We start from the raw sequence: 139,203 nt of genomic DNA on the forward strand, positions 1-139,203 counted from the left end.
CCTCCCTGGATTTGGAGGCAGGGGTTTGTCTCATTAGTTCAATGTTAACACTTTAACTGACACAATCTCAGTGCAACATTATTGAGCCATAGCCAGAATCCATTTCACCAGACCCAGGAGGACCCCTACAACTGCAGAATAACCAGGGCTGCCTGGAGCATGACCTAGCCTTGGACCCAGCGATCCACTTAAGAAGTTGCTATGGAAGTCAAGGAAGGATCCTTCAGGTGGCCCGACTGTCTGCAGCCAGTGGGCCTGCTCCTAAATTTCTTCTGCTTGTGTGGGTCTGCTCGTAAATTTCTTCTACTTATGTTTCTTTTCTTTTCTTTTCTTTTCTTTTTTTTTTTTTTGAGATGGAGTTTCGCTCTTGTTGCCCAGGCTGGAGTGCAATGGCACGATCTTGGCTCACTACAACCTCCACTGCCCGTGGTTCAAGCAATTCTCCTGCCTCAGCCTCCTGAGTAGCTGGGATTACAGGCACCTACCACTATGCCTGGCTAATTTTTGTATTTTTAGTAGAGATGGGGTTTCACCATGTTGGCCACGTTGGTCTCAAACTCCTGACTTAAGGTGATCCACCCGCCTCAGCCTCCCAAAGTGCTAGGATTACAGGTGTGAGCCACCACGCCCAGCCTACTTGTGTTTCTATGAAATCTGATGTGCTTATCCAGTTACAGCAGGAGGTGTTAACAATTGCACACACTCCTCCCACTTGGGCTAAAAGAAAGTCTAGAGCAACATTGGTATGTAAAACAATCTTCCCAAGAGAAATGAGGGATGTCTGCAGGGCTGCCAAGACAGTGACAGTGAAGGAGGCAGCATCTGCCATGGTCAGGGACAGATTTCTTATCATTCTTTTATGAGCACTGACTCCTAGGTAGGTACCAAAGAGCTCGTAAAGAACATAAACCCAGAGTCAGTTACACCTCCTGGCAGGCTCCCTAGTCAGCCTGGTGTACAGCTTTAGGCTGCTGGCCCAATGATGCATCTCATTTCCAGGGGTGATATCCAATGGCACCCCCGGCCCATCTAATGTGCAGAATTTCACCGTCCACTAGCATTCTACTCTCTGCTTTTATGTTTTTTTTTTTTTTTTTTTTTTTTTTGAGATGGATCCTCACTCTGTCGCCCAGGCTGGAGTGCAATGGTGCAGTCTTAGCTCACAGCAACTTCCACCTCCCAGGTTCAAGCAATTCTCCCACCTCAGCCTCCCAAGGAGCTGGGATTACAGGTGCCTGCCACCAAGCCTGGCTAATTTTTCTATTTTTAGTACAAAAATACAAAAGAGATGGGGTTTCACCATGTTGGCCAGACTGGTCTCGAACTCCTGACCTCAGGTGATCCACCCGCCTCAGCCTCCCAAAGTGCTGGGATTACAGGCGTGGGCCACCGTGCCTGGCCTATGGGTTCAATTTTCGAAAAAAAAAAAAAAAAAAAAAATCCACAAATAAGTGAAGCCAGGCACAGAAAGACAGATACTGCATGATCTCACTTAACATATGGCCTCCAGGTTCACCCATGTTGTCACAAATGACAGAATTTATTTTATTATTTTTTAAAGATGGGGTGTGGCTATGTTGCCCAAGCTGGTCTCAAACTCTTGGGCTCCAGCAATCCTCCCATCTCAGCCTCCTGGGTAGCTGGAACTACATGTGCACTAACACACCCAGTGTTAGATTTCCTTCTTTTTAAAAGCTGAAAAGTACTCCATTGTGTACATATACCACATTTTTTTTTATCCATTCATCCACTGATGTATACTTATCTTGATTCCGTATCTTGGCTATTGTGAATAATGTGCTGCAAAGAACGTGAGCATGCGGGTATCTCTTCAACATACTGGTTTCATTTCCTTTGGGTAAATACCCAGTAGTGGGATTGCTGGATCATATAAGAACTCTATATTAAGGAACTCTATACTGTTTTCCATAATGGCTGTACTAATTTACATTCCTGCCAACAGTGTGTAAAGGTTCCCTTTTCTCCACATCCTTTCCAACATTTGTTTCTTTTGTGTGTTTGTTTTTGTTTTGAGACAGAGTCTCACTCTGTTGGCCAGGCTGGAGTGCAGTGGCACCATCTCGGCTCACTGCAACCTCCACCTCCTGGATTCAAGCGATTCTCCTACCTCAGCCTCCTGAGTAGCTGGGGCTACAGGTACGCACCACCACGCCCGGCTAATTTTTGTATTTTTATTAGAGACAAGGTTTCATCATGTTGGCCAGACTGGTCTCAGAGTCTTGGCCTCAAGTGATCCACCTGCCTTGGCCTCCCAAAGTGATGGGATTACAGGCATGAGCCACCGTGCCCGGCCCTAAGATCAAGATTTTTGACTGACTCAGACTGTGCTGGAAGAGCATTTAGTGAAGCAAGTGGGACCAGCACATCTTGTTGGATGAAGAGTGCAATTAGAGGCATCTTCTGCTGCAACAAAGCTCTGCAAGGAGCTGCCCCGTGGACAGACTGAGAGAGGCATTTTCGGGCACTCAGGTGTCTCCCATTGGCCACCCCTTGGCAACTCTCACTCTAATTATGTCTGGACCTGGGCCTTAATGAGTGCTTCTGCAATGAGAAACTTCTATCATCAACTCTTCGGTAACTTTCAAGTAACAAAGGCAGGATAAATGCTTGTCTTTCTTTACCAGGTTTCAAATGAGTTGCTTTCTTAGTATCATCCAGAGATTTTCTTTTTTTAAAGGATCATTATGAACTCATTGATTTAAACATCTGATGTGTTTTAATTCATTGCCATTATTCTTATTGATGCTCAAAGAGTCCCATCTTTGTTGAGAGTTGTCTCCTGAGTCTGTCCTTTATACAAGCCCTTAGTGGTGATTGAGAGCTTGCTTGGTATCTGGTACAACAAGATGTTACAGGCTCATCTTGTACATTTTCTGCCCTAACCCTGCAATCAGCCATTTCCCCAAGGAGTTCCCTTTAGCAGAAACTGATATTGAAAGACCATGTTCTGGGCTCAGCTGTCTCTTGAGAGACTTGATTCATGTTTCCTGGCTGAACACCATGGAAATTAGGGCATGGGTGTCTCTTAACTAACTTCAGAACAGACATGGACCAAGACTTGGCATGAAAGGGGAAAATTCCTCTGCTTCTTAAAGATTTCACAATTGTTTGTCAATGTAAGGCAGTGGTCTTCCACCTTGCCTACATACTAGAATCCCCTAGGGAGCTCTAAAAAATACTGATGCCTGGATCCATCCCCAGAGATTCTGGTTTAACTGGACTAGGATCTGGACTGAGCAATGGCATGTTTTTTGTTTTGTTTTGTTTAGTGTGAGGCTCACAGACGGGGCTCAACCCTGACTGTAATTATTCTGTATTTGTCTTTACGCTTTTACCATTTATACATGGAGCTTACACAATACTGTTTGCAAGCCTTACACATTTATGTAAATTGTATCCTATTGAATGTACATTCTGAAGCTTTTTTCCTTAGCATTGTTTCAGTGCATCCAAGTTGACACTTATACCTCTAATTCATTCATTGTTAACTGTTATAGCACAGTAAAACCTTCTACTACCCCATCATTTTCTGCTGTAAAATGATCAAAAATTCATGAGCAGTTAGTTGTCCAGGAGAAAAATCATGAAGGTAACCCTGACTCCTTTTTTTCTTACATCCTATATCCAAATAGTTCAAGAATCCTCTTAGCTCCTCTGTCACATCCTACATCCAAAAAGAATCCTCTTAGCTCTGCCTTCAAATATATCCATCATGACACATCTCACTGTCTTCTGTGCTTCCACCTGGTTGCCACCACCATTCTCTCTTGCCTGGATCATTGTACCAGCCTCCCAAATGGGCTCCCTGCTGCCACCTTTGATCCTCTAAAATCTATTCTCTCAAAGCTGCCAGAATAATAGAAATCAGATCATGTCACTCTTCTAAAAACCCTCTAAACGAATTCCCATCGCTCCCAGTAAAATTTAGAATTGTCTCCTATTCCCTACCGCAGTAACTAGTGTGTGGGTTGACCTTGACCATCATTACATAATACAGAAAGATGACCAGGTACAGCTGGAAGAAGCATGTCCTTGAAAGGACCTCCCCACACTTCCCTAATCCAGGGATCTAACCCACTATCATCCTCAATTGTAACTGTCTTCAAAACAAAATGACAAATAAATCCTCCTTTAAATGTAGAAAGGATTTGAAGGGTTAAATGAGAACAAGTCAACTTTCTTTCCCTTCCCCTCCCCAACATAAACTGACAAATACACACCTTCTTGCTTGCCCCATGGGGCACTGGCAACCCAGAATGGAGGGAGGGTTCAACCTAGCCAGCGCTGGGGAGAAACTTCAGTCTGCCCTGACTGCATCCACCCTCTATCCTCACAACCCCTACAGCCTCTTCCCCACAGCTCACCTTCCCTACCCTCCACTCCCCTACGCTGCAATGGTATGCTTTGCTCTGGGAAAGAAAGTAGACACAGGCATTGCTTTTGAGAAATCTGCATATTGGGAGAGAGGACATATAATCAGGTAAACAAAACAGACTAGACTCCTCCCTGTTTTCCCCTAGTCATGCTTCGCTATCCAAATCCCTGCCTTGAAAGTTCCTCCAGCTGGGGGTTCCCCATGCACCCATGTCCACACCGTCTGTGACCCTTGCCACTGCCAGGGCCAAGGAATGGCTGAAAAAATCACCGACAAGAAGCAAATTAATAGGAGAAAAAGCAAACAAATTTATTTGATCATAATTGTATGTGAGCCTTCAGAATGAAGACCCCAAGATACAGGGGAATTGTCCATTTTTATGTTTAGGTTCAACAGATTACGGACTGTGTAGAAATATGATTGGACAAGAAGGGTATGATCTAATAGTAATAGACTGAGAGGGGAAACCCAGCAAGGCCTGTCTAGATTCTTCTTGGCCTCTCTGCGCAGCATTCCTTCCTTCTGGGCATGGGGTGGGACTGGGACCCTCTCTGGAATGGGTATCTCATGACAGTCAAACACGGTAGGTCAGATCATTTCTTTCCGATCAGTTTTTACAGAAAAGGGGAGTGGGGAGTGAGAGGACTATTTTTAGGTTTTATGGCTGGCTTTGGGTAAAACTGGTTCTGGTTCCTGATGACCTGCCTTGGGGAAGAGGGATTCTAGTTTCTATGGGTAGCCTTGGGGGAGAATGAGAAGCCAGAAACAAGAGGGCAGGAGAAGGTCAGACAGAAACTTTTGCTTCTGAGGCTGCTTCAGAGGCCTTCCTTTTAAAGTTATCAGAGATGATCGGGGCAGCCTGGCTCTGGGTAAGGTCTCCCGACGTGTGAGTGCTGGTCTTCCATACTGGATGCCGAGCCTTTTAAAGGGTAATTTTCAACCTTGGCTGCATATTGGAATCACCCCAGGAGCTTTAAGAACTGTTGTTGGCCTGGCGCTGTGGCTCATGTCTGTAATCCCTGAGCTTTGGAAGGCTGAGACAGGATGACTGCTTGAGCCCAGGAGTTCGAGACTAGCCTGTGCAAGATAGTATAAGAGCCTGCCTCTACAAAAATTTTAAAAATTAGTTGGGTGTGGTAGTCCATGCCTGTAGTCCCAGCTACTAGGGAGGCTGAGGTGGGAGGATATCACTTGAGCCCAGAAGTTAAAGCGGCAGTAAGCCATGATTGCATTACTGCACTCTAGCCTAGTTGACAAGCAAGATTCTATCTGAAGAAAAAAAAAAAAAACAAAAAACTTGCTTGGGGCCTACCCCAGAGATTCTGATTTAATAATTTTTATACTGCACCCCGCCCCCAACCCCCGCACCAGGTGATTCTGTGTATCCGAGATTGAGAACCACCAGCTTTACAGCAAGGACATTTTCTTACATTCTTTGAATTTTTTTGCATTTCTTTGAATATGGATTCTCAGTTTATCAAATAAATAAAAACCTGCAAATGCTTGTCAAAGGCTGCTAAAGCTTCAAGTCCAAAGCCTACAGAGATTAATGACTAATCTGTACAGTCCTTTAGAACCATGCTTCTCCAAGTGTGACCCATGGACCAGCAGAACATCAAGATCACCTGGAACCTGTTAGAAATGCAGAGGCTGGCCACGTGCGGTGGCTTACACCTGTAATCTGAACACTTTGGGAGGCCAGGAGTTTGAGATCAGCCTGGGCAACACAGGGAGACCCCCCCCATCCCTACAAAAATAAAATCTGTTGGGTATGGTGGCATCCACCTGTAAGCACAGTAACTTGGGAGGCTGAGCCAGAACAGCTTGTACCCAGGAGTTTGCAGCTGCAGTCAGCCATGATTGGGCCACTAATTACACTCTAGCCTAGGTGACAGAGCAAGATCCTGTACCTAAAGAAAAAAAAAAAGCAGAAACTCAGGCCCACCCTGACTGCCTACTGGAATCTTGAGAGCTGCAAATCATTGATTTTCAGCACAAACGATTTTGCCCACCCCAGACACGGAGAGACTTGAACAAACACTAGCATAGTTTCTAGCAGCTCGAGGCCGTGTCTCAGGGATAACCCAGGCCCCTTTGGGTCCCTGCCTGGGGAAGCTCAAGGCTGCCAAAAGAATTTACCATTTGTTTCAGCCAATGCCTGATCATAGATTTCTAGTCTCCCTCTTGTTTTTTTTGAGATGGAGTCACGCTCTGTCTCCCAGGCTGAAGTGCAGTGGCGTGATCTCGGCTCACTGCACCCTCCGCCTCCCAGGTTCAAGCGATTCTCCTGCCTCAGCCACCTGAGTAGCTGGGATTACAGGTGTGCACCACCACACCAGGCTAACTTTTGTATTTTTAGTAGAGATGGGGTTTCACCATGTTGGCCAGGCTGCTCTTGAACTCCTGACCTCAGGTGATCCACCCACCTTGGCCACCCAAAGTGCTGGGATTATAGGCATGAGCCAAGGCACCCAGCCCCTCCCTCTTCTTAGAGGACATACTTTATAAAATTTACAATTGTAAATCCTTTCTGTCCCTTTGAGGGATATATGTATCTTCTGCTGCACAGGAATGTGTTTCTCACTTTTTCTGGGAGCCATCCCTTTGTCATATAATTATCAGGAATGATAAGGCCAACTCCTGGTCTCTGTGGGAGGCTAGGATCCTAACTTTGATAGATAAACTTGAGAGTTAGTAGACACAGATAGCCGAATCACATTGACCAGTCTCCTTACCAGCTTTTTGTAATTTTGCATTTCCCTAGTTCTATTTGAACCTCCTCCTTCCCCTCTTTAAAATTCCGTCACCTCTGCAGATTGGAGCTAAGCTCAGTTCTATACTGAGGACTCTCCTTCTGCAGTAGTTATTGAGTAAAATCTGTCATTATTGCCTTTAGTGTCCAGCTTTTTAAGTCTCCATTTTAACAAGGTCCTTATATGATGTGCATGTACATTATAGTCTGAGAAGCAGTGTCATAATATTTATCATTCCCTCAGTGACTTATCATAAACAGCCCTGAATGGGAAGGAATTATGCCCATTTTGCCAATGAGTTAGATCTTTGCTTAAGATCACACTGGTAAACTAGAAATTGAATATGCCTCATGACTCAATCCAGTGCTCTTTCCAAAATGACATGCTAATCAGAAAGACCACACTGCACGTGAGTACCCAGGGGAAAAAAGTTGGTGAGAGCTCACAAAAAACCAAAAATGTTTCCCTTGATGCATCTCCATTGGTGCAATGTCCTCTCAGGTTTTTTTTTGATACGGAGTTTTGCTCTTGTTGCCCAAGCTGGAGTGCAGTGGCACGATCTCGGCTCACTGCAACCTCTGCCTCCTGGGTTCAAGTGATTCTCCTGCCTCAGCCTCCCGAGTAGCTGGGATTACAGGCATGTACCACCCCGTCCATCTAATATTTTGTATTTTTAGTAGAGATGGGGTTTCACCATGCTGGCCAGGCTGGTCTTGAACTCCTGACCTCAAGTGATCCTTCTACCTTGACCTCCCAAAGTACTAGGATTACAGGCATGAGCCACCACACCTGACCTCAGGTTCTTCTTTAGTTGCAAGAGAACTGTTTCACCATCAAGTGTCTTAGGTATTCAAGTTCTAAGTTTAGGTACTGAGTTATCCTGTCAGTAGCTGGAGTCCCAAGGATGACAGGTACCAACCCCGTGCAAGTACCAAAGGCTGTGGCCTCAAATGCTGCAGAAGCCCAGCCCTTTATGGGCCCATGCATACCCCGTGCAGCCACTGCTACATGAAGTCAGATGCAAGCATGGTCTTAGTGGGTCTTAGTCCTGAACCACTCACCCCTAACTCACTCTGCATACTCAATCCGGATGCTCTCCTACTTTCCCAGCTTTACCTCCAACGTCAGTATCCATTCTTGCTTTCCTGGGTAAACACTGATTCCCTTCTCCTCCTGGCTGGGCCAGTCCCCTGGGTAAACACTATTTCCTATTTCCACCACCACCTTTTTACTCCTGGGCCAGTTTGATGCCTTGAGTAGACTCCCTGCGGCCGAGCTCCCTGGTAGGTCTTGATGATGTCACTCAAACTTACATGACAAAATTCAAACAAAAAAGATAAAGTTATATTTCATCATCTCTATGTCCTTTGTTCTGATTTGCCAAATTAGGCTAAAAGACCAATAGAAAAACAGCTACCAATTTTAAACACCAAAGTCATTCCTCTAGGAAAGACAGCAAAATTACTAACATGAATGATGGGATGAATTTTTCCTGGTCATTTTCAAACCACTTAGATAGCTAGAACCAGAGGAATCCCCCCAGGCACTTTACCCCTCAGCCATGGAGAATGCTGACTTTTTTTACTTTCAGCCAATGATATGGTAAATATAATTATTAGTTTTATCAGAAAATCTTATACATACAGGTGATTTCTGATGCATAATTTTATTAAAACCAGAAACGGTCATTTTTTCTAGAGAAACAGATCTCTGAGGTTAGAATGGAAGATAATGAAACGAGAGATTTCACTTTATAATTTACCTTTGTCAAACTATCCCAGAGCATGTCAATTCTATTATGAAAGTATTACTTTGACATCATATAATCAATTATTAATAGAAAACACACATGCCAAAAAACCTTAAATTCTGTAATCTTCAAGTCAATCATCAACTTTTCTTGGATTTTTGAAGACCCAAAAAGAAAAATAATTTCAAACAACAGCACTCAAACACCATATGCATTTGTAATGAGGCACAGCAATCAATTTTTTTTTTTTTTTTTTTTTTTTTTTTTAAGATGGAGTCTCAGTCACCCAGGCTGGAATACAGTGGCATGATCTCGGCTCACTGCAACCTCCACCTCCCATTCAAGTGATTCTCCTGCCTCAGCCTCCCAGGTAGCTGGGACTACAGGTGCATGCCACCACACCCGGCTGATTTTTGTATTTTTAGTAGAGAAGTGTTTTGCCATGTTGCTCAGGATGGTCTCGAACTCCTGACCTCAAGTGACTTGCTCACCTCGGCTTCCCAAAGTGCTGGGATTACAGGTGTGAGCCGCCGCACCCAGCCTGGCAGTCAATTTTAAGCCTCCTGTTTCCCAGGTTTTAGCTTAATAATCTTCATTAGTTTTTCATATTTTTGTCAGTCTTGTTTTGGGGCTATTTTGCCTTACTGGGCCTAAACAGAATATTAAAATACATTAATAATCCATACTGAGAGTAGAGTATAAATGGATTTCTCACTCCTTAGGGACACAAGTGGAAACAACACATCCCATGAACACAGGTGAATGCCCCTGGTTATCCCTGAGCTGGGCAGTTTCACACAATCATTTTTTCTCTGAGGCCAAAGTCTGTGGTTTGATCATCTTAGCAGCTTCCAGAACAGAAAGTAGGTTTACTTTGTCTCCAAATTCTTTTTCTCGGTGCTCGAGAAGAATGCCCTAAAAGGAAACAAGAGATAATGTCAGTCCTCATCCTAAATCGTTCGTTCATGAGACAGGCATCGAGGACCAGCTGTCTGTCAAGCCTTTTGCTTGAACAGCAAAGGACACAGATCCAAATACGGCCTGGCTCCTGCCCTCAAGGAGTTCAGTCTTTGAGGGAAGACAGACTGGGGAAGGCCACATCCATCTGGCCTGTACCAGCAGCTCTCTAGAAGCAGGAAGTCAGAAGCGATAAAGCATGACAAGGGCAATCACGGAAGGCCTCATAGATGATAAAGCATGGAGGGTAACCAGGATGTCTACAAGTAGAGATGCAGGTAAAAGAACATACCAGGTAAAGAGAAAAAAGTGAAGCTAACACAGAAAGGCCCAAAGGTGTGGAAGTGGAGCTCAGAGGTCAGACTTTGAAAGTCCCAGAATGACCATCTAAAAGAGAGACCCTCTTTTTTCTTTAGTCTCCTAAGAAACTGGAGACCACTTTCTTCTCATACGGTGAAGAAAAATGCACTAAGACACAGGATACCCCAAAGTTATCTAAAGTCTAAAAAAAGACAAAATAATATGTTTGAGATCAGCATCAAGGAATCCTTGTGAGAGTTCTTTGATTCATTATATCTGGAAACTCATCTTAAAAAGAAATTCTGTAAATACACTGTGTCATTATTTATAAAGACTTAAAAAAAAAAAAAAAGGCCCACCACACTGTGGTGATTATGGGCAAGCAGGTCAGAAAATTATATTTACTTGCTCAGTAAACCGTAATACAGACATTAAAAATACTAACAGGCTGGGTGCTGTGGCTCACACCTGTAATCCCAGCACTTTAGGAGGCTGAGGTGGGCGGATCACTTGAGGTCAGGAGTTCAAGACCAGCCTGGCCAACATGGTGAAACTTGGTCTCTACTAAAAATACAAAAACTAGCCAGGTATGGTAGCTCAAGCCTTTAGTCCCAGCTATTCAGGAGGCTGAGACAGGATAATCCCTTGAACCTGGGAGGCTGGGAGGCAGAGGCTGCAGTGAGCCGAGATCGCACCACTGCACTCCAGCTTGGGCGACAGAGCGAGACTCCATCTAAACAAACAAACAAAAACACGAACAAAAAACTAAGAATATATAGTGACATAGGAAAATGTTCACAATATACTGTTAAATGAAAAAAGAACATCTAGTTTAGTAAGGTACAATTTTCTAAAGCAAAGCAAAACAAAAGGAAAGGCCACTCAGCTTTGTTCCAATGGATTTTCCATGGTGGTTGAGCTCATAGGATGGTTTTCCCCACCTTCTAATGTTCTGCTGTTTTTAAATTTTCTGTAGTGCAAACACACTTTTTATTTATTTACAGACAGGGTCTTGCTCTGTTTCCCAGGCTGTAGTTCAGTGGTGCGATCATAGCTTACTGCAGCCTTGAACTCCTGTGCTCAAGAAATCCTCCTACTTCAGCCTCCCAAGTAGCCAGGACTACAGGTGCATGTCACCACGCCGGCTAAACTTTTTTATTCTTTATAGAGATGGGGTTTTGCTATGTTGCCTAGCTGCTTCTTCTTTAAGAATGCTTTCAAGATTGTTATTAAAAAGAAAATTCAGGCCGGGTGCGGCGGCTCACGCCTGTAATTCCAGCACTTTGGGAGACTAATGTGGGTAGATCACTTGAGGTCAGGAGTTTGAGACCAGTCTGGCCAACATGGTGACACCCTGTCTCTACTAAAAATACAAAAATTAGCTGGGCATGGTGGCGGGTACCTGTAATCCCAGCTACTCAGGAGGCTGAGGCAGGAGAATCGCTTGAACCTGGTGGGGGTGGAGGTTGCAGTGAGCTGAGATCGTGCCATTGCACTCCAGCCTGGGCAACAAGAGTGAAACTCTGTCTCCAAAAAAAAAAAAAAAAAAAAAGGAAATCCCCACCACCCCAATTTTAGACTACAAAAACTCTACACCCAATAAGAACTGAAATAAGTCCTGAAGTTCAGCTAGCCAGTTAACCTTCCGCCTAGGAGAATAAAGGCCAGGGGCTCCAGGGAATACCAACAAAAGTCAAACACACCTAGCAACATCAGAAACGTGCCAGCAGGGCCCATGAGCACTAGATGAGTCATCGCCAGGCAAGAAAAGGCTGGCAGGCATGCCAAGCCCTGCCCTAGAGGCCATGAGAAGGCAGAGGCGAGTAGGGGAAGGAACCCCACAGTGTCAGAGTGGGAAGAGGATGGGCAATCCACTGGGGAAGTGGCCTGCCCAAGCATAAGGACATCAGGAAGTGGTCACTGGGAAACACCTCCAAGGAGAGGCTAGGGGCTGGGCAGGGCAGGGGAGGCTAGGGGCAGGGCAGGGCAGGAGAGGCTAGGTGCGGGGCAGGGCAGGGTAGGGCCTGGCAGGGTCTCCGGAGTTTGAACAGATTTGAGTTCCTAAGTTTCATTTCCATTGTACCACTTAGCTGTGTCTTTGGCTGAATTATTTTAAATCTCTAGGCCGACTGCTGTATATGTGGATGGGAATAAAAATGCCTAACATCCTAGATTGGTTGTGAGGAAGACATGAGACCATGTACTTGGGCACGTAGAACAAGACAGGCACTCATTGGAAACCATTATTACTAAGACACTTTGACAGATTTACCAGAAAATTAGCAAATAGGTTTATGTTAAATCAGACACCATTTTATGCTAAATTCTAATATAGTCAAGCGAATCAGTTACCAAGCTGTAAAAGGAAGACATAAGAAATAAAGCTCAGGCTGGGCGTGGTAGCTCACGCCTGTAATCCCAGCACTTTGGGAGGCCTAGGCGGGCAGATCACGAGTAGAAACCCTGTCTCTACTGAAAATACAAAAAAATTAGCCGGCTGTGGTGGTGGGTGCCTGTAGTCTCAGCTACTTGGGAGGCTGAGGCAGGAGAATGGCCTGAATCCAGGAGATGGAGCTTGCGGTGAGCCGAGATCGCACCATTGCACTCCAGCCTGGGCGACACAGTGAGATTCCATCTCAAAAAAAAAAAAAAAAAAAAAAAAAAAAAAAAAAAAAAGAAATACAGCTTAAACTTGAAGGATTTCTATTCCCTTTTATTCCTCCCAAATTGGGAAGAGTATGTAATTATCAACATTAATAGTGAGATCCAACAATGCAGATAAACCCCATCTTTCTACAGAAAGAAAACACTTTCTACACGTTAATGTCATGTCCAAAATTGACAGAGACAGGCCTAGAAGTCAGGCCACCAGTTTCCACGTCCTTCTCCCATACCCTTCCCTCATCCACTTGCTTTTTTGAGACAGAGTCTTGCTCTGTCGCCTAGGCTGGAGTTCAGTGGCACAATCTAGGCTCACTGCAGCCTCTGCCTCCTGGGTTCAAGCAAATCCCCTGCCTCAGCCTCCCAAGTAGCTGGGACTATGGGCACGCACCACTACGCCCGGCTAATTTTTTAAGCTTTTCTTTAGTAGAGATGGGATTTTGCCATGTTGGCCAGTCTGGACTGGTCTGGAACTCCTGGCCTCAAGTGATCCGCCGACCTTGGCCTCCCAAAGTGCTGGCGTTACAGGTGTGAGCCACCGCACCCAGCCCCCTCATCCACTTTGCTCCATCCCTGCTACACATCCTCCTGGCCTCTGCTGACACTGCCCTCCAGGGCAGGGGAGCCACCATGGCTCAAGGCTGCCTAGACTCCGACACAAACAACTCTTGGGCCTACAGAAACCCCATTGCTCCTTTCCACACCTTCCTCTAGGGCTCCATGCTGCTTGTGGAGCCTCACAGCCAGGACCTATAATAATAGCCTGTTTGCAGAGGAGTCAGACCCCTTTCCTAGGCCAGCCCTGACACTAAGATCCCCACAGAAAAAAGCATCGTCTCCCCGCCACCTCCTTGCCACTTCCCCTAATTAGGCCTGGTTCTATTCCTTATTTTCTCCTCTTATTTTTTTTTTCTATCATCCATCCATGGTGGCCTGGAACACTGCAAGAGAGTAAATTCAAAAACAGAATAAAACTATGCTTTTGTTCAAGCACAGAAAACAAAACTTAAAGTCAGCAAACCTGGATTCAGGCCCCAGCAGTGCCACCCATGAGCTGTGCTCCTTGAACTTAAAGTCAGCAAACCTGAGTTCAGGCCTAGCAGAGCCACCCATGAGCTGTGCTCCTTGTACAGCTGCTCATCCCTTTTCAGTTCTAAGTTCCTCGTCTGCAAAATGATCAGACTGTCTCATGGTGTCACTGTGATGAGTGAGTAGATGCAAGTATGAGGTACAAGCAGAGAAAGATGTGTGATAAACAACAACTGCCTTCCCTTCCCTTCTTCACGTTCCCTGGCTTGCTAGAAGGAAGGCTAGGAGACCCAAAACAGGGAAAGTCAACCCCCACTCCAGCTTCTGGTTGGAGTCTCACACTCACAGATACAGACCCCTACAGACCACAAGTAAACACCAAGAACTCACCTGCTTTCCTGATCCCACCACGAAAACTCCCCCAAGGATGAAGCCTTCTCCTTCCAGGTTTCCAGAGAAGCCTCCATTCCAGGCTCGGAAGAAGTTGTACCACACTCCCAGACGGATAAATCCCATAAACATCATCTTCCGCCTATGTGGACCATAGAACTTTTTCTATGGAGTGAGAAAGACAGATCCCATATGAGTACTCTATATGCCTGCCTTCCTCAAGGAGGAAAGGCTCCTGACGGGGCATTGGTTCTCACGCAAAGACTCAAAAGGCTGCTGGTTCCAGTATTCTCTCCCACCCAACACACACACACTGCCCACATTCAGGTCCACTTTTTTTTTTTGAGATGGAGTCTTGCTCTGTCACTCAGGCTAGAGTACAATGGCGCAATCTCAGCTGACTGCAATCTCCACCTCCTAGGTTCAAGCGATTCTCTTGCCTCAGCCTCCCAAGTAGCTAGGATTACAAGTGCCTGCCACCACGCCCGGCTAATTTTTGAATTTTTAGTAGAGACAGGGTTTCACCCTGTTGGCCAAGCTGGTCTTGAACTCCTGACCACAAATGATTTGCCCACCTTGGCCTCCCAAAGTGCTGAGATTACAGGCATGAGCCACCATGCCCAGCCAATCCAGGTCCATTCTCAACTGCCAAGGAAACAGAACCCTGCTGGGTCCAGTTTCGGACCTCAAGGTAGGCCTGACCTAGGGTGACACCCGTAGATTTCAATTCTGACTCTACCTTCTCACTAGTCTTCCACCTGACAGGATGGTAACAGCGCTACCTTCTGCAGAGGTGGGGGCAGAAGAGAAAGAAATAAATGAATTAAGGGACAGGGTGTGGGGCTTTGTGCTAGGCCCCCAACAGTGGAGGAACCTGTTGGAGTTTCAGCTATTCCCTACTCTCACCGTTCACGTGGCAGGAAAGGCTTCAGTAATACAGATGCTCCTCAATTTACAATGGGATTATGTCCCTGTAAACCCATCATACGTTGAAATATCTTATATTGAAATGCATTTAATACACCTAACCTCATAGCTTAGCCCACACTACCTTAAACATGCTCAGAACACTCTCATTAACCTACAGTTGAATAAAATCATGTAACACAAGCCTATTTTAAAATAAAGTGTTGAATAACTTATGTAGTTTATTGAATATTAAACAGAATGGCTGTATGGGTTCTTGAAGAAATGTAGAAACTAAATGCTTATCACTTCTGCACCATCACAAAGCTGAAAGATCGTAAGTCAAACCATCGGATGGTCAGGGACTGTCTGTAACTGAGAGGACAGCTTTAAAATGTCTGATCATGCTCTGCTCGGGGGGCTGAAAAAGGCGTTGCAAGTTCAGGACAGCTGAAGGGAAGGCCAGCCTCCAGCTCCAGGCCAGACATACCTGGGCTACCCGACTATCACACAGGTGAGCACAATCCCCAGCAGTCTATGTCTAAAAGCCTCCCAGCACACACACCTTTTCATCCAGGAAGATTTCTCCTTTGAAATAAGGCTGGAAATCCTTCACTTCGGTCCTGATGTCCTCCTTTACCACTGCATAGAGGGGGACGCCCAGCTGGTCCAACATGCTTTTCAGGGAGGACAGATCTGCAGCTTCCTGTAGAAGACACAAGAGTTCAGGGACATCTGTCCCAGCTGGCTGTGGGCCTCCACATAGGGTGTCAGGTTTCCTCTGCAGCCCAGGCTCCTTGTCTTCTCCAGTGGAAAGCAGAGGCAAGGCTCCTGTTATGGCTGTCCTAACCACAGCCTGGGAGCAGCCATACCCAAACACATCCTCTCCTCCTGCCCACAATGCTTCTCTCCTACATCATCTCCCAGCCCCTTCTCTGCACTAGACCAAACTAACACAAGGGCCCAGCAGACACACACTCCTCTAGCCATAACCTTCCTTCTCTCTTCAGCTCAACCCTACCCTCTGGAAAGGTATCCCTGTTCTAAAAAGATCTCCCTGGCTAGTCCACCCTGAAGTAAAGCCCTGCTTCTCTGTGCATATCCTATCTTCCCTGTTTGGTGACATTTTCTGTACTGAGTCTGCATGTTACCACTAAGTTGAGTGTTGTCTCTTACATTCCCAAATGTTTCTAATAGTTAGAAACTATGTCTTCCATTTCTTGGAACCCACAGTGCCTAGAACATGGCTGGGTATAAAACAGGTGCTAAATACCAGGTGGAAAGATTTGAAGGGGGACAATGGGGAGAATGCAGCTGAGCTGAGATGCAGATGCCCTTGACTCTCAGGAACTGTGTGCTAGATGAATGAGGGAAACTGCATGAGTCATGGTAAAGCTTCAACATTAAGAACTCAATCCTTTTTTCACATTTGGTGTCAGAATTAAAGAATGAGCAGTCTACTCATCTCCAATAAAAATACGCTGTTGTATGGTTGCAGGTACATTTAATTTTTCATTTATTTTCTAGAGTAAGAAAAAAGACAACTAATGAAGCAGAATTGATTACAATACATTTATCAAGAGTTTTAGTGACTGGCAAATTTTGCCCTAGAGCAGAGGACTACAGTGTTTGATATAATCAAAAACCACCTTTTTGTAATATGAAAGGTCTTTTACTTTTGAGATGGAGTATTGCTCTGTCACCCATACTACTCGCCCATGCTGGAGTGCAGTGGCACAATCTCAGCTCAATGCAACCTCCACCTCCTGGGTTCAAGTGATTCTCACGCCTCAGCCTCCTAATTAACTGCAATTACAGGGGCGCACCACCACACCTGGCTAATTTTTTGTATTTTTAGCAGAGATGGGGTTTCGCCACGTTGGCCAAGCTAATGTTGAACTCCTGACCTCAAGTGATCCACCTGCCTCGGCCTCCCAAAGTGCTGGGAGTACAGGCGTGAGCCACTGCGCCTGGCCTTTTTTTTTTTTTTTTTTTTTGAGTCTTGCCCTGTTGCCCAGCTGCAGTGGCACGATCATAGCTCATTGTAGCCTGAACTCCTGGGCTCAAGCAATCTTCCTCCCTCGGCCTCCTGAAAAGCTGGGACTACAAGTGCACACCACCATGCCGGGCTAATTTTTTTTTTTTTGTAGAGACAGGGTTTCGCTATGTTGCCTAGGGTGGTCTCAAATTCCTGGGCTCAAGTGATCTTCCCACCTCAGCCTCCCAAAGTGCTGGGATTATAGATGTTAGCCACTGCACCTGGCTGAGATGAAAGGTCTTACTCACTTTTCCTGGCTGTTTACTCCTGGTGTGGCACTATACAAAGCCACGATGTGGAAACTGAGTCACATACCTGCTAGTTGGACCACTCAAAATAACTCAGATTGCCATCCACCCATCTTTTTGGAAACGTAAGTTTCCACTAAATGTTCTATGTGGGCACAGACGAGTATAGAGGGAAACAGGTTATAATTAGGGAGAGCTGTTACTCTTGGAACCTTCTGGATTTTAATGGCCCTGAGAAATCAAGTCAAAACAGGCTTCCATGCTGTTGCTGACTTGCCAGCCATTGCTGACCTAAAAACAGAGGAAGGGGCCATAAGCCAATATACATAGGTGGCCTCTAGCAGCTGGAAAAGGCAAAAGAAATGGATTCTCCCCTATAAGTCTTCAGAAGGAATGCAACTAGATTCCGCTTTGGAATTCTGACCTCTAGAACTACAAGATAAATCTGTGCTGGTTAAAGCCATTGAGTTTGAGGTAATTTGTTACAGCAATAGAAAATTAATGCATCTCCCTGATCAGGGTGGCTTTGTTACAACCTCTGTAACTGTTTCCTCCTCTGTAATGAGAATAATAAAATGAGAGTAAAACAACAAGCTGTATTTCCAAGGGCTATGGTGAGGACCCACTGAGATAGCAGGCACACAATGCCCTGGAAGTAGGGTACTGCAGGCATCACATGCATCCAGCAGTGCAAGTGGATTCTTTACCAGCCCAATCACACAAGCATGGAGAGATCAGCAAGGCTGAAAGGTGGTGCCTCAGGGTCAGGGAGGGGAACCAGGAGAATGAGGATGACAATTTGGACAGTGCCACAGCCACTGCTTGAGATGCAAAGTTGTCTCAAGAGCAGGAATGCTGCCATTCCCAGTTTTCTCCCAGGCAGGGCAGTAATTTCAGAATCTGGGTCTTCTGCCACTGACTGGCTGTGTGACCACAAACAGGCCACTAACCACTCTGGTCCTCAGTTTGCCCACCTATAAAGGGATAAGGCTAGATCCAAGTATTTGCAATGTTCCTTCTCACACTAGCATTTTGTGTTTCAACAATCACCGTTCCTTCCTTCCACTGATAAGCTCCATCACATACAAATAGATGATGTCTTCCCTTCGAGGGGCCAACCTGGAGACTACCCAGTCAGTGAGCTCCAACTTTCAACAAACTCTCATGCCAAATGCACTACTGCCATGACTGAAATCCTACCGAGCTACAGATTCAATGCTGAGAGCACACAGCAAGGAGGCAGAGCTAACACGTGAGAATGTGGCTCTCAGTTGTCCACGATGGACTCTAGGAGTTCCCCAAGGAGAGAGAGAGGCAGGTCTGCTCTAATAGGTAACCCTGAAGTGTTTCCTCCGACACTGCAGCTTCATCACAGGGAGGGATTGACCACACCCGAATCAGAAGCAATCCAGGCACATCATATGTCTGTGCTGAGCATCAGAAGCACGGAATTGGACCTGGTCGCTGCCCCTGATTAAATTGGAATATGGTCCAGGACTCAGAAGGTACAGCACAGGGTGAAAGACCTGGGAGTACTAAGGGAAACTGAGATGCGTTGCTAATCCCAGTAGGAGAGGGTGAGTTGTTAAAAAAAAAAAAAAAAACAAAACACAAAAAAAAACCAGAAATAGAGCACAAATCAAAAGAAACACCTAGAGCAAATAACAACAGACCATGTGGGTAAAAGGCTAAAGCTGGCTTATGGGCCCTTGGTTCTGGCCGGAAAACAATGGCCCCTACTTGCCAGGATCCTTTTCTCTGAATAGATCCTCATCTGCACTCACCTCTCGACAGAGGAAACAGCCTGGCCTCCGCACGGCCATAATCACAGCTCCATTTTTTTCCCATAGCTCCTTTGCTTTCAAAGTCCTTGGTTCTAAGAGAGAAAAAAAGGAAATTCGATATCTCCTCCCAGCCTAGCCCCGATCACTAAGCAGCTCATGAACCACACTAAGTCCAGCCGAGGTCAGGGACCTGGCCTAGCAGAGGACCTGGACAGGCATTTCACACGTGGGAAAAGACACACAGGAAACACAGACAAACAGAATACTCACCTTCCTGAGGAAAGTTAGCCAAGCTTAAGAATCCTAATTTATACCCAGTAGGTCCCTCCCACCATGAAAATCTTTTTTCCAACCTGAACATTCAGAAGTGGGACATTTCTGGAAAAATGGCCATTTTGTCTATTGCTGATGTCATCAGATATTGTATAATAATCCTTTAGAACAGAAACATGGCCCAAACTGAAAAAGTCTCAAATTTTTAACCTAAATATGTTAACTGCAATATTATTAACAAAGGAGGATAGAAGATGCCTAGGAATAAAATGCTTTGGGGTAGTACAGTACTGTAGTTCAAGCCCAGCTCTAAGGTCCAACTAAGTCTGAATCTAGCTGTGTAACTCTGGGCAAGTTATTTTTGCTCTTTGAACCTCAGCTTCCTCATTTGTAAAATGCAAATATCTAGTAGCTCCACTTTGGGCCACAGGGCATATTGAAAGATGAATATAAAAGTGCTCACCACAATGTCTGGTAATATAGAGTTGGTGAGGGCTCAATAAATATGAGTCCTTAATTATTTTAGTATTTCCCAGAGGGATCCATGTTCCCATAGATGTTATGTGGAAAAAAAAAAGTGGGGTCAGGTGGGTGAGAGGGTGGGGAGAAGAGTCTGTAATCAAAGATTGGGAAACCCTGGGTCGAACAAAGCTTAACAGGTCTCTCTTAGTATCTTACTAAGGTGACCTAGTATAAACCTGCACAATCTCCTGCCTGCCTTTGGCAAGCTTCCTTACTTACTAAACAGATGACCATGACTTCCACCTGGGGGGCTAACATGGTGACCACACCATCAATGAGACCTTCACCACTCCAACTCTCTTGCCACACCACTGGCATGACTGAAATCCCACCAAGCTACAGCTCTAACACTGAGAGCACACAGCAAGGAGGCAGAGCTAACACATTTGAGTGTGTGGCTCTAAGCTGTCCACAATGGACTCTAGCAGTCCCCCAGAAGAGGGAGATAGGCAGGTCTACTCTAATGGGCGACCCTGAAGTGATTCCTCAAGACACCACAGCTTCTTCACAAGGAGGGGCTGGCCATGCCTGAATCAGCAGCAATCCAGACACCTCATTCTAATAAGCACATGTCTGTGCTGAGCATCAGGAGCATGGAATTGGATAAAAGGTGTCTCCCATACTTGTTCACTCAGGAACTCCTTTTAGTTTGACAATCCCACAAGCCTGGAATTCCTCAGAATACACTCTGGAAGCACTGGTTTAGTAAAAGATTGTAATTATTACTAAATATTACGGAACAATTTATCATTATAGTTACAGAGACAACAACAGAGAATGAAAAATGCTTTTGATAAGAAAAGCTAAAATATAAAACAGCACCTAAGCCAAGCACAACTATGTAATATGTACACATGGAAAGGAATATGCCAAAGTAAAAATTACTGTGTTAGGGTAATAGAATTATTGCTAGTTTAAAAATTGTTATTAAATTTTTCCTAATGTTGTTATATTATCTTTCCAATTAAAAAAAGGAGAGAGTTTAGAAAGAAAACAGTAAGTAAGCCTGTATCCCAGCTCCTTGGAAAAGTACTGAGACCTGAAGGGTCGCCACTTACCCTTCTCCAGTGTTTTCAGTTCTATATCCTCCAGGTACTCCAGGGCCGCTTTCTGGGGCTTGGACAGAAACACGTCTGTGTTGGCAAGCAGCAATGCCAAGGCAGCAGCCCCCAGGGCTCCTGCACCAATGGACCACATCCCCATGGTGAAGAAACTTGGGTCCTGGAGGAAAGACATTTCTGGAGATTGAGAAGAAGGAAGAAGGCGTTACTGCTCCCACAGGGTAGCTGGAATTTCATCTTCCAGGCAAGGCTATGGCAGGACAGCCAACCAGGAGGTCAGGACAGGGGAGGGGAGCAGCAGCGTCAGAGGCGAGACTGGACAAGGGCTGCTAAGCACCCTGCTGCCACCAGAACTTGGGGATGCAGCACACACATGGAGGTTCCTGCACCGTGGAGCTCACCAGGGTGTCAGGAGTGATGACAGAGAAACGACAGCCTTCTCAAATGCTTCTCTTGCTGCTCTCTCTTCTCATGCCCCAAGTTGCAGCCCCTAGCTCTGTGGAGCTGTGCCAAGCTATGTCCCCTGTAGGCAGACTACTTCCTCATTCCCCTCCTCATCAATGCCTGGTTCTCCCTCACAATCCAGGTGGCTCAGGATCACGTCCCTGGGTAGGGGCAGCTTTCTCTTCTGTGATCAGAGGATACTTAGAACACCAACCACACTGTTTTGTTCCCCTATCTTCTTTCCTCTTTAGTTTGAGGACCCTCCAGAAACAGGGACCATATCCCACTCATCAAGCCCCCAGCCAGTGCCCAGCAGGGCCTCATTCACTATAGGCAGGCAGTAATTTCTCCCAATTGAGAAAAGCTTTATTTCTCCCTCATTATAAAAACAAAATACGCTTATAGTAAAAAACAAAACAAAGAGAATACATGAAACCATAGTCAATAAGAAAGCAAATACTCTCTGAAGCTACCACCTACTGATGGCCACTGTTAAACACTGGTGTTTAGTCATCTGACATTTTTCTCCTGTGAACAGAACTACACAGATGTCTGCCAAACAAATGCAGGTGTTATATCAGAAAGAGGAGGTCCTGGCAGGGCGTGGTGGCTCATGCCTGTAATCCCAGCACTTTGGGAGGCCGAGGTGGGCGGATCACCTGAGGTCGGGAGTTCGAGACCAGCCTAACATGGAGAAATCTCATCTCTACTAAAAATAGAAAATTAGCCGGGCGTGGTGATGCTTGCCTGTAATCCCAGCTTCTCAGGGGGCTGAGGCAGGAGAATCGCTTGAACCTGGGAGGCGGAGGTTGTGGTGAGCCGAGATCGTGCCATTGCACTCCAGCCTGGGCAACAAGAGCGAAACTCCGTCTCAAAAAAAAAAAAAAAAAAGAAAGAGGGTCCTGGCAGGGCGCCGTGGGTCACGCCTGTAATCCCAGCACTTTGGGAGGCCGAGGCGGGTGAATCACGAGGTCAAGAGATCAAGACCATCCTGGCCAACATAGTGAAACCGTCTCTACTAAAAATACAAAAATTAGCTGGGCATGGTGGCGTACGCCTGTAATCCCGGCTATTCGGGAGGCTGAGGGAGGAGAATCGCCTGAACCCAGGAGGAGGTTGCAGTGAGCTGAGATTGTGCCACTGCATTCCAGTCTGGTCATAGAGCAAGACTCAGTCTCAAAAAAAAAAAAAAAAAAAAAAAAAAGAAAAGAAAAGAAAGAGGAGGTCCTATGGCATCTGCAGAGGAGGCTGGGCAAAAGATAGCTGCGTAAGATAAGGGTCTCTGCAACTGAAATGGAGCTCCAGGTGGGTTCTGTCAGAATTCAGCCTTGTTCCTGGCTTCTGCCTGGGTGCCTCACTGAGGCCCCTCTCCAGCTAGGAAGACTTGTGCCTGTGGGCGGGAGCTCCTGGAAGCAGCCCACAAGGTACCCCCACCTCCAGCCTTCCTTCTCCCAACAACCACTGACAATATCTATCTTTCCATTTGGTCCTCACGCCATCCTAAGCTCTGGCATACCCTGGTGCCTTCCTCCCTAAGTACCAGCCTGCTTCTGTGTGCTTAGATCACTGGGGATAGGCCTGGGAGTGGGTGTGGTAATTGTGTGGCCCACCTCACCCCAGCCCATCGAACCTCTGACTCAAGTCTCCCTTGCAGGACTTGGCCGGGAGAGGATGTCTCTAAAGGATCAGGAAAGGCCTTGGAAATCCGAATGTCACTGCCAAGGGTGGGGGCTGTGAGGGGTGCACTGCATGGGGTGGGGGTGGGAGTGAGTCGGTGGTGACTTTGGGAAGGAAAGGGTAGGCCAGACTAGCATTGAAGCCACCTGGAAATTCAGATTTAAGAAATAAAAGAGGCAGCCATAAAAAAGAATGAAATCATGTCCTTTGCAGCAACACGGAGCTGGAGACCATCATCCTAAGTGAACTAACCCAGAAACAGAAAATCAAATACCACATGTTCTCATTTGCAAGTGGGAGCTAATCAATAGTATACGTGGACATAAAGACAGAAATAACAGACACTGGGGACAGCTGAAGAGGGGAGGGTGGGGGGGGGGCAGGGTGAAATTTTACCTATCAGGTATAAGGGTCACTATTGGATAACGGGTACACTAAAAGCCCAGTCTCCATCACTACACAATATACCCATGTAACAAATATGCATATGCACCCCATGAATCTAAAACAATTTTTTTTTTTTTTTAAAAAGTAATAGGCCGGGCGCGATGGCTCATGCCTGTAATCCCAGCACTTTGGGAGGCCGAGGTGGGCGGATCACAAGGTCAGGAGATCGAGACCATCCTGGCTAACACGGTGAAACCCCGTCCGTCTCTACTAAAAAATACAAAAAATTAGCCGGGCGAGGTGGCGGGCGCCTGTAGTCCCAGCTACTCGGGAGGCTGAGGCAGGAGAACGGCGTGAACCCTGGGGGGGCGGAGCCTGCAGTGAGCCGAGATGGCACCACTGCACTCCAGCCTGGGCGACAGCAAGACTCTGTCTCAAAAAAAAAAAATAAATAAATAAATAAATAAAAAAAAGGAATAAGAGAGAACCTTGGTTGAGTGCGGTGGCTCATGCCTGTAATCCCAGAATTTTGGGAGGCTGAGGCAAGAGGGTTGCTTGAGCCCAGGAGTTTGAAACAAGCTTGGACAACATGGGAGGATCCTGTCTATAAAAAATTAGCCAGGCATGGTGGCACACGCCTGTGGTCTCAGCTACTTGGGAGGCTGAGGTGGGAGGATCACTATAGCCCAGAACTCCAGCCTAGGTGACAGAACGAGACCTCGTCTTTAAAAAAAAAAAAAAAAAAGAGGCCGGGCGCGGTGGCTCACACTTGTAATCCCAGCACTTTGGGAGGCCGAGGCGGGCGGATCACGAGGTCAGGAGATCGAGACCACGGTGAAACCCCGTCTCTACTAAAAATACAAAAAATTAGCCGGGCGTGGTGGCGGGCGCCTGTAGTCCCAGCTACTCGGAGAGGCTGAGGCAGGAGAATGGCGTGAACCCGAGAGGCGGAGCTTGCAGTGAGCCGAGATTGCGCCACTGCACTCCAGCCTGGGCGACAGAGCGAGACTCCGTCTCAAAAAAAAAAAAAAAAAAAAAAAAAAGATGAAGAAGAAGAAAAGAAGTTCCAGGTAATGGGGGTAACCAAACAAAAAACAACATCTAAGAAAGAGGAATTTGGCATCTATATACTTGGGAAGAGGAAAAAGAAGGGGAAAATCAGTGTGTGTGTGTGTGTGTGTGTGTGTGTTGGGGAAGGGGGTGTTGCTATGGTTGTCTTGAAATGGGTAACCTTGTTTTTACTCTAACTCGCTACTTTGAATTTTATCCTGCTTGTCTCTTTAATCACCTAGCCTTGCTTCTCATGTAAATAAGACTCTCTCTAGCTGGGAAAGCAGGACAAACTCCAATTGACCCCTTAATTTACAAGACACTAAGGGCTCCTTACCCAACCCCCCTCCACAAGGAGTTGACCTGTGTAAGCAGATCCTCAGCGTTTCAAAGGAGCCCAATTAACTGATAAGGTACTAGCACCAACAATGTATGAAGTTCCCAGGATTTTTCTTAAAAAGATAACAACATAAAGCCTTGAGTTCGTGTCTGGCCTACTCCCTATATCTAATTATGATGAAAGATTTAGAGCCTTGCACCTGGTTTGCTCTTTTTGTAACTATTTGTCTTTTAAATTGTTTATCTCTCTGTAACCATTTTGCTTCTTTTGATTCTTGCATGTTTTTACTTCTGTAGAATTATTGCATTTGAGTCCCCCTCCCCTTCCTAAACCTAGGTATAAAAGTTAATCAGGCCCTTCCTCGGGGCCGAGAGAATTTTGAGCGTTAGCCATCTCTTTGGCCGCCGGCTTAATAAAGGACTCTTAATTCGTCTCAAAGTGTGGCGTTCTCACTAACTTGCTTGGGTACAACAGTATGACATGAGGGACCTGTGCTGAGAAAGGAGAGTTTCTTACTACCCACTATTCAAAATGTAACCCATAAATGGCACCATCTAGAAACGCAGAATCTCAACCCACACCTCAGAACTAAGGAATCTTATACTGCCTTTTAGTCAGACTGGCAGGCAATTCATAAGCACATTAAAGTTTGAGAAGCATTGTGTTAGAGCAAAGAATTCAGGACTTCGTGCTTGGTTGGCCATCAGCCGCCAGAATAAAGTCAAGTCACGAGGGCGGTCTGGCCTTGGAGAGCTAGGCCCCCCGCCAAGACCCTGAGAACAGAACATTACAGACATGCACACATCTCTAACCCTCTACCTGGAATATCCTATTTCATTTTGCGCTTCACAACTCAGAGGCCTCTTTAAGAAAGCTTCCCTGATGTTCTGCCGGCCCCCTACTTCCAGCCTCCCACTTCTACCCCCAAGAGGTGTTGATTCACCCCCTTCTCAGTTCTGTGCCCAAACATCACCCACATTTCTTCTGATGTGCTTGACACACTGGTTTGGACCTGTCAGATTTCTCTCCTTTGGCGACATTCTGCAGTTTATCTCTGAATCTCTCATGCCTAGCACAGCGCACATTTGGTACAAAGCAGGCTCACCACAAGTGCATGCTGAAATGAATTCAACAGAATTGAATTACAGAGACAATGGCTTATGGACAACCAAAGTTCTTGGGACAAACAGGAAAGAACCTGCCACAGGCCTGCTTCCAATTCTTTAATTTGACAAAGTTACACATTACTGGATGATAGTTCACAGAACAATTAGGAGGAAAACCACAGCTCTTATCTACTTGCTGTAAACAAGAGATTTCCCAGAGCCTGGAACAACTTCTGTACCTTTATGCACTTCCAAAATGTTCCTGGATTTCTGACTTGTATTATGACTCAGGAGCACATAGAATGGTCTCTGATCACAGATTTGATGGGCATTTCTGCGTCAGTATACAAACACCAGCTTACATCTATCCCACAAATGGACTCTGACTCCTAGGACACATCAGTGCATTCACAAAGTCCAGGGCCCCTCACAGTCAGCTCCACATTCTTCCAACACATCCCTGCCACACTCAAACAGCCTCCACCTTCCCACTGTCCAGTTATGGGCGTTTGGCATGTTTGCTCCTAGGCACAAGAGAATTCAACTCAACTAGACTCAACATTTATTTCCAAACATTTATTCAGTACTGACCTGTTCAATAAATGGTGATTTGGGAGGACATAAAATGATACACAATCCTCAAGAAAATATGGACCTGGTACACAAATAACAAAAAAAATCAAGTGGGAAGGTTAGGCAGCTTTGGCAATGTATGGGCATGAGGCTATGGTGGTGCAGGAATAATAGCCAGTCTGGGTAGCCACAGAAGCACCCTGAAGGAAGTGGCTTTGGAGCCGGTGTAGGACACAGGAGGCTAGGCTGGGATGGGGCCAGCTAAGCTGGGAGACAGCGGGCTGACTGGGGCAGGTGTCAGTGCTGAAGGAGCCCTGAGAACTCAAATTTCTAAGTTCCAAAGACCCCCATCTCCATACCTCAAGTTCAAGGGCTGGGTACAAGATCCAGACCTCAAAACCCCCAGAAGTGCTGTCTTCCAACCTCCCACTGTGATCCTGAAAGTGTGAGCAGAGAATCAGCCCTCTGGGGCGGTGGACCCCATCCTCAGGCACTACAGCACCACGGTGAGAGTGTTATCGGGACCAGTGGTGAGCATCAGGCCTCTCCATGGACAGACCGCACCCAGTGGGCCTCTAGCAGCCCACTCTTGTGCCAGAGAGAAGCACAGAAAATTTACTTTCAGGAATACCTGGAGAGCACACAGGCCTAGCCTCTTATCCAAGTCCCCTGGGCTACAAAGCAACTCCCATCCCGGCATGTCTTGAAGCATGTACTTCTGTGACCTGCTGCACAGTGAGCAGACCCTGAATTCTGAAATCACAATTTTTCCTACACACAAAAAAGGACAATCAAAGGAACTTTAATTTCTAAACAGAAACGATGCATTTTCACATGGGCCTCTAAGATTGCAGAGGTATGGAGGCCAGCAATCCTTCGTACCTCTGCAGCCAGTGGTCTTAGAAGCCTGTCAGTAATGGCCTAATTTCATTCACTCAACAGTCTTGTGATGCAAAGATTATCCTGTTTAGCAGCTAACGCTGAGGTTCAGAGTTCAGTAACTCCTCCTGTGTCACAGAGCCAGCAGGCAGCAGTACTATAACCTGGACCCGAGTCAACAGGAATAGGACCCCAAAGCTTGAAAGACTACCTTTCCTCGCCACACATTCAGAAGTAGGTTTACATCTGCTGTAATTGTTGATTAACAAAGAAAAGAAGTAAGAAATCGGTCCTGGAGATCCAGGAGTATGATTCCCTTTGTCTTAAAGAGAATGTTTTTTTAATCACCTTATTTTTTCAGTCATCATGTACAGTCAAACCATGTTTAAAGGAATTTTACCATACACCAGATGTTCCTTCTCTTTCCTCCCCCTTTCTATCCCCCTTCCATTAAGGAAAGGGTCAGTTTCTCTGAAACAGAATAGTAGGGTTGTTTACAGAAGAGCCAGCCCCCACCTGACACAGCTATAGCATTCAGTTCCCCACTGCTGGGCTTATCTGATCCACCCTCTCCCACAGAAGGTGAAGTAGGATAAAGCCACAAACAAACAACAGCTGTGGCAGCTCAGAGTGGCAGCTCTGGTCTGAACATGGGGGCAAGAGGACGAGACCCAGTTGGGCTCCCTAGGCTAAGCTGAGTCAATTCCTCCCCAGGCCCCATTTTTCTCGACTCCATGAGGAAGTTCCTAATGATCCCCAGTGACATCCTATGAGTCTAATAAAAACAGGTCACTTTGGAGTCAGAACATTCTAGGTTCCTCAACACTGCCCACCACCCCCCCCGCCCCAAATTCAGTTTCCAGCTTTGAGACCCTGTCTCTTTCCTGTACAAGGCAGCTCCCTTCCTCAAATGGTCTCTTACCCCCAACCTCGGACACTTCAAACTTGGGAACAAGGCACTCACCATACACAGCGTCCACACCTCTGCTTCTCCTGACAAAGAAGTATACCCAGGGGTGAGCAGGCGGGCCTGGGCAGGAGGCACGGGGAGGGCTGGAGGCGGGACTAGGTCCCTAGGCTCAGTCACTCCATAGGCAGGACCAGGCCACCCAGAAACCCTGCGGCTCCTTCAGCTGCCAACAGTCAGTCTCCAGAAAACATCTAAATGGAAAGCTGCCAAGGCCCCCTAGCCCTTCAAAAAGTTGAGCAAAGCTTTGAGTCATTTGCAATCATGCAGATTATAACATTTCCCAAGTGCCACCAGACTCCTCTGCTATCCGGCGCAGACTAAAGAAGCAAAGCCCGTAACACAGCCCACATGTCACACTAGCGCAAATAAAAGATGTCCTTTTCTCTGTGGCTCCTCATGCAGCCTGCTCCCTTGCCCCATTCCTCACCCCAGGCCTGGAAAGTCAGCTGGCACCTCTGAGGCCCCTCACCTGCTGTCTATTCTTTACCTCCCTTTGCTTTTCCTTCCTTTTCTGCCACATCAGTGGCTTCCCTCAACCCACACTCCCTTCCTGGGTGACTTCCAGCACTTCTCTCACCACTTTGTTATTGACTTCCAAGTTCCTATTGCTGTTCTGACCCAAAGTTTCCACTTGGGGGTTTTGTAGGTATCTCTGTTGTACCACATCCAAAACTAGTCGATTTCTCTGCTGGAGTTCCATGGTCAGTAGATGGGGGGGCGGGGAGCGGGGGGCGGTGGGGGACAGGGGTTCACATTTTACTGTTCATTTGCCTTCACTGCCTACATCGACTCAGGAAGTTCTGTCCATCTTCTAAAATGTATCTGCTACCCATCCTCTTCTCGACCTCACTGCTGCTGTCCAAACCCAGGATCCTATAACTCTGTCCCTAGCCTATTTCAAGAACCACAGAACTGAATCTGGCTTGGTTCTAGTCTGGTCCTCTACAGTTTATTTTCCATGCCGTAGTCACAGCGATCCCAGCACACCCCAACCTGATTACACCTTTCCCTTGTGTTCAGACTCTCACTAACAATAAACTCCTCAGCATGCCAGCCGAGGGGGCCCTCCACAGCTTGGCTTCAGCAAGTGTTGCTCATGTTGTTTCCTTTGCCCGGGATGCCCCCGCCCCCGACCCCCACTCCCGGACCCAGGCCAACCACGTAAATGCCTACTTATTCATAAGGCCCAACACACATAACACTTTCTCTCCAAAGCCTTTCCTGAAAGCCCTGACAACTGACTGCTCACTGACCTCTTCTATAGCATGCATGTGTGTGCGCACACACCCCTAACCCTGCACAATGCACAAATGAATTTTGTAAATTTTAGTTATTTACATGTCTGTCTCCACAATATGTTGGCACAATGTGTTGTCGTCTTCATTCCTGCATCCCCAGCACTCAACACAGATCCTGGTAATTACCAGGCATTAAATGTTAATGAAATGATCTGAATTTTACTCTTAGAATTCCACAGTGAGGCAGACTTGGAACTTATAGCTACTCAATTCCAATTTCAGTTCAGTATGAAAGGTAATTTTGGACAGGCCTGGCTTGACATTAAAGAAAACACTCTAGCTTGGGACTTAGGTAACCTTAGGCTGGGTCCTCACTCTACTGCTCACTAGCAGGGCAATCCGACTTAAGGTATGAAGACACTTGGGGCCTGGATCTCATCATCTGTATAGACAGAGGAAGGAACTCAAAATTCTCTGAGGTTGTCTTTGCTCTGACATCCAAAGACTCTAAAGTACCATGTGACTGCAACTACAGGGATCTGATGTCTAGAAAGCCATGGGAACCCCTGCCACCACTGTTTTTCTGCTGGGTGTGTACATTCACCCTTCCTCCTTTGCTGGGCCTAACTCCTGACTGTTCCAGGAGCTGCCTCTGGGCAGGAACTGATAAAGTCTTAATGAAACAAAGTATCAGCACTGGGTGAGTTAAATCATGTCTGAAACAAGTAGAGACAGCATCATATTCTAAACATCAAGGGTACACCTGCCCAGCCCAGCCCCACCCAGGGAATCCTCCCTCTTCAGAATGAGCTGGCCTGAGGCAGAGACAGGGGAGAAGCAAGAAAGGGTGCTGAGGGAGACAAAAAACTAAGAGTGCACGTGGGCCTCCTTGCTTCAGGCCCTCAGTGAACAAGGCTTGAAAGGATGCTTCATCTTCCTTCTCTGGTCTCCTCTGGTCTCCTCTTTCCCTCAAAGCTCTCGTTCAGCTCATTTTACTGAGCAAATGAAGAAAGTAAAGCTCAGAGGAGCTGGCTAGTCCAAGGTCACATGGGCAGGATAGGTTGTCAGTGGCTGCGCTGGGACTCAGGTTTGGGTCTCCCAATTTCCAGTCCATGACTGTTTATCCTGCATCAGACACACTGGGTCCTGGGTAGCCAGCCACGGGCCAGTGGCCTCTAAGGCTGGAATAGCATGGGAGTCTGGGCTCAGGAAGTGGGGCCCTGCAGGTCTTGAAGCCTGTTCACTGGCCTCAGGCAAGCTAAGAGCAAGACTGCCCCTAAACAGGGCCTGGGAAATCTGCTGCCTGGAGAGAACATCAGCCTCTCCCAAGCCCAGTCCTTGGTAAGCAGCTTATAATCTGAATCCAAATGTCTTAAGGGTCTCATTGCCTAGTCTCCACTGAGAAGCCATTCTGCACCTCTCCTCCCCACAGTAACAAGACTGTCCATCCTTGTCTAGCAGACTGATGCAGGCACACAGAGCCTTATGAGCAATAGATGCCCTTCCACCCACCTTTGTCTTCAAATACCACAAAACTAGTCACTTGCAATGAGCTCTCACCTACCTGCCTCAGTCTCCAACTCTCAGCCCTGCTCCTTGGGGTGTGTATCTGCCTGTTTCTGGCCCAGCCCTACTCTCAAATGCCAGATTCAGAAACCTCTGAATAGATGCTGAAAGCAGCACCAGCCCCCACATTCCTCACTCTTGGGCATATCTCAGGGTTTCCCAGTAGCTGATTATGTCCTCTTGTTTCCTCAAGCTGTAGGGGCCCCCCCAAAGAGCAAGCCATTCTAATCTCACTTGCACAGCCTCCTGTCTGGGCTCAGAACTCCAGCTCCATCAAGTTATATGGGTGTGGACAGGAAAGCAAGGCAATACCACAGAAGACACTGGACTAAAAGCCAATAATCCTGGGTTTTCTCTCTTTGAGAGTTATTTTATCCTTCTGAACCTCAGTGTCTTCTTAAAAACAAGGGCACTTTAAAGAGTTGTCATAAAGATTATATAAGAAGAGCAATTTGCAATGCGGTAACGCATTAGAAAACGGCAAAGCAATGCATTATCTTTCTCTCTTTTGCAGGGCTCAGATTCACTCATGCCCCTATAAAGACAGGATATCTGAAGCAAGACAGGCACAAAATAGTGAACTTCTGCAGCTGTGTCACTGCAGGCCTGCTTTCTGGTGAACGTTCCAGGTCTGGTGGGAACACTGGCTTTTCTCAGCCCCTCTGGCCTGCAGGCCCGCTCTGTGCAATTCCTGTAGCAGCTAACACTGCCTCCTGCACTAGCAGCGCCAGAGAAGGCAAAGGACACTGCCCAGCTGTAATTTCCCTGTGCCAGAGGCCACTGAGCTCAAAGGTGAGGCTGGCTCCCTGCACAGCACCTCAGGATGGTTCTTGCCACACAAGCCACAGCAGAAAGAGACTTGAAGCTTCTGCTCAACATTTCACAGAGAGGCAAGAACCCAACTGGCAGGACAGCTGCCTTATTTCTTAGGGACAGAGCCTGGGGCTTGAGCCCTAGAGTTCCAGTCCTATCCAAACTTTCTGAGCACCATTTAAATGACACGAGATGAGACAATCATCAGAAATGTCTTTTGTACCCCTTCAGAAGTAATGCAGAAGGTCTCAACTAAATGACATGCTCTTATAAAAGAGGGGGATATAGGAAAGGCCCACACCAAGAATAATATCTAACTTTAATTCTTGCAAGCTGTATAAACCTGGACAAGGAACTGTTTTGCATCAGCAAAATGGGAATGCTTCCTTAATTACCTTCTACAGAGTTGCAAGAATTAAAGGATTAAATGTATAGGAGGTGCCTTGTGAAGTACCTTACAAAAAGTACAATAAATATGATGTATAATTCTTCATTTCTAGAGCAATGATTACCCTCAAAACGTTATTTGTACACAAAATGAAGAGTTTCCTGATGAATGAGTATGGTAACGAGTCGGGGTCTGCAGCCGAAATCCCAATCCTCATTCTCCGAAGCTGGGCCCAAGCAGGAGCATTCAAGACTATTCAAGCTAACTCTTTCACAATGCTTTTCAAAACAAATCCTGATTATTTTCTTTTTAAAAAATCACCTGCCAGGTTCAAAGGAAAACACATTAAAATAAAACAAACAAAAAAGCTGAGTTCTGGGTTGCTGGGCTGTGGAGACAGCATGATGTGGCAAGGAAAAGAGGCGCAGGAGCAGCTGTGAACCCCGGTCCGGCAGTGGACTCCCGGGTGTGCCTCCTTCCCACAGCCCTGGACCGGCTGGGCCTTAACTTCCCTTCCTTTGCCTGTAACCATCTCCACCTGCGCCTTCACCTCCCGCCCCAGCAACAACCCTGGAGGCAGATTGTTCATCTTTTCATTCCTAGACCTCAGCAGGTCTGTTAGGTTTACAACTGGGCTCTACCCAATTTAAAGTCAGGCGTTTGTGACTCTTGGCAAAGAGGGGGAACAGGTGCCTCCGAAACGCTGAACAACGCTAGAAACCGTGCCCTCTTAAAAGAGACGACCCTAAGCGGGCACAGAGACGAGGACGAGGACTGCCAGGTCCGCACCTGGGGCTGGTCCAGCCGGGCCGCCCCCGGGCCCATGCTCCAAGGCAGAGCCCTCTCCTCTGTTCCTCGTCCCAACAATTCGCGAAGGTGGGCGCCACCGGCGTCACTCAAGGCTTGGGGGCGGGGACAGAGGGGACCCTAGCCCGCCGCAGCAGCGCCGGGTCCCCGTCTCCCGTCTCCGACGCCCGGGCGCAGGGTTTTTCCACCGGACACCGCGCAGGGTGGCGGAGGGGACGTCGTCCTCGGAGGGAGCGCCAGCGCTGAGGATGCTCCTAGGAAAGTTGGCGCGGGCCCGAGGGGCGCGCCTCACCAGCCCAGCACCCACCCTACTGCGCGCCGCTGGCCCTGCCCTGCCTCAGTTTCCCCACCTGCGCCGCGGCAGGCCCCGCCAACGGAAATCACGTGCCTCGCGGAGACCCGCGCGCAGCACCTACCTCAACTGCCTCCCTTCTGCCGGCCTTCTCCCGCCCCGACGCCCGGGCGCTGGGGGGCCAAACCGCCCGGCCCGGAGGGTCCCAGGGGCGGGACCAGCGCCTGCGCAGGCTCGAGCCTGCGCTGCCTCGCGCGCCGCCGCGCCACCGCCATGTGACCTGCCCCGCCCCCCGTGGGAGGAGCTCCGGGCCTGTCCCCGACTAGCCGACCTCGGGGCCTCCTGTGGCGCTCGGGCCCCACCGGTCCTTTCACGCACAGCGCTCGGTCGGTCCACTCCTCCAGTCCGCGAACCGAGGCCCCGACGCGTTCTTCAGGGCGCTGCCTAGGGCAAAAGAAGGCGCTGGACACCCCTAATGGAGTCTGGAAGCACCTGTCCTGCAGCCGAGGCCGGCCAACTTCCTTCCAATCATCAACCTGGTTTTGAATAGCTCTTTTGATAGTTTTTTTTTTTTTTTTTTTTAACCTCCATGGGCAGGGGGAATCTTAAGGACCGACACATTCGATGACCCCCTTCAAGCTGTATGTACAGATTCAGAATTGCCAACCTCAATCTTCCACCCACGTTCCCTTTCACTCCACAATGCTGGCTATGGGGCAGAGAACCGTGAGCCGCAGCCTGCGAACTCTGAGCGACGCTGAGGCGGGTTTGTCACACACCGCCCATCCACTTACTCCTCGTGTTGGAAGTGCCCACACTTTAATGAAAGTAGGAGGTTGTGTCCGGCGCGCTGGCTCACGCCTGTAATCTCAGGGCTTTGGGAGGATCGCTTGAGCCCAGGAGTTCAAGACCAGCCTGGGCACCATAATAAGACTCAATCTCTACGTAAAAAACAAAAACTAGTCAGGCATAGTGGCGCGTGCCTGTATTTCCAGCTACTCCGGAGCTGAGGTGGGAGGATCACTTGAACCCGGGAGGCGGAGATTGCAGTGAGCCCAGATCGCGCCACTGCACTCCAGCCTGTCTTTAAAAAAAAAAAAAACAAAAAAAAAACCCTGTCTTAAAAACAAAAAACAAAAAGTAGGAGGTTGGACTTTCAGAGACAGCAGAGCTGACTCACAAGAAATATCAGTGGCTGGCCGGGCTGGGTGGCTCATGCCTGTAATCCCAACACTTTGGGAAGCCAAGGCGGGCAGATCACTTGAGGGCAGGAGTTCGAGACCAGCCTGAGCAACATGGCAAAACCTCGTCTCTACTAAAAATACAAAAATTAGCCGGGTGTGGTGGCGCGCACCTGTAGTCTCAACTACTCAAGAGGCTGAGGCAGGAGAATCGCTTGAACCCCGGAGGTGGAGGTTGCAGTGAGCCGAGATGGTGCCACTACACTCCAGCCTGGGTGACAGAGTGAGATTCCGTATAAAAAAAAAAAAAAAAGACATATCGGTGACGCAGTGCAAAGACCAGTCACAGGGCAGCATATGGTGAAGTGGCAAAGCAGGCCGATGCCCGCCAGTCAAAGGTGGCCATTTGCCTGCAACTTCCCCCCTTCATCTGGGAGCTGCCCACAGGTGTACAAAGTCCAAAGGCTTCCGTGATTCACCTCCCTGACTTCCCAGTCAGACTCCATGTTCCATGTAAACGTACAGCAACACTTGGGGAGCTTGATCTATTCAAGGGGGTCTCTCCTCAACCAGACTGTGAGTTCCTCCACTTCACCTCTGGGACCCTAGAGCCTGGCTCAAGGACAGCGCGGAAATGTACTTAGAAAACGTGAGAGGTGGATCTAAGTTGTGGGGTAAGGGAGATCAGCTTGACTGCCCATGCAGTTTTCCTGCAGGAGTTAGGCATATGATTTGAAGGCCAGAAAATATTTCGTATACTTTGGTGCAATGTGGGTGTAGTTAAGATATATATCATATATATATCATATATTTATATATAAATATACTATATGTATGATATATAGTATATCTCTCTCTCTCTCTCTCTCTCTCTCTCTCTCCAGAGGACCTTTCTTTCTCCTCCGTTATTTCTCCTTACCTTGTGCAGAGGAGCAGGAGAAGGGTCACTCTTTCCATCCCAAAATAGGAAGTTCAAAGGTGAGGAGGGTTTGCAGGGAAGGCCACTTAGAACAAAACAGGAAGTCATTTCCTTGGGAAATGAGTTCTCGGAGACTGACCATTAATGACAGAGCCATTCAGGGGTTGGGGATAGCAGAATTCTGGGGTGGAAGTTCCCCTGAGGCTTTAACTGTGATGTAATTACTAATCACATGCAAAAGTCATGATTATATTTACACTTCGGTAACATCCTGAAGCTCTGGACTTCAAAAACCAGGCTACATCTGATAGCTAATTAATATGCTCCTCACTTGCCCTCGTTTCTTTTTGTACAAGAAAGCACAGGCTGAACTCATTAAAAAACAGTCATTAGACCAGAAAATAAGTTACAGGCAAGCAGGCACAGGAAAACTTATTTACAAAGCTCAACGACTAAAACCAAAAACCAAAACAAGGCCGGGCTCGGTGGCTCACGCCTGTAATTCCAGCACTTTGGGAGGCCGAGGAGGGCGGATCACGAGGTCAGGAGATCGAGGCCTTCCTGGCTAACGCGGTGAAACCCCGTCTCTACTAAAAATACAAAAAATTAGCCGGGCCTGGTGGCGGGCACCTGTGGTCCCAGCTACTCCGGGGGCTGAGGCAGGAGAATGGCGTGAACCCGGGAGGTGGAGCTTGCAGTGAGCCGAGATCGCACCACTGCACTCCAGCCTGGGCAACAGAGCAAGACTCCGCCTCAAAAAAAAAAAAACCAAACCAAAACAAAAAACCTGAAGAATAAACCAAGAAAACCCACCAACCTGCCCAGCTTTTAAGAGAAGAATAATTTAAATGTTGTAAAGGTTGTAAAATAGCCTTAGGTTCTGGATTTCAGGTGGTAGAAATTAAGGTTGACTAGAAGCGTTGTGATAACTTCAGATAATGTTACCATCTTGACAGGGGCTGGGAAACTTTTCTTTTTTTTTTTTTTTTATTAATTTTTTTTGTATAAAAAAACAATAAACATTTTCTAAAAATACATACAAACAAAGAGATGCGTATCAAACATATTAGGAAGGTTGCACATGGGAAGTCGGGGAATAGAAATGGGGGTGGGAGTTAAAATAAATGAGAGAGGGACTTTATATGGATCAGTGATAATAACTCAATCCTCTATTTGACAAAGAAGAGGGAGAAGGAAGAGGAAGAAAAAGAAAGTGGGATAAAGGATCAGAAAGGGAGGAAAATAGAAAAAATTAGAGTATGACTCCAGGGTAGACCTGTTTTGTTGTCATTGAGTTGGTTGGTTGGTTTGTCTGTTGTATTCTTCATGTTTCGCCAAGTTGGCCAGACTGGTCTCGAACTCCTAGCCTGAAGTGATCAACCCGCCTCGCCCCCCAGAGTGCCGGAACCACAGGCGTGAGCCACCACGTCCAGCCCCACATTGCTTCTGGCCTCCGTGGTAGACCTCCCAGACGGAGCGGCCAGGCAGAGGAGCTCCTCACTTCTACCCAGACACGGGGCGGCCGGGCAGAGGGGCTCCTCACTTCCCAGACGGGGCGGCCAGGCAGAGACGCTCCTCACTTCTTCCCAGACGATAGGTGGCCGGGCAGAGGCGCTCCTCACTTCCCAGACAATGGGTGGTCGGGCAGAGGCGCTCCTCACTTCCCAGACGATAGGTGGCCGGGTAGAGGCGCTCCTCACTTCCCAGACGATGGGCGGCCGGGCAGAGGCGCTCCTCACTTCCCAGACGATGGGCGGCCGGGCAGAGGCGCTCCTCACCTCCCAGACGATGGGCGGCCGGGCAGAGGCACTCCTCACTTCCCAGATGGGGCAGCCGGGCAGAGGCGCTCCTCACTTTCCAGACGATGGGTGGCCGGGCAGAGGCGCTCCTCACCTCCCAGACGATGGGTGGCCGGGCAGAGGCGCTCCTCACCTCCCAGACGATGGGTGGCCGGGCAGAGGCGCTCCTCACCTCCCAGACGGGGCGGCCGGGCAGAGGCGCTCCTCACTTCTTCCCGACGGGGCGGCCGGGCAGAGGCGCTCCTCACTTCTTCCCGGACGGGGCGGCCGGGCAGAGGCGCTCCTCACTTCTTCCCGGACGGGGCGGCCGGGCAGAGGCGCTCCTCACTTCTTCCCGGACGGGGCGGCCGGGCAGAGGCGCTCCTCACTTCCCAGATGGGGCGGCCGGGCAGAGGCGCTCCTCACTTCCCAGACGGTGGGTGGCCGGGCAGAGGCGCTCCTCACTTCCCCGACGATGGGTGGCCGGGCAGAGGTGCTCCTCACTTCTTCCCGGATGGGGCGGCCGGGCAGAGGCACTCCTCACTTCTTCCCGGATGGGGCGTCCGGGCAGAGGTGCTCCTCATTTCTTCCCGGACGGGGCGGCCGGGCAGAGGTGCTCCTCACTTCCTCCCGGACGGGGCGGCCGGGCAGAGGCGCTCCTCACCTCCCAGACGATGGGAGGCCGGGCAGAGGCGCTCCTCACTTCCCAGACGATGGGTGGCCGGGCAGAGGCGCTCCTCACTTCCCAGACGGGGCGGCCGGGCAGAGGAGCTCCTCACTTCCCAGACAGGGTGGCCGGGCAGAGGCGCTCCTCACTTCCCAGACGATGGGTGGCCGGGCGGAGGCGCTCCTCACTTCCCAGACGATGGGTGGCCGGGCAGAGGCACTCCTCACTTCCCAGACGGGGCGGCCGGGCAGAGGCGCTCCTCACTTCCCAGACGGTGGGTGGCCGGGCAGAGGCGCTCCTCACTTCCCAGACGGTGGGTGGCCGGGCAGAGGCGCTCCTCACTTCCCAGACGGTGGGTGGCCGGGCAGAGGCGCTCCTCACTTCCCAGACGGTGGGTGGCCGGGCAGAGGCGCTCCTCACTTCCCAGACGGTGGGTGGCCGGGCAGAGGCGCTCCTCACTTCCCAGACGGTGGGTGGCCGGGCAGAGGCGCTCCTCACTTCCCAGACGGTGGGTGGCCGGGCAGAGGCGCTCCTCACTTCCCAGACGGTGGGTGGCCGGGCAGAGGCGCTCCCCACCTTCCAGATGGGGCGGCGGCCGGGCAGGGGCTGCAATCCCAGCACCCTGGCAGGCCAAGGCAGGCGGCCGGGGGGTAGAGGCTGCCGCGAGGCCAGACCGCGCCACCGCATTCCAGCCCGGGCAACACCGAGCACTGGGTGAGCGAGACTCCGTCTGTAGTCCCAGTACCTCCAAAACTTTTCTGTCCCTCACAAGTCCCATAGGGCAGGCAGAAAACACTGCTTGCAGGGGGCAGATCTGGGTAAAGACTTCTGACTCTTTCAGCATCATAGCACTTCTAGATTCAGCTGGCTTCAGCTTCATCTGCTACTCAGCAGTGACTGAAGAGTCAGCAGCATAACATGATTTTTTAAGCTTATGGCCCTGTGGTGTGCTCGCTGGGAACAGTTCAGGAAGCAGCTAGCATCAAGATGAAAATAGAGCAAAAATTGGTGCTTGACTTCAATATGTCAGGCCCAGGTTACCATTCTGTGGATGTGTAAAAGCAAAATCAAGAACAAGACTTGTATGTGAATCTCAAAAATAGATGTGCATAGATCAGCTTCAAATATTTTCTCTATATGCCAATATCCCTGAATTCAGCTCTTTCTTATTTTTTTTAAGCATAAAAAATCCTATACTTCCACAGTGTGTCTCAAAGCAAAGCAAAGTCAGTAGGGACCTCTTTCTAAAACCTTCCATAGATGTGGCCAATGGTTTACCAGGTGAACCAATGGCTGGCTGAGGGCTAGATGGTGGTATTATTCTGTTCCCAGGTTGAGAAAGCAGGATTGTCTCAAGTGTCCTCAACCATCACTGCAGGCACTACCAACTAACATTAACTGAGTGTTTATTCAGTTAGGAAGATTTGATTTGCAAGTTAACAGAAAACCCAATTCAAATTGCCTGAGGTGATCCTGTGGTTTCATGATGTCATCAACAGTTGAGATTCACTTGCTTCTCTGCTGTTATCCGTGTGTTGGCTTCATGTTAAGGATGGTTCTCCCTATGGTCATAGGATGATTCCTAGGATCCAACATGGGGAGGGGGCAGTTAGACTAAGGAGTGAACAAAACCCAGAGCCTCATACTGATTGGCCAGTCATTGTGGCCAGGGTACTACTGCACTCTGTTATAAGTCTGGGTTCATTCCCATCTCATCTATCACTGTGTGCACACTTAAAAAGAAAAATATAAGTGAAATGAACAGGATAAGGCATTCCTTAGATATCTTCACATCCAAAGCCCAACTCTTTTTTTTTGTTTGTTTGTTGTTTTTTTTTTTTTTACTATTTTTAGACTTAGAGTTGCTGATTTCTGGATTTGTCACACAATATTATCCTTTGACCATTAGAAACATTGGTGACACAACATTTCTTAAAGGGTGCTCCATATAGTCTTCTGCTCAACATCAGCAGAAGTTTTTGACAAAAAGATGTTTGACATCTTAATGATAGTCCTTCAAAACAAATGAATTGATGACACCAACCTTTCATTGCTTTGGAATTCCTTTTACCCATTTCAAGAGATTTGGCAACTCTTTCCAGTGCCTTGCAATTCTTTTGTGTGTTTCTCAATAGCAAAATATAATAGACCTCATTTGTACGTGTATGTATAGCTTTCTTAGGTTCCGTAAGTGTCGCAGTTGTTGCTTTGCAAGAATATAGGAAAATGAAGTAATTCCTCTGATAACAAAAGTTGCTTTACTAATATCAAATTTATGTTCCACTGCTCTGATTTTATGAATTTCTGCATTTGCAACAGCTTTTTCATTTCAGTGTCAAATCATGGAGTAATATTTTAGAAGATTTTACTTTTTAAAAAAATGGAGGCTGAGCGTGGTGGCTCACGCCTGTAATCCCAGCACTTTGGGAGGTCAAAGGGGTCAGATCACGAGGTCAGGAGATCGAGACCATCCTGGCTAACACGGTGAAACCCCATCTCTACTGAAAATACAAAAAAATTAGCCAGGCGTGGTGGCCGGCGCCTGTAGTCCCAGCTATTCAGGAGGCTGAGGCGGGAGAATGGCGTGAACCCAAGAGGTGGAGCTTGCAGTGAACCAAGATCGCACCACTGCACTCCCGCCAAGGCGACAGAGCAAGACTCTGTCTCAAAAATATATATATAATAATAATAAATAAATAAATAGAGATGGAGTCTCACCATGTTGCCCAGGCTGGTCTCAAACTTCTGGACTCAGGCGATCCTCCACTCTTAGCCTCCCAATGTGTCACGATTACAGGCATCAGCCACTGCACCTGGCCCTAGAAGATTTTATAGAGCATTTAAAGTCAACTCATGGAGTACAAGCAACATCCATAACTCAATTGAAGGGTCAACAATCTAAGCAGCTGTGACTACACTGACGTGTGCAGGCAATGACAACTGTCATATCTGTTACTACAATAGCAGTCATAGGACACCACTAAGTGTAATGCATGACCCAATTTCAGACATGTTAAAATGTGAAAAAAATGTGCAACTTAGAAATTACAAGCTTTGCTATTCTATAATCAAGTAGAGTTTAGTCCAGGAATGTAAGTGGGTGTCAACATTAGTAGATCTATTAGTCCATATGAACAGAAAACAGGAACAAAACTGCTTATCATATTAATAGATGCTGAAAAGAAATCCAGTAAAAATTGTAGACTTTCCTAGTCATAGCCCTAGGTCAAATAGGAATAAAAGCAAATCACTTAAATATAATAAAAATTCTTTATCGAACACTGAAAGCAAATTTCTTACCTGGAAAAATGTTGATTTCAATTAAAAGGAACTAGCCCTTTATCTCCATAGTATTGGAGTATTAAAAATGCAATAAAAATGAAATAATGTAAACATTGGTAAAGAAGACTATCACTTTTTGCTAATCATATGATTTATCTTTATTTTTATTTTTTGAGGCAGGGTCTTGCTCTGTCGCCCAGGCTGGAGTGCAGTGGCACAATCATAGCTCATAGCTTACTTCAGCCTTGAACTCCTGGGCTCAAGCAATCCTCCACCTCATCCTCCTGAGTAGTTGGAACTGTAGGGATACGCTGCTATGCCCCGCTAATTTTTATTTTATTATCTTATAGAAACAGGGTCTCACTATGTTGCTCAGGCTGGTCTCAAACTCCTGGGCTCAAACCATCTTCCTGCCTCAGCCTGCCAAAGTGTTGACATTACAGGCATGAGCCACTGAACCTGGCTTTATTTTTTTTTGCAGAGACCGGGTCTTGCTATGTTGACCAGGCTGTTCTTGAACTACTGTGCTCAAGCGATCCTCCCACCTTAGCCTCCCAAAATGTTGGGGATTACAGGTATAAGCCACCTTCTGGCTAACTAACCTCAGATATTCTATTAAAAGTGACTGTAATTAATAAAATATTATTTTCTAATAATAGAAAATTATAATATATAATGTATTATATGCCAGGGACTGTTCTAAACCTTCATATATGTTTATTTAATCCTTGTAACAACCTTTACAAGGGTTATTATTACCCATTTTATGGATGAGAAAACTGAGCACAGAGAGTAACTTGCACAGGTCACACAGCTAGAACATAGTGGAGATGGGATTAAGTCTCTTGCAGTTTGGCTCCACAACATTAAATACCATGCTGTATTGTCTCTCATAAGATAATTTAGAAAGATGGCAGGATGCAAGGGATACATGCAAATACCAATAAGCACCTATAAATGGACAGTGGAAAAATGTTCAATTCACAATTGTGACAAATACTCTAAAATACTTGGGCCTTTGGTGAACCAGAATTGCAGGACTTACATGAAGGAAACTAGAAATGTTATTAAAGTTCTTAAAATAAGATGAAAACAAATTTTTAAAAAATCCCATGTTCTTGATTAAAAAACCTTGATTATCATAAATATATCAGGTATCTAAATTTTTATATATATATATATATTTTTTTTTTTTTTTGAGACGGATTCTCATTGTGTTGCCTAGGCTGGAGTGCAGTGGTGCTATCTCAGCTCACTGCAGCCTCCGCCTCCTGGGTTCAAGTGATTCTTATGCCTCGGCTTCCTGAATAGCTGGGATTACAGGTAATACATAAATTTAATTACACTCAAACTAGAACCCTCAAAGTATTCATTCTGAAAAAAAAAAAAACCCTGGTGCAGTATTTTTAATGTTAAGGTGTGGCAGACTCAATTGCCTGCCCAACAGTTATTCCCTACTTATTTCTTTCAAACAGACCTGCCACTGGGTTTAGGTACGGGATCAACTTTTCTGAGAATAGGCCTTAGTTGGTCCTTACCTCAGGCTAATGTGCCGAGACCAGCTCGGTCGGGGAGACCCTAACCCAGCGGCGCTAGAGGAATTAAAGACACACACACAGAAATATAGAAGTGTGAAGTGGGAAATCAGGGGTCTCACAGCCTTAAGAGCTGAGAACCTCGAACAGAGATTTACCCACATATTTATTAACAGCAAACCAGTCATTAGCATTGTTTCTACAGATATTAAATTAACTAAAAGTATCCCTTATGGGAAACAAAGGGATGGGCTGAATTAAAGGAATAGGTTGGGCTAGTTAACTGCAGCAGGAACATGTCCTTAAGGCATAAATGGCTCATGCTATTGTTTGTGGCTTAAGAATGCCTTTAAGCGGTTTTCCTCCCTGGGCAGGCCAGTTGTTCCTTGCCCTCATTCCCATAAACCCACAACCTTCCAGCTTGGGCGTTAGGGCCATTATGAACTTGTCACAGTGCTGCAGAGATTTTGTTTATGGCCAGTTTTGGGGTCAGTTTATGGCCAGATTTTGGGGGGCTTTCTCCCAACACTAACGAATTGTTCTCAACCAGTAACTGTAATTAATTTCTATCTTCTTTTGCCAGTGATTGGTCCAAGGATGAGCATATGACCCAGTTCTGGCCAATGAGATACAAGTAATCTATTGACGCTTTTTTATTCTTTTTTATTCTCAGGAAAAAACAGAGTCTCATAAGCATAGAGTTCTTGCTTCCTGCCTTTGGATCTGGTTGCTGTGCTCAGTTCTGTGCAGTCGTGTCATGACCATGAGGCACAAAGCAGAACATAATATCAACGAGCTGAGGTTGGTGAAGCAGATGGAGGCAGAGTCAGTTTTATGGCTGACACTGTTGCAGGATTGGTCTGATGCCATCCAGTCTCCCTCTAAGCATCTTGTTAGGTGAATAGTAAAAGTTTGTATTGCTTAAATCAGTGTTAGTCAGTTTTCCTTATCACATCTCAAAATACCATAAAGTCATTGCAATTCAAATCACTATGGTATTGATATAGTCAGATAGTAACCATGTGATTTTGGGTGGAGACCAAACAGTATTAACTTGACCCCTAGAGAGGCCAGAGACTGAGGTGGGCCACATGGCAGCCAACCAGGGTTACGTGACTGAGCCTCAGTAAAGCTGGGGTGAGCTTCTCTGGGTGCCAGTGCTGTGTGTATTGCCACACACTGATGCCAGGAAAGCAGCACTGTCCAGGACTCTCCAGAGAGAACACTGGAAGTTCCAGGTTTGGAACTTTGCTAGAATCTGCCCTATGTGTCTCTTCCCTTGGATGATTTCACTCTGTATCCTTTTCCTGTAATAAACTATAACCGTGAACATAACAGCTGTCAGTGAGTTCTGAGTTCCTCTGGTGCATTATCAAACCCACGGATCTTAAGGACCCCCAAACTCACATTTGGTGTCAGAAGTGAGGGTAGGATAGACTGTGCTGCTTCTACCTCATTGATGTCTTTGATCAGTTTGGGCGCTTCTGGGTTATGCCAGCATAGTAAAACTAGTTAATAACTTTTCTATAGATTCAGTTTATTAGATTGTATTTTTCTGAAACATGGTCCATTTCCATTAAGTTTAAAATGTACTTCTGATTTTCTAAAAACTACTTCCCCTGCCATTTGCCACAATACATGTTGACCTGGAGGACATTATGTTAAGTGATGTAAACCAGACTCAGGAAAATATTGCATTATCTCCCTTTCATGTGGAATCTAAGAAAAAAGATGCCAAATATACAGAGTTAGAGAATAAAACAGCAAACACCAGGGGTGGTGGGGGGAACCAGGAGAGGAAATGGGGAGATGTAGGTCAGAGGATACGAAGTAGTGGATATGTGGGATGAGCAAGGCTCCAGGTCTAATGCACAGCATGAGGATTATAGGAAATAAAATTGTACTATATTTGGGATTCCTGATAAATGAGTGAATTTTAGCTATTCTTTTTTTTTTTTTTTGAGACGGAGTCTCGCTCTGTCGCCCCAGGCTGGAGTGCAGTGGTGCAGTCTCGGCTCACTGCAAGCTCCGCCTCCCGGGTTCACGCCATTCTCCTGCCTCAGCCTCCCAAGTAGCTGGGACTACAGGTGCACGCCACTATGCCTGGTTAATTTTTTTTTTTTTTTTTGAGACAAAGTCTTGCTCAGTCACCCAGGCTGGAGTGCAGTGGCTCGATCTCCGCTCACTGCAAGCTCCACCTCCTGGGTTCACGCCATTCTCCTGCCTCAGCCCCTCGAGTAGCTGGGACTACAGGCGCCCGCCACCACGCCCAGCTAATTTTTTGGTATTTTTTTAGTAGAGACTGGGTTTCACTGTGTTAGCCAGGATGGTCTCGATCTCCTGACCTCGTGACCCGCCCACCTTGGCCTCCCAAAGTGCTGGGATTACAGGCGTGAGCCACCGCACCCGGTCAAAAATAGCTACAATATTAATAAATAAAAGTTCTCATAGCCTACATCTTGTGTGCCCCTGCTCTGTATAGTGCTACCTAGATGGGCCTATCTCTCATTTAATTATTAATTACTATTAAAAACCATCTACACTTTCAATAAGGCTGGAAAGACACTCAGAGCTCCCAGACAAGCAGAAGCCTGTCTGGTGAGACAGGCTGCTCCATTCACTAGAGGGTCTCCCAAGAGACTCTCAGTTTCAGTCTAAAAATGTTTAGAGGAAAATAGCATTGTAGAGAGAGTCTAGGTTTGTCTAACACAGTTCAAATTTTTGTCTCTTTTCCTGGTGTCTCATTCAGGATAGCATGTGTCCCAGATAGAAGAGTTGGTTAGGACAGTAAAAAGCATTGTTTCCCAAACCATCAATAACTTGGTTTGGATAACACCCTGCTTCCACCAGCCAGTTCTTCTGAGAGAAGACAAAAGGCTCTGACCTGCCTCCAGGCACCTTACCTGCTATTCTCTTGCTGATGTCATAAATGATCAACAGCATCCCCTCATAGGCACATTGTCAGGACACCTAGAGAGCTGTGTGGAGCCAGAAGATACTGTTTCTGCATCCCAGGCATGTTGGTGAGCCTCAGGTGGCTGAAGTGGCCAGGGCTCCTGTAGGAAGGAGCTGAGAAGTGGACATTCTCCACACTCACCTCAGCCTCAGCAGAGAGGACATCAACTCCAAGCTTTTGCCTGGCAGGGTCTCCTCTTTTGTGATTTAGAGTCCCCATCCCCCTGATAGTTGCCATGAAAGTGGCTCTGGTGTAGCCTGCAAAGCAACGCCTATTCTCTGCCCTTGGATCTGTGGCTTCTCTCTGATCAGACACTGTGCGTACTCAGGGTGGCTGGCAATGGGGATGGATCCACCCAGGGCTCCTAGTGGGGATTCTTGGGGGGGTACTGTGGCCCTTTTCTAGAGCACTCACATTTCATTAAGAGGACTTCACAAGTCTCAATCTCACATACCCTCTGCTATTCAGCCACATTGCCCTTCTTACATGTTTCCAAACACCTGGATGCCTTTGCACACATGCTATTCCTTCAGCCTAGACTGCCCTTATTTGTGCTTTTGAGCGGTGGCTCATGCCTGTAATCCCTGCACTTTGGGAGGCCGAGGCCGGCAGATCGCCTGAGGTCAGGAGATCAAGACAAGCCTGAACAACATGGTGAAACTCTGTCTCTACTAAAAATACAAAAATTAGCCGGGCATGGTGGCGGGCGCCTGTAGTCCCAGCTACTCGGGAGGCTGAGGCAGGAGAATCACTTGAACCCTGGAGGCGGAAGTTGCAGTGAGCCAAGATGGCGCCACTGCACTCCAGCCTGGGGAACCGAGCGAGACTCGTCTCAAAAACAAAACAAAACAAACAAAACAAAACAAAACAAAACAAAAAAACTCCTCCTCATCCGTCAGTGCCATGTCAAATATTATCTTTGTAAAGCCTTTCTTCACTTTCTGCCTGAGTTAGTTCACTTCTGGTCTCCCATAGTTTGGTCCTATGTCTATTAGCACACTCCCTACCTCTCTCTGTCTCCTCCCTGCACAAGGATCTCAAGGGTAGAGACTGTGCCCTTCATATCCACACTCTCAGGCAAAGGTTTGGTGACTGGTATTGAGAAGAATGGTTTGGCTGTCCTTATACTGCCCTGGGATGGACATTCAGATTGTGGAAATAAACCCAGAGAGGAAAGTTTTGATGAATCAGCCCAAGTTTTCACTACATTTTTCTTTAAAAAGGATTCTGTGATTAACTGCACCCCAATTAGCAGGCACTCCTAAAATATTAATCATTTAACTATCACCCACGGCCCACTGAGTCACTATGCTGGGAGGGGCAGGAGGCAATGATTCCAAACATGTCTGCAAGTCTGATCCTCAGCCAGACCTTTCAACTATGCTACTCAGGAGAGAAAACCAAACTTTTCTTTCAAAGGAGAATGTATGGATTTCCCCCAGGGGGACAGCACACAGGACTGAGTTTGAAGGATGTTTTCTGCACACCTAGCATGTAATCTCTGATATTTTCCAACAAGTCAATGCATGGCTTATCCAGCAAATTACTTACATTAATAGACACCCATTATCTCTACTGAAAAGATTTCCTAGATAATGCTGTGACCGAAGTTTATAATTATACTGCAGAATGCCAGACCTCTCTGTGCAGGGCCCAAGTTTACCACTGTTCTAGCTCCTTCTGGTGGTACAGCTTTAGGACTTTATTGAGTGCCAAAAATCTTAGCTTTGAGTGTCTGAACTTCCTAAAATGAATGTCTCCTTGCAGCATCTGAAGTGTTAATTTTAATTTGTTCATTCTTCAAGAAGATTGGTGATGTTGCTTTTATTTTTTTATTATTTTTTATTATTTTTATTTTTTGAGACAGAGTCTCGTTCTGTCCCAGGCTGGAGTGCAATGGCATGATCTCAGCTCACTGCAACCTCTGCCTCCTGGGTTCAAGCTATTCTCCTGCCTCAGCTTCCTGAGTAGCTGGGATTTCAGGCACCCACCACCACGCCAGCTAATTTTTGTATTTTTAGTAGAGACGAGGTTTCACCATGTTGGTCAGGCTGATCTCGAACTCCTGACCTCATGATCCACCCACCTCGGCCTCCCAAAGTGCTAGGATTACAGGCATGAGCCACTGTGCCCAGCCATTGTTTTTATTTTTTATTTTAATTTTTAAAATTTTTATCATTTTTTTTTTTTTTTGAGACACAATCTCACTCTGTCACCCAGGCTGGGGTGCAGTGGTGCCATCTCAGCTCACTGCAACCTCCGCCTCCCAGGTTCAAGTGATTCTCCTGGCTCAGCCTCCCCAGTAGCTGGGACTACAGACACTTGCTACCACAGCCAGCCAGTTTTTGTATTTTTAGTAGAGACGGGGTTTTGTCATCTTGGCCAGGCTAATCTCAAATTCCTGACCTCAGGTGATCCACCCGCCTCGGCCTCCAAAAATGCCGGGATTACAGACGTGAGCCACCGCGCCCGTCCCTGTTGTTTTTAATAAGTAGTAATAAAAGGCCCAGCACGGTGGCTCACACCTGTAATCCCAGCACTGTGGGAGGCTGAGGCAGGCGGATCACGAGGTCAGGAGACTGAGACCATCCTGGTTAACACAGTGAAACCCCGTCTCTAGTAAAAATACAAAAAAAAAAAAAATTAGCCGGCCGTGGTGGCGGGCGCCTGTAGTTCCAGCTACTTGGGAGGCTGAGCCAGGAGAATGGCGTGAACCCGGGAGGTGGAGCTTGCAGTGAGCAGAGATCATGCCACTGCACTCCAGCCTGGGCGACAGAGCGAGACTCCATCTCAAAAAAAAAAAAAAATAAAAATAAAAATAAGTAGTAGTAAAATATGCAACCAAATTCATTACATTTTAAACCTGAAAGACCAAGTCATATCTCGAAGAGATATTTGCATACGCATGTTCATAGCAGCATTATTCACAGTAGCCAAGAGGTGGAAGCAACTCAAGTGTCTATCAACAGATGAATGGATAAACAAAATGTTACACATACACACATACACACACACACAAAATGGAACATTATTCAGCCTTAAAAAGGAAGGAAATTCTGACACATACTACAACATAGATGAATCATAAGAACATTATGCTAAATGAAATAAGCCCATCACAGAAAGGCAAATATTGTATGATTCCACCTAGAGTGGAATCTTATGAGGCACCTAGAGTAGTCAAAATCAGGCCAGGTATTGGTGGCTCACACTTGTAATCCCAGTCCTTTGGGAGGCCAAGGCAGGAGAATTGCTAGAGGCCAGGAAGTTGAGACCAGCCTGGGCAATATAGTGAGACCCCATCTCTACAGATTTTTTTTTTTTTTAATTAGCTGGGTGTTGTGGTGCATGCCTGTAGTCCTAACTACTCAGAAGGCTGAGGTGGGAGGATGGCTTGAGCCCAGGAGTTTGAGGCTGCAGTGAACCATGATTGCGCCACTGCACTCTAGCCTGAGCAACACAGTGAGACCCTGTCTCAAAAAAAGAAAAGAATCATAGAGACAGAAAATAGATGGTAGTTGCCAGGGCTGGGAGGAGGGGATAAATGGGGAATTGTTTAATGAGTACAAAGTTTCGGTTTTGCGACAGGGAAAAACTTGGAGATGTGTTGCACAACAATGAGAACATATTTAACATTACAGAACTGTAACCATTTAGATATGATTAGGAACAATTTTATGTGTTTTTGTTTGTTTTTTTGAGACAGGGTCTCACTCTGTTGCCCAGGCTGAATGAAGGGCAGTGACATGATCATAGCTGACTGCCACCTCGACCTCCCAGGCTCAAGCTATCCTCTCACCTCTGTCTCTCTGACTAGCTGGGACTTCAGGCATGTGCCACCACACCCAGCTACTTTTTAAATTTTTTGCAGAGACAGGGTCTTACTATGTTGCTCGGGCTGGTCTCAAACTTCTGGGCTCAAGCAATCCTTCTGCCTTGGCCTCCCAAAATGTGGGGATTACAGGCATGAGCCACTGTGCCCAGCCATCATGTGTTTTTTTATCCACAATAAAAAATTTAAACAAACAAACAAAATGCTGAGGGGTCTTCAGGATCACCTGGTCCATCCTTTTATAGACAGCACAAAGACTTGTCCAAGGTCATCATTCATTTCCTCAAGATGACCTGATTCACAGCCAGATGCTCATCATGCTCCAGTAGCTGTGGTGAGCTCCCTCTCCTCTTCTTTTTTTTTTTTTTTTTTGAGACGGAGTCTCGCTCTGTCACCCAGGCTGGAGTGCAGTGGCGCAATCTCGGCTCACCGCAACCTCCGCCTCCCGGGTTCACGCCATTCTCCTGCCTCAGCCTCCCGAGTAGCTGGGACTACAGGCGCCCGCCTCTGCGCCCGGCTAATTTTTTGTATTTTTAGTAGAAACGGGGTTTCACCATGTTAGCCAAGATGGTCTCGATCTCCTGATCTCGTGATCCGCCCTCCTCGGCCTCCCAAAGTGCTGGGATTACAGGCGTGAGCCACCGCGCCCGGCCTGAGCTCCCTCTCCTCTTCTGCGGGGGAAAGGAGGTACCCAAGGCCCTATGGTGCTCCCAAACAAAGCCAGGTCAGTGGGGAGAGGCTCTGCAAGGCTCTAGATTCTCATCATTCTCTCTGTCTTCTTTTCCATACCCTCATCTGCCTGCTGGGTTGCCGATTTTTACTGGACACAGATTTTTAAATTTTATTTTATTTTGAGACAGCGTCTCGCTTTGCTGCGCAGACTAGACTGCAGTGATGTGATCTGGGATCACTGCAACCTCCACCTCCCAGGCTCAAGCGATTCTCTTGCTTCAGTCTCTGGAGTAGGTGGGGCTACAGACGTGCACCACCGCAGCTAATTTTTTTTGTATTTTTGATAGAGATGGGGTTTCACCATGTTGGCTAGGCTGGTCTCAAACTCCTGGGCTCAAGTGATCCACCTGCCTCAGCCTCCCAAAGTGTTGGGATTACAGGCGCGAGCCACCGTGCTCAGCCTGGACACAAATATATATATCCATGAGAACAAGTCAAGTGCCATCTTGGGTCTTTTTTTGAACTTTTCTCCTGGATCAGAGACAGGCACCTTGGGTCTTGAAGATGACAGAAGCCCAAAGTGTTGACAAAGAATGGTAAAATGAGCACACCTAGCACCTGGGAAGACCTTTCTAAGCCCGGGGTTTGCAGTCGCATTCCCAGTAGACACTACCTTATCTCAGATTAGAATTTTTCTGGCCTCCGGGTTGGGTTGTTTGTTGGCCTGGGTCTACGTGCAACTTTCTGCTCAGGCTTAAGGAAACTCTACTACAAGCTTGGAGGCCTCCAAAACACTCTCGATGCAGAGCTTTAGTGTCACTGAATGCAAAGCTCTTTGCTAGTTATTCAAGGTGACCTGCCCTGACCCTAATCTCCTTTTCCTATCGTTTCTCATTGGAAACTAACATTGCCTAGTGGTTAAAGCTTGGATTTCGGTCAGGGTTGAATTCTGCTTTAGGCTTTATCTCTGTAACCTTAGGTAATCATTGATCTCACTGAGCCTCAGCTTTCTTTTAAGAAAAACGGGGAGATGGCGGGGCGCAGTGGCTCACACCTGTAATCCCAGCACTTTGGGAGGCCGAGGTGGGAGGATCACGAGGTCAGGAGATCGAGGCCATCCTGGCTAACACGGTGAAACCCTGCCTTTACTAAAAATACGAAAAAAAAAAAAAAAAATTAGCCGGGTATGGTGGCGGGCGCCTGTAGTCCCAGCTAGTCGGGAGGCTGAGCCAGGAGAATGGCGTGAACCCGGGAGGCAGAGCTTGCAGTGAGCTGAGATTGCACCACTGCACTCCAGCCTGGGTGACAGAGCGAGACTCTGTCTAAAAAAAAAAAAAAAAAAAAAAAAAAGCAGAAAAAGAAAAACGGGAAGATAACAGTATCCAGTGTGTGAGGGTTTGATGAGTTAATGCCTTCCAGATCTTAGTCTAGAACCTGATACACTGTCTTTTAAAGCACTTGGAAACTTGAGCCATTGTCATTGGCAGAGATGCCCTCTGCTCCAGCAGAATAGCTTCACTTATCAGATCTAGAGGTGGTCTGTTGTTCCAGCCTCCGTCTCTGCCTTGCTTTGCTCTTCCCCTTTCCTGGAGAATCTTCCCCAAATCCTACTGAGACCCAGCTCAATGCCAACCTCTTTTTAAAGGCTTCACTGACCTTCTCTGCTAGCAAGTATCTGTGGTGGAGATTGATTTGTACATGTCTGGGTAATAATGTAATTGTGAGGAAACTGCTAAGGATGGGTTTGTTGAACGTGCCCTCGTGGGTGGTCATGGAATGCAGGAGGCCACAGGACCTGACATAGGTGCCCTGGCTTCCTCTGGGCATCCTGGAAAGTTCTCTGAGAAGATTCCACAGATTCTGTCTTCACAGGAAGTCTGAGACCTCAGGGAGATACCTTCGTGACCCATTATTGGCCACTGCAAGTCTTGAAGACAGACATACCCTTACGAAAGGCATAAGGATATTGCATGGGTCTTCCTACTGGGCTGTAGGCTGTGCTCCAATTTACTAGTAAATGGAACTCTGGGTAGTAGGGTCCTTTTCTCTTTGCACCATCCTGAGTCCATGGGCTTGACCTCTACCCCTCCATCTCCTGCCTGTGTAAGATCCAAAAGTCCAGCCTAATTCTCCTTTCCTACATCCACAGCAAGTGCTCCTGCCTTGGATTATTTTAGGACTGCGGTTCCTCTCCTGGAACATGATGCCAATCAGCCTTGTGTAATTATTTAGTATATGATTTGCTCTTTTATTGGATTAGAGGCTTCTTTAGTGCGGGGATTATATTGGACTAATTTCTCTTTCATGTGAAGAACCAAGCATAGGACCTAGCTCATGTTTAGTACTCAGTGGCTAGGTACTAAATGGTTATAACTATTAACTTAATTGTTGTAATAGTTAAGACTGTAACTACCAATGACCACATGCTCATGATCTGCCTTGTACCATGCTAAGTGCTTTACATACATTATCTGCCAGCCTTACATCAGTTCTGTAAGGAAAGCATTACTATCCTCTTAAAGAGGAGGACTGGAGGCTTAAAGAGATTAAGTGACTTGGTCAAGGTCGTAGAGCAAGGAAAAGGTAGATTTGGAGTTTTAATTCAGTCTCCATCTGAATGGAGAGATGTGCGGGTGGCCATGTGAAACACATACGGAGCATCACTGCATTTGCACAATTTCCACCTCAAATCTGAACCTGGGCATGCAAGCCTGAAGACAGCTGGCTTCCCCCAGACAGCCTAGCCCAGCATCATAATGTGGGCTGCTGTCAGTTAGACCCAGCCTGGGGCTGCCAAATTAATGAGCCCCTAGACTATCCAAGATGATCTGCACAGTGGCTTCTGTTCTTTCCCTGGCTTCATCTTTATAGCTGTCCTCAGTGAGATAAGCACTGAAGAAGAATTAAATAAGGCCATGAGCACATCAACAATGAGAATGGTCAGTATCACCTATGCTGAGGTTTTGCCTGGGGCCAGAGGCCAGGCTTTGTCCAGAAAATTGGTACCTTTAGGGTGCCAGCAGGGTGGAGAACTTGTCCTTGTCTGCACCCTATTTCATCCTGACTTGCTCTAAACCCTTCATCAGAACCTGAACCAGAGCTGAGGTTCACATGGATAATCTCTCCCTTGAGGCAGGGTTAACTCTCTTTGGCCTGCAGACAGCTAAGGAGAATGACATTCAATGGAAAAATTCAATGTTTTCAGGCTACTCAAAATTTCCTGTTAAAAAAGAAAAAACTATGCAAAAAAAAAACTTCCTGTCATTTGTCTATGATTTCTCATTTTAAGGATGAAAAAAATAAGACCCAGGGAGAGTAAGTGACTTCCCCAAAGTCACCAGCAATCTCCTGCTAGAGCCAGGCTACTGCTGAGGTCTCCTGGCTCCCTGCCCAGAGCTCTAGCCACCATAACACAGTTGCTTAGCTTTAAACTCAATTTGCTTATTTGAGGCAAAGCTAAAAGAAGACACAATTTCTTTTTGTTGTTGTTGTTTTTGAGACACAGTCTTGCCCTGTTGCCCAGGCTGGAGTGCAGTGGCACGATCTTGGCTCCCTGCATCCTCTGTCTCCTGGGTTCAAGCAATTCTCCTGTCTCAGCCCCTTGAGTAACTGGAGTTACAGGCATGAGCCACCACACCCAGCTAATTTTTGTATTTTTTTTTTTTAGTAGAGATGAGGTTTCGCCATGTTGGTCAGACTGGTCTTGAGCTCCTGACCTCAGGTGATCTGCCCACCTTGGCCTCCCAAAGTGTTGGGATTACAGGCATGAGCCACCGCGCCCAGCCAGAAGGCACAATTTCAAAGTCTCTGAATATATATTTGAGCATTTCCATAGACAGATGGCTCCTCCAGCCTCTCCCTTTGCATTATGAGTTTGAGGCTGCTTGGTGGAATGAAGAAAGGATTGACTTTGAAGCCAGCTGGGCCCTTTCAAAGCCTTGGGCTTTGACTCTTGTCAAAATCACTTTCTCTCTCTAGCCCTAGGACTGTTGTCTATAAAATGGGACCATTACCTGCCTGGCAGAGCTGTTGTGTTCCTGCTTATTTTTGGAGCTCAATTCTAACGTCACTTTCAGTGTTCCCTGACCTTCTATCTAAAGTGGTCTCTCTAGAGGACTTCTGATTTTAATTCTGATATATAAAGAGGTTAGAAGCACTCTCATCTTTACAAAAAAAATAAGGGAAACTGGAAAATCAATGACTTTTTCTGGATCTATCAGCAAACTGAGTTTGGAGGCCGAATCTCTATCTTGGTTCTGGAGAGAAAGGCTCTTCCAAGAAGTCCAGCTGAGATCTCCTTACTTGGAGCAGAAGCCAGCTCAGTGACGCCTCAGAACGGATGGTCCCAACTTACAATGGTTCCACTTACAATTTTTTTATTTTATAATGGTGTGAAAATGACACACATTCAGTAGAAACCACACTTTGAATTTTGATCTTTTCTAGGGCTAGTGATATGTGGCACAATGCTCTCTTGCAGTGCTGGGCTAATGTAAATGTTCTGAACATACTTAAAGTAGTAGGCTAAGTTGTCATGTTTGGTAGATTAGGTGTGTAAAATACATCTTCAACTTATGATATTTTCAACTGATGATGGGTTTATTGGGACATAACGGCATCATGAGTCCAGGAGCATCTGTAGTAATTCTGATGAATTACTGCAGGTAGTGTGTGGATTAGTGTGAGAAGGACAAACATCTATAGCTGCAGTCTTAGTGGTGGCCCCCACACTTTTTTTTTTCCTCTGAGACGGAGTCTTGCTCTGTCACCCAGGCTGGAGTGCAGCGGCGCAATCACTGCTCACTGCAAGCTCCGCCTCCCGGGTTCACGCCATTCTCCTGCCTCAGCCTCCCAAGTAGCTGTGACTACAGGCGCCCGCCACCACGCCCAGCTAATTTTTTGTGTTTTTAGTAGAGATGGGGTTTCACCGTGTTAGCCAGGATGGTCTCAATCTCCTGACCTCGTGATCCTCCTGCCTCGGCCTCCCAAAGTGCTGGGATTACAGGCATGAGCCACTGCGCCCGGCTGGCCCCCACACTTTCATGGACTTTATTTTCAAGAAACAAACAAGGAACCCCTGGTGAAGACTTGAGGAAGTTCCCCTTATGATTTAGTGGTTCTGGAAGTGGAGGAGAAGAGTAATCCCTGTGAAATATGCCTGGAATATTTTACATAACAGAGATCTAATCTTCAGAGGAAAAGACTCTGGCAGAAGCTGATCTCAGTTGGGAAAAGAACATTCATTCCACTCAGTTGGAAAAATAACATTCTAACATTCCATAATGTTAGAAGAAACATTAGTTTCCTCTAACCTTTCTGTCTCACTTAAGGGGGAAAAACACAGTCAACAGGAATCAAGACTTCAGGAAAATAAGCTAGAAGTGTTGCAGCCAGGGAAGGGAGTATGGAGAAACACTTGAGAAAGTCATGCCAGCATTATCTTACTACCCAAACTAAATAAAGACTAAATAAAGACTTTACAAGAAAGGAAAACTATAGCCAATATAGCCAACTATAGCCCAATATCTTTTATGAACATAGACACAAAAATGATCAACAAAAAAGTAGCAAACAGAAGGAATGCTTTCTCTCTAGTATCTGGATTAAGGCAAGGATATCCTTCTCATCACTCCTATTCGACATTATACTGAAAGTCCTAGCTACTGCAATAAGAAAATAAAATGAATACATATTTAAATTGGGAGACAAACTGTCTTTATTTGCAGATGACATGATTGTCTATGAAAAAAATCTCGAAGAACCTACCAAAAACAAAAACAAAAAAACTCTTGGAACTAATAAGTGAGTACAGCAAGGTGAATATACAAAAGATTGCTTTTATATATGCCAGCCATGTACAAATGGAATTTGAAATAAAAAATTCCATTTATAATGGCACCAAAAATACTTAAGTATAAAAATCTAACAAAATATATATAGGATCTACATGTGGAAAAGTACAAAATACTGATGAACTAAGTCAAAGATGGTTTAAATAAATGGAGACCTATTTCCGTCTCATGGATTAAAACAGTAACAAGCTAGGCACTGTGGCTTATGCCTGTAATCCCAGCTACTCAGGAGTCTGAAGTGGGAAGATTACTTGAGGCCAGGAGTTCGAGACCAGCCTGGGTAACATAGTGAGACCCCGTATCTAAGAAATTGAAAAATTAGCTGGGTGTGGTGGCTCATGCCTGGAGTCCCAACTACTCGGGAGGCTGAGGCAGGAGAATCTGTTGAGCCCAGGAGTTTGAGGCTGCAGTGAGCTATGATCATACCGCTGCACTCCAGCTAGGGCAACAGAACAAGACCCTGTCTCTGAAAAAAGAAAGAAAGCCTGGTGCAATGGTTCATGCCTGTAATCCCAACCCTTTGGGAGGCCAAAGTGGGAGGATTGCTTGAAGCCAGGAATTGGAGACCAGGCTGTGAAACAATGTGAGACTCCATCTCTGAAAAATTGAAAAATTAGCCAGTCACAGTTCCAACTACTCAGGAGGCTGAGGTGGGAGGATCACTTGAAGCCGAGAATTTGAGGCTTCAGTAAACTATGATCATACTACTGCACTCCAGCCTGGGCCTTGTATCAAAAAAAAAAAAAAAGGAACAAAGAAATACTCAATATTCTTAAAATATTAATTATTCCCAACTTGCACTATAGATTCAATGCAATCCTGATCAGAATCCCAGAAAGCTATTTTGTAGATATCAACAAATAGATTCTAAAGTTTATATGAAAGGAAAAGACTTCAAATAACCAACACAACACTGAAGAAGAAAAAAGCTGAAGTAGTAATACCACCAATTTCTTTTTTTTCTTTTTTCTTTTTTCTTTTTTTTTTTGAGACAGAGTCTTGCTCTGTAGCCCAGGCTGGAGTGCAGTGGTATGATCTCGGCTCATTGCAAGCTCCGCCTCCCAGGTTCACGCCATTCTCCTGCCTCAGCCTCCCATAATACCACCAATTTCAAGGATTACATGAAGCTATAGTAATCAAGACAGTGTGATATTGGTTAAATAGATATATAGGTCACAAAAATATGGTCAACTGATCTTTGACAAATGCACAAAGGCCATTCACTGGAGAAAGGATGATCTTTTCAACAAATAGTGGTAAGCAATTGGATGCACAGATGTAAAAAATGAACCTAAATACACACTTTGCACCTTTCACAGAAATTAACTCAAAATGAATATAGACCTAAACGTGAAACAATGTGGCTTCTCCCTGTGGCCTTTTATTTTCTTCATAGTACTTACCACACTCTGGACTTATTTTCATACAGTACTTCAAATTTATTTGTTCTATTGCTTATTATCTCTCTTTCCAGCTACTCTGAAGCTCCAGAGGGATGGCTGTGTCTGGTAAGTGCTCAATAAATAACCATTATTATTTTCAAGTTGCCCCTTGGTTTACTTAGACTATCTTAGCATAATTATTGAGAAATATGGAGGCCAAAGCAGGGGTGGTTTACACAAGATTAAGTACTAAGTAAACCCCCATAAAAAGAAACACAAAAAGGAAACATTTCTGCAGGTTATGGAAGATCTGATTGTCTAGGCTGACTCTTTGTATAAGCAGAAACATGGACCTGACCTCAGGATCCCTGCTGAAAGTCCTGCTGCAATTAATAACCATCCATTTCAAATGGTAGTTACCAGGGGCTGGGATGGGAGTGGAGGTTGGGAAGATGTTGGTCAATGGATATAAAATTTCAGTTAGATTGGAGGAATAAATTCAGAGATTTGTTGTACAACATGGTGACTAAAGTTAAAAACAATGTATTGTACACTTGAAAATGGTTAACATTTTTAGTGTGCGTGCCACAAAAAATGATAAGTATGTTAGGTAATGCACATGTTAAACATGTTGTACTATATATATAATATATATAGTTTTTATTTGTCAATTTAAAAAACAAGCAAAAGGCCAGTTGCGGTGGCTCACACCTGTAATCCCAGCACTTTGGGAGGCCGAGGTGGGTGGATCACCTGAGGTCAGGAGTTCGAGACCAGCCTGACTAACAAGGTGAAACCCCTTCTCTACTAAAAATATAAAAATTTGCTGGGCGTGGTGGCGGGTGCCTGTAATGTCAGCTACTTGGGAGGCTGAGGCAAGAGAATCACTTGAATCCAGGAGGCGGAGGTTCCAGTGAGCCGAGATCACACTATTGCACTCCAGCCTGGGCAACAGAGTGAGAATCTGCCTCAAAACAAAAAAATAAAAACAAACAAAAAAACAAAAAAAAAACCCCTACCTAGTTCAGATGAACATTTGTGAAGTGCTGGTGCCCCCACATGGCTGTGGGAGGAAAACCAGCTGGGGTTTTTGTTAATGTAGAGAAAAAAAACAGTAGGGTGGCAGGAAATTGTCCCTTAGCAGCGACAACTACAACTTTAAAATTACACAGGTCTAGCACAGCAACAACAATCATGACAGCAGCAGCAGCCAATGCTGATGCCATCGGGAGTCCCTGTGGTCCAGGCATGCTAATTCTATGTGCTCTATGTGAATTATCTCATTTAAGTGTCACAGGGAGTAGTGGAAGTTGGGGATGGATGTTCATGGGTGGGATAACCAGAGACTGACTTCTTGAGTTTGAGATGCGTGAAGGTCTATGCCTAGAAGGAAAGTCAGAAGCATTTAGCTAATGACTGTTGTATTAGTGATCACAATATAGCCATGAGCAATGGTAATGGAAATTACAGTAATGAACCCGAGGGCAATTTTACAACAAGAGAACAGTTTCAGTGGGTTCTCCTCCCTGCATTTGAGTAGAGTAATAGTTTATTTAGAATTATATTCAGATAGATAATCAGATAAACTGAAGAATGTGGTAGTGTCTCTCATTTCCCTCCAGGAGACTGACTTTCCCACCAAATTGTAGATAGAGAAGCTGCAAATGTGAGCCTCACAAAAACCAGCAGGTTTAAGAGACCAAGGAGAGAAAAGAAAAACCCAAAAGTGTTATATTTAATACATTTACCCTGCCCAGCATATGAATGCAACCCCAAGACTAGCAGTCACCTAACAATCTCAACAACCAGAGAGGTCAATTTTCCTCCTAGAGTGAGGACAGGTAGAGAAAATAACCAGAGAGTTCCCTCCTTTACTCTTCCATCCTGGAGGCTGGCGAGGAAGAATCCTGTTGAAACACAAAAACTATTAGATGGGGACTCTAGCACGCCATGTTAACAGTCACGATGAAAGCCAGAGTGACAAATGTACATTTCCTACTTTTGAAAATGAAGAAGTTGAGCTGCCCAGATTCATATTGGTAAGTTTTGCTTAAAAAAATTAATTTTTCCCAAATGAAAAAACATCTTTATTTTATATGGGATTCATGATCTTTATAAAAAGCTTTATGATACAGAAAAGCATGACAAAATACAAATTCAATAGTAATCCTATCACTCCAATGACCATCTTTCCAGATAGTTCTCTGTGGATAGACACACCAGTACACAAAAACACATACTTACCCTGATATTATAAATTTGTATCTTTCTACATTATTGCTTTTAATGGCTACACAATGGCCATAGTGGAACATTTCCATGATGAATCCCAGTAATGTCTTTTGTTCTATCTACCTACCTATCTGATTTATATAAGAAATTAAGCGCAGACATACCTCATTGTATTGTGTTTTGCTTTGTTCTGTTTTTCAGATATTGCATTTTGTTTAAATATTACAGGTCTGGCTGGGCACAGTGGCTCACGCCCATAATCCTAGCAATTTGGGAGGTCGAAGCGGGTGGATTGCCTGAGCTCAGGAGTTCGAGACCAGCCTGGCCAACATAGTGAAACCCAGTCTCTACTAAAAATACAAAAAATTAGCCAGGCGTGGTGGTGCACGCCTGTAATCCCAGCTACTCAGGAGGCTGAGGCACGAGAATTGCTTGAACCTGGAGGTGGAGGTTGCAGTGAGCCGAGATCGTGCCACTGTACTCCAGCCTGGACGACACAGCAAGACTCTGTCTCAAAAAAAAAAAAAATTAGCAGGGTACGGTAGCGCATGCCTGTAATCCCAGCTACTAGGGAGGCTGAGGCAACAGAATCGCTTGAACTTGGGAGGCAGAGGTTGCAGTGAGCTGAGATCGCACCACTGCATTCCAGCCTGGGCGACAGAGTGAGGCTCCACCTCAATAAAATAAATAAATAAATAAATAAATAAATAAATAAATAAATATTAAGGTCTGTGGCAATCCTGTGTCATGCAAACCTATCGGTGCCATTTTTTCCAACAGCATGTGCCCACTTTGTGTCTCTGTGTCATATTTTGGTAATTTCCACAATATTTCAAACTCATTCATTATTATTATATGTGTTACAGGGATCTACAATCAGTGATCTCTGATGTTACTTTGTAATTATCTACAATTACACCCACATAAGATGGTGAACTCAACCAATAAATACTGTGTGTGTGACGGTGAACTCAATCAACAAATACTGTGTGTGTTCTGACTGCTCCACAAACACACCATTCCTTCATCTCTCTCCCTCTCCTCATGCCTTCCTATTCCCCAAGACACAACAATATTGAAATTAGGCCAATTAATAACTGTACAACGGCCTCTAAATGTTCAAGTGAAAAGAAGAGTCACATGTCTCTCATTTTAAGTCCAGAGCTAGTTATGGGCTGGGCCTGGTGGCTCACGCTTGTAATCCCAGCACTTTGGGAGGCCAAGGCGGGCAGATCACCTGAGGCCAGGTGTTTGAGACTAGCCTGACCAACATGGTGAAACCCTGTAGCTACTACACATATAAAAATTAGCTGGACGTGGGAGGTTGCCTGTAGTCTCAGCTACTCAGGAGGCTGAGGCACAAGAATTGCTTGCTTGAACCTGGGAGGTGGAGGTTGCAGTGAGCTGAGATCGCCCCACTGCACTCTAGCCTGGGCCACAGAGCGAGACCCTGTCTCAAAAAAAAAAAAAAAAGTAGTAATGGTTAGGCTTAGTGAGGAAGGCATGTCAAAAGCCAAGACAGGCTGAAAGCTAAGCCTCTTGTGCCAAACAGCCAAGTTGTGAATGCAAAGGAAAGGTTATTGAAGGAAAGTAAAAGTGCTGCTCCAGTAAACACACAAATGATAAGAAAGCGAATATGGAGAAAGCTTTAGTGGTCTGGATGGAAGATCAAACCAACCACAATATTCCCTTAAGCCAAAGCCTAGTCCAGAGCAAGGCTCTACCTCTCTTCAATTCTGTAAAGGCTGAGAGAGATGAAAAAGCTGCAGAAGAAAAGTTTGAAGCTAGCAGAGGCTGGTTTATGGAAAGAGGCCATCTCCATAACATAAAAGTGCAGGGTGAAGCAGCAAGTGCTGATGTAGAAGCTGCAGCAAGCTATCCAGAAAATAATTGAAAATAATTATCCTGGGATAATTGATGATGGTGGCTACACTAAACAACAGATTTTCAATGTAGATGAAATAGCCTTCTATAAGAAGAAGATGCCATCCAAGACTTTCATGGCTACAGAGGAGAAGTCAATGCCTGGCTTCAAAGCTTCAAAGGACAGGCTGACTCTCTTGTTAGGGTCTAATGCATCTGGTGACATTAAGTTGAAGCCAACACTCATTTATCATTCTGAAAATCCTAGGGGCCTTAAGAATGATGCTAGATCTACTCTGCCTGTGTGCTATCAATGGAACAACAAAGCCTGGATGATAGCACATCCGTTTATAGCATGGTTTGCTGAACGTTTTAAGCCCACTCTTGAGATATACTGCTCAGATGAAAAGATTTCTTTCTTTTTTTTGTTTTTTTTGAGATCGAGTTTCACTCTTGTTGCCCAGGCTGGAGTGCAATGGCACCGTCTTGGCTCACTACAACCTCCGCCTCCCGGGTTCAAATGATTCTCCTGCCTCAGTCTCCTGAGTAGCTGAGATTGTAGGCATGTGCCACCATGCCCAGCTAATATTTTTGTATTTTTACTGGAGACAGGGTTTCACCATGGTCTCAAACTCCTGGTCAGGCTGGTCTCGAACTCCTGACCTCAGGTGATCCACCCACTTCAGCATCTCAAAGTGCTGGTATTACAGGCATGAGCCACTGTGCCTGGCCAAAAAGATTTCTTTCAAAATATTACTGCTCACTGACAATGCGTTTTGTCACCTGAGAGCGCTGGTGAAAATGTATAAGGAGGTAAATGTTGTTTTTATGCCTGCTAACACAACATCCGTTCTGTAGCCCATGGATCAAGGAGTAATTTTGACTTTCAAGTCTTATTATTTAAGAAATACATTTTGTAAGGCTATAGGTTCCACGGATGGTGATTCCTCTTATAGATCCAAGCAAAGTAAATTAAAAACATTTGGAAAGTCTTTGCCATTCTACATGCCATCCAGAACACTTAACGATTCATGAACATTGTGAGCACTGTTGAAATGACAACAAAGATTTACACTATTCCACAAACTTAGTTGATAAAGCAGTGGCAGTGTTTGAAAGGATTGACTCCAATTTTGAAAGAAGTTCTACTGTGGATGAAATGTGGCAAACTTCACTGTTGTCTTATTTTAAGAAATTGCCACAACCACCCCAGTCTTCAGCAACTACCACCCCGATCAGTCAGCAACCATCAACGTTAAGGCAAGACCCACCACCAGCAAAAAGATTACAATTCAGAGAAGGTTCACATGATTGTTAGCATTTTTTAGCAAAAAAAGTATTTTAAAATTACATATGCATTTTTTTAAAAGACATAATGCTATTGCACACTTAATAGACTACAATATAGTATAAACATAATTTTTACACGTGCTGGGAAACCAAAAACTGTGCGTGACTGGCTTTATTGCCATATTCGCTTCATTGCAGTGAACTTGCAGTATCTCTGAGGCATGACTGTACCAAATCAAAGTACTCTTTTTGTAATCAGCCCTCAAAATTGTCAGTCCATGTTTGTGTGTTTTTGCTTTTGTTCTGGGAGGTTGTTTTAGGAAATGTTCAGATCTTTGTTTTAAGAAAAGGTCAGATGCTAAGCAGATTGGAAGCTGGGGTAGAAAACCACAAGATTCTGAAGTTCATTCTGCCAGTAATATAAAAGGAAACCCTTAGAGGCAATGTCAGCAGGCAGACCTTAGTAAAGTTCACCAAACTTGGAGCTCCTCCCCTGCATATCTGTCCCTCATCTCTCTCATACTGCTCCCTGGCGGTGAGCGCGGATGGTCGAGGTTGGTCCCAGCAACTTTCTGGTATGTCAATGTTTTCCTTCTCCCTTAGGTACTTAAAGGACACTAGGCAGGAGAAAAAGATACCTTTAAAAAGAGAAGCTTGCTTTCTAGTCATGTAGATGCTGAGTCTAATAAAAGTTTCGATTTTTTACTATTTATTTATTTATTTATTTATTTTTGAGACGGAGTCTTGCTCTGTCACCTAGGCTGCAGTGCAGTGGCATGATCTTGGCTCACTGCAACCCCCACCTCCGGGATTCAAGGAATTCTCCTGCTTCAGCCTCCCGAGTAGCTGGGACTACAGGCGTGCGCCACCATGCCCAGCTAATTTTTGTATTTTTTTGTAGAGATGGGGCTTCACCATGTTGGCCAGGCTGGTTTCAAACTCCTGCCTTGGCCTCCCAAAGTGCTGTGATTACAGGTGTGAGCCACTGCACCCGGCCCATCAGTTTTTTATTTTTGTTTTGTCTCCATTCTTCATTGAGCAAAGGGGCTACACCCTCTCGTTTATCCTTTAGATAGCTTTGTTGCCATCTGCTTTTTTGTCTGGAGTTTCTAAAGTTTGATGCATATTTAGACCTGATATTTTGTTATAGTTTTGAATGACAATATGTTGAAAAGTAGCTCCTTAGTTTTGCCATCATTCTTCATGTCTAAAGAATATTATTAGTTGGATGAGGTGGTGTGCACCTGCAGTCCTCAGCTACTTGGAGGGTCTGAGGTGGGAAGATCACTTGAGCCCAGGAGGTTGAGGCTGCAGTAAGCCTCGATTACCTACTGCACTCCAGCCTGTCTCTAAAAAAATTAAGAATATCACTTCCCTATAGTGGAAAAATTATAGTTAAATATAGAATAACCACTTTCAGGAAGGAATTTGGTTTAAATTCCAGGCAGAGCAACTCAATTTTTGCTAAGAGCCTCTAGGGAACTTGTCTCTTGTGATGAAACTTGTGAAGCGTGGCTAGATAATTTTATTTCTTCTCCGTGGTACCTGTTCACTCACTGGCTTCAACTCCAGAGAGGTCATTTCTGCCAGAGAGAAAACACAGCACACTTCTTCCTGATGGGCTGCAGGCATATGGCTTTATGAACTCAGTGTCCACTCAGCCTTACTCCAAACTGCTCCTGATTCCAAAGACATTTTGTCTTGGCTGTCTTTCTCTAAAGATTTTCTTCCTTTGGATAGCATCTGCCAGGGAACTTCACTGAGTTGCATCCTCTCCATAGATTTTCTGACAGCATTTGCTGGGGAGAATTGCCCCGGCTCAAAGTATTCATTACTTATTCCTCTCCTAAATAATTGCTTGGAAGATTTTTATCCTGATGAATCTTATACTTGAAACTTTTAATCTCTAGATGGCATTATTTGACTAGATATACATACTATTATTTTTGGTGACATATGCTGGGGATTTTGTTCTTTATTTAGGAGCTTTACTTGTGGCAATGAGGATTCTTTTGACATTTTATTTTTAAGGGATCTGGCAATGGATACAACATGACTGAAGACATGTTCTTCGGAATATTATCCTATGGAATCACTCTGGTAAGCTTGGCTGTTCCCAAAGAGTAATCCTAAGAAACTGCACCCTGGGGCTTGCCCTTATACATTGGTTTAATTCCCCCTGATTTCAAGATTTGCTTAGTTTTATCGTTTCTCATTGAGTCAACATCCCTCAGAATTCGCTTCATTTGAGGTTTTGTTCTGAACATCTTGATCTATGGGTATTATTTTTCTGTATAAACATCTGCTCTGGCCAATCCATTTGGTGAAAGTTTCTCTTTCTAAGGCCATTTTCTCAGTAATTACGTTCTAAATGTGGTACTGGACATATCTCTTCCAGACCAGAGTTTTTGCGAATTTTCTCTCTGGATTTCTCTGTGAATTTGACTCAAATGCTCCTGAAGAGCCTAGTAGGGAACCATGTTTTGTTCAACCCCTCCTTTCTTCAAGTAACCCCCTGAAAGGGCTGCTTGGGAAACTGGGTCCCAGTCACATTTGTCTATTGATAGAAAATGCATTGATTTCACCTAGGGAAATGTGCCCCAATCTTTTTTTTTTTTTCTGAGACAGTCTCACTCTGTTGCCCAGGCTGGAGTGCAGTGGCACAATCTCGGCTCACTGCAAGCTCTGCCTCCTGGGTTCACACCATTCTCCTGCCTCAGCCTCCTGAGTAGCTGGGACTATAGGCACCCGCCCCCACGTCCGGCTATTTTTTTGTATTTTTAGTAGAGACAGGGTTTCACGTGTTAACCAGGATGGTCTCGATCTCCTGACCTCGTGATCTGCTTGCCTTGGCCTCCCAAAGTGCTGGGATTACAGGTGTGAGCCACCGCGCCTGGCCACCCAATCATCTTTTCAAAAATGAGCTTTAAGTCCTGGCGCGGGGACTCACGCCTGTAATCCCAACACTTTAAGAGGCCTAGGTGGGCAGATCATTTGAGGTCAGGAGTTCGAGACCAGACTGACTAATATGGTGAAACCCTGTCTCTACTAAAAATACAAAAAAATTAGCTGGGCATGGTGGTGGATGCCTGTAGTCCAAGCTACTCAGGAGGCTGAGGCAGGAGAATCACTTGAACCCAGGAGGTGGAGGTTGCAGTGAGCTGAGATCACGCCACAGCACTCCAGCCTGGGTGACAGAGCGCGACTCCATCTCAAAATAAATAAATAAATAAAATAACATAAAAATGAGCTATATTTTAAAAAGCATTTCTTTTTGAAGAGCCTTGTCTTCAATACCTTTATCCAAGGATCTCAGACTTCCAAGAGACCCTCCTGGGCTAATTATTTTGTGGCCAATTTTATTCATGAAATCTCTTTCTTTAGCAATTTCTTTATTTATATTTGGAGACAGAGTCTGGCTCTGTTGGGTGTGATCTTGGCTCACTGCAACCTCCACCTCCTGTGTTCAAGCCATTCTTGTGCCTCAGCCTCCTGAGTAGCTGGGATTACAAGGGTGCGCTACCATGCCCAGCTAATTTTTTGTATTTTAGTAGAGACGGGGTTTCACCTTGTTGCCCAGGCTGGTCTCCTGAGCTCAGGCAATTTGCCCAACTTGGCTTCCCAAAGTGCCAGGATTACAGGCATGAGCCACCCACCACACCCAGCCAGCAATTTATTTTTGAGGGAATTTTATAAACACTGATTTTATTCACTGATGATGACACTTACGAACATAGAGGAATTTTTCCCTAGCTAACATTTCTTATGAAATTGATTTCTATTCTCTAGTAAGAAGTAACTTGGCAAATTAAAAAGAAGCAAACAAAAAAACCCTTAATTTCTTTTTCTTTTTTTTGAGACAGGGTCTTGCTCTGTCACCCAGGCTGGAGTGCAGTGGTGCAATATCAGTTCACTGCAACCTCCACCTCACGGGTTCAAGAGATTCTCTGCCTCAGCCTCCCAAGTAGCTGGAACTACAGGGGCATGCTATCACGCCCAGCTAATTTTTGCATTTTTTTGTAGAGACAGGGTTTCACCATGTTGGCCACACTGGTCTCTTGACCTCAAGTGATCCACCCGCCTCAGCCTCCCAAAGTGCTGGATTACAGGTGTGAGCCACCATGACCGGCCAAAGAACTTAATTTCTATTGGCCATTGCTATGGTCCCCTAAAAATTCATATGTTGAAACTAAATCCCCAATGCAATAGTATTAAAAAGGTGGGGTCTTTCGGAGGGGATTAGGTTAGGAGGCCTCTGCCCTCATGAATGGGATTAGTGCCCCTATTAAAGAGGTTTGAGGGAGCCTGTTTGCCCCTTTCGCCATGTGAGAACACACTGAAGGCACCATCTGTGAGGAAGGCCCTCATCAGACACTGAATTTGCTAGCAGCTTGATCTTAGACCTCTCAGTCTCCAGAACTGTGAGAAATAAATTTCTGTTTAAAGATTACCCAGTCTAAGGTATTCTGTTATAGTGCTCTGATTGGACTAAGATAGCACTCATTTTGAGGTTTTTATCTTGGCCAGGCTCACCTATGGAATTTATGTCTCCTGGAGATAACTTTTGCAAAGTCTCTCTTCAGCTAGTTGCATCCATGTAGTTAGTTTCTTCAGACATATGATCTGAAAGTGTTTCATCCTGGCCCATTGAGGCCTTGGAATATGTCCCTAATGGTGACTTGTTGTTGTTGATTGCAGTCTGGCTGATAATAGCCATGGGTTGCATCACTGGTGGCAATGACTCCTCATGAATTTATCCCTTCCTGGCAGTATAGGTGAACTCTTTCTTTTCTGGTGCCTCTTGTGGAACAATTTTTTTTTTTTTCTCAACAATCTTTGCCTGTGAACTATATTTCTGCTGATATTTTTGATTGTTTCATTTCACTTTGGATAAACTTATCTACAAGTCAGCCCTTTTCAGACAATGCTACCTCTGCATCCTGTCATTTTATTCCTGGAGATTCTTTTTTGACAGTGGTAACTGAGAAATTTTTTCCTTTCTAATGATACTTTGGAATCAGTATCTTTTTACCATGAGTCTGGAGGAGAGCAGACCCAAGAAATCTATGCAGTGCCAGCCCAACTTCTGACCACGGCTCCCAAAGTTCTGCTTTCTGGGAACCTTACTGGAACTCTCTTCCCTCTGTGACCTTTGGACTTGCCTTTTGTTGAAAGACATTGAGTTAGTTTCTTCTTGACAAACGGAACTCAAACATGAAAGCAGAAAGACCCAGAGAGCCTTCCCTTTGCCAATGTGACATGCAGTATGCCTCAGCAGTAAGCCACCCTTGAAAAACTGTCAGCTGAGCACACAGCTGTCTTCATACAAATCACAAATTTTAATCCTTCCAGGAAAATTCATCATCAGTTTTTCTTTGCTGACAAGCATCTTCTTATAGACACATTTTTAGTTGATTTAAGCTATTTCATTCTTTCTTATATTCCGAAAATATGTTTGTAATATCACAGCTTTTGTATTTGTTCCCCTAAAGTTGTTCTTTTTAATTCCTTTACTAAAGGTAGAAAGGGGTATTTATTTTTCCCATAGGATATTATTCCAACATTTGAAAATAGATTTGTAATCTGCACAAAAATATAAGAATGATATCACTCAGTACTAATTGGTCAAAAGGATGTTTTCACTGGGCGATAGTATTCTGTCACTGGGAAGAACTTTATAAATTTTATCACTTATATTGTTATAACAATGTGCCTAAAGTATCTAATACGAATTTTTGAAATATCTTGTTTGGGGCCATAAATGCTTAGAGAATTGTTAATTCTGGCTGGTAATCAAGACAAATAAAATATGCATGAGTAAGCTTAAATGCTTCTGGATAACAATGGTTATTTGAAAGCTCTGTGAATATTTCATATCATCTAAGAGGCAAGAAAAAGACTGTAATCAACTTGCAGCAAAATGTCCCTGAACAGGGAAAAAAGACTTTCTTTGTTAGATTGTATTAATCAAGACAGCCCAGCAGCCAAGCGTGTGGGCCCCTAACAGGCAGACGTCAGTGCCACCTCCTGGTGTCTGCCCTTGGCCCAGCCATTAATTTCTCTGAACCTTAAGTGTTTTCTCATCCATAACATGGGGATTATGAAAGTGTCCAACTCATGGGGTGCTGTGAGAATTAAATGAGATAATGCAATTAAGCACTTAGCACAGTGCTTGGTACACGTTAAACAGCCAAATACGTCAGTTACCTTTATTGAAAACTAACATAAACTTTTCCTTTTTTTATTTTGAGAGACAGGGTCTTCCTCTGCTGCCCAGACTGGAGCAGTGGTGCAATCATGGCTCACTGCAGCCTCTACCTCCTGGGCTCAAGCCATCATCCCACTTCAGCCTCCTAAGTAGCTGGGACCACAGGTGCTTGTCACCATGCCCAGCTAATTTTTAAATTTTTTATAGAGACAGAGTTTCGCTGTGTTGCCAAGGCTGGTCTTGAACTCCTGGCCTCAAGTGATGCTCTCGCCTTGGCCTCTTAAAGTGTTGGGATTATAGGCGTGAGCCACCTCCTGGCTTAAAATAATCCTTTTTAATAATGTATTTCTTTCTTTTTTCTCTTTTTTTTCGTTTTCTTTTTTTTTTTGAGACAGAGTCTTACTCTGTTGCCCCGTCTGGAGTACAGTGGCTGATCTCAGCCCACTGCAACCTCCACCTCCCGGGTTCAAGCGATTATTCTGCCTCAGCCTCCTGAGTAGCTGGGACTACAGGTGTGCGCCATCACGCCCAGCTAATTTTTGTATTTTTGGTAGAGACAGGGTTTCACCATGTTGGCCAGGCTGGTCTTGAACTCTTGACCTTAGGTGATCCGCCCACCTTGGCCTCCCAAAGTGCTGGGATTACAGGGATGAGCCACCATGCCTGGCTAATGTCTGTCTCTTTTCTAAAGCATTTGTAGAGGAATCAACTTGAGTGGTAAGAAGGATAATTTTCATAATCCCTTTAGAAAAGTGTGGAACATCTGACGAACATGTACCCTTTGCGGGAAGATGCATTCCAACCAAGACCCTAGCCCTTTGAGAATGGCCTTGATGTTAAACTCACTTCAAAAGCAACCGTAACTTGGGGGCTAAATTTACTTGGTTCTTCAATTTGCCCCTAAACAAGTGAAAGCTGGGAGCCATTCTAGACTTCTCCCTCCCCTCACTGTGGATTCTGTGTCTCTAGCACCTCTCAGATCCAGCCCTCCCCCTGCACGCAGCGCCTCCAGGGCAGTTTCCTCACACACATCCTGCTTACCCTGCAGTGGGACTCGCTCCCGCCTCTGTGCCTCTGCACATGCCCTCCTCCCCCTCTGAAACGTTTTCTGTGGTGTGTCACCTGCCTTCTTTTAGGTCATCATCTCTCCCTGCACAGGGCTCGTGTGTGGCCACTGAGCATCTCCCACACACTCAGCATTGGGTCTCTTACTTCTCCTGCCCATCACAGCTGCCCTGAAAGGTAGACAGGATTGGTGAAGAGAGTTGCCAACCACAGGAATTAGGAAGTGAGGAAAATAAGACAGTGTCTCTTCAGTTTACCTGGGAAAGCAGGGTAAGCTTGGCCAGAGCTAAGACTCATAAAGGCACCTTACCAAGAGACGGGAGAAAGGCTATACCCTGAGTGAAGGCACTCATCTCCCTTTAGAAAGAATGTGTCCTTCAGAAAGGGGCAGCACAAGCATTGCCAGTGACCTCTAAGCAGTTCCCTGAGGGGATAGGGGAACTGGGCCATTTTTCTTTACAATTTTCAGTCCCCTGGGAACACTGTCCCTCAGTAGAGCTCTGTTGTTACCATCTTGAAATTCTTTATAGGTTCTGTATTGTCATACTGTATTGGGCCCTACAAATTATGCAGCTGTCCTTCTCAGGACATGCAAATGCTTAAAAAATGGTTGCTAACAAAAATGATAGCATACGTCCAATAGAACTAAAAGAAGGGCTGGGCGCAGTGGCTCACGCCTGTAATCTCAGCACTTTGGGAGGCTGAGTCAGGTGGATTACCTGAGGTCAGGAGTTCAAGACCAGCTTGGCCAACATGGTGAAGCCCTGTCTCTATTAAAAATACAAAAATTAGCCGGGCGTGGTGGTGTACACCTGTAATCCCAGCTACTCAGAAGGCTGAGACAGGAGAATCGCTTGAACCCAGGAGGTGGAGGTTGCAGTGAGCCAAGATTGTGCCACGGCACTCCAGCCTGGGTGACAGAGTGAGACTCCATCTCAAAAAAAAAGAACTGAAGGAGGTACTAACTAAGAAACTAAGGAATATAAATACTTGGCCTCTGGCCTTTAGTTGAAAGACATTGAGGCAGCCACAAGACTCAACCTTTTGATGTCTCTAAGTGGAAACATTCTAAAATCCAGTCTTTACTGAAGGCATGTCTTCCTTTTTTCTTACAGAAGTAATTCATACTCATTGGAAAGATTGAATTATCAGAAAAATATATAACTGAAAGTCATTGTCTCCCATAATTCCTGCTACTGAGACATCACTACTTTTTTTTTTTTTAACTTTTAAGCTCAGGGACACACGTGCAGGATGTGCAGGTTTGTTACATAGGTAAACATGTGTCATGGGATTTACCATATGGATTATTTCATCACTCATGTATTAAGCCTATTATCCATTAATTATTTTTCCTGATCCTCTCCCTCCTCCCCCGCTCCACTCTCCAAAAGGCTCCTGTGTGTGTTGTTCCCCACCATGTGTCCACGTGTTCTCATTATTTGGCTCTCACTTATAAGTAAGAACATGTGGTATTTGGTTTTCTGTTCCTGCGTTAGTCTGCTAAGGATAATGGCCTCTAGTTCCATCCATGTCCCTGTAAAGGACATGATCTCATTATTTTTTATGGCTGCATAGTATTCCATGGTGTATATGTACCACATTTTCTTTATCCAGTCTATCATTGATGGGTATTTAGGTTGATTCCATGACCTTGCTATTGTGAATAGCGCTGCATTGAACATATGCATGCATGTGTCTTTATGGTAGAAAAATTTATATTCCTTTTGATATATACCCAGTAATGGGATTGCTGGGTCAAATAGTTTAATATTTCTGTCTTTAGGTCTCTGAGGAATCACCATACTGCCTTCCACAATGGTTGAACTAATTTACACTCCCATTAACAGTGGATAAGTGTTCCTTTTTCTCCATAACCTCACCAGCATCTGTTATTTTTTGACTTTTTAATAATAGCCATTTGACTCGTGTGAGATTGTATCTCACTGTGGTTTATATTTGCATTTCTCTAATGGTCAGTGACAAGCTTTTTTCATGAGGTTGTTGGCTGCATGTATGTCTTCTTTTGAGAAATGTCTGTTAACGTCCTTTGTCCACTTTTTAATGGGGTTGTTTGAGTTTTTTCTTGTAAATTTGTTTAAGTTCCTTATAGATACTGGAGATTAGACCTTTGTCAGATGCATAGTTTGCAAAAATTTTCTCCCATTCTGTAGGTTGTCCACTTACTCTGTTGATAGTTACTTTTGTTGGAGACAACACTACTAACAGTCTGGTGTTTATTCTCCCAGGTACTTTTCATAGCTTATACTAATACATTATAAATAGTATTTAGTATTAATATTTCTATTATTTTAGAAAATTGACTACTGCTATGTGTGTTCTGTAACCAGTATTGAGGACAGACTACAGAAGGTCAAGGATGGGTCTAGTTAACAGGCTACTGTGATCACCTAGAGAAAGATGAGTGTGGTTTGGGCATTCAAGTTGTTGAATTCTGACTTTATTTAAGTGGAAAGCCAACAAACCAGATGTAGGGTGACAAAAAAAGTGGAGTCAAAGGGGACACCAAGAGTTTTGTCCTGAGCAAGTGGAAGGATGGAGAGAAACTGCTTCAGAGAAACTATCAGGGAAAGTCCACTGAGACGAGTTAAGTTTGAGGTGTCCATTGGTCATCCAAGTAGAGACGTCAAGCAGTCAAGTTCAGGGAATTTTGATCAAAGATATAAATCTAAAGTCCTTAGCATATAGATGATATTTGAATGAATGTAGCTAGAAAGTAATTAAAAACATTTTTTTCAAACTTTTAAGGTTTACTGCCATTTAAGTTGTTTCAAAATACTTGTCATCATTATCAACACAGTGAAAAGGCAACAGCTCATTTGTTTACAGCATGGGAGAAAATATTTGCAAATCATATATTTGATAAGGGATTAACATCTAGAATATATGTAGAACTCCTAAAACTCAACAGCAAAAAAAAAAAAAAAAATGCAATTAAAAAATGGGCAAAGGACTTGAATAGGCATTTTTCAAAAAAAGATATACAAATGGCCAATAAGTACAGACTTAACATCACTCATTATAAGGGAAATGCAAATCAAAACTACAATGAGATACCACCTCATATCCATTAGGATGGTTACTATCAAAACAACAACAACAACAACAACAACAACAAAATAACAAGTGTTGGCGAGGATGTGGAGAAATTGGAACCCTGTGCACTGTTGGTGGGAATGTAAAATGGTACAGCTGCTGTGGAAAACAGAATGGCGGCTTCCCAAAAAATTAAAAACAGAATTACCATACGATCCAGCAATTCTACTTCTGGGCATATACTCAAAAGACCTGAAGGCAGGGTCTTGAAGAGATATTTGTAGAGTCATGTTCACAGCAGCATTATTCACAATTGCTAAAATGTGAACATATCCTGATGGATGAATGCCCACTGATGGACAATGAAATAAATGGATATGTAAAACGTGGTATAAACATACAACAGAATATTATTCCACCTTAAAAAGGAAGGAAATTCTGATACATGCTACAGCATGAATGAACCTGGAGGACATTATGCTAAATGAAATAAGCCAGTCACAAAAAAGACAAATATTGTATGAGTCCATTTATACAACATACTTACAGAGTAATCTAAATCACAGAGACAGAAAGAATGGTGGTTGCTAGGGGCTGGGGAGAGGGAGAAATGGCGAGTTATTGTTTAATGGGTGTAGAGTTTCAGTTTTGCAAGATGAAAGAGTTTTGCAGCTGGATGGTGGTGATGGTTGCACAAGAATATGAATCTACATAATACAACTGATCTGTACATTTAAAAATGGTTAAGATGGTACGTCTTACATGTATTTTACCATAATTACAAAAATTGAAAAAAAGTATTAAAAAATTGGTAATATATGTTGAAGAAAAATATCTGCTATCAGTGACATAGGTAGACTCCAGGATATGTGTAAAAAATACTCTGAAAGGCCTGACTGTGAAGTGAAGCAAAAGTTAAGACATGAATACATGAGATGGATGTGTGTTGGGAGGAAAGCTTAGTGTTAGGAGAAAAGCTGAGGCAGGGCTTGGAACATGTCCAGGGTCCAGGATAAAATCCCTCATGGCCTTTGTAATGTGTCCAGACTTGCTGACTCCTTGCTTCTAGCACTCCCGTTATCTCCAGTAGCCATGTTTCAAAGAACATGCTAAACCATCACAGCTGTAGTTCATTCGCTTGATACACTACTTCCTTTCAACCCCCACATCCTCACCACCGGTTTCTTTGTTTGATCACCAATAAATAGCGTGGGCTTCCAGAGCTCAGGGCCTTCACAGCCTCCATACTAGTGTCGGCCCCCTGGTCCCACTTTCTCTCTTAACTTGTCTTTTCTCATTCCATTGACTCTGCCAGACTCTGTAGCTCCCACGGCCTGGTGTTGGGTCTGATCACCCCAACAGATGTGTTTTCACTGTGTAGTCTCCAGAACAATGATAAAACAAGAGGAAAAAGTCACAGCCATTTGGTTACTTGTTTTAAATCCTTATTCTGAGTTTATTTTATCCTATAACTAGTTCAAATATCCACATGATTAAGGGTTTTTCAGAACAGGAGTAGGCTGGAGAGTCCCTGAACTCTCCTTTTACAGCCCCTTAAATCTTGGTTCTAGCTGGCCATTTTCTTGGCTTTCAGCTTTGAGAGAAGTAAATCAGAAGCATCTACCTTCTGGTAACCTAAGAAGGAGATTTGGAGCCAGGAGGCATTTCATGAGCAACTTCATGCTGAAAAGCCTCCTTGTAATTTATTTCTTGTGGCATTTTGAAGTTCCAGTCAATCTGGTCAGCAGACTCTGAAGGAGGAACCTGTTGAGGCATTCCTGGAATCAGACTGGAAGTACCTGGCAGGAATTCCTGCTTCAAGGCCTCCTTCTCAAGGGGGTTTGTGTCCTCCTGCCTGAATATGGTCTTTGTGGAAACAGTTTCAGAAGTCAGTTCCTAAATAGAAAACAAAAAAGCTGAAAAGTTATTATTAGAGACTAAAGCATACAAGATGTATGGCAAAAACACAATGCTGCTATTTTCATGCCAGAGACTAAGAACCAAACTGAAATAGCCCTGCTTTAACAAAGCATAAAACCAAACCTATAGGATCAAGTTGATTCACCAATAATTTAACTGCCTGCCAGAACAAAACCCAACATCTTTTAATGGAAAACAACACAATCTAGACTCCCTATAAAATGTCCTCTACAATGTCCAGAACACAAGGAATAATTACCAGAAGTAAAAAAGTAGGAAAATGTGAACCATAATCTAGAGGAAAAGTATTCAGTAGAAAAAGGCCCCAGAATGGGCTGGGAGCAGTGGCTTATGCCTGTAATCCCAGCACTTTGGGAGGCTGAGGTGGGCGGATCATGAGGTCAGGAGTTTGAGACCAGCCTGGCCAACATGGTGAAACCCTGTCTCTACTAAAAATAAAAAAAATAGCTGGGTGTGGTGGTGGGTGCCTGTAATCCCAGCTACTTGGGAGGCTGAGGCAGGAGAATCACTTGAACCCGGGAGGCGGAGGTTGCAGTGAGCCAAGATCTCGCCACTGCACTCCAGCTTGGGCGACAAAGGGAGACTCTGTCTCAAAAAAAAAAAAAAAAAAAGAAAGAAAAAGGTCCCAAAATGACACAGATGATGGAATTAACAGACAAGGACAGCTATTATAAATATTTTCAAAAATCCAGGGTAGAAAATGGACATAATGTGAAAGTTAAGATGTATCAGCAGAGAAAATGGAAATTATATTTAAAAAACTAAATAGAAATTCTAGAACTGAAAAGTACAATATCTGAAGTGAAAAAATTCACAGAATCCCCAGATAGGATGTAGGGTATTGCAGAAGAAATGGTCAGTAAACATGAAGGTAGATGAGTAGAAATTATCCAAACTGAACCACACAAGAAAAAAACAAACAGAGCTTCAGTGCCCTATGAGACAATATTGAGCAGTCTAACATCCATGTCCCTGGCTGAGGTAGGAGTCCTTGGATCTTAGGCTCTACTGACCCCCTCCACTCCAGTCTTTGCCTGGAAGTCGTACAGGGCTATTCTACAATGAGCCCTATGGGGCTCATCCTTGTCCACGTGGTCTCTGAGACCCTTCTAAACTTCAAACTATTGAGTCTATACAGTAAATATCTATTGATTCCATAAACATGTATTTCTAAAACATTTGTATAGTTTAGATCTTTATAAACAATAGGAGTTATCTTCTGATTCAGAAACAAAATTATGGTTTACTTAAAGCTGCATCTGCTTAATGAAGAGATATCAATACCAAGGATAACCTCTGCCTGACTCAAATTCTACCTCCTCTATGGATACTTTTTGATTCGGATAATTGGGTATGAGCCCTACCATACATAGTATTCTGTTTCTATTCCTCTTTTGATACATCCACTAGATAAGCAGTATTCAATCTGGGGTACTCAAAGACTCGCTAACCTGTATCTGCTAACCTGTATCCAAGTCACGATGTTTTTTTGTTTTTTTGTTTTTAAAGAGATTAAGGAAAAAACTGTAAAGCTTTGGGTATATGCATATCAGTTCATCAGGTAAACTTAGCAGCCCTGCCGAAATTTTATGCAACCCATCCTGGGCCAGTTTGAAATTGGTTTTCCCAGCACTAGTCACACAAAATGTGAAGGTGACCAATAGCAAGGAACAGTTTGTAATCCAACTTGAATCAATCAGAAACCAGAACTTGGAATCTTGTCGTTTTGATACACCTCTGCCTCTTTGTCCTTTATTTAGCCTTGTCAAAGTTTGCTTGGACAGTAACTCACATCTTAATGTGTGGCTCTCTCTTGCCAGGTAAACTATAAATTTGCTTCATTTTAGATCACTCTTGGGTTCTCTTTATTTCCTTTTAACATAGGGAATCAATTTCCATAATCACAACCTACACATGAACTCTTTCCTAAAACTGAGAACTTGCACATAGTCTAGACATTGTGCTTGTTATCATTTCCCATCTTCCCTTACAACTGCCTACATCACACACTTGGCAAAAGAATGACATACCATTTACTTATCTAAATCTTGTTAAAGAATATTGCTGCAGGATGCAAAACCTCAGTGAAACACAAAAAGACAATTCAAAATATTGCTGTGAGCCAAGAAATTTTCCTTAATAAAGCTACCATAAAACTAGGGTGGAGTTTTGGAGTCTTCTTTATATAATTTTTATTGCCTTATATATTTCTATTTCTATTAACAGTAAAGCATGGTGTCAGACATGGATTAGAGATGGGTAGCAAGGTGATGACAAATTTTGCTGAATGATCCTCACCTCTCCTATCTCCAAACAATTGCTTAAAGAAGGAATTCTTCCTGAGGGAGAGTTCCTTTAGACTATTGTCAAACAATAGAATGAATTATCTTTTGATTTAATTTATTTACAAGACATCCAGGCTTAAAAAGCAAATATATTCTTTACGAGGATGTTGAGTATATTAGTGTAAATGTAAATAAGCTTAATATTTTCATGTCTTCAAATTGGCTTGGAAGCTAGCAAATGCTGGTGAATTGTAATGGACTGCATTAAAGACTTTAATGCACAGAGTATAGTGATAGTTAAAAAGATGTCAGATATCAAACCCAACATTGCAATTGAGATGACTCTCTATCCAGGTATCTACTACTTTGTAGAAAGCATAGAATGGCATAAGGTGTTTTTCAGGAGATTGTGAAAAAAACTGTGGGAGGTAAAAGATAGGCTTGTCAGACTGATGAATGCCGAGTTGTCTTCAGCTATTCCAGTTTAATAACTTACATCTAATATTATAGCATCACAGAGGAGGCATCTGAAGTTTCACAAAAAAGTAAACAGAACATAATAAACCAAATACTAAATACTAAGTTAAATATCTGAAGTATGCACGGATAACAACCATATTTGGTTTCTGAAAAATATTGAATACTACTTGAAAAGGGCTCAAAGGATCTTATATGAAAAAATATTTGTTCCAAGTGAATAGATTTTTTAAAAATCAGATTTTTTGGCCAGGCATGGTGGCTCAGGCCTGTATTCCCAGCACTTTGGGAGGCCAAGGTGGGCAGATCACGAGGTCAGGAGATCGAGACCATCCTGGTTAACATGGTAAAACCCTGTCTCTACTTAAAAAAAAAAAAAAAAAAAAAAAAGAAATTAGCCAGGTGTGGTGGCATGTGCCTGTAGTCCCAGATACTCGGGAGGCTGAGGCAGGAGAATCACTTAAACCTGGGAAGCAGAGGCTGTAGTGAGCCGAGATCGCGCCACTGCGCTCCAGCCTGGGCAACAGAGTGAGACTCCATCTCAAAAAAAAAAAAAAAATCAGATTTTTTAAAAATCAGTAACACCAGAGTATTTCCCAAAATCTAAGACAAATTTGTCTTTTAACATCTCCTTTTTTCATTAACAAAGATTGTCAATAACATTGGTTTATACGCAAATATGTGAATTCTTGCATATATATTGAAAATCAAGCTAAAGGGACCCTTAATGTGCCTTGGATTGGGACTGGGCTGACTTGTGGCTTTCCTGGAGTCCATCGTTGGGATGTGTGTGGCAACCCAAAGCTGAGTCCTTCTCCCTACCTTGTGACACTTTTCATAGTTCTGTTGAATCTGATTCTTTTCCTGTTTCAGCATTTCTGTCATTTCCATTTCCTTGAGGCTACTGTCATATTCCTCCCACAGCTGGATCTTCTTTTCCCTATTCTGGGGTGAGGTGACAGAGTCGAATCAGGTCAGCACCCAGGGAAGCCTTATAAATGGGGCCCCCTCACTGGGGACTGATTTGGGCTGTGGGCTCTTTGGGCCTGTTGAGTTTCCTCTTGTAACTAGCTTTAGCCTGCTAGTAGTTACAAACCCTTCATCTCCACAGCTCCTCTGAGTTGAAGCCCCACTCCTCTGAGTGAGCCCCCAGGATCCCCATGCTTCAGGGGTATCTGGCTCTAAGAGCAAGTCAAATAAACCAAAAAATTCCCCAGGCCAGCTCCAGAATCCTGCCTTGTGTCTTGGCTTTCAAATTACTCTGGGAAAGCTGGGCCCTCCCTAAATCCCAGTGCACATACACACCTCTTCTTTTGCTTTCGCTGTTTTCCCATAATGATAAAGCCAGTGAGCCAGGTATTCTATTGGGTCACTGGGCCGAACCTTCGCCACCTCTGCCAGTGCCTGGGCCAGGCAATTTCCAAAGCACCTCTTCAGGTAGTTAGTTTCCATCTTGGCAGCCTGGAAAACATCAAAACAAAGTCACACTATTTTACAAACTTAATCTGATATTAAAAATAGACACATTCTAACCAATTCAGATTTATTTCAGGATAAATATGAGATGCTTCTGGATCACACCCTTCCCAAAAGAACCAACAAACACTTACATGCTCTTATATTCAAATGGACTTTTTTCTAAAGCTCTCCAGCCGCACTAGGTCAGACAGTGTAGGTCCTAGGGTTTATCAGGCTTGGGAGGAGGTTGGTACCTTGGTGATAAGAGTGGCTAAGGCCTCCCCTTACCCACACATTTCTGCCCTTGAGTAGAGAGAAAATAAAGGAGCAGGCAGGAGGTCCTGGGGAGGGGCTCTGAGCACCCAGCAGGCTGTGCTATTGTGAGGTTGGAGGCTACAGTCATCTATGACACAGGTAAGATAGGCTCATTTATTTCACAAGGGACCACGGAAATGCACTGGGAAGAAGAGAGAGGGAAAATGTTGGTGCTGCAGCTATTGCTTGTCAGGAGCTCTGCTAGCACCTGATATAATATTCCATTCTCTATTACTTAAGGATTTGCTAGTCATCATATTTCAAGAGCTGGAGGCAATGTAGCCCAAATTAGGAGTGCAGGGAATTGTGGCAGTAGGAATGCACATTCTGGAATAAGACAGACCAAGTTCCAGTCCTGATTCTGCCACCTATTAGCTGTGTGATCTTCAGCAAGTGACTCAGTCTCTCTCAGCCTCAGTTTTCTCATCTGTAAAATAAAAGTAACAAAAGTATGTAGCTCGTAATAATTAGATTAGAGGAGATAATAAACACACACCAGGCACTTAGCCAGGCACAGAGTAAGTGCTTATTACACTATTCAGTGGAGGATTGTGCCATGAAATGACCTAGGACCTGGCCTCCTCCTGACAGATTCCATATTCCTGAAGTTGACACATTTTAATTCCAAAAGAGCCAGCAAATAATAAAAGCTCAGATCTAGCCTTAACATTTTCTGGAGGCATTTTTCAATTTGCCCCCCTATTCCCCATATTTTAGCTTAAGGAAGGAAAAACAAGTAGACAGATATGCATATCTATTTTATACATATCTATCTTATGGATATAGAAAAAAATATTTCCTAGCTCTCTCCACTGCAAGGCCTTGAAACCAAAACACTTCAGTAGCAATGAGCACACTGAGCATATAAACCTTGCTTGTAAATAGCCTTCGTCACTTAAGAGGAATCAGGGCTCCTTGGAGAAATGGCTGATTCCAAGGCTGGCGCAGGACAAGTCTAATGAGCCTGGAACATTTTGTTCTGCCAGAAAGTAAGAAAATTCTAAAAAATACAATGGTTGGGGACAGAGAAGCCAGCTTGAAGGGGCTCCTACTAGTCAAATCTGGGGCAGTTTGACCATTAAAATAGTGACTGTAATGGATTATAACTTATAGAATAAAATATGAATCCATGAGTCCATATGAGAATATATAAGTAGATTAAGAAGGGAGACAGCAAAGTTCTTTGTTAAACTAGAATGCCAACTAATAAATGTGGAGAGAATAATGGAGTTTTAAAAAACTGCCATTTCCTCATCACCATAGTATAGCTGAATCAAAGCAGGATCATCAATGAGTCAGTGAGTGCTAAACCTGGGTGAATATTTGACAAGGAATAAGATATATGCATAGTCTCAAAGTTTCTTCTCACAAATTAAGTATTAATTCCAAAGGAAATACAGAAATTTTACAGTGGCAAAACCTGGCCAACAAAACCTTAACCAAGTAATCAAAGTAAACGTCACCAATAAAGGAACAAAGTGACATCAAGTGCCTCCTGATGTGATGCACTTCTTATGGTACATAAAACATTTCCGTGGATTCCTGCCTAAAATGCAATATTTGAATGTAATTGAAGAAACATCAAATAAATCCAAAGCAACTACCTTGTACTCTTAAAAATGTTGAGGTTATGAAAAAAAAGAGAGTAACTGTTATAGATCAAAGGAGATTGAACAGCTATAATAACTACATGTAACACATGATCCTAGATTGGGCCTGGGCAAGAAAAAATAATTCAGCTGGGCATGGTGGTGCACGCCTATAAACCCAGCACTTTGGGAGGCTGAGGCAGGAGGATCACTTGAGCTCAGGGGTTTGAGACCAGCCTGGGCAACAAGGCAAAACTCTGTCTCCACAAAAAATACAAAAATTAGCCAGGTGTGATGGCGCACACCTGTAGTCCCAGCTACTTGGAGGGGTTGGGGGCGGGGCTGAGGTGGAAGGATCACTTGAGCCCAGGAGCTTGTGGCTGCAATGCGTTGAGATCTCACCACTGCACTCCAACCTGGGTGACAGAGTGAGACCCTGTCTAAAAAAAAAAGAAAGAAAAGAAGAAGAAATAATTCTATGAAGGGCATTGTTGGGAAAATTGGTTGAACTGAATGTGAAATGTAGATTATGTGATGTAATTTATCTAAGTTAAATTTCTTAATTTTGAATAATGGAAATATGAGTAAGAGAATGTCCTTGTTCTAGGGCTGAATAATGACTCCCAAATGTGTCTATGTCTGAATACCTGGAACCTACGAATATGTCACCTTAAATGGCAAAAGAGACTTTGTAACTGTGATTAAATTAAGGTTCTTGAGATGGGGGATTATCCTGGATTATCTGAGTAGGAACAATGTAATCACAGGTGTCACTATTAAGTGTGACACAGTACGGTCAGACAGGGAAGGTGATGACAGAGCCAAAGGAGAAAAAGGGATGTGATTCAGGGCCTTGAGCCAAGGGTATCCTCTAGAAGCTGGAAAAGAAAAGAAAATGGATTCTCCCCAGAGCCTCCTGAGGAACCTGCCCTGCTGACACTTTGGTTTTAGCTCTATAAGATTCATTTTGGACTTCTGACCCCAAGACCTGTAAGGGAATTAAAAAAAAATTGAGTGGGGTAGTGATGGAGGGTGGGGACAGAGGTGGGTGGTGTCTCCTGCCAATCTGTGTGGCCCACTTGAACCAATGCATTTGGATAAACAAACTTCTACACCCCTCTTACTCAAAGCTGGTCTGATGACAGATGACCAGCAGCATTCCATCACCTGGGTGAGAGGTGACAGTGTGCTGGCAGCCCTCTCAGCCCTTGCTTGTTCTTGGCACCTCCTCGGACTTGGCGCCCACTCTGGCCACGCTTGAGGAGCCCTTCAGCCCACCGCTGCACTGTGGGAGCCCCTCTCTGGGCTGGCCAAGGCCGGAGCCGGCTCCCTCTGCTTGCAGGGAGGTGTGGAGGGAGAGGCGCGGACAGGAACCGGGGCCGCATGCGGCGCTCGCAGACCAGCACAAGTTACGGGTGGGCGTGGGCTCGGTGGGCCCCGCACTCAGATCAGCCGGCCAGCACCGCAGGCCCCAGGCAGTGAGGAGCTTAGCACCCGGGCCAGCAGCTGCGGAGGGTGCGCTGGGTCCCCCAGCAGTGCCAGCCTGCCAGCACTTTGCTCGAATTCTTGCCAGGCCTCAACTGCCTCCCCACGGGGCAGGGCTCAGGACCTGCAGCCCACTATGCCCGAGCCTCCCCCACACCGTGGGCTCCTGTGCTGCCCAAGCCTCCCTGATGAGCGCCACCCACTGCTCTGCGGTGCCTGGTCCCATCGACCGCCCAAGGGCCAAGGAGTGCCGGCGCACTATGTGGGACTGGCAGGCAGCTCCACCTGCAGCCCCAGTGCGGGATCCACTAGGTGAAGCCAGCTGGGCTCCTGAGTCTAGTGGGGACTTGGAGAACCTTTATGTCTAGCTAAGGGATTGTAAATACACCAATCAGCACTCTATGTCTACCTCAAGGTTTGTAAATGCACCAATCAGCACCCTGTGTCTAGCTCAAGGTTTGTAAATGCACCAATCAGTGCGCTGTGTCTAGCTAATCTAGTGGGGACTTGGAGAACTTTTGTGTCTAGCTCAAGGATTGTAAACACACCAATCAGCACCCTGTCAAAATGGACCAATCAGCTCTCTGTAAAACAGACCAATCAGCTCTCTGCAAAATGAACCAATCAGCACGACGTGGGTAGGGCCAGATAAGGGAATAAAAGCAGGCTGCCTGAACCAGTAGTGGCAACCCGCACAGGGTCCCCATCCACACCGTGGAAGCTTTGTTATTTCACTCTTTGCAATAAATCTTGCTGCTGCTTACTCTTTGGGTCTGTACCACCTTTATGAGCTGTAACACTCACCGCAAAGGTCTGCAGTTTCACTTTTGAGGTTAGCGAGACCACGAACCCACCAGAAGGAAGAAACTCCGAACACATCTGAACATCAGAAGGAACACTCCAGACACGCCGCCTTTAAGAACTGTAACACTCACCGCGAGGGTCCGCGGCTTCATTCTTGTGAGACCAAGAACCCACCAATTCCGGACACATTGGGACTTGTTGAGATGCAGAATCTCAAGTCCCACCCCACCCCACAGATTCAGAACTTGCATGTTAACAAAATCTCCAAGCAATCTGTAGTTACCAATCTACTTTGCCTGGATCACTGTAGAACTGTCCTTCCCAGAAGGCAGAATCACCAACTCTGCATTCCCTGGTCATTGGGTGGCTGCCACACTGGTTACATGTGGCAAGCCGTATTGGCATATCTCCACGTACTCTAAATTGCCCATTTTCAACAATGATCTGAATGAAATGTGTTTGCCCAACAGTCACTAAGATATGGTACAAAGACAGTAGAGCCATCATAGAGCCACAATGTGAGGGCTGGAGGGGAAGGAGTCAAGGGGGATGCCTTTTATTTTGTGTTTTTAAGAGAGAGCCTCACTCTGTCACCCAGGCTGGAGTGCAGGGGCACAATCTCGTCTCACTGCAATCTCTGCCTCCTTGGTTCAAGCAATTCCGCTGTCTCAGCCTCCCGAGGAGCTGGGATTACAGGTGTGCGCCACCACGCCCAGCTAATTTTCGTATTTTTAGTAGAGATGGGGTTTCTCCACGTTGGCCAGGCTGGTCTCGAATTCCTCACCTCAGGTGATCCGCCCACCTCCGCCTCCCAAAGTGCTAGGATTACAGGCGTGAGCCACTGAGCCTGGCCAAGGGAATGCCTTTTAAAGCCCACTCAGACCAACTTAGGGTACACTCACCAATGGGGGGAGAGGCTATTTTTCAGTGTTTCCCAGAGCTCCCCGAGGGTCTGCTTACACGGTTCCTGGCCTTGCACTCAGTAGGCAAGGTAATAAGAATAGGGGTTGTCTTTGTTTACTGTATACTGCCCATGCTTGGCACACTGGGAGCTCAGTAAATATTTCTTGACTTATTCATTGAGAGAGCTCTGACACCTGCGCTCATGCTTCCCTTTGATTTTTCCGCGCCCACTCTGGCATTTACTATCTCAACTAACATCTACTAAGGCCTCTCTTGCCTGGCACTGCCCTACCCATAAGCTGAAGAGAGCACGCGAAAGGCTAGTACATGCACAGACGACTAGGCCAGGGAAGACTGCAAGGGTTTGGGCCTGATGGAGACTGGACGGCTTCCCGGTGGTGGGGCACCCGAATTGGTTCTGAAAGGAACCAAGCAGAGGTCACCAGCAAGAGCAAAGGTGCAGAGTTGTGAAACTGCCAAGCTATTAGCAGCTTGCAGTGAAGGTCTTCCAGGAACTCTGGAAGGTCTTCCGCCCTTTTCCGATTGGCTGCCCTTCCTGGTTCCTCCTCAAAGCCCCACCTCTTCATCTCTCCGAGAGCATGCCGGCCTGCCAGTCAGGGTCCCTTGCTCTTTTGTGTGCCCCCACTCCTCCAGGTTTCTGTGTAGCAAGTCTCCTCGGCTCACCCACCCCGCGCGCCTCCACATACGCCTTTCCTCGACTCCTCGCGCGCACAACCCCCTCCCGCGTGCCCGCTCCTCTCTGCCTGGCGTCCCGCTCCTACGCGCCCCCTCCTCCCTGGACCCCGCCCCCTGGAGCGCGCCCGCTACACTCTGCCGCGCTCCCCTTCTTGTATTCCCTCTCGTCTCTGCCCGCTTCCCCCTCGTGCGCGCTCTCCCCTGCACACCGCCTCCTCTCTGCCGCACGCCCGCCTCCTGAACGCCCCCCTCCTCTCCGACCCCCTCCCCTCGCGCGCGCCCCCTTGTGCAAGACCCCTTCTCTCTGCCGGGCGCCCCGCTCCTGCACGCCCCCTCCTGTCTGCCGCGCCCCCTCTACTCTGCCGCGGGCTCCTACTCCTGCACTCCCCCTCCACTCTGCCGCGCCCCCTCTACTCTGCCGCCTGCTCCTACTCCTGCACGCCCTCTCCTCTCTGCAGCACGACCCCCCACGCCCCCTCCTTTCTGCTGCGCGTTCCCCCTCCGCCGCCCACCGCGTGCCCTCTGCTCACCTATCCGCGCGCCCCTCCCGCTTTGCGGCGCCTACACGGGCTCCTGAGGCGCGCGCTCTCGTTGCCTGGCAACGGGACGCAGCTCCTGGGTGGCGAGCAGGCGCGTGTGTAGGGGTGAGCGCACCGGAAAGGCCCGAACTGTTTTTGAGATTTGTTCTCTTAGCTTCGCTGGGTCCGGCGGGCAGAGGCCATTCTGACTGTTGGGCCTTGGGCGTCGAGCAGGACTCACCTGAGGCGGAGAGAGGCCGCTTCGCGCCTGGGGCTCCCGAAAGCGGCCGGCTGTCCTCCTCTTGCTCCCCCCGAGCGGGGAGCGCTGTGTCTCCTGCGGGCTGCGGGAGACCCTTCCAGACTCCCGGGTGGGAAAACCACACTGAGCGCCCCGGGAGGTTGCCAGATACAATACGGTACTGCATGCTGAGGTAACTGAATTTCAGATAAACGAGTTACTTTCGGTACAAATATAGTATCATGCAAAGTTATTCGTTGTTTATCTGAAATTCAGAGTCACCTGGGCGAGCTGGGTTTTTAGTTGAGAAGTCTGGCACCCCTGCCTGGGTGCCCCCGCCCAATCGGCTGGCTGGCTAGCTGTCTCCCAGGTGTGGGTAAGGAATCTCCTTCCATCTCTGTGGCACCTTCTGCAGGCTGGAGGCAGCTGTTTCTGTGGGAAAGGGCTTTCTTATGTTGAGCCAAGATGCCTATTGGTGTATGTGAAAAATAACATTGCTTACCACAGGAGAGATGGGTATTTTCCTCGTTTCACAGACAGGAACATGCTAAGGGAGTTGGCAAGCCTTGCCTGGGTCCCACTGATATGCCCAGAAATCCGAGACAGAGCCTCCCCTGACTTGGCCCCACTGGTAGGCCAGAAGTTTTCTCTTTAGGGATAACGGCCCCCTTCCTACCTTCCCACATTTTACCTTTCTGGAGCAGCAACAGGAGTCTGTTCACTTTTTTTTTTTTTTTCTTCACTTCAAATGACTTTGAGATGTCTATGTAGCGTTTTGGTCTTTCAGGTATATCCTACTGAAGAAATACAGTGAAGATACTGTGTTCCAAAGTCAGTTGTAATAATTCTTTTCTCTGTGTGGTTAAGACACCAATATCAACCTGATTTGGAATTAGGTTCATTTGTGCCAGTTTGTTTTCCGTTTTTAGAGTTTTTATGACTATGTTTATATATACACACATACACATTCCTTTCCCCACTGCTGTTGCTAATACAAAAGATGACAGACCATATACAATTTCAGCACCTCGTTTTCTTTATTCTGTGCCTTAGAGATCACTCTCTAGTTTCTTCATTCTCTTGTACATCTGCATAATAATCCATTGTGTTGCTCTTATTAATCCCCAATTTGGCGAACATTTAGATGGTGCTTCAGTGTGACTATTGTAAATAATGCTGCAAATAACTGTGTGCATATGCCATTTCATATTTTTGCAACTATATCTTTGAGATAGGATCCAAGAAGCAAGATTGATGAGTCAAAGGGTGAATGCATATGTGATTTTCTAGATGTTGTCAAATTCTCCTCCATAGGAGTCATACCATTTTGCCCTCCCACCACTGTCATATTGCATATGCACATGGTTATGGCATAAAATTTCAGAGACACTGATATCCTGGGGTTCATCCATAGAATAAAAATTGGGGATTATGGATGGACCCCAGGATGTCACTGTGTCTGAAATTTTATGCAAAATGCTAGATGCATTTGTCCAGGGACAAGTTTAGACACAATGGCATTCTATCCCCTGTAATTGCCATGCTCATTCCTATATCAGGGCCTTTCCTCATACCTAGAAGACTCTTCCTTCTCTGTCATGTTAATTTTACTGTTTTTTTTTTTTAAGTAAATGTAAGCTTAGCTCAAATGTCCCCAGAGAAGCTTTTTTTTTACTTTCCTGACTTGATCAGCTACTCCTCTTGTCTGGTCTCATAGTACTTATTTTAACTGCAATTTCATATTTATTGATTTAAATATTTCCCTTCTCATCTATAAGCTCCATGAAGGCAGAGACTGTTTTTGTTTTAGTTTGGGCTGCTGTAGCAAATTACCAACCCTGGGTGGCTTAAAAACAATACACATTTATTTCTCACCATTCTGGAGGCTGGAAAGTCCAAATTCAAGGCATTGGCATTTCTGGTGTCTGGTGAGGACCCTCTGCCTGGTGTGCAGGTGGCTGCCTTCTAGTTTTATTCTCAGATGGCAGAGAGTGAGAGCAAGCTCTCCCATCTCTTTTTATAAGGGCATTAATCCCATGCGTGAGGGCTCCACACTAATGATCTAATCACTTCCCAAAGGCTCCTAATACCATCACATTGGGAGTTAGGATTTCAACATATGGATTTTTTAGGGACACAGACATTCAATTCACGATAGTTTTGTATTCCCAGTACCTATCATGGTGCCTGACCTATAATAGGTATTCTTTTTTTTTTTTTTAGACGAAGTTTCGCTCTTGTTGCCTAGGCTGGAGTGCAATGGCACAATCTCAGCTCACTGCAACCGCTGCCTCCTGGGTTCAAGTGATTCTCCTGCCTCAGCCTTCCAAGTAGCTGGGTTTACAGGTATGTGCCACCACGCTGGGCTAATTTTGTATTTTTAGTAGAGACAGCATTTCACCATTATGGCCAGGCTGGTCTCGAACTCCTGACCTCAGGTGATCCACCCACCTCAGCCTCCCAAAGTGCTAGGATTACAGGTGTGAGCCACCGTGCCTGGCAAATATTCATTATACATTTGTTTAACAATTGATTACATTTCATCAGATTCTCAGAAGAGTCTGGATTTCTTAAAAAAAAAAATATATATATATATATATATTTTTTTTTTTTTTTTTTTTTTTGAGACGGAGTCTCACTCTGTCACCCAGGCTGGAGTGCAGTGGTGCGATCTCGGCTCACTGCAAGCTCCGCCTCCCAGGTTCACACCATTCTCCTGCCTCAGCCTCCCAAGTAGCTGGGACTACAGGCACCCGCCACCACGCCCAGATAATTTGTTTGTATTTTTAGTAGAGATGGGGTTTCACTGCGTTAGCCAGGATGGTCTCGGTCTCCCAACCTTGTGATCCACCCGCCTTGGCCTCCCAAAGTGCTGGGATTACAGGCTGAGCCACCGTGCCCAGGTGATTTCTTAAAATATTAAGGGTAATCTGAGGGTGATCAATTTTTCCAAAGCACCTGAAAGAGACTGATTGCTGCATTTCTCCTTTTCTGTTTTAAAAACAATCTGGTCGGCCAGGCGCGGTGGCTCACGCTTGTAATCCTAGCACTTTGGGAGGCCGAGGCGGGCGGATCACGAGGTCAGGAGATCAAGACCATGCTGGCTAACACAGTGAAACCCCGTCTCTACTAAAAATACAAAAAAAATTAGCCAGGCTGTCCATGGAGTTAGAGCCCAGGGTGTGCTGGGGCCAGGAGAGATGATGTCTGGAGGTGAACTTGAAAAGAAAATTGGGGCCAGATTGTGAGGAGCTTCATACGTTATTATTTGGAGGCTGAGTTTTTATTCTTTGGCCTTGGAAATTTATGGATTTTTTTTTTCAAAAGGTGGACTATTGTGATGCTTTGTAAAAATGGCTTTCATGGCTTAGGAGGAACATTTTAGTGTAGTCTTTAGGGTGAGGGTTTTGGAATCAAGAGGTGGGTACAAACCCTGTCTCCTTCATCTGCCAGCTGTGTGATCCTGAACTGTGCACTTATGCTCTCTGTGCCTGGGCTTGCTCATCGTCCCACTGGGATGATGATACCCATTTTTCAGGTATGTTGTGAGGATTAAATGAGACCCACATTACTTGGCATCAAGTAAACTTGAAATCAATGATAATATCTTTTTCTGACTCTTGGACTTGAGAGTCCTTCAGGATTTTGAAACCATGTTAGTTGTAGTGACTTCCATGGAGCCCTTTTGAAAACTATTAGAAGTTTCCTGGGGCCAGCTTGCTTGTGACACCCCCAACGGGAGGTGTCCATGACTGAGGGCAGGGTGTATGTAAGGCTTTGTTCACCTCACTGGACTTTAGTTTTATAGTGACTTTATTGAAAATATCCTGCAGTAATGCAAAAACACTTACTTTTTAGGAGTTTTTATTTAGGAGTTAGAAATGGAGTCAATATATCTTCAAAAGCACCTCGGGGCATGTTTAACTCAAGGTCTTGCAGAAGTGGCAAGAGTTCGCCCAGTGGATCCAATAGAATATTTAGCATTGTGGATTTACAAGTATAAGGAAAATGTGACCATGGAACAACTGGTAAGTAGGAATCTCCTTCTAGGAAATTAGAAAAAAAAATTGGTCCAACTTGTCTGCTTTTAAAAAAGTTTAACATTATTATTTTTCTGTTATAAAATAATGTTTATTATACAAAAACTTGAACAACATGAAAAGCAGGAAGGAGAAAACATTACCCAAAGAAGACTTCTATTTAGATTTTTAGGTAATTCCTTTCATGGGAAGTCTTTTTTCTATAGATTTATAGATTTATGTTTATGTACTTGTGATCATATACAATGTATAACTTTAATATTGTGCTCATTATTCAGATAAAATATCTTCCCAAATTATTATATCGTTTCCAAAGGGATAGGCTATAATTTGCTTAACACTTTCCCTAATTGTCCCTATTAAGTGCTTTCAAGATTGCTTTTACAAATTGCTTTCTCACTAAGAAGTCGTGTGCTGTTGTTTTTAAACAATGCTAGAGACAAAAGGAAATGGCCGAGCTGGAGCGTGAAAGAGAATTAGCTCTGATGGAGCAGGAAATGATGGAGAGGCTCAAAGCAGAGGAGCTCTTACTTCAGCAGGTGAGGCAAGTAGAAGAGTTCAGAGGGGACTGGAATTAACGATGCCAACCTCAGCATGGCACAGCACAAATGTTGATAAACTTCCCAGCTCCAGTTATTTAGATATGGCTTCCTAATATCTTCATCTTTATGGAAGTGTGTGTCTTCTTTGCTGGAGAAGCAGCAGCCATGAGTTTTCCTGAGTGCCTTCTTGTATACACACATACACATTCCTTTCCACACTGTTGTTGCTGATACAAAAGATGCCATACCTCCAGGTAAGAGGAAAATACAGAGTGTGCTGTCACAGAAGGCAAAGGGAAAGAGTGTTTTGGTGAGATCTGAGTGGTCAACCATATCTATTGCTGAATGGAAAAGTGTTCATCAGAGGCCACGGTAATTTGGCGGGAACAGTGTGGATGGAGTGGTGGGGGTGGGTGGACTTAGGCAGGGGAGATGGAAAATGTAGGCAATGCTTTCAAGGAGATTTTGAGAGCAAGGAGAAACGTTTTTGTGTTTGTTTTGATTTAAGAGCACAGTAGTGGAGGAGTGAGCGGGTGATGTTAGGAAATAGAGTAGATGATTCGTAGGGTCAGCTCACCGTGGAGATGAGAGGAAATGGGCCTGGATCATAGGTTAGGCAGGGAGAAGGCACTTCTTTGATTATAATCAAGGGAAAGAGGAGAGAATGGTGTTGGTGGAAGCACCTTCTGTGTACAACTGTTTCTGTCTTTTTAATGAAGTAGGCACCATGTTCACCTGCTAAGAACAAGGTTGTAAGGTAGGAGGTGTGGGCAGAGTGGTGAAGTTAGAAATGGCAGCTTTGGAGAATGGAAGAGAGAGTTGAGGGATATAATTTAGCATTACTTGGTAACAGTTGAAGATCAAGCACTGATAATCGTGCCATTTGGTTTGGTTATGTGATGATGTGATTCTCTTCACTTGGGCCCAGATGTCTGAGTGAAGAAGTGGAGCAGGCAGACCTTTTAATTGAAGCAGGATTGGGGTAGCATGATTAGGGAGCTGAACATATTGGTAAGGGAATTGTTGAAGGGATGGGTCATGGAGTACAACCTGGAGAGAGGAAAGTTCCAGAGTGGCTTCTGGACTGATTTAATTTATAGAGAGCTTCTAAGCTAAATTTAAGCCACTTCTATAGTTCTACCAGATAATACTTAACCCCAGAGTCTTGACTCAAATTTACGTATTTAAAAAGGGGAAAGAAGCCTATTATTTGAGTATGGATAGAAAGAAAAACATAGGCCTGGCAAATAGCTTCTCTGACTAACCTCCTATCCCCGATATTGAGGTAGAAAACTGCAGGCCCCTTAGAAGGATAGGGCTGTTGAAAACTCTACTGCTTCTGAGTCTTCATTTTCAGTCATTGGCTTATTCTTGAGAGGAGGTTAAAAAAGTGTTGAGTTGGGTGTCAAACTGTCATCCAAACAGGCCAGGTGCTTCCTGCAGCAGCCACAACTGTGGATGAGGAGCCATCCTTCCTCTTACAGCTCCTATAGCTGGTATATGTCCCTGTCTATCAAAATTAACAGAATTCCCAGCGGTTCTCCTTCCCCTAGGCAATTACATCGTAAGTGGGAGATACTTAACTCTCTTTGGCTCGCCTACTTTATCCTACTTATGCATAATTTGGCAATACTATCAATAACAAGTTTCTCTAGCCATATTATGTTGACTGGTATGAACTAATCCACTGTGCATTGAATCCTATGTATTGTAGTAGGGTGGAAGAAAAAATAATACTATACAGGAGATGTTATGGCCAGTTAATGGAGTGGATTGGTATGCAGAAATAGGAGAGATTGATCAACAGAGAAAGGCTTGAGAGAGTGTGGCTGAGATGAAGAAAAACAGAGAGGCCTCTGGGTGCCTTCTGAGTCATGTGAGCTGGAGGTTGGGAACTCTGGTTATTTCCTTGCTGGTTGCAAAAGCAGTTGTCCTCATAGTCAGTACCGCTGACTTGAAATTCCTTGACATTTTAGGCACTCTCCACAAGCCTAGTTTTTTGTGAACAGGGGAGTATTTTTATTGCCATTTTCTAAGTAAGAGCTTAGTTTTGAAGTAAGAGCTTTTTTTTTTTTTATTTGTTTTGAATGGCTTTGAGTGGTTTTGCTCATGTGTTAAGAAAGGGATTAGATTTTGGAAGTTTCTTGAAAATGTCAAAAGCTGGTTGTTTTGATCAATCTGATTGTTATTTAACAAATACACTTTGCATTATTGTTGAGAGATTGGAGTTATTTAACTTCCTCTACCAATGTCTGAAAGTTGATTGAAACTGTTTCTGCATTTCAGCTACCTACCCCATCACTTTTATCTTAGTAGTGATAATATAGGAATACCAAGAAATTACCTTTAAAAGCCTTTTGCAAATAAAATATCAATCACTTTATTATATCTTTACTTGTAAAAATTTATTATTTTAGAATGCATTGTCAGATAGTAGACATTTTATGCTTTGCAGGCCAAGAGGCAAATGTGAGGATATTATGAAGGCATTATGGGATATTATGCAGGAATAACAAGAGAGGAAATGAATTTTTGCAAATTTTTTATTGATGAAATTCAAATAATAATCACTGAATATAAATTTTTTGTTAGGTTTACTATTGAGAATTTAAAAAAATTTTTAAAAGATAACATTTCACTTGGTTGAAGTTCAGCGTTAGTACGGTCTATCATCAAAATCTATTTAAAAATGTTTAGCTGCGGGCCGGGTGCGGTGGCTCACGCCTGTAATCCCAGCACTTTGGGAGGCCGAGGCAGGCGGATCACAGGGTCAGGAGATCGAGACTATCCTGGCTAACGCGGTGAGACCCCGTCTCTACTAAAAATACAAAAAATTAGCCGGAGGTGGTGGTAGGCGCCTGTAGTCCCAGCTACTCTGGAGACAGGCGGAAGAATGGCGCGAACCCAGGAGGCGGAGCTTGCAGTGAGCCGAGATCGTGCCACTGCAGTCCAGCCTGGGCGACAGAGTGAGACTCCGCCTCAAAAAAAAAAAAAGTTTATCTGCTAATGCTGATCTGTAATGAGGTTTTATGTATTTCATCCTTGAAAATGTCTTTTTACATAGTTACTGTCAAAAGTTGCTATCAGTCTATGTGTGTATAATTTAAATTGAGCATATTCATTCCTTAGAAGGTATTTCAAGAATTCTGTTTTTCTCTTGCTGTTTGCCTTTTAGCATGCATTACTTTGTAGAATAGCCACTTCCAACTGAAGGTTGATGGAAGCTTCTTAATTGCATAGTTAAATGGATTTCGAAATACGGAAATTTCCTTTGCACTTAACGTTGAGGCCTTACAACACTCTGGAATTGTAGTTTGAGGTTGGAAAATACATCCACTGCCAATTTGTTTGGGAACGGAGATCTAATGTCTTGTTCTAGTTTTGACAGCATTGGAAGTGTATAAGCAGCTTTACGTTAGTTGTGATTCAAACAACATGAGTTGTTGTTGAAGTGAGTTTACTGCAGTGTAAGTTTTACATATGAGTGATGTTTTGCCATGTAATTTTAGAATGAATTAAGAAACATTATCAAGTCTGCAGCCAAAGCTAATTTCCAAAGCCATTTAAGGTTTGATAATAGTGGTTGGGAGTATTTCTTCTCATTAAGAAAAATTTAAATCCTGTTTACCAATAACTTACTCAAAAAAAAAAAAACCAAGAAAACAATCTTATTTATAATAGCTTCAAAAAGAATAATATACTTAGGAATAAATATAACCTAGGAAGTGAAACATCTATACCTTGAAAACTGTAAAACACTAATGCAAAAAATTGAGGAAGACACAAATAAACGGAAAGATATCTTGTGTTCATATATCAGAAGAGTTAGTATTGTTAAAATGTCTATACTACCTAAAGTAATCTGCAGATTCATCTCAATCCCTATCAAAATTCCAATGGCATTCTTCAGAGAAACAGAAAAACCCAATTCTAAAATTTGTGTGGAAGTACAAAAGACCCTGAATAGCCAAAGCAATCCTAAGAAAGAAAAACGAAGTTGGAAGTATCAAATTACTTGATCCAGAATTATGTTACAAAGCCATAGTAATTACAACAGTATGGTATTGGCATAAAAACAGACACATAGACCAGTGGAACAGAATACAGAACCCAGGAATAAGCCCGAGTATATACGGTGAACCAATTTTTGACAAGCCCTGCAAGAAAACACAAAGGGAAAAGGATAGTCTCTTCAATGAACGGTGTTGGGACAACCAGATATCCACATACAAAGAATGAAACTGGATCCTTGTCTTCTACCATACACAAAAATCAGTTCAAAATAGATTAAAGACCTAAATGGAAGACCTGAAACTGTAAAACTCCTGGAAGAAAACATAGTATAGAAAAAGCTCCTTGGCATTGGTCTTGGCAATGATTTTTTGGGTATGACACCAAAAGCACAGGCAATAAAAGCAAACCTAAACAAATGGGACTAGGTCAAACTAAAATGCTTTTGCACAGCAAACAATCAGCAAAACAAAAAGGCAGCCTATGGATTTGGAGAAGATATTTGTAAACCATATATCTGATAAAGTCTGATAAGGAGTTAATCTCCAAAATATATAAGGAATGCAAACTTAATAGCAAAAAAAAAAAAAAAAAAGGAACCCAATTAAAAAATGGGCAAAGGACCTAAATAGACATTTCTCCAAGGAAGATATAAAAGTGGCCAACAGGTATATTATCAAAAGTGACAAGTAATGTTCAACACCACTAGTCATCAGGGAAGTGCAAATCAAAACCACTATGAGATACCACCTCACCCCTATTAGGATGGCTGCTTTTTTTTTTTTTTTTCGGACACAGAGTCTCACTCTTTCACCCAGGCTGGAGTGAAGTGGCGTGATCTTAGCTCACTCCAACCTCTGCTCCCTGGGTTCAAATGATTCTCCTGCCTCAGCCTCCTGAGTAGCTGGGATTACAGGCACCCGCCACCACACCTGGCTAATTTTTTTTTTTTTTTTGTATTTTTAGTAGAGACAGGGTTTCACCATGTTGGCCAGGCTGGTCTTGAACTCCTGACCTCAGGTGATCCACTCACCTCGGCCTCCCAAAGTGTTAGGATTACAGGCATGAGCCACTGTGCCCGGCCTAGGATGGCTGTTATCAGAAAGGGAAGAGACATGGCCGGGTGCAGTGGCTCACGCCTGTAATCCCAGCACTTTGGGAGGCTAAGGCGGGTGGATCACAAGGTCAGGAGATTGAGACCATTCTAGCTGACATAGTGAAACCCCATCTCTACTAAAAATACAAAAAATTAGCCGGGTGTGATGGCGGGTGCCTGTAGTCCCAGCTACTCAGGAGGCTAAGACAGGAGAATGGTGTGAACCCGGGAGGTAGAGCTTGCAGTGAGCTGAGATGACGCCACTGCACTCCAGCCTGGGTGACAGAGCGAGACTTCGTCTCAAAAAAAAAAAAAAAAAAGAAAGGAAAGAGACACATATTGGTGAATTGGTGAGGGTGTGGAGAAAAGTGAACTGTTCTACACTGTTGATGGGAATACAAATTGGTGCAGCTATTATGCAAAACGGTATGGGTGTATTTCAAAAAATTAAAAGCTACCATATGACCCAGTAATTCCTCTTCTCAGTATATATTCAAAGGAAATGAAACCAGCACCTCATAGAGATTACCTGCACTCCCATGTCCATTGCAGCATTATTTACAATAGCCAAGATTTGGAAACAACGTAAATGTCTGTCAGTGGATGACTGGATAAAGAAATTGTGAGTTGATCACAGTGGCTCACACCTGTAATCCCAGTACTTTGGGAGGCCGAGGCCTGAGGATCACTTGAGGTCCGGAGTTTGAGACCAGCCTGGGCAACATAAAGAGACCTCATCTCTAGAAAAAATTTATAAATTATGCAGGCATGATGATGATGGCATGCACCTGTGGTCCCAGCTACTCAGGAAGCTGAGGTGGGAGGATTGCTTGAGCCCCGGAGGTTGAGGCGGCGCCACTGCACTCCCACCTGGGTGGCAGAGCAAGAGTCTCAGAAAAAAGTAAGATGTATTTCTCATGTATATCTTCTATATATATCTCACATATATGTATCACATATATGTATGTATAAAAGAATATTATTCAGCTTTAAGAAAGAAGTAGATCCTGCCATTTGTGATGACATGGATGAAACTGAAGGACATGATGTTAAGTGAAATAAACCAGACATCAAAAGAAAAATACCACATGCTGTCTATGTGGAAATCTTAAAAAAAAAAAAATGTTGAATACATAAAAAGAGAGAATAGAACAGTGGTTACCAAGAGGTGGAGTGGGGGTAGGCCTGGAAGAAGAATGAGGAGATGTAGGTCAAAATGTACAAAATTGCAATTGTGTAGTATGAATAAATGTAGAGATCTAAAGTACAGCATGAGGATGATAGCCAATAAGATTGTATTGTGTACTAGAAATTTTTTAAGAGAGTAGATTTTAGGTGCTCTTACCATACAAAAGTAACTGTCTAATATGATGGATATTGAAGTTGCTTACCTGTGGTAAGCATTCACTATGTATATCTATATCAAAACATTATATGCACTTTCAATTTACACAATAAAGAGTTAAATCTTGGCCCTGAGCTCAAAAATTCATAATGTAACTATTAAGCCATGGAATTGCTGTGTGGTAGGACATCAGGATATATTCAGCTTCTGTTTCTGACAAAAATTCACAGAACTGGTGGTCCAGTTTACAAGAGTGAATGAAGGTCACTGTTGACGCTGCTGGATCAATAACACATCATAGATTCAAATACTTTCACAGAGTAGCTGCTGTTGAGTAACATGATGAACACTTACCAGCTTTAAACACTCTATTTTCTTATGAGCTTTGTAAATTTGTTCAGCTCAGCCTTTTTCTATTCCACACGTATTTTTATCACTGTCAGCTATGACACATCTTAGCAGATTTCACTGCAGGTTGTATTGAATCAGTGTTTCTACACGACTTTGAAAATACTCTTGCCTGTAATTGTTCCATGAAGACTGTATTAGTCCGTTTTCAAGCAGCTGATAAAGACATACCCAACACTGGGAAGAAAAAGAGGTTTAATTGGACTTACAGTTCCACATTGCTGGGGAGGTCTCAGAATCATGGTGGGAGGTGAAAGGCACTTCTTACATGGTGGCAGCAAGAGAAAATGAGGAAGAAGCAAAAGTGGAAACCCCTGATAAACCCATCAGATCTCATGAGACTGATTCACTATTGCGAGAATAGCACAGGGAAGACCAGCTCCCATGATTCAGTTACCTCCTGGGTCCCTCCCACAACACTTGGGAATTCTGGGAGATACAATTCAAGTTGAGATTTGAATGGGGACACAGCCAAACCACGTCAAAGACTATTCATAGAGGTTTGGTTTTTCAGTCACTTCAAACTCAGCATTGACCCTTTCCATAAACAACAACTGAGCAGTTTCGGGAACATCTGTCTGCTTATCAGGAACCAAGGAAAGCCACTCAGAATCATGTGCCTTGTTTTTAGTTGACTATTGATGTTGCTCCCAGTGTCAACTCTGAGCAGCTGTTCTCACCAAAATGCTAAAATCTTAGACAAGTTTTTTCCTGGACACATTTTTTTGGCCACTGAAATAAAACATGTTTTAATTCACTCACCATTGGTAAATATCTTTCCTTGCTTTCATAACAAATGACCCTCTTGGAACCCTACTTTTGTTGCAGACTTATTTTCATTTTTAATTTTTGTAAATAAATTCTGCTGTGATAATTCTGTTTTTGTTATTTTTACTTTTTTAAGACAGAGTCTTGCTCTGTCACCCAGGCTGGAGTGCAGTGGCACGATCTCAGCTCACTGCAACCTCTGCCTCCCCAATTCAAGCAATTCTCTTGCCTCAGCCTCCCAAGTGGCTGAGACTACAGGTACCTGCTACCACGCCTGACTAATTTTTTTTGGTATTTTTAGTAGAGACGGGGTTTCACCATGTTGGCCAGGCTGGTCTTGAACTCCTGACCTCAGGCCTTCCAAGTGCTGGGATTACAGGTGTGAGCCACCATGCCCAGCCAATTCTGTTTTAAATTTTCTAATTTTTTTGACCTTTGTGCTCCGTGAGCTGGGACTATTGTGATGAGTGCTTAGTCTGGTAATGTTGATATTTATTATATTCTTTTAGTAGAGTGGCACTGTATAGCAGGAAACATATTTTGCCATTTAATTTGATGACAAAATAATACACGCTCTAGTGTGCATTAAAAGTGCGACATTCAAAATTCACTATTTTTCTTTTTTTTTTCTCAAAATTTTGTTTAGAGATGGGGGTCTCGCTATGCTGCCCAGGCTAGTCTTGAACTCCTGGCTTCAAGTAATCCTCCTGCCTCACTCCTGAGCAGCTGGGATTACAGGAATGAGCCACCCATCCCTGGCTTTCTTGTTTTGACATAATGGATATAATTTTTTAAAATGTCACAATATAGTGATACCATGGCACTCCAAACACTGCTGTTACAATGATGTTACTGTGGTTTGTAGTGTGCTGGGCAGCCAGGCAAAGTGGTGAGTGCACCACATGTGGTCTCTGTTACAACTACTACACTCTGCTATGGCAGCACAAAAGCGCTCATAGACAATACGTAAACAAATTAGCATGGCTGTGTTTCAATAAAGCTTTAAGGATGCTGAAATTTACATTTCATACCGTTTTCCTATGTCATGAAATATTATTTCTTTTAAACTTTTTCTATTTAAAAACGTAAAAGCCATTCTTTCTTTGTAAGCTATAAAAAAGAAGAGGTAGGTTGGCTTTGGCCCACAGGCTTTATTGCTGAACCCTATTCTAGTGTGTCAGATATGCTAAGTTGGGAGCAAATATATTGTTGGTTAGTCATGATTTCAGATGATATTCTTTTTTCTTCTTTTCTTTTCTTTCTTTTTTTTTTTTGAAAGGGAGTCTTACTCTGTTGCCTAGGCTGGAATGCAATGGCACAATCTCGGCTCACTGCAACCTCCACCTCCCAGGTTCAAGTGATTCTCCTGCCTTAGCCTCCCGAGTAGCTGAGATTACAGGCGTGTGCCACCCTGCCCAGCTAATTTTTGTATTTGTAGTAGAGACAGGGTTTCACCATGTTGGCCAGGCTGGTCTCAAACTCCTGACCTCAGATGATCTGCCTACCTTGGCTTCCCAAAGTGCTGGGATTACAGGCGTGAGCCATCAGATGATATTCTGAAGAGTTTCTCACACACTCTTCCACAACCAATGTGTGGCTATTTGAAGACCCATCTATGCTTAAAGAAATTTATCTGGAAAATTATTGCAATCTCATTTATTACTTTAAGAAGAAAAGAGAAAATAATTTTGTACAAATTGTGCTTTCTATAATTTGCAATTAAGGAAGATTAAAATCTTTTTTAAAAATTTTATGCTTCAGGAAACATTTGTAGAAACTAAAGTATTAGTTGGATGTGACCATTTATTGTAAGTTTCTGAAATGAAGGTGGGTATAAACTTAATTATCTTGCAATTAATCTAACTGTAATATGACATATTTCTGAATATTCAGCAACAGCTGGCATTGCAGCTGGAGTTGGAAATGCAAGAAAAGGAGAGGCAGAGAATACAAGAAGTACAGAGAGCTCAAGAACAATTAGACAAGGTAATTTGAAGTTTTATAAATGTCAGTTTTATTTAAAACTCTCTAGAATCTTCAAACTGTTTATTTCAGCTGTTAGCAGAAGGACCATGGGATTTGTAGTCTGAAGACATGCTACATATTAGCTGTGTAAGCTAAACAAGTCTCATAACCTTTTTCAGTCTTAGTTTACCTGTTTCAAAACTAGAGCTAGCAGTATAATACTATTAGCAATGTCTCACTGGATCTTTTTTTTTTGAGACAGAGTCTCACTCTTGTTGCCCAGGCTGAAGTGCAATGGCACAATGTAGGCTCACTGCAACCTGGGCCTCCTGGGTTCAAGCGATTCTCCTACCTCAGCCTCCCGAGTAGCTGGGATTACAGGCACGCACCACCACGCCCGGCTAATTTTGTATTTTTAGTAGAGACAGGGTTTCTCCATGTTGGTCAGGTTGGTCTTGAACTCCTGACCTCAGGTGATCTGCCCTCCTCGGCCTCCCAAAGTGCTGGGATTACAGGTGTGAGCCACCGCACCTGGCCATCTCACTGGATTCTTATACAATCAAATACAATCATGTTTGTGAAACTTCTCTGTGAGCAGTAGGGTTCTCTAATAGTGATACCCTCAACATTTTAGTCAAGAGTTAGCTGTTCCGGCCGGGCGCGGTGGCTCACGCTTGTAATCCCAGCACTTTGGGAGGCCGAGGCGGGTGGATCACGAGGTCAGGAGATCGAGACCACAGTGAAACCCCGTCTCTACTAAAAATACAAAAAATTAGCCGGGCGTGGTGGCGGGCGCCTGTAGTCCCAGCTACTTGGAGAGGCTGAGGCAGGAGAATGGCGTGAACCCGGGAGGCGGAGCTTGCAGTGAGCCGAGATCGCGCCACTGCACTCCAGCCTGGCCGACAGAGCGAGACTCTGTCTCAAAAAAAAAAAAAAAAAAAAGAGTTAGCTGTTCCTAGTTACAGTAGCTGATGTTGAATATTGAGGGTATTCTGATCTCGGAGGCAGTAGTATATGTCTTTATGTTAATGTATTAACAACAAGAATTTACATTTTAAAATATGTTCATACATGGACTTTCATGCCTTTTATTAAAATAAACTATGCGGTAACTTTTCTCTTTCTTTTTTTTTTTTTTTTTTGAGGCAGAGTCTCGCTCTGTCACCCAGGCTGGAGTGCAGTGGCGTGATCTTGGCTCACTGCAACTTCCACCTCCCGGGTTCAAGCAATTCTCATGCCTCAGCCTCCCGAGTAGCTGGGATGACAGGCACACACAATCATGCTTGGCTAATTTTTTGTATTTTTAGTAGAGACGGGGTTTCGCCATGTTGTCCAAGCTGATCTCGAACTCCTGAGCTCAGGCAATCTGCCCACCTTGTCCTCCCAAATTGCTAGATTACAGATGTGGGCCACCGCACCCGGCCTGCAATAACTTATTTCAAGAAAGCCCATCTTCATTGGTTGTGTCTGTATCATGTCAGTTCTCTAGTTTGACCCATATTTCCTGCATCCAAAAGCTATGAGTCATATAGACCAATATTCTAGATGACTGAGTTTATAGCTACTATCTCTTAATCAAATGTTGCTCCCCCTTTTTATTCCATAATTAAAACTGAAAAAAGAAGCAGGTTTTATAGACAATGTTCATTATGTTTATTGATGCTTAGATGAGCGAATCATTTATTAAAGCAATATTTAAAAAGTATGAATGGTGAATTAAATCAAAAAGTGAGATTTTTATAAAAGGATAAAAGCCCTATACATAGTTTTAAAAAATACAGATGCTGATGCTGTCTTGAGTCTGAGTGTAGTGCGAGCACAGGGATATGCCTGTATACACACACACACAAGCATCCCCTTTCTCTTCAAGATTCACAAAGAAATAATGTTTACGGTGATGGAGATCTCAAATATCCTGAGTTGATCATTACATATTGTATGCTTGTATCAAAATATCACATGTACATCGTAAATATGTACAGCTATTATATATCAGTAAAAATTAAAAATTAGAGAAATTTTGAAAAAGATTCACGGATCTAAACTGAAAGAGAAAATACAGGAATATATCAAGAAAGCAGTGATCAAAATAAAGGAATTTAAAGTATTTTTTAATCAAAGTGACCTGATAGCTACATTAAAATGCTTCAAAGTCCATAGGAAGGATTGCTCTCTATTTTGTGGCTCCAGAGAGCCACACTCATGTTATTTTACTATCTCCAGGCATCATCAGCTTGTGTGACCACAGCCAGAATAACTTTAGTAATTCCTATTTCTATAGGCTTATCATCCCTCACCATAGCATAGGTACTCCCCTGCAAAGTACCACTCCCTCGCCCATTGCTCAGAGATGAGTCCACTCATGTGCTTTCCCCTGGCCTTCTTCTGGCTACAGATTCGCAATGTAAACTGTCATGTGCAAAGGGAAATTTGCTGGAAGGATTCTGGGTTGAAGGAAGGGTTTAACACATAAACTGTGAAGGACTCTGGTATCACTGGGCCTTTCAGACTTTGGGAGCAAGAGAATCAGATGCTATCAGGGCTCTCCCCTCTGCTGCTCCCTGGTTGTTTCACTCTTTCACTATGGGCTGCTTTGCTGTACATGGGTAGGGAACATGGGCCTTAATGGCTTCTGAGGCTTAGAATGTTGTGGCTTCTACCATCTAAGAGGAATGGATGCCTTGTTTTAGTTTCAGTTAAGAAAAGAATCTTGGAGAAGGATTCTGACTGGCTTAGTTTGTGTCAAATATCCATCTCTGTGGCAGGGGAACATAGTCCTATAAGAATATGGATGTTCCCCATATAGCCTTGTGGATGCTGGATAAGAAGTTACCAGGAAAATGGAGTGGTCTTGGGAAAACAGTGCTGTTTATGTCCCTATCATTAGGGTAACCATATTTATGATCAAGAAATCACTGGTTTTCTAGCAGCCGAAATGAATCCGCTCAGGGTCAGTTAGGCCACCCTGCTGCTTTAGAATGAAAAGGTAGATGGCCTAGCAAGGTTTGGCTGACTAGAAGAATGTTTTCACATTCAGAAAGAGTCCTCCCTTATTGGGCAGTGTATTCCTACTGCAGTGCTCAGAGTATTAAAGACGGCATTGCTCAGGTCCTGTGGGAGGACTTGTGCGTTGGGCCAGATTAGTTCCTGTAGAATTGTTTACTTCTTTCTCAGTATGTGCAAAACTCTACTTAAGTGTAGTTTCTCTTTAAAATCTCTTGTTCTAAGGTTCTATTAGAATTTTTATTTTGGCAGATATTTTGTCACTTTTTATATTGGCAGATAATTTGGCTTCAGTTTGAATGTTTCAGTCCATTTCATTTTTAAAAAAGTTTTATTTAATTATATATAAAACATGGTTGCCTTCTATTAGTATACAGTATTAAATAAGACTGTGATCTGCAGTTTTGCAATGTGTAATCAGATCATTCTCTTTCAGAGTGACAGCATTTTTGCTTTAAATCGATCATAGCATTGTGTGAAAGTAAAAATGCCAAAAATTACACATGAAATCAAAATGAGGTATATTCAAAGTATTTTCTTAATTTTTATATATTATAGGAGATGAGAATGAATATGGAAAATCTAGTTAGGAGTGAAGATACTCTACATTCAGAGGTGAGAAGAAAAAGTCATTCTATGTTACGTGAAACGAATTGAGTATCCTAGAATGTAAAGCTTAATTTTGATGCATAAGTAGCTAAATTTTTAGCAAGTATATTATCAAAACTGATAGTCCATATATATTTTCTGGTAATAACAAGTCACAAATAATGTGCTTTGAAGCAAAATCTCACAATAGGTAAAAATTGGACATTCAGTTTTTGTTTGGATTTTAAAAAACTAGGCTTTCTTGACATATTGAAGCTCTTTACCACATAATTACTTGCAATTATTTTAAATTTCTGCAGGTTTTTTAAAAAAAGTTTTAGCATTTATTACCAGAATTCTGGCTTTACATTCTAGGATACTCAATTCATTACCAGAATTCTCTTGTCATTAACAGAAATTGGTTAATTCCACTAATTAATGTTGAATTTTGATGTTATAAATCAGAAAATTTTTAATCAAAATTGAAATAAAAGTAATGTATTAATTTTGAAATCATTTAAAAGTAAAAATAAATTTTTTGATTGTAGGAAGCAACACTAGACTCAGGCAAAACACTAGCTGAAATCAGCGATCGTTATGGAGCACCTAACTTGAGCAGAGTGGAAGAACTTGATGAACCAATGTTTTCTGATGTCAGTATCAGCGTGTTTTGTAAAAAAAACTCTTTTTTGTTTTTATTTTTGATTTTTTTTTACTTAGGTAAAGCCTAGAGAAAATGAGGCTATGCCAGGATTAGTTGGCAAATGGGCCTTTTGCTTCAGAGAAAGAAAATCAGTTCGCTGGTTGGGGATTATATTCCTAATTGGCATTCTGCCCTTTTGTGAAGTGTGTCACTGGCTTATCTATATCTCTGTATCTGTGACCTCAAAACCTCTTCAAAATATGTTTTAAAATCATTTTGTGAAATATATAATCTTTAAATTTGGTGTGGGGGGCACGATTTTTGTTCTCAGTAGCAAACCCTGGAACCAAATCAATGCCTTAACAAACATACCACATCTTCCATATGCCAGGCACTGATGCTGTGGTGAATAAGGCAGATGGCTTTGGCCTTGTGGAGTTTATTGTCAGTGGAGAAACAGACAATTAGATGAGCATTTAATAGTCATGGTTAGCGTAATTTATTGTCCAAACCAGTATGCTTTTGAGAATGAGAGCCAGATCAGCAGATGTAAGCCAGGACTGTCCTGGAAGAAGGGTACATTTTGGTCACTTTAATTGGTGTACACTGACAAGGGGGGACAGCCAGCACAGTTGAGGAACCTCAGTCAGGGAAGGAAGCTAATGATTTGCTACTCACTGGTGGCATGGGAGGCTGAGGATAGTGCTCCAGGCAGAGAGCACGGAAGGTGTGAAGACCCAGATAGGAGAGTGTGTAGAGAGAGTGAGGCAGGGAGGGGTGAGAGCTGAGGCCAGGGAGAAAGCAGGGGCCAGACCATGAGAGCACTTGTCATTTCTGTTCAGAGGCTTAGATTTTATCCTGAAGGCAGTGGAGACTCATATGATGAGAACTTAATTTTGCAAAGACCATCTGGTAACAGTGTGGGGAAGAAAATGGAGAAGTAGGTGTCAGGAGATGGCTTAGGAGGTAGTAATCTAGGGGAAAAGATGTTGATGGCCTGAAGTAAATGTTATTTTCAAGAGCTGTTCAGAAAGTGGAGCTGGACAGCCTCAGTGCTAATTGTTTAAAGTTTTATTAAATGTCAGCTATGATTTGGCACTATGCAGGGAGCTAGAAAATGCCAATGAACAAAATGGATTGGGCTTCTGCCCTTGGGGGCCATGGGCCAATGGGGAAGGTTCTTTGAGGGACAAAGTAGGGAGAGACCTGACCTGGGCTGGACAAGTCTTCCTGAGGAGGTGAAGTTCAAGGAATTATACTGAGATAAGCCCAGAGGATAGAGATGGCAAAACGCTTTCAAGGGACTGAAGTCATCCAGTATTAATGGCTAAGGTGCATGGAGCTAGGAAAATGGTGTGATTTTAAGCTGGAGAGGTGGATAAAGGCAGAGCACACTGGGTCTTGTATGTTGCCTTAGGGATTTTGGACTTAAGTGCAGTAGGAGTTATTGAAAGGACTTAAAGAGTCAATCTGTGTTTTTATAAGGTGGAGAGAGGATTGGTGTGGAGGAGGAGTGGAAAAAGGGAGACCACTTAGGAAGTTATTGCACTGATCCAGATGTAAGATGACTAGGGTTAGACAGCAGAGACGGAGGGAACTGAGTGGATTTAAGATTGGCTTACAGGATCAGTGTGGGGCGGGGTCAGGATGAAGCCTAAATGTCTTCCTTGGGCTACTGAGTTAAGAGTGTTAACATTTGATGAATTGATGAACGTAAGAGGAAGCAGGTTTTTAAAAAATGATGGCTTCAGTTGCAGAGATGTTGACTCTCAGGTGGCTCTGAGATATGCAGGTGAAAACAGCCAAGAACAGCTGATGTTAGGAAGGGGCCCAGGCCAGAAACATAAATTCAGCAGTCATGGGCATATGTGCTGAATGGAGCAAGGGGAGTGAGTAAGGTACCTAGGAGAGTGTGCAGTGTGTGAAGGCCTGGGGGCTCAGGGAGGAACCATTAGCAATTCCAACATTGAAGGGATGGCCACAGGAAGACGAGCCTACAAGAAGGATGAGAATGCATAGTAAGAGAAGTAGAAGAAAGGATGGAACAATAACTATTTTGAGAACATAATTTATGGTTATATTCAATTTGAGTATCATTTGAAATCATCTGAAACTCCCAAAAAGTTTCATTCATGTAGTCACATAGAAGTTACCTAAACTTTATTTCTTTGGCTTGTTCTAATTGTATTAAGGCATATTTACTTTTTGTTTTGCTTTTAGGTTGCATTAAACATTGATCAAGATTTGTAGGACCAACCAACCTAAGAGCAATAAATGTTTTTGTTTGTTTCAAATTTCAAATCATGAGGTTCCCAATTTGTATTTTTTTCCTTCAAACTTGAGCTCTACTTTTTTTTTTCCTCTAAGGACAGCTTATGAATGGGCTTCAAGAGTAGCCTCAAAGTATTATTTTGGATCCTTCAGTTCAACTGGTTATTTATACATTTCCATTGGGAAAATAGGAGAGTTTGCTGAAGCAACCAAAAGAGGCAAATGGGAGGTGAGCTGGACTAATATGTGTGTCTATGCAAGAGCAAGACTGCCTGAGAGGAAAGTTGCTGGCCGGGTGCAGTGGCTCACACCTGTAATCCCTGCTAGCACTTTGGGAGGCCAAGGCAGGTAGATCACTTGAGGTCAGGAGTTTGAGACCAGTGTGGCCAACATGGTGAAACCCCATCTCTACTAAAAATACAAAAGAAAATTAGCCGGGCCTGGTGGTGGGCATCTGTAATCCCAGCTACTTAGGAGGCTGAGGCAGGAGAATCACTGGAACCCAGGAGGCAGAGGTTGCAGTGAGCTGAGATCATACCACTGCACTGCAGCCTGGGTGACAGAGTGAGACTCTATCTCAAAAAAAAAAAAAAAAAAAGAAAAGAAAGTTGCTTGTCTGTGAGAAGTGAGTGAGGTGGCCACTGTGCAGGGCTCAGGAGGGTGTGCAACATGCTCTAGATGTGGTGTCTCCTCCTGGGTGTGAACTGCAGAGCTCTCCCCAGTTTGCTGGGAGCTGATGCTTCGTAGAACCACTTAAGCCACACTTATATGATGGTGTTGGGAAGGGGGAAGGAGTTTTTCATCACTGTCCTGGTGGGGGAGTTTCCTCCAGCTTAGCTTGTTCCCCCACAGCCAGGAACAGATATGAGGACTTTCCCTTCCTCACCTTTCTGCCCATCTGGGTGTCCAGATGCCTGTCTTCCTCTTTGGGGTTTATAAAGTCTAGGGATATTGCAGGATGTGTTCATATAGAGTGAATTGAATGGGATGAAACAAAGTTCTGGGGTGCAAAGAAGTATCACGTCTTCTGGCTCAATCGGTGGGCTCAAATATTGGGGCAACTGTTGGTGAGAAGATCTGACTAAATACAGGCCACACAGTCCTGGCTCCTTTGAAGTTTCAGGTCTAAGACTCTGCAGAGAACCTTACTTCCTTTACAAAATTCTTCCAAATCTATGATGAGTCCTTTCTAAAGGACATAGGTGTGAAAACACAAATACCAAGAGAGGCTCCTTTAAAAAAGAATTCTGCGTTGGCTTATAATGTACTTTTCCTGAGACAATGAGTACAGAATGGTCCATTTGCCTAAATGATGCTGTGGTTTGAATGTGTCCCGCTCCCTTCCCAGATACAACTGTGTTGAGAGGTAAGACCTTTAAGAGGTGATTAGGTCATGAGGGCTTTCCCCTCATACATGGAGGAATGCCATTGTCACAGAAGTGGGTTAGTTATGGTAAGAGTGGGCTTGTTATAAAAGAGAGTTCGGTCCCCTCTTGCTCTCTTGCACTTTCTTGTCCTTCTACCTTCAGCCGTGGGATGACACAGCAAGAAGGCCCTCACCAGCTGCAAGCCCCTTGACCTGGACTTCCCAACCTCCAAAACTGTAAGAAATAAATGTATTTTCTTTATTACCATTCTGTAATATTCTGTTATAGAAATACAAAATGGAATAAGACAAATAGGAAGAGATAAAAAGATAAATTATAGTTTCATTAAAAATGTTTAATTAAGAATGTTATCCTGTCATACCAGTTCTGTACATTTTTGAGGAAAAAACTTCCAGGTACCCTGGAGCAATATATGATTTCTGTGTGAATTCAATTGCCAGGCACTGTGCCCCCAGCATGGATGACCTGCATTCACATCTACCCAGGCAAGAGTGTCCAAGGGAGACAAGGAGCAGAGTGTCCTTCCAGACCCTGGCTCATCCCAAAGGGCACCATCATGGAGGCCTGTGGGTAAAAGACAGGCTCAGAGAACTTTGGGCTCAGCACAGCCTGTGACAGTTTTCAGAGAGTGTGGTTTGAAGGCAGATTTGGCAGCAAAAGTCTCTGTGTGTCAGCTAGTCACAGCGTGAAACACTGTGGTTCTGGGAAGGGTATAGTCTTATTAAGTACCCTTAGCCAGAGCTAGGCACAAGAGAGAGGAGGAAGTAAGAGAGGCTCCTGTCCTTGCAGGGAGATGACTCTCAAATAAAGCTGCTACCCTGAGCTGTATCTCAGAGTCTTAGAGGGTCTTGCTGATAGCAGCAGTACTCATTTTAGACCCACCCAGTGAGTCTAAATGGTTCCTGTTTTGACAAGCTTTCTGTTGCTGGATGACATCCTAGGCTCAATTGACATACTCTAGATTTTACTGATGAACTGGTCTTGAGGAAGGCAAAGATTCCAGAAGAAGGAATGGATAAAAGCATGGGAGATAATCAAGCTTGTCAACATAGGTAATTAAGTTTTCTCCTCATGAAAAACGAGACCATTAAAATACATGTGCACCAAACACACATTTTCCTTGAATCTTTTTTAAAATTAATTTTTAATTTTTGTGGGTACAAAGTAGGTGTATGTATTTGTGGGTTACATGAGATGTTTTGATACAGGTATGCAATGCATAAAAATCACGTCAAGGTAAATGGGATATTCATCACCTCAAGCATTTATCGTTTGTGTTACAAACAATCCAGTTATACTCTTTTAGTTCTTTTGAAATGTATAATTAAATTATTTTTTACTCTACTCACCCTGTTGTGCTATCAAATACTAGGTCTTATTCATTCTATTTTTTTGTACCCATTAACCATCCCTAGTTTCCCACCCCCAAATATCCCTCCCAGCCTCCAGTAACCATCCATCCTCCTACTCTGTAGTTCCATACGTTTGTTTTCATTTTTAATTCCCAAAAATAGGTAAGAACATGTGAAGTTTTGTCTTTCTGTGTCTGGCTTATTTCACTTAACATATTCACCTCCAGTTCCATCCACGTTGTTGTAAATGACAGAATCTTATTCTTTTTATGGCTGTATAGTACTCCATTGTGTATATGTACCACATTTTCTTCATCCATTCATCTGTTGATGGACATTTAGGTTGCTTCCAAATCTTGGCTATTGTGAATAGTGCTCCAATAAACATGGGAGTGCAGATATCTCTTCAACATACTGATTTCTTTCCTTTTAGGTATATACATAAGGAGTAGGATTGCTGGATTGTGTGGTAGCTCTCTTTTTAGTTTTTTTAGGAACATCCAAACTGTTCTCCATAGTGGTTGTACTAATTTACATTCCCACCAAAGGGAATGTAATATGGGGGGTTCCCTTTTCTCCACGTTCTCAGTAGCATTTGTTATTGCCTGTCTTTTGGACAAAAGCCATTTTAACTAGGGTGAGATATCTCATTCTAGTTTTGATTTGCATTTCTCTGATGATCGATAATGTTGAACACCTTTTTATATACTTGTTTGCCATTTGTATATCTTCTCTTCAGAAATGACTATTCAGATCTTTGTCCATTTTTTAATTGAATAATTAGTTCTCCTGTAAAGTTGTTTGGGGTCTTTATATATTGTGCTTATTAATCCTTTGTCAAATGGGCAGTTTGAAAATATTTTCTCCCATTCTGTGTGTTGTCTCTTCACCTTGTTAAGTGTTTCCTTTGCTGTGCAGAAGCTTTTTAACTTGATTTGATCCCATTTGTCCATTTTTGTTTTGGTGTCTGTGCTTGTGGGGTATTACTCAAGAAATCTTTGCCCACTCCAATGTCGTAGAGAGTTTCCCGAATGTTTTCTTTTAGTTGTTTCGTAGTTTGAGGTTTTAGATTTAAGCCTTTAATCCATTTCGATTTGGTTTTTGTATATGGCAAGAAATAGGGGTCTAGTTTCATTCTTCTGCATATGGATATCCAGTTTCTCCAGCACCATTTATTGAAGAGAATGTATGTATGATCTTGGCACCTTTGTCAAAAGTGAATTCACTGTAGATATATGGATTTATTTATGGGTTCTCTATTTTGTTTCACTGGTCTATGTGTCTGCTTTTATGCCAGTACCATGCCATTTTGGTTACTATAGCTCTGTAGTATAATTTGAAACCAGGTAATGTAATTCCTCCACATTTTATTTTTGCTGGGTCTTTTGTGATTCCATATAAATTTTAAGATTGTTTTTCTATTTCTGTGAAGAATGTTCTTGGTATTTTGATAGGTGTTGCATTGAATCTATAGATTGCTTTGGGTAGTATGGAGATTTTAACAATATTGATTTTTTCAATCCATGATATTGGAATGGTTTTCCATTTTTTGGTGTCCTCTTCAATTTCTTGCATCAGTGTTTTACAGTTTGCATTGTAGAGATCTTCTACTTCTTTGGTTAATTCCTAGGTATTTTATTTGTAGCTATTGTAAATGGCATTACTTTCTTGATTACTTTTTCAGTTTGTTTACTGTTGGCATGTACAGATGCTACTGATTTTTGTATGCTGATTTTGTATTCTGCACGTTTACTGAATTTATGAGTTCTAATAGTTTTTTGTGTCATCTTTAAGTTTTTCCAAATGTAAGACTACATTTTCCCATTCAATTTTGAAGAATAGTTTTACTGGGTATAGCATTATTGATTGTCATTTTTTTCACCACCTTGAATATGTCATCCCACTGCCTTCTGTCCTCCAAGGTTTTTGATAAGGAATTAGCTATTAATTTTATTGAAGATCCCTTGTATGTGATGAGCCACTTTTCTCTTGCTGCTCTGAAAATTCACTCTTTTTGTTCTTATCTTCTGACAGACTGATTATGATTTGTCTCATTGTACATCTCTTTGGGTTTATCCTGCTTGGAGTTAATTAAGCTTCTTAGATGTATAGATTAATATTTTTCATCAAATTTAGGATATTTAGTTTTCTCAATATTCTTTTTGCTCCTTTCTTTCTCCTACAACTTTGTTATGCATATGTTGGTACACTTGGTGTCCCACTGGTCTCTGATGCATTCTTCTGTCAGCTCAGATCTGCTGTTGAGTCTCTCTTGTAAAATTTTCATTCCAGTTGTTGTACTTTTCAATTCTAGATTGTCTACTTGTTTCCTTTTTATGATTTATATCTATTAACTTTTTTAAGGAAAACATCATTCATATACTTTACTTCTTTAGACATGGTTTCACATTTTTTTGCTTGTGAGATCTATGGAGATGTGAAGGATTCTGGCAAAACAGAGGAGTAGAGAGGCTGTTAGGAGCCAGATCATGAAGGATCTGGACACCAGCTTCAAAGGTCTGGACTTGAGTTAAGGCATGTTGGGTGGCACTGAAGGCTTTTGATCACGGGATCAAATTGATTTTGTAGGAAGACCCAATCTCAGGAAGTGAATAGATGGGTCAAAGACTTAGAAATAGGTTGAAGAGTCTTTTTTTGTTTGTTTTTTTTTGCCTGAAAAAGGACTTTTGAAGTGGCAGTGCAAATGGAAAGGAACAGTCAGATGCCATGGTCTTATAAAGGATGGATAGTCAGGATTTGGTGACTCAATTTGGAGGCCAAGGAAAGCAATCACTGCTGATGTTTAGGCTTGGAAACATGATGACTTCAAGAAGAGCAATTTGAAAAGAGCTAGAAGAACAAAGACAAATTGAGTAAACAAAAAATGTATGGAGTGGTTGCTCCATACCAGACACTGTGCTTGTCATGGTGAACAAGACAGACATAGTTCCTAAACATATGGCACATATAGTCCAAAGGAGGCAAGTGAACAAAGTAAATTGCAATGGGGCAGTGAGGAAAATTAAGCAGTGTGCTGAGACAGAGAGCAGTCAGAAGGACTCATTTTAGATTAAGGATGTCAGTAAAAAAATGGGAAGTGGCCATATTTGGGACTAAAGCTTCAGTTGTAGACTTACAGCCTGATAAAGCAGGCTGATATATGTGTAAAATTATTTCATAGACTGTTGGAAAGGCAGAATGAAACCCAGGAGAAAAGTTGAGAATGGATGCAAAGGTTTGTGAGTTACTGGCAGGGATCTCTGAGGGAGGTTATGTCCATTTGAATTGGGGGTGGGGTGAGGCATCAACAGGATAAAGAGTAGTTAGTGGGACCAGAGAAGGCTCAAGTGGATGGACAGGGGCAGAAGCTCATCCTCACCATCCAAGCTGAGTTTCCAGGAGAATGGCAAATGTTGTGGAGGGAAGGAGATGGGAGTGATGTGTGGAAGGACCTGTAATGGCCTTTGAGGATTTTTCCCTGTTTTTATTAAGGATATGGGAGTGAAATTCAGCTCCTGTGGTTAAGGGTGTGAATTTTGGTCGACAGGAAAGGGGCTGGTGAAGCCACTCTTTGGAGAACTTTGGTGATGAAGAGAGAGTGACTTGAAGATGTAACAGGGCTGGGGAAAGATTCTCCTTGTGGGGAGAAAATGAAGTTTCATTTGTGTTTTGGCAATAGGAAAGTGGCAAGTTGACTGAAGGTATAGCTCAAAGCGTTAGAGCAGGGTTCCAGAAGAATTGGGGGTGGGACAAATCAGAGGAAGAAAAGTACTTCATAAATCACCTTTTCCTCCACTCCAGGAGGGGAAAATATAGAGGCAGATGTTTTGAGGTACAGAGGATGAATAGTTGGAAGGAGTTAGGGATACACTGCAGAATTTGCATCATATACCTCTGAGCCACTTGGTAAAGAAGGAAAGAAAGGCAGAGGTTGGTCAGGTACTTGAGTGAGGATGAATTTTACAATGTCTTCTGGGGCAATGGACGAATAAAGTGATTGCTGGACAACTCTTTGGACCCACGTTAAGTTTATCCACTAAAAAAAGTATGAATGCCTGCTCTGCCTCAACTTCCTCATTTGTATACTAAGTAAAGTAATAGTGCTGACCTCTTTAGGGTTGTGAGAAGGATTAAATGAGTTAATTCATGGAAAGCTTTTACAACAGTGCCTAGCACTTAGTAAGCACTCAACAAGTAGTTACTACTGCTATTACATGCTAGGTGCTGTGTGAGGTAAATAGAGATCTCATCAGAGTTATTATATTCTCCAGTAGCTCATAACAAACACAGAGGTAGAACAGAGTTAGCGGGTAATGGAGGTGCCCTGGAACTGAGGATTGGGAAACTGTCACAGGACCATAGGGTTTAGAGTCAGGTAGGAGCAGCCCTGGAGTGCGTGGCTCCCATGCTTACTCTCAGGTAGGTGTCAGTACTGTGGCTGAAGGGAAGGAGGTGGTGACCTTGTTCAAAGCAGGTTCCTGGCCAGGAACTGAGCAATGGTGGGAGAAGGGGGAGGTCAAGGTAGCAGAGGAGACAGTGAGGGGCACAGCTCATGGGAAAGGATTTTGTAAGGATTTGGTCCAGCCAAGTTGTTGAGGAAGGACTGTGGCCCCACCAGGAAGCTTGCCTATAAATTAGAACCAGGATTGATGCTCATTGTCTAGCTTAGACACATACTGTGAGGACTGGGGCAAGACAGGCGGGGACTGCGTCTCGGTGGGAAGGGGTCAGGCATGAAATTGGTGAAGAAGAGAGAATAGAGACTAGCATCGAGCACTTACTAATGCCAACAGCTCCCCTGGGAGTTTATAGAGTTGGTATGAGCTTGTGTTTGAAAGTATAGGGAAACGAAGTCTCAAAGAGTAGCATTCAGCATTGTACCACTAAGTGTTGAAACTGGTCCTGTCACCCAGTTATGTTTGACATATAACTACTGAATACATTTGCAGATTCCAACAGCATTAAAAAGTGCCTATCTCTAAAACAGTTTATTTCACTTTTCCTAGAAGTTTTTTTATCCTCTTCACTTTTTTTTTTTTTTTAAGAGATGGGGTCTTACCATGTTGTCCAGGCTGGTCTGGAACTCCTGGGCTCAAGCCATCCTCCTGAAGTGCTGGGATTACAAATGTGATCCACGATGCCTGGCCTCCTCTTCACTTCTTTAGTATAATAAAGTGGCTTCATTGTTGTCTAAATGCTCTAATTTATAGTGTGGGAGTCATCCTTAACTCTTCTGTGGTTGCCATGCTTCTAGACCAATACAGTGAGCCTGATACTCACTCTTCTTTTTCTCATGTTCTGAAGCCACAAGTGATTGGTTTCTTAACTAGTCATTTTCCTGCTGTCACTGTCTTCAGCTCCTTGTCAAAATATAAAAGATCAGTTTAATACATTATTTAGAATCATGTGGGGCCTTCACAGCTACCTTCCACATGAAAGGCTTTAAAAGGTTTTATACCGATTGCAATCAATGGCCATCCACTCTTTACCTAGTTTTTCTCATTTCAACGCATCTCTTTTAGTTGTCTCCCTTCTGAGCACTTGGCTAGATTCTGAGTGCACAAACTGGTGTGAGAGGTGTTCCCCTACTACTGAGATGCACGCATCCCGATGGTGAGCAAGGGCATAGGAAAGAAGATGAATAATGATGCAAGGTTCAACGGACCCCTTTGGTAGCTACTGTGATTAACTCTACATAGAGAGAAGTGACATCGAGCTTCATGGAGGTAAGAGGCTAAAACCCAACAAAACCCAACAAAACACAAAGGCACATCGTGGGTGGGCAGGAGGAAAAATGTGAGCAGAGAAATAAATAATGCTGGGAAAGCCTGTAGGATGCTTGAAGGTTAGCTGATTTGTACGGGGATGCAGTGAGGGAGAAGTTCATAAAGTTGATCTGGACTAGTTTTTGAAGCCTATTAAATTCCAAGCGAAGATATTTAGATGGCATCTGCTGACAATGGGAATAGAGATGGGAATTATACAGTGAAAACCCCTTTGGGGAGTGGTGGATGAGAAAGTGGTGTTATGTTACAGAGATGTTTTAAGATGCTTCATTGGTGGTACTTAGGATTTTTTAGGATTAGGATGCTGTTAAGATAGTCTAGGCTTAAGGTAATGAAGGTCATACCTAGGTTGTAGCAGTGGAAATTAATTTAGTGAACACTTATTGTGTGCCTACTATGTATTAAGCATTGTACTGAGTTCTCATGGGGAGCATATATGCAAAACATGGTCTCTGCTCGCATATCATTCACAATTTCTAGGAACTGTACAGGAAACAAGTGATGAGTGTGACACTTTTCATAGGTGGGCTTGGGAGTTGATCGAATGGGGGTGGAGGACAAGGAAGAACCTGAATCTTGAACAATGGTGGGTCCTTGAGTGCTCAGGTCAGGCAGAGGTGCTGGTCTGGCTGCGAGGGACACTTGGCTGGCTGGTGTCTAACATGGTGTAAAGGAGACACTAAGAGCTTCTTCCGTGGGTCTCACTCAGCCAGGGAGGGGGTTGGCAGGGGTGCCACCTGTTTTGGGGACACTAGAATTAACATAATTGATACATATTTCAGGAGGCCATCAGCTGAGCCACAGAATTAATGTATACAAGATAATAATAACCTTACTCCAAAGTTTCATTCCCATTAAAAATATTCAGGAATAGGGCCGGGCGCGGTGGCGCACGCCTGTAATCCCAGCACTTTGGGAGGCCAAGATGGGTGGATCACAAGGTCAGAAGATAGAGACTATCCTGGCTAACACGGTGAAACCCCGTCTCTACTAAAAATACAAAAAATTAGCCGGGCATGGTGGTGGGCGCCTGTAGTCCCAGCTACTCGGGAGGCTGAGGCAGGAGAATGGTGTGAACCCAGGAGGCGGAGCTTGCAGTGAGCAGAAATTGTGCCACTGCACTCCAGCCTGGGCGACAGAGCAAGACTCTGTCTCAAAAAAAAAAAAAGAAAACATATGTATATATATATGTGTATATATATATATATATATATATATAAAGGAATAGAACACTGAAAACAGCAAATAACAAATGCACAAGCTTTTGAAAATTGAATTAATTTTTGTGAAAGTCAAATTAAACCAACTGTTCTGAGATCAATACTACATTGAATCAAGCTTATTTATAATTGTATATTAAATTGTAACTATTTATGTTACCACTAGATGTCACAAAGATTCAATTTTAAAAGCCTTTTGAGGTAGTCATTTTGAAATATATTTTTCTTGAACAGAAATAAGGCTTTCTAGTATTAGCAAATACAAGGAATAACTTTTAAATTTTAAAATTGTAAAATGGTCCAAATATGCAGAAGAGTACACAGAATAATATAAGCAGTGTCTTTTATCCAAACCCAGATTTAACAAATATTACCATTTTACCATATATTGGCGGCTTTTTTAAAAAACAAATCTTACAGTTGATATTTTTGTACCCCTCCTTCATGCCATTCCTCTTATTTCTTGCCCACATATAACCATTATCTTAAAATCAGTGGATGTAATTCCCAGTTATACATATTTGATGTCTAAACAAATGTATATTTATGCATAAATAAGACAGTTTTTCAGGTTAGATTTTAACTTAATGCTTTTTTTCATTCAGCATTATATTTTCAAGATTTATTCCAGCTGATACATGTATATCTACTTCATTTATTTTAACTGCTGTGTAACATAACCATTGTACCAGTTCTTCTATTGGTGGGTATTTGGAGTGCTTTAAATGCTTTACTTTTATACATATACCTATGGATGTATCTCTGTGTATTTGAGGGAATCCCATTGTTTGCACATTTTCTCTTGACTCGCAAGTGACACTGTACTAGTAAAGAAGGTCTGTCAGACTCTCCTCCTTAAAAAATGTATCAAGGACCACATTCCTAGTACCCTTCTGACACAATCTCCTGTTGGAAGACGGGAGAACTAATGTGTGAAGTTTCTCTCTTGGTTCTGAAACTTGAGCATGTATCTAAATCTGCTGGAGGGCTTCTTAAAAGGCACTCCCAGGTAAGTCTTTAAGTCTGGGATAGGCTGGAGAATTTGCATTTCTAACAAGCACCCAGATGCTGCTGCTACTGCTGGTCAGCAATCTCACTTAAGAAAATGCTACCCTTGGGTGGGTATACAAGGCACACTTGTGCGATTCCCGGGGCTCAGGTTGTGGCCATTCTCAAGCTACTAGATATTGCTAGATTGTGTTTCAAAGTGGTCATGTTCACTTACACTCCTACCCGCAGGATAGAGTTCCTGTTATGTCAAATCCTTTCAGATACTTGGTAATCTTACACGTCAACATTTTTTACCCATGGCAGGAGTGCAATGTGGTAGCTTTTTTGTTGTTCAATTAGCATTTCTCTGATTATTAGTGGGGTTACATATCTTTTTATGTTTATTGGACAATAGATTTGCTCTTCTGGGAATTGCATGTTCATATTATTTGCTAATACTTGCTATTGATTTATTTATCTTACTGAATTTCTTTGCTGGTTATATGTGTTGGGAAATCTCTCAGGTGGTTGGTTGCCTTTTAACTTGGTTTATGGTCTTTATTGTTTGGCAAAAGTAAGTTTTTATTTACATATCTCTTTTTTAATGTTTTGTGCTTTTTCGTCTTTTGTTTAATTAATGAAGCATTATTCTGAAAAACTTATGTAGTTTAAGGATTATCTTTAAAAATTATTTCATGTATTTTTGTTGAGATTTTTCGATTAAATTGTCTTCAAGTACAGTCAATAATCAAATTGACAATTTCAAAATCAGGGAAAGCACTCTCTTGCCAGTTTTAATGAATAATAAGCATTCTAGCTCATTGCATGTATATTGGTGATATTGCTGAAATGAAATTTTAAGTTCTAAAAACGAGCCTGTCACAGTTTAAACATCTCAACCTACACCCTTGCCATTATTTTTGTTTCTTCAATTTGCTGATTAAACTCTTCAAGGAGAAAGGGAAGCAGCTTTTGAATCAGAGGACTCTAAAGTATAAGTTAGTAGAGGAGAATTTTCCAGGTGGGGTGTGTGCAGTGAGTGACTTCCAGTGTAGCTAAGGCTGATGGTGGTTGGCAGATGGGATTTTATGACTCACAAGAAATGCTTACATGCCCCAGAGTGTCTCCCATGTGGCCACACTGGCTGGAGGGACACCAACTAGATATTTATTTGAGTCAGTACTATTTTGAAATTCAGTTACCTCTGATGTTCTGGGTCATTCATTAAAAGAAAGAGAACACCTACTGTGTGCCAGTCCTGGTACACAAGATACTTTATTTCAACTTCTTATATAGGATAGATAACAGCTTAAGTTTTTAGAGGCAAAAATGGAAGTTTAGAGAGTTATTTAAGCTTCTGAGATTCTCACAGTTGATCATTGAGCAAATGGAGATACAAACCCAAATTTTTCTGACTTTAAAACTTTCTCGTCATTTCTCGGTAACATTCCATCAGAACCCACTGTGTTCGTAGGCACTTAGCTATTCATACTTTAGTGTAAAGCAGCCAAGCTATTTTACTAAACCATAAAACTGAGCTGGATTGGATATACTAGGGGAATGGATGAGCAGGTGGGCTGGTGCTGAAGGGTTTGAATGTGGCCATAATACCTTCTGAGAGCCTAAAGAACCAGTAGCCAAGGATGGATGGTGTGACAGAGAGGATGGATTTCAGTTGCTCTGTCCTTTTTTATAGGGTATTGCTTCTCATATTGTAATTTCTTATAAATTCCTGGAGCATTGTCTTAAAATGTAGATTCTAATTTCTGAGCCTAAGGTGGGGCCCCAGAGCCTGCATTCCTAATAAGCTCCCAGGTGATGCTGAGGCTGCTAGTCAAGGAACCACACTGAATAACAAGGGCCTGGGGTATATTCAGAAGAGGAGAGGAGAGGAAACGTGTTTGATCGGTCCTGGGGTTGCTGGAGGAGGTTAGGGCAGAGCAGCAGTTCCAAGGAAGGTAGTAGAGGGCTGCTTTGGGTGGGGAGGTGGGTGGTGGCACAATGCCTCTGGCCCATGCTGCAGGTTCTGAGCCTTTATGATGTCTGCTGATTCATTGGACTCAGTACTTCCGTACAAATGATTCTTGTAAGAGCAGATAATACTGAGCAGTGGAATTAGAGATGTGTGTTTGCTTCATTGTCCAAGGATTCTTTGGGTATAGCTTTGGAACAGTCAGTGTTAAGCTTTCTGCAAATGAGGGTGTGAAAGGCTTTTTTCTAAGCGATGGCAGCAGAAGGCAGTAGAGTAGTTGGCAGCAGATAAATAAGCAACCACAATTTGTAGGTAATTACTTATCTTGAATTGGTAAAAATTAAAATGGCTTTAGTAGGCAGTTCAGCATAGGAAAAGGGGACTACTTGGAGTCAGAAGGGCTGAGTTTAGGTGTTGTGCCACTTACCAGTTGTACAAGCCAAAATAAATCACCTAATCTCTTTGGGCCTCAGCCTCCTCCTCTGTTAAATGGGGTCAACACTCCCCACATCAGAGTCATTGTGATAGCTGAATGAGCTGACACCTGTAAGAATGCTTTGTAAACTACAAGACTCTCCCTATTTATTAACATACAAAACTGGTCTCAGGGAAAGAGTAGGGGTGGAGAGGCTGCCTTCCACATAAAAGTTTTTAAAATCTGCTCTCAAATCCCCAGATGAAATAATTAGGTAGACATTTGCGAACATGAAACACTTGTGGCCAAATTGTATTTTCGGAATGAAGCTTGTGTGAGAGGATCAGTTTGGCCTAAGTTATCTAAGTAATAGTTTCACCTTTCACTTAAAATACTCAGACCCAAACTGTAATAATCATTTATATCAAAATATTTTTAGAGCAAATAAGGGAAAGACAAAATATCAAGAGAAAACTAAAGCCAGAGTACTTCATGGCTGAATTTTCTTTCTCTACAATTTTCCCCTCAAATGCTCTAACTCCCTGTTTCATTGTTTGGGATAGGGATTTGTATAGTGAAGACATTGTATTCTGGGAAAAAGGTGACTTGCTTCTGTCTCTCCTATAGCCTTTGGCTGTATTGTGCAACCTTCAGTCAATTATTTAACCCCACAGAGGAAAGTGTGGACTGAGAGCCTGTAAATATCCCAGATTTACCACCCAAGGTGTTGAGTTTAGGGTGAGTTGACTTAGAGGGAAGGAGGTGATATTTTAAATTTCTACACATTTAAAAATTTCAGATGACACAATCTTCAGTTTTTAAAAATAAAAGAGATTTACACTGACTGGCTATGGCCATTTTGTTTTTATTTCAAAATGGAAGCTTTGTGTGTACATGTAGGTGTTTCGGGATGCTGACAGATGTCAAATAGAAATTTAAGTACATTATAGCAGCATTCTATGTAAAGAGCTTTTAGGATTGAGACAAGTGATAGCTAATTCTCTGAAATAATGTAGAAACCATGTATATCATATTTAATACATTAATACATTGATAGTTATGAATTGATTCATGGATTTGGCTTAATTTTTTTTTCTTTTTTTTTTTGAGATGGAGTCTTACTCTGTTGCCCATGCTGGAGTGCAGTAGCATGATCTCGGCTCACTGCAACCTCCGCCTTCCGGGTTCAAGCAGCCCGGAGTAGCTGGGACTACAGGAGCACACCACCATGCCCAGCTAAGTTTTGTATTTTTAGTAGAGATGGGGTTTCACCATATTGGTCATGCTGGTCTCAAACTCCTGACCTCAGGTGATCCATCCACCTCGACCTCCTAACGTGTTGGGATTACAGGTGTGAGCCACAGCGCCCAGCCTGTTTTCTACTTTAAAAATATTAAAAGTTATTCTCCAGCAGAGCTATGATTAGCTGGGCAGAGAATTTCGGAGAGGCATGCGTAATTCATAGACTCTATCAACAATTGTGCTTATATAATCCTCTTTCCTCCCCTCTGCAAGGTTACCCTTGATTGGGAGATGAACTGGCCAATAACACTCTGCTCTTCTATTCCACCCATTCCTGCTTTTTCCTCTGAAATTACTGGCTAATTCTAAACACACCCATGCTGGTTCCATTTTTACTTCAGCTGGATGTTTATCTTGGTGAGTGTACTTGCTTATGTAAAATGAGGACTGTTTACTTAATGATACCAACAACCTTCGGAATATTGCTTTTTAATATAGAATCATATGTTCTTAAAATTCCTTGTAGCTGGGCACGGTGGCACACACTGTAATCCCAGCACCTTGGGAGGCTGAGGTGGGAGGATCACGAGGTCAGAAGATCGAGACCATCTTGGCTAACACAGTGAAACCCTGTCTCTACTAAAAATACAAAAAAATTAGCCAGGCGTGGTGGTGGGCGCCTGTAGTCCCAGCTACTTGGGAGGCTGAGACAAGAGAATGGCGTGAACCTGGGAGGCGGGGCTTGCAGTGAGCTGAGATCGCACCACTGCACTCCAGCCTGGTCAACAAAGAGAGACTCTGTCTCAAAAAAAAAAAAAAAAATCCTTGTAGAAGTTGCTCTATTTATCAGAGTTTGGGATTATTTTTATATTTTATATCTATAAAAGAATGTTTACTAAAATTTTTTGTAGATTATTACCTGTTGAGCAAGTTATTGGCTTGGAAGAAGGCTGGGGAAATGCACATAGAAGGGAATACCAGTATTTGCATGTTAGGGACCTAGACTAGGTCACTGAGAGCACCCAAGTCCCTCTGGGGCACCAACATTTGCCTCTGGCAATGCCTGATGCATGCTGGGAACACACAGTGTTTGTGTTTATCGTCTTTGTTACTCTACTACTCATCCTGCATATTTACCCAGGTCAGAAGTCATTCCTGAATCCTCCCACTCGTTTGCTTCCTACATCCAGTGATGTATCCAATTCCACTCCTCCTACTTTCTGACTCTGCCATGTAATCAATCTCCCTGCCTCTGGGACAGCCCTGTCTAGTCCAGTCTCCATACAATAGCAGCTAGCAGAGTGGTTTCTGTACAAGTCCATATCTGACTATATGCCCCATCCATGCACATCTTTTGCTTGAAACTCTTTATTGGCTTTTCTTTGTCCTCAGGATAAAGTGTAAACTTGGAGGACCCACAGAACTGTTCATGATCTGCCCTCTCCCACCGTCTCAGTATCTTCCCCTTCTGTTTGTCAGCCCACACTCTGTGCCCCAGCCTCACTGAACCACTTGAAATGTCATGAAGGTTTTATGCACTCTCTACCTCCTGAATCTTAGTCCATGTTGTTCCTGTTGCCTGCAATGTTGTTTCCCAATCCACCTGGCACACATGTGGTTGGCCTACCCTAATGTGGCATATAGTACGTGTTTAATTTGTTTTCCGAGAATGAATGAGTGGAATGTAGAAATGGGAGGATGGGTAGGTGCATGGACCCCTGTGCAGCTGCAGTGGAGCCTGTCCTGGTACTGCTGCCCATCTACCTGTCCTGCCTGCACAACCACTATTCATGCAGCACTCCAGTAGGGCATGATGCTTCCTCTCCATATTTTGTCCCCCAGCACAGACCTGGCTTGCAGAGAGTCAACAGCCAATCTGGCCCTCTGATATTGACTCTAGACTCAGTAATTGTCCCTGTTAGGGTTGGGAGGCTGGGCTGCCTCCTAGAGATTTCATTATTTGGTTCAAGAACTGCCTTTTGCTCCTCTTTGAAAATCCTGCTCCTTGATTTTCAGTTGTCAGATTGCGTGATATTCAACCCAGACCTTTAATGTCTGGAGTCTTTTATAATGAAGATTCAATAAAATAATTTTTAATTTTGAAAATAGTGACTTATTCTTTCTATGACTTAACAATCACTTAGTGTTCTTTGTTTCTTTTCCAGTGGACTTAAGCACCTTGACAGCAAGAACCATGTTTGGTTTTATTTGCTGTTTGTATCTCTAGAGACTAGAGCAGTATCTGGGACATAGCAGCTGTTTAAGTAAATAAAATCAATGAGTAAATGAATGCAAGGGTAAATGAGCCAAGATAAATATTTGATTTTAAAAATTCAGGACAATTTTAGATTTATAGAATTATTGCAAAGATAGTATAGAGAGTTGCTGTATAACCTAAACCCAATTTATCCTATTAACATTTTATAATAGTATGATACATTTGTCACAATGAAGCACGATATCCATATATTATTATTGTCTAAAGTTAATACTTTATTCAGATTTCATCAGTTTTCCCCTAATGTCTTTTTTTCTGTTCCACCACAAAGCCCAGCTAATTTTTGTATTTTTAGTAGAGACAGTGTTTCACCATATTGGCCAGGCTGGTCTCGAACTCCTGATCTTAGGTGATCCACTCACCTCAGCCTCCCAAAGTATTGGGATTACAGGCGTGAGCCACCGCACCCACCTATATGCTACTTTATTAAGGGTGAAATATCAGAATAAATTACCTGAAATTCTTCTGCATGGGAGATTGGTCTATTCGTCCAAATTTATTTATGTATTAAATAACTTCTTTATATCAGGATGGATGTATGGATTTTTATTTTATATTTCAGGTTATAAATTCTACTTTATTACTCAAATTATTTCAGCTTTGGTCACTGGGAGCTCTTTCAGCTGGTTCCTATATCCCTTTGATATACCCACATCTTTTTTTTTTTTTTTTTTTTTTTTTTAGTTTTTCCTTGCTTTCTTATACTATGAAGATTCTACAGGTTTATCTTGTATATTTTCTACCCCAGTGCTAAGATCAGCTATTTTTCCAAGATTTTCTTCTTTCTTTAATTGGAGAATGATTGTAGAAGCCAAGGTCTGGTTGCTAGTTGCTACTGAGGTCTGCTGCTTTATTTAAGCCTTCTCAGCTAATATATGTGTTTATACTAACCCATGTGTATATATATCTATAAATATTTATCTATGAATCTATATCTATTTAAGCTAAGCATGAATTCGTACTGATGTCTCTCTGAACATTTAATTTTACAAGTTATATTGAAAACAGCAGATATAAATCCAGCCATATCAATAATTGCATTAAATGTAAATGGGATAAAACACTTCAGCAGAGTTCGTCAGGCTGGGTAAGAAACCAAAATGTAACTGTACATTGTCTACAAGAGACATGGAAAAATGATATTGTGTCTGAAATTGGTGGTTTCTTGGTCTCACTGACTTCAAGAATGAAGCTGTGGACCCTCGCGGTGAGTGTTACAGCTCTTAAGGTGGCGCATCTGGAGTTGTTCGTTCCTTCTGGTGTTCGGATGTGTTCAGAGTTTCTTCCTTCTGGTGGGTTCATGGTCTCGCTGGCTCAGGAGTGAAGCTGCAGACCTTCGTGGTGTTACAACTCTTAAGGCGGCGCGTCTGGAGTTGTTCATTCCTCCCGGTGGGCTCGTGGTTTCACTGGCTTCAGGAGTGAAGCTGCAGACCTTCGCGGTGAGTGTTACAGCTCATAAAAGCAGTGTGGACCCAAAGAGTGAGCAGTAGCAAGATTTATTGCAAAGAGCGAAAGAACAAAGCTTCCACAGTGTGGAAGGGGACCCGAGCGGGTTGCCACTGCTGGCTCGGGCAGCCTTTTATTCTCTTATCCGGCCCCACCCATGTCCTGCTGATTGGTAAAGCCGAGTGGTCTGTTTTGACAGGGCACTCATTGGTGCGTTTACAATCCCTGAGCTAGACATAAAGGTTCTCCCGTCCCCATCAGATCAGTTAGATACGGAGTATCGACACAGAGGTTCTCCAAGGCCCCACCAGAGTAGCTAGATACAGAGTGTTGATTGGTGCATTCCCCAACCCTGAGCTAGACACAGGGTGCTGATTGGTGTGTTTACAAACCTTGAACTAGATACAGAGTGCCGATTGGTGTATTTACAATCCCTGAGCTGGACATAAAGGTTCTTCAAGGCCCCACCAGAGCAGCTAGATACAGAGTGTCGACTGGTGCATTCACAAACCCTGAGCTAGACACAGGGTGCTGATTGGTGTATTTACAATCCCTGAGCTAGACATAAAGGTTCTCCACATCCCCACTAGATTAGCTAGATCCAGAGTGTCCATTGGTGCATTCACAAACCCTGAGCTAGACACAGGGTGCTGATTGGTGTATTTACAATCCCTGAGCGAGACATAAAGGTTCTCCACGTCCCCACCAGACTCAGGAGCCCAGCTGGCTTCACCCAGTGGATCCCTGCAGGGCTGCAGATGGAGCTGCCTGCCAGTCCTGTGCTGTGCACCCGCACTCCTCAGCCCTTGGGTGGTCGATGGGACTAGGCACCATGGAGCAGGGGGCAGCACTCATCAGGGAGGCTCCGGCTGCACAGGAGCCCACAGAGGGGGTGGGAGGCTCAGGCATGGAGGGCTGCAGGTCCTGAGCCCTGCCCCATGGGAGGGCAGCTAAGGCCCAGCAAGAAATCGAGCACAGCGCCAGTGGGCTGGCACTGCTGGGGGACCACAGCCGCTGGCCCGGATGCTAAGCCCCTCATTGCCCAGGGCCGGCAGGGCCGGCCGGCTGCTCCCAGTGCAGGGCCTGCCAAGCCCACGCCCACCTGGAACTCCAGCTGGCCCACAAACGCCACGTGCAGCCCCATTTCCTGCTCACGCATCTCCCTCCACACCTCCCCGCAAGCTGAGGGAGCCGGCTCCGGTCTTGGCCAGCCCAGAAAGGGGCTCCCACAGTGCAGTGGTGGGCTGAAGGGTTCCTCAAGTGCCGCCAAAGTGGGAGCCCAGGCAGAGGAGGCGCTGAGAGCGAGCGAGGACTGTGAGGACTGCCAGCACGCTGTCACCTCTCAATATCATGTAAATAAAGACAAAAATATTAAAATCAAAGAGTAACATAATAAAAGTCATCAGGAAGATATATAACAATTATAAACATGTATGTGCTTAACAGAGTCCCAAAATGCGTAAAGCAAAAATGATCGAATTGAAAAGAGGAATATGCAATTAAACAATGGTTGGGAGACTCTAATACCTGACTCTTAGTAATTTACAGAACAACTAGACATAAACTCAGCAAGGATATAGAACTTGAACAACTCTGTCAACTCACTTGATCTAACTGACATTTGTAGGCTACTCCACCCGATAATAGTAGTCCATATCAAATATTTTCAGGAAAGACCATTTATGCAAGGACATAAAACAAGTCTTAGTAAATTAAAAAAAATTGAAATCAAACAAAGCGTGTTCTCCAACTACAGTTGAATTGAATTAATTAACACAGAAATAAATGTGGGACCTGAGCAGTGATCTCTCCTTTGGTTCACTTTATCAATGGCTTTGGCATACTGTTTAGGATGATGAGTTCCATGCATGTACAACTAACTTGACGGTGATGGACTCCTGAGCAATTTCCTCTCTCATTTCTCAGATTCCCCTTTCTTGGTGGGTTTTAGTTCCCCCACTCTACTGTGCACTTAACATGACTGTGCCTGCATCTGAAGCCAAACGGTGGTGGACACACAGACAAAAAAAGCAACAGGGGTTTGCTCTACTTACTTGGGGCCACAGATGTTCCAGTCATAAAGTTTCTCCTCAAGAGTTTCAGGTTCCTGCAGGCCTCCACTAATCATTTTGTTTTTGTGGGATTATCCTGGGGCTGGGGCTTGGGAAAACAGAACAAAGAAAAGCAAATACAGGCAGTTTCCCCTTACTGTCTCAAAGAGAGGAATTCCCTTTCCTGCTTCTAAGTTAGAATTAGAGGACTTCTGGAGTTTTCTGTATGTGGGCCCTCATGGCCACTTCTGTGTTTTGTGCTTCTGTGGGTACAAACTGGAGATACAAGAGGGAAAAAAAATGGGAACCTTACTGCCATTTCAGTGGTACTTTGAATTCTGGTTTTCTTTCCCTATCTGCCTAATGCCGTGTCCAGAATTGGTGGGTTCTTGGTCTCACTGACTTCAAGAATGAAGCCACGGACACTTGCAGTGAGTGTTACAGTTCTTAAAGGCAGCGTGTCTGGAATTTGTTCCTTCTGATGTTCAGATGTGTTCAGAGTTTCTTCCTTCTGGTGGATTCATGGTCTCGCTGGCTCAGGAGTGGAGCTGCAGACCTTCATGGTGAGTGTTACAGCTCTTAAGGTGGTGTGTCTGGAGTTGTTTTTTCCTCCTGGTGGGTTCATGGTCTCGCTGGCTTCAGGAGTGAAGCTGCAGACCTTCGCGGTGAGTGTTACAGCTCATAAAAGCAGTGTGGACCCAAAGAGTGAGCAGCAGCAAGATTTATTGCAAAAAGCAAAAGAACAAAGCTTCCACAGCATGGTAGCAGACCCAGGTTGTCACTACTGGCTGGGGCAGCCTGCTTTTGTTTTCTTATCTGGCCCCACCCACATCCTGCTGATTGGTCCATTTTACAGAGAGCTGATTGGTCTGTTTTACAGAGAGCTGATTGGTCTGTTTTGACAGGGTGCTGCTTGGTGCGTTTACAATCCCTGAGCTAGACAAAAAAGTTCTCCATGTCACCACTAGATTAGCTAGATACAGAGTGCCAATTGATGCATTCACAAACTCTGAGCTAGACACAGGGTGCTGATTGGTGTGTTCACAAACCTTGAGCTAGATACAGAGTGTTGATTGGTGTATTTACAATCCCTTAGCTAGACGTAAAGATTCTCCAAGTCCCCACCAGACTCAGGAGCCCAGCTGGCTTCACCCAGTGGATCCTGCACTGGGGCCGCAGGTAGGACCTGCCTGCTAGTTCCGCGCCCTGGGACTGCACTCCTCAGCCCTTGGGCGGTAGATGGGACTGGGCGCCCTGGAGCAGGGAGTGGCCCTCCTTGGGGAGGCTCCCGCTGTGCAGGAGCCCACCTGGGGCGGGAGGGGCGGGGGAGGCTGTGAGAGGCTCAGGCATGGCGGGCTGCAGGTCCCAAGCCCTGCCCAGTGGGGAGGCAGCTAAGGCCCGGTGAGAAATCGAGCATGGCAGCTGCTGGCCTAGGTGCTAAGCCCCTCACTGCCCGGGGCTTGCAGCCCCCCCGCTCCGAGTGCGGGGCTGGTGAGCCCACACCCACCCGGAACTCGCGCTGGCCAGTTCCCGGCCGAGCGTCTCCCTCCACACCTCCCCGCAAGCTGAGGAAGCCAGCTTCAGCCTTGGCCAGCTCAGAAAGGGGCTCCCACAGTGCAGCGGTGGGCTGAAGGTCTCCTCCAGCGCGGCCAGAGTGGGCACCAAGGCCGAGGATGTGCCCAGAGCGAGGAGGGCTACGAGGGCTGCCAGCATGCTGCCACCTCTCAATACTATTTACTTACCAGAGTACTCAAATAGCTGCTCCATGCAGTCTGTCCAGGTTTTACAGCTGCATTCAGTAGGAGAGACAGGGTGGAGTCTGCCTACGCCATCTTATCTGGAACTGTAACTCTATATGTTATTGATGGATTGAGATGGAGTCTCGCTCTGTTGCCCAGGTTGGAGCTTAGAGGCACGATCTTGGCTCACTGCAACCTCTGCCTCCCAGGTTCCAGTGATTCTCCTGCCTCAGCCTCCCAAGTAGCTGGGATTACAGGCGCCCACCACCACACCCAGCTATTTTTTTGTATTTTTACTAGAGACAGGATTTCACCATGTTGCCAGGCTGCTCTCAAACTCCTGACCTCAGGTAATCCGCCCGCCTCAGCCTCCCAAAGTGCTCAGATTACAGGCATGAGCCACTGCGCCTGGCTGTTTAAGTTTTAAATCTAATACATACAGGGGACTATACCTGTATAGATATGTGGATATGTTTCCTTTAAGAGGAAATAAACTAATATATTAATTATAATTATTTATGAGTGGAAAGATCATAGTATTTTTCTTTTTCTGTATTTTCTAAATTGTCTCACAGTTACCATACATTATACTAAAATAAAACCCAACACATGTTATTTTTTAAAAAAAGAACTCTAATACAATGAAACAGTTTCAGTAATTGGAAGTCCACAGCACCATTTGGTACAAAAAGTATGAAACATTTGGTTTCTATTTCCATATGAGAACCAGACTTTAAAAGCCCAGAGGTGCTTGAGACGTCCTATTGCTTTCTAGTTTTGGAAGGTTACTTTTGACTCCGCAAACCGATTCACCTCTACTGGATAATGATCCTGAAGCATGAACCCTTTCTTGTACCCTCTCCTTTTCTTTTTTCTGCTTCTCTTCCAGTGGATGAGGGCTCTAGGTAGCACTGTGGTTACAAAGTCAAACGCAGGCCGGGCACGGTGGCTCATGCCTGTAATCCTAGCACTTTGGGAGGCCGAGGCAGGCGGATCACGAGGTTAGGAGATCAAGACCGTCCTTGCTAGCACAGTGAAACCCTGTGGCCTGATCTTGGCTCACTGCAACCTCCGCCTCCCAGGTTCAAGCGATTCTCTTGCCTCAGCCTCCCAAGCAGCTGGGACTACATGTGCTGCCACCACGGCCGGCTAATTTTTTGTATTTTTAGTGGAGATGGGGTTTCACCGTGTTAGCCAGGATAGTCTCAATCTCCTGACCTCATGATCCACCCTCCTTGGCCTCCCAAAGTGCTGGGATTACAGGCGTGAGCCACCACTCCTGCCCCAGGTGATTTTAAATAGTTTTGATTTGACCTTAATTACATTAAAATTGATTAATCATTGATATAATTTGGATCAAAAATCTCATGTTGAGAGGCAATACCTAGTGTTGGAGGTGGGGACTGATGGGAAGTGTTTTGGTCAGAGGGGCAGAACCCTCATGGCTTGGTGCTGTTATCACCATAGTGAGTGAAGTCTCGTGAGATCTGGTGGTTTAAAAGTGTGTGTGGCACTTCCCCCACCTCTTGCTGTGGCTCTCACCACGTGCTGTCCCTACCCCCGCTGTGCCTGCTCTGGCTGTGCCTCTGCCATGGGTAAATAAATGCCCCCGAAGCCTCCCCAGAAGCCAAGTAGGTGCCAGTACCAAGCTTCCTGTGCAGCCTGCAGAACTGTGAGCCAATCAAACCTCTTTTCTTTATAAATTACCCAGCCTCAGGTTTTTTTTTATAGCAATGCAAGGATGGCCTAACACAACCATAATTCTTGTCTCATGTGCTGTTCCTTAGTCCTTTCATGACTTACTTTATTTTTCCATCTGGAAAAATCTATAATAACAGTGTAATAAGCGCTAACTATGGAATAATGGTGATAGAATCTCATGTCCACTACCACCAACATAAATTGATTCTCAACAATAACCTGTATATAACCATAGCCTCCTTCCTAATCCACCCACCAATGTGCTTCCACCCATGCCATCATCATCCTCGGTCCTGTTTTCATCAGTCTTTTCCTTTCCCTTTTTTAAATTGAGGTAAAATTTACACAAAAACTTAACCATTTTAAAGTGTATGTTTCAGAGTCATTTGGCACATTCACCATGTTGTGCAACCATTCATTACCTCTATTTATTTATTTATTTATTATTACTATTATTGAGACAGAGTCTCCCTCCGTCACCCAGGCTGGAGTGCAGTGGCGCAATTTCGGCTCACTGCAACCTCTACCTTCCCAGTTTAAGCGATTCTCATGCCTCAGCCTCCCAAGTAGCTGGGATCACAGGTGCGCACCACCATGCCTGGGTAATTTTTGTATTTTTAGTAGAGGTGGGGTTTTTGCCATGTTGGCCAGGCTGGTTTCAAACTCCTGGCTTCAAGTTATCAGCCCACCTCAGCCTTCCAAAGTACTGGAATTACAGACGTGAGAGCCATGGCACCGGGCCCATTACCTCTATATAATTCCATGAAATTTTCATCACCCTTCCCCACAAAGAACCCCATATCCATTAAGCAGTCACTCCCATGTCTCCGTCCCCCAGCACCTGGCAACCATTAATCTGATTTTTGTCTCTATGGATTTTCCTACTCTAAATATTTCAAATAAATGGAATCATATAATGTATGACCTTTTGTGCCTGTTTACTTTTACTGTGCATAATGTTTTTGCAGTTCAAGCATGCTGTAGCATTTATCAATATTTACTTCTTTTTGTGATTGAGTAATATTCCATTTTATGGATATACCACATTTTGAAATTCATTCATTAGTTCACGGATATGTGTGTTGTTTCTACCTTTTGGTCCTTGAGAATAGTGCTGCTATGAACATTCATGTGCAAAGTTTTGTTTGAATACATGTTTTCATTTCTCTTAGGTGTATGCATAGGAGTAAAATTGCTGGGTCATATGGTAATTGTATGTTTATCTTATTGAGGGACTACTAAATTATTTTCCACAGTGCTTGCACCATTTTATATTTCTAGCAATGCATGAAGGTACCAATTTCTCCACATCCTTGCCAATCTTTTTATTTTTTTTAAAAATTATAGCCATCGTCATGAGTGGGAAGTGATTCTCCTTGTGGTTTTGATTTGCATTTCCCTAATGACTAATGATGTTGAGCATCTTTTAATGTGCTTGTATTTTCCTTGGAGAAAGTCTTATTCAAGCCCTTTGCCCATTCTTGTGTGTGTGTGTGTGTGTTGGGGGGAGGGGGGCCCTGTGTCTGTGTGCTTGTTTGTTGTTGAAGTATAAGAGAGTTTTTAAAAATACAATCTGGATACTACACCCTTATCAGATAAATGATTTGAGAATATTTTTCTCCCATTCTGTAGGTTGTCTTTTCACTTTCTTCATCATGTCCTGTGATGCACAGATGTTTTAAATTTTGATGGTCAAATTTATCCTTTGATTAGTCTAATTTTTTCTTTGATTTCTTATGATTTTGGTATTATATCTAAGAAGTCAATGGCAAATGCAAGGTCATAAATATTTACCCCATGTTTTCTTCTAAGAGTTTAATAGTTTTAGCTCTTATATGGAGATCTTTGATTTGAGTTAATTTTTGCATATGCTGTGAGGTAGGGTTCCAATTTCATTTGGACATCCAGTTGTCTCAGCATTGTTTGTGAAAGAGACTATGCTTTCCCTATTGAATGTTCTTGGCACCCTTGTCAAAAAGTCACATATGTATGAGTTTATTTCTGGAGTCTCAATACTGTCTCATTGTGTGTGTGTATGTGTGTGTATCCTTATGGCAATGCCACACTATTTTGATTACCATAGCATTGTAGTAAGTTTTTAAATTGGAAAATGTGAGTTCTCCAACTTTTTCTTCTTCAAGACTTTCTTTGGTGATTTGGGGTCCCTTCAATTTCATGTGACTTTTAGGGATCAGCTTTTTCATTTCTGCAAAAGAAGCCACTGAGATGTTGCTAGAGATTGCATTGACTCTGTAGATTATTTTTAGAGTATTGACATGTTAACAGTATTAAGTCTACCAATCCGTAAGCACTGATGTTCTTCCATTTACTTAGCTTTTCTTTAATTTCATTTAGCAATCTTTTTGTAGTTTTCAGTGTGTTACGTCTTGAACTTTATGGTTAAATGTATTCCTAAATATTTTATCCTTTTTGATGCTATTATAAATGGCTTCTTAGAGTTTTCTTCTCAGAATATACATATTCCACCCAAAAAAAACCTTATTTTTGAGTGTTGATCTTGTGTACTGCAATTTGGCTGAATTAGTTTATTAGCTCTACTAAGTGTGTATGTGTGTATGTATATTCCTTGTAATTTTCTATATACAAGATCATGTTATCTGCTAATAAAGATAGGTTAACTTCTCCCTTTCATTTCTTTTATTCTCCATTTTCTTTTATTTCTAGGTGTCTTTTACTTCTTTTTCTTCTCTAATTGCTCTGGCTAGAACTTCTATTGAAATATTAAATGGAGTATGAAGGTAGACATCTTTATCTTAGGAGGAAAGCTTTTGGTCTTTCACCATTGAATATAATGTAATTGGTAGGTTTTTCACAATTGCCTTTCATCATGTTGAGAGATTTCACTTCTGTGCTTAGTTTGTTGCATATTTTTATGACGAATGCTGAATATCAGCAAATATTTTTTCTGTGTCAAAATGAGATGATCATGTGTTTTTTCTTTCATTATATTAAAGCATGACATATTGCATTGATTTTTTTGTATGTTTAGCCATTGTTGCATTACAGCAAGGATAAGTCCCACTTGGTTATAATATATAACTTACTTTTTTAATTATTATACTTTAAGTTCTAGGGTACAGGTGCACAACATGCAGGTTTGTTACATATGTATACATGTGCCGTGTTGGTTTGCTGCACCCATTAACTTGTCATTTACATTAGATATTTCTCCTAAGGCTATCCCTCCCCCATCCGCCTACCCCACAACAGGCCCCAGTGTGTGATGTTTCCCACCCTGTGTCCAAGTGTTTCCATTGTTCAATTCCCACCTATGAGTGAGAACATATGGTGTTTGTTTTTCTGTCCTTGTGATAGTTTGCTCAGAATGATGGTTTCCAGCTTCATCCGTGTTGCTACAAAGGACGTGAACTCATCCTTTTTTATGTCTGCATAGTATTCCATGGTGTATATGTACCACATTTTCTTTTTTTTTTTTTTTTTTGACATGGAGTCTCGCTCTGTCATCCAGACTGGAGTGCAGTGGTGGGATCTTGGCTCACTGCAAGCGCTGCCTCCCGAGTTTACGCCATTCTCCTGCCTCAGCCTCCCAAGTATCTGGGACTACAGGCACCCACCACCATGCCCAGCTAATTTTTTGTATTTTTAGTAGAGACGGGGTTTCACCATGTTAGCCAGGATGGTCTCAATCTCCTGACCTTGTGATCTGCCCACCTTGGCGGCAAAGTGCTGGTATTACAGGCGTGAGCCACCGTGCCCACATTTTCTTAATCCAGTCTATCATTGTTGGACATTTGGGTTGGTTCCAAGTCTTTGCTATTGTGAATAGTGCCGCAATAAACATACGTGTGCATGTGTCTTTATAGTAGCATGATTTATAATCCTTTGGGTGTATACCCAGTAATGGGATCGCTGGGTCAAATGGTATTTCTAGTTCTAGATCCTTGAGGAATTGCCACACTGTCTTCCACAATCGTTGAAGTAGTTTACGTTCCCACCAACAGTGTAAAAGTGTTCCTATTTCTTCACATCCTCTCCAGCACCTGTTGTTTCATGACTTATTAATAATTGCCATTCTAACTGTGTGAGATGGTATCTCATTGTGGTTTTGATTTGCATTTCTCTGATGACCAGTGATGATTAACATTTTTTCATGTGTCTGTAGGCTGCATAAGTTTCTTCTTTTGAAAAATGTCTGTTCATATCCTTTGCCCACTTTTTGATGGGGTTGTTTGATTTCTTCTTGTAAATTTGTTTAAGTTATTTGTAGATTCTTGATATTAGCCCTTTGTCAGATGAGTAGATTGCAAAACTTTTCTCCCATTCTGTAGGATGCCTGTTCACTCTGATGATAGTTTCTTTGGCTGTGCAGAAGCTCTTTAGTTTAATTAGATCCTATTTATCTATTTTGGCTTTTGTTGCCATTGCTTTTGGTGTTTTAGACATGAAGTCCTTGCCCATGCCCATGTCCTGAATGGTTTTGCCTAGGTTTTCTTCTAGGGCTTTTATGGTTTTAGGTCTAACATGTAAGTCTTTAATCCATCTTGAATTAATTTTTGTATAAGGTGTAAGGGAGGGATCCAGTTTCAGCTTTCTACATATGGCTAGCCAGTTTTCCCAGCATGATTTATTAAATAGGGAATCCTTTCCCCATTGCATGTTTTTGTCAGGTTTGTCAAAGATCAGATGGTTGTAGATGTGTGGTGTTATTTCTGAGGCCTCTGTTCTGTTCCATTGGTCTATATCTCTGTTTTGCTACCAGTACTATGCTGTTTTGGTTACTGTAGCCTTGTAGTATAGTTTGAAGTCAGGTAGCGTGATGCCTCCAGCTTTGTTCTTTTGGCTTAGGATTGACTTGGCAATGTGGGCTCTTTTTTGGTTCCATATGAACTTTAAAGTAGTTTTTTCTTTTTTTTTTTTTTTATAAAACAAGTATTTATTATTATTATTATTATACTTTAAGTTTTAGGGTACATGTGCACAATGTGCAGGTTTGTTACATATGTATACATGTGCCATGTTGGTGTGCTGCACCCATTAACTTGTCATTTAGCATTAGGTATATCTCCTAATGCTATCCCTACCCCCCTCCCCCCACCCCACAACAGTCCCCGGAGTGTGATGTTCCCCTTCCTGTGTTCATGTGTTCTCATTGTTCAATTCCCACCTATGAGTGAGAACATGCGGTGTTTGTTTTTTTGTCCTTGCGATAGTTTACTGAGAATGATGTTTTCCAGTTTCATCCATGTCCCTACAAAGGACATGAACTCATCATTTTTTATGGCTGCATAGTATTCCATGGTGTATATGTGCCACATTTTCTTAATCCAGTCTATCGTTGTTGGACATTTGGGTTGGTTCCAACTCTTTGCTATTGTGAATAGTGCCGCAATAAACATACGTGTGCATGTGTCTTTATAGCAGCATGATTTATAGTCCTTTGGGTATATACCCAGTAATGGGATGGCTAGGTCAAATGGTATTTCTAGTTCTAGATCCCTGAGGAATCGCCACAGTGACTTCCACAATGGTTGAACTAGTTTACAGTCCCACCAACAGTGTAAAAGTGTTCCTATTTCTCACATTCTCTCCAGCACCTGTTGTTTCCTGACTTTTTAATGATGGCCATTCTAACTGGTGTGAGATGATATCTCTTTGTGGCTTTGATTTGCATTTTTCTGATGGCCAGTGATGATGATCATTTTTTCACGTGTCTGTTGGCTGTATAAATGTCTTCTTTTGAGAAGTGTCTGTTCATATCTTTCACCCACTTTTTGATGGGGTTGTTTGTTTTTTTCTTGTAAATTTGTTTGAGTTCTTTGCAGATTCTGTATATTAGCCCTGTGTCAGATGAGTAGATTGCAAAACTTTTCTCCTATTCTGTAGGTTGCCTATTCACTCTGATGGTAGTTTCTTTTGCTTTGCAGAAGCTCTTTAGTTTAATTAGATCTCATTTGTCAATTTTGGCTTTTGTTGCCATTGCTTTTGGTGTTTTACACAAGTCCTTGCCCTTGTGTATGTCCTGAATGGTATTGCCTACGTTTTCTTCTAGAGTTTTTATGGTTTTAGGTCTAACATTTAAGTCTTTAATCCATCTTGAATTAATTTTTGTATAAGGTGTAAGGAAGGGATCCAGGTTCAGCTTTCTACCAATAGGATAAGCTTTTTGATGTGCTGCTGGATTCAGTTTGCTGGTGTTTTATTGAGGGTTTTTGCATTGATGTTCATCAGGGATAATGGTCTAAAATAATCTTTTATTGTTGTGTCTCTGCCAGGCTTTGGTATCAGGATGATGCTGGCCCCATAAAATGAGTTAGGGAGGATTCCCTCTTTTTTCTATCGATTGGAATAGTTTCAGAAGGAATGGTACCAGTTCCTCCTTGTACATCTGGTAGAATTTGATTGTGAATCCAGCTGGTCCTGGACTTTTTTTGGTTGGTAAGCTATTAATTTTTTTATTTTTTTTATGGATCAATGATAATAACTCAATCCTCTATTTGACAAAGAAGAAGGAGAAGGAAGAGGAAGAAAAAGAAAGTGGGATAAAGGATCCGAAAGGGAGGAAAATAGAAAAAATTAGAGTATGACTCCAGGGTAGACCTGTTTTGTTGTCACTTGGTTCGTTGGTTGGTTTGACAGTTGTATTTTTCATATGTTTCACCATGTTGGCCAGGCTGGTCTCGAGCTCCTAGCCTCAAGTGATCAACCCGCCTCAGCCTCCCAGAGTACTGGGACTACAGGCGTGAGCCACCACATCCAGCCCCCACATTGCTTCTGGCCTCTGTGGTAGACCTCCCAGACAGGGCGGCCGGGCAGAGGCGCTCCTCACATCCCAGACAATGGGTGGCCGGGCAGAGGCGCTCCTCACTTCTTCCCAGACGGGGTGGCCGGGCAGAGACGCTCCTCACTTCCTAGACGGGGTGGCGGCTGGGCAGAGGGGCTCCTCACTTCCCAGACAGGGCGGCCGGGCAGAGGCACTCCTCACATCCCAGAAGGGGCGGCCGGGCAGAGGCGCTCCTCACTTCCCAGACGGGGCGGCCGCGCAGAGGCGCTCCTCACTTCCCAGACGGGGCGGCCGGGCAGAGGGGCTCCTCACTTCCCAGACGGGGCGGCCAGGCAGAGGCGTTCCTCACATCCCAGAAGGGGCGGCCGGGCAGAGGCGCTCCTCACCTCCCAGACGGGGTGGCCGGGCAGAGGCGCTCCTCACTTCTTCCCAGACAGGGCGGCTGGGCAGAGACTCTCCTCACTTCCTAGATGGGGTGGCGGCCGGGCAGAGGCGCTCCTCACTTCCCAGACGGGGCGGCCGGGCAGAGGCGCTCCTCACATCCCAGAAGGGGCGGCCGGGCAGAGGCGCTCCTCACCTCCCAGACGGGGCGGCCGGGCAGAGGCGCTCCTCACCTCCCAGAAGGGGCGGCCGGGCAGAGGCGCTCCTCACCTCCCAGAAGGGGCGGCCGGGCAGAGGGGCTCCTCACTTCCCAGACGGGGCGGCCGGGCAGAGGCGCTCCTCACATCCCAGCCAATGGGTGGCCGGGCAGAGGCACTCCTCACTTCTTCCCAGACGGGGCGGCCAGGCAGAGATGCTCCTCACTTCCTAGACGGGGTGGCGGCTGGGCAGAGGGGCTCCTCACTTCCCAGATGGGGCGGCCGGGCAGAGGCGCTCCTCACATCCCAGATGATGGGTGGCCGGGCAGAGGTGCTCCTCACTTCCCAGACGGGGCGGCCAGGCAGAGGTGCTCCTCACATCCCAGAAGCGGCGGCCGGACAGAGGCGCTCCTCACATCCCAGAAGGGGCGGCCGGGCAGAGGCGCTCCCCACCTCCCAGACGGGGCAGCCGGGCAGAGGCGCTCCCCACCTCCCAGACGGGGCGGCCGCGCAGAGGCGCTCCCCACCTCCCAGAAGGGGCGGCCGCGCAGAGGCGCTCCCCACCTCCCAGACGGGGCGGCCGCGCAGAGGCGCTCCCCACCTCCCAGACGGGGCGGCCGGGCAGAGGCGCTCCCCACCTCCCAGAAGGGGCGGCCGGGCAGAGGCGCTCCTCACTTCCCAGACGGGGCGGCCGCGCAGAGGGGCTCCTCACTTCCCAGATGGGGCGGCCGGGCAGAGTCGCTCCTCACATCCCAGACAATGGGCGGTCAGGCAGAGACGTTCCTCCCTTCGTAGACGGGGTGGCGGCTGGGCAGAGGCGCTCCTCACTTCCCAGACGGGGCGTCCAGGCAGAGGAGCTCCTCATAACCCAGACGATGGGCGGCCAGGCAGAGGCGCTCCCCACCTCCCAGACTGGGCGGTGGCCCGGCAGAGGCTGCAATCCCAGCACCCTGGGAGGCCAAGGCAGGCGGCTGGGAGGCGGAGGCTGCAATGAGCCAAGACCACGCCACTGCACTCCAGCCCGGGCAACACCGAGCACCGAATGAGCGAGCCTCCGTCTGCAGTCCCAGCACCTCGGGAGGCCGAGGTGGGCAGAGCACTGGAGGTCAGGACCTGGAGACCAGCGTGGCCGACATGGCAAAAGCACGCCTCCAGCCAAAGGAGAAAAACCAGGGAGGGGTGGTGGCGCGCAGCTGCAATCCCAGGCAGCCCGCAGGCCAGGGCAGGAGAATCACCGGAGCCGGACGCAGGGAGTCTGCAGCGAGCCGAGTTTACTCCAGCCTGGGCCACAGAGGGAAGAAAGAGAAAGGAAGGAAGGAAGGAAGGAAAGAGGGAGGGAGGGAAGGAAGGAAGGAAGGTGGTAAGCTATTAATTATTGCCTCAATTTCAGAGCAATAATTGGTCTATTCAGCAATTATTGGTCTATTCAGTGATTCAACTTCTTCCTGGTTTAGTCTTGGGAGAGTTTATGTGTCAAGGAATTTATCCATTTCTTCTAGATTTTCTAGTTTATTTGCATAGAGG

The 139,203-nt window shown here is 44.2% G+C and overlaps 3 protein-coding genes across 12 annotated transcripts; 1 reads left to right on the forward strand and 2 right to left on the reverse strand.

The window, feature by feature from the left end:
- Positions 1-4,680: 4,680 nt before the first annotated feature.
- On the reverse strand, positions 4,681-33,870 carry PRXL2A (peroxiredoxin like 2A). Of its 4 annotated transcripts, none has more exons than XM_055275540.2 (6): positions 33,723-33,870; positions 21,066-21,228; positions 19,213-19,304; positions 15,708-15,848; positions 14,237-14,401; positions 4,681-9,814 (listed from the first exon to the last, which is right to left on the reverse strand). In XM_055275540.2, the coding sequence occupies exons 2-6, from the start codon at positions 21,208-21,210 to the stop codon at positions 9,701-9,703; spliced, it is 657 nt and encodes a 218-aa protein (XP_055131515.1). In that variant the 5' UTR covers positions 21,211-21,228; positions 33,723-33,870; the 3' UTR covers positions 4,681-9,700. The 4 variants fall into 4 exon arrangements, with proteins under 4 accessions (XP_055131515.1, XP_055131512.1, XP_055131514.1 ...); XM_055275537.2 differs by having other exon boundaries at positions 21,066-21,245; positions 33,723-33,844; XM_055275539.2 differs by lacking the exon at positions 33,723-33,870 and adding an exon at positions 28,489-28,533.
- A 39,555-nt stretch (positions 33,871-73,425) lies between these two features.
- On the reverse strand, positions 73,426-86,257 carry DYDC2 (DPY30 domain containing 2). 6 transcript variants are annotated; one of them, XM_063638165.1, is made up of 5 exons: positions 86,082-86,257; positions 80,189-80,272; positions 79,378-79,533; positions 78,895-79,017; positions 74,783-75,265 (listed from the first exon to the last, which is right to left on the reverse strand). In XM_063638165.1, the coding sequence occupies exons 2-5, from the start codon at positions 80,270-80,272 to the stop codon at positions 75,005-75,007; spliced, it is 624 nt and encodes a 207-aa protein (XP_063494235.1). In that variant the 5' UTR covers positions 86,082-86,257; the 3' UTR covers positions 74,783-75,004. The 6 variants fall into 6 exon arrangements, with proteins under 6 accessions (XP_063494237.1, XP_063494238.1, XP_063494235.1 ...); XM_055275541.2 differs by lacking the exon at positions 86,082-86,257 and adding an exon at positions 85,853-85,925; XM_063638166.1 differs by lacking the exon at positions 86,082-86,257 and adding an exon at positions 84,626-84,700.
- DYDC1 (DPY30 domain containing 1) lies at positions 85,204-106,788 on the forward strand. Of its 2 annotated transcripts, none has more exons than XM_055275544.2 (8): positions 85,204-85,239; positions 88,302-88,424; positions 89,937-90,106; positions 90,556-90,657; positions 100,182-100,274; positions 103,815-103,871; positions 104,393-104,497; positions 106,708-106,788. In XM_055275544.2, exons 3-8 carry the CDS (start codon positions 89,960-89,962, stop codon positions 106,735-106,737), a joined length of 534 nt encoding a protein of 177 aa, XP_055131519.1. In that variant the 5' UTR covers positions 85,204-85,239; positions 88,302-88,424; positions 89,937-89,959; the 3' UTR covers positions 106,738-106,788. The 2 variants fall into 2 exon arrangements, with proteins under 2 accessions (XP_055131519.1, XP_063494239.1); XM_063638169.1 differs by lacking the exon at positions 85,204-85,239 and adding an exon at positions 85,482-85,966.
- Positions 106,789-139,203: the final 32,415 nt, after the last annotated feature.

This window comes from Symphalangus syndactylus, chromosome 4 (assembly GCF_028878055.3).
Source record: "Symphalangus syndactylus isolate Jambi chromosome 4, NHGRI_mSymSyn1-v2.1_pri, whole genome shotgun sequence".
Classification (NCBI taxonomy): Eukaryota; Metazoa; Chordata; class Mammalia; order Primates; family Hylobatidae; genus Symphalangus; species Symphalangus syndactylus.

Coding starts and splice junctions, on each gene's coding strand:
- PRXL2A (XM_055275537.2), bottom strand. CDS start 21,243: ATGTCTTTCCTCCAGGACCCAAGTTTCTTCACCATGGGGATGTGGTCC. Junction 19,305..21,065: donor ACTGAAAACACTGGAGAAGG/GTAAGTGGCGAC, acceptor TTTCTCTCTTAG/AACCAAGGACTTTGAAAGCA. Junction 9,815..14,236: donor TGGTGGGATCAGGAAAGCAG/GTGAGTTCTTGG, acceptor GTTTCCTTTTAG/GGCATTCTTCTCGAGCACCG.
- DYDC2 (XM_063638165.1), bottom strand. CDS start 80,272: ATGAGAAAACTGAGGCTGAGAGAGACTGAGTCACTTGCTGAAGATCAC. Junction 79,534..80,188: donor AGAATCAGGACTGGAACTTG/GTCTGTCTTATT, acceptor GATGTTTTCCAG/GCTGCCAAGATGGAAACTAA. Junction 75,266..78,894: donor ACTATGAAAAGTGTCACAAG/GTAGGGAGAAGG, acceptor TTTTCTATTTAG/GAACTGACTTCTGAAACTGT.
- DYDC1 (XM_055275544.2), top strand. CDS start 89,960: ATGGAGTCAATATATCTTCAAAAGCACCTCGGGGCATGTTTAACTCAA. Junction 90,107..90,555: donor ATGTGACCATGGAACAACTG/GTAAGTAGGAAT, acceptor AAACAATGCTAG/AGACAAAAGGAAATGGCCGA. Junction 104,498..106,707: donor ATGAACCAATGTTTTCTGAT/GTCAGTATCAGC, acceptor TTTTGCTTTTAG/GTTGCATTAAACATTGATCA.